Source organism: Corvus cornix, chromosome Z (genome assembly GCF_000738735.6).
Source record: "Corvus cornix cornix isolate S_Up_H32 chromosome Z, ASM73873v5, whole genome shotgun sequence".
NCBI lineage: Eukaryota > Metazoa > Chordata > Aves > Passeriformes > Corvidae > Corvus > Corvus cornix.
The window spans coordinates 40454960-40599138 of NC_046357.1; the positions used below are offsets into that span (position 1 = coordinate 40454960).

At 39.9% G+C, this 144179-nt stretch overlaps 2 long non-coding RNA genes across 4 annotated transcripts; both read right to left on the bottom strand.

Moving 5' to 3' along the window:
- Positions 1-6513: 6513 nt before the first annotated feature.
- On the bottom strand, positions 6514-121437 carry LOC109145180. 3 transcript variants are annotated; one of them, XR_002046454.2, is made up of 7 exons: positions 121215-121437; positions 116659-116764; positions 55187-55268; positions 49260-49376; positions 48958-49145; positions 24569-24662; positions 6514-8125 (listed from the first exon to the last, which is right to left on the bottom strand). It is a non-coding gene; the product is annotated as an uncharacterized LOC109145180 (long non-coding RNA). The 3 variants fall into 3 exon arrangements; XR_002046453.1 differs by having other exon boundaries at positions 55187-55244; positions 121215-121435; XR_002046455.1 differs by lacking the exon at positions 55187-55268 and having other exon boundaries at positions 121215-121430.
- Positions 121438-129784: 8347 nt separating this feature from the next.
- On the bottom strand, positions 129785-133672 carry LOC109145196. Its single transcript, XR_002046473.2, has 2 exons — positions 133610-133672; positions 129785-131298 (listed from the first exon to the last, which is right to left on the bottom strand). It is a non-coding gene; the product is annotated as an uncharacterized LOC109145196 (long non-coding RNA).
- Positions 133673-144179: the final 10507 nt, after the last annotated feature.

Sequence of the window (144179 nt, forward strand, 5' to 3'; positions counted from 1 at the left end):
GAGGACTTCATACCTTAGCTCTTAAATCAAAGGGAGATTTTTTCAGATAGTTCCACTGTTTCATAATGTTTATTGCTCTCCCACCGTTTCACATGGCAGTATTTTTAAAACAGATACATGTAAATTCATATAAACAAATTACTTAAACCTCATTACCCTATCCTTATGCCACACTGATTGTCTATTCTCAAGCTGTGCTTTTGAATGTATCCACATGTGATCCTTTAAAAATACTTCTGAGACTTAAAAATCGATGTCAAACTGACTGGTCTAATTTCCTGCAATTCCTTTAGATCCTTTTCAAAAGTAATTGGAGCATTGCATTAGTTATTTCTCTGGCCTCCAGAGACTTGCCCTATTTCCTATTTTTTTTCAGTTTTTCTTCTTTCTTTTTCTATTCTTTGTCTGCATCTTGTACCTGGTCATATTCAAGACTCTTTAAGGGGTTCAAGACCCTTCATTCAAGACCATGAGCTTAAAGATCACACTCTGTCACCATGCTTTTCAACTCCTTCTGTTACAAATAACACCAAAGGTATCTAGAATCAAAAGAGACTAGAGAGAATTATCCTTCCATTTTCTTTACCTTGTACACTTGAAAGTATTTCCTTCTGCAGCTAGTTTTATGATTTTCCTTATTTTAACTAGCTTCACCTGGTTTTCATATAGGTCACTCAAGCAGGTGCATGAAACAGAACAGCACACTTTAAAACAAGAATAAAAAAAGATTTAAAGCACCAGAACAACCTGGAGAAAAATGTAGTAGCAGGAACTGTTTTTAACTCATTTCCTAGGTTTGAAATTTATATCAGCTTTTAAGTGGAAAGGGCAATCTGGGTTGCCAAAGAGGAATGGTGCTGACACCTGCACAAGGTATATTCTCTTGCAGACCTGCACAGCAGATGAAAAAAGCCCTACAACTTTCTGTTCTTTGTGGAGTCATGTACTAGATACACAGCAGCTCCCTGGTGGTTCGAGTATAAGTGGGATATCTTTCCCCTCCTTCTCTCTGCTGACAATAAAATTTCTCATTTGCCCTTTTGCTATCACCCCGCAGCCAACAGTGCCACGAGAACACAGAGCAGCACATTCCCCACTCCAGGCTGGGCAGCTGGATCACCCTGCCCAAGGCGCTGGTATTCACAAAACTATTGGGGCTCCACACAAAATCTCCAGCACAGGCAGCATGACTAGAAACTGCTTTGTAGAGTTGACCATCATGGGCATTGGTGTCCACACACACCTGAGAGAAATCCAGGGTACTACTTCCCAGGAGTTGTGACATGAGTGGGAGGGTTGGAGCTAGGCCCACTCTGCTTTTCCCCAAGCTGCAGAACTTGTACAGCTTCGATCCTGAATACCTCCAGTCAACAGACTTTCACAATAGATCATTTTCCCCTTCACCTCAAGGCCTCTGCACTCATCACAAACAGGGCACTCCAGGGCATTACAGGCTGGAAAGTATTTGTTCCCTCCAGCATATTCCTATGCAGCATTGTGCACTAGATGTGGAGAAAATTTAATATTAGAATGGCAAGGTGATTAGTAACAACTGCTTGTAACATTGCAGTAATCAAAGAGTAATACCTTTATTTATGAATTAGCACTATTCATGTTTTACTTTCAATAATATGCAGCCAAGAAAGAAGGCAAATTGGATCCTACTTGTATTGACGTATATATTTCAAGTAGAAATAGAACTCTGGGGAACACCATGGACTGCAGGCCTCCAGCTGGACTCTGCTCCACTGATCATGACCCTCTGAGCCCTGCCTTCAGCCAGTTCTTGATCCACCTCACTGTCCATTCCTCCAACCCACATCTCCTAAGTTTACCTATGAGGATGTTATGTGAGACAGCATCAAAATCTTGCTGAACTCAAGATGTACACCATCCACTGCTTTTCCCTCACTAACCCATCCTGCCATGCCATCGAAGTCTATCAGATTAGTCAAGTGTGATTTCCCCTTGTGAATCCATCCTCACTACTCCTGTCTTCCTGGTGACTTTCTTGTCTTCTATGTGCTTTTAGATGATCTCCAGAATTATCTGTTCCGTTACCTTTCCAGGAACTGAGATAGTTTCCAGGGTCCTTCCTCTTACCATTTTTGAAGATGGGAGTAAAACTGACCTTCCTCCGGACACCAGGCACCTCTCCTCTTCTCCAAAATTTTTACAGATGGTGGAGAATACAACAACATCTGTCAACTCCCTTGGTACCCATGGATGCATCCCACCAGAGCCCATGGATTTAATGATGTTAACTCTGCCTAGCTTATCTCTAACCCAACCCTCTACAGCCCCAGGAAATCTTCCTTTCTCCAGCTTTCTTCTCTTGCTTCTGAGGTCTGGGACTCCTGAGGGTCAGTCTAAGCAGTAAAGACTGAGGCAAAAAAAGCATTCAATATTTCTGCCTTCTCTGCATCTTCTATTACCAGAACATGCCTCTGATTCAGCAGCAGCCCTACATTTCCCTAGTTTTCCTTTTGGTGCTGATGTACTGCTGCTGAAACCCTTCTGGTTGTCCAGCTCTCTTGGACCCCCTTTTAATCTAGAGCCTTATCCCATGGGATTCCTCTAAGCAGGTCTTTGAAGAGGCTGAGTTTAGCTGTCTGGATGTTTAGGGATCTAGTCCTGCTTACTGCTTTGCTTCGTCCATGCAGGATCCTGAGTTCCACCATCTTGTGGTCACAGCACATTGGCTGCTCCCAATGTTCATGTCTTCCACCAGTTCCTACTGGTTTGTTAGTACAAGGTCCAGCAACACACCTTTCCTTGTTAGCTCCTACACCACTTGCATCAAAAACTATCATCAGTAATCTGCAGGAACTTCCTGGACTGTGTCTGCCGAGCTGTGTTGTCCCAACAACAACTATCAGGATGAATGAAGTACCCCAGAACCAGGGCCTGTGATCTCAAGGCTACTTCCAGCTGCGCACAGAAAGCCTCGTCAACCTCCTCCTCCTGATCAGGTGGTCTGTAGTAAAAGCCCACAATGGTGTCACTCATTTTAGCCTGTCCCTTAATTCTTGCCCATAAGCTCTCAACTCATTGTCTGTCCCTGGACCAAGCTTAACAAGAGGCCAGTTGCTCTCTCACATAAAGAGCAATTCCACCACTTCCTGTCACTGACCTGTCCTTTCTAGGAATATCTGCCTTGCCAACCTTCTCTTTGATTCTTATGCAAAAGACACTCAACCTCATCATCCCTAGCCTTGAGCACTGTAGAGTTGAAACACTTCCTAATGGACAGAGACACCACAACACCTCTGCTTCCTTGCCTGTCCCTTGTGAAGAGCTTGTAGTCATCCAGTGCAGCACTCCAGTCATGCAAGTCATTCAACTATGTTTCCATGGTGGTGACTATGTCATAGATTTCCTGCTGCACCGTGGCATCCAGCTCCTCCTGTTTGTTACCCACACTGTGTGCATTAGCGTAGATGCATTTCAGGTGGGCTACTGATTTCATTCCCAAATTAGTTTCCATCCTCAGCTCTTCTGCAGATGGTTTAGAACTTCAAGTGATACTGGTTTTTGTGGGTTTTGGCTGGCTGGTTTGTTGGGTGTTTTTTTAAATTTCTCTCCCAAATTAAACAAGTTGAAAAGCAAAACTGAGTATTTTTTATCTTCTTCATAATAAAGTATGTCTATGAACTTGGGTATGCTCCTGCACTCAAATGGCAGGGAAGAAAACTGGGAAGAATTTTCAGAGTTGTAACTTTCAGAATATCTTACAGCAGTCAAATGCATGAAAAGTGCACGAGTATGGTTTCCAATTTTTTTTTTTCAGAATAAAGCAATTATTTCTGCAAACACAGTATTCATTTTGCTCACTAAATAGAGCAACTGAGACAACAATTGTATTTATTCAAATAGGTACAGTAAAACCTAGATCTCAGTTCCTACAAATATGACAAGTTGAGCAATTGTGGAAAAGTTTTCTTCAAGTCTTCATTTTCCTTGTAATCATTGCTTGAGACAGATAAAGAAGCAAGCATAAGCTGAAGTGCAGCAGTCTCCTTTCCTGAATAAAAAGCATTTTTAAAAAATGTGTATCTTCCCACTGTGCTAAGCTGCCTTCACAATTTGTGTTGACTCTTTATATAGTTTTACAACATTGTCATAAAATAATCATCATTATGCTTTAATTTGAGTCTTGGAATAAGAATATCCCAAATCTCCATACATCATGTCACAGAAATTGGGCTTCCACACAAACTAAAAAAAGTACAAATAAGAAACTCAAAAAAACTTGAATAGGCTTTGTTAGATATACAAGCTGCAGCAACCAGTGCTGTGTTCAGGAAACTCTGGGTGAAAAGTCATCAAAGCAATTACTTTAGGAATGTTAATAGCACATAAACAATGCTTCCTAGAAAAGAAATTTAATTTCAGTCTTCACCATAACAAGCACAATGACAACTTAAGCTTTTAAGCGACTAAGATGGTTTTGAAAAATAATAATGAGAAATACTATGTTGTCCTTTTTGTGACCTCTTTCTACCAAACTAAATAGCTCAGATTTTGAATATTCATATTCACTAAATGGAATACAGCCCAGAGTGTTTATGCCATGTTGTCTAATAATAGAAGCATATGAGGAACTCATATAGTTGGAGAGGAAAAAGAGGCTAAATTTAACAAATTATTCACTGGAGATTACTCACTTTTCTCTGATGAGAGCAGGAAAATGTGACAGCATGAACAAAGTTTATAAGCTCATTCGTGTCAGTTGAGCATAGTTTTATGTCAAAAAAAAAGAATGATAAAAGCCACAATTCAGAATATTAAAATAAATACCTTCAGGGGAAAAAGAGAGCAAAGACTACAACAAAAGAATAAGACAGCAGAGATGGAGCCTCTTCTGAACATACAGCAAAGAATTTATCACTTTACTTTGTATTTCTAATTAATAGAAACATAGGAAAGGCACAGAAATTTGGTAACAGTGAGCAGCTCTTACTGTTGCAATTTCACAGTTGCCAATACTTTAAGGAAGGAGATGACCAAAAGATGTGACACTGTACCTACCCATGGTGCCATATCTTTTCTTTGATTTAGACTCTTTTTTCCACAGAGTGTTGAGCAGCACCAAAGAAACTGTGACCAGCCACCAACTAGGTGAAGGAGCAAGCAAGCATTTCACGAATATTTTTGATACACTGTAAATCACAGGTGAGCTTTTCCTTCAGTAAAGTCAGGAACAGTATCCTGATGCCACAGCCAATGAGCAGAAGATTGACTTCAAATTCTACTGACATATCTTTGAGAAATGTGTCCTTAGTATTTCTCTCACACATTTCACTCAAAACTCAGGCAGCTCAGGTGTTAAGTGTTTAGAATTCTGCTCACTCACTAAAAGTAATCTGAAAACATTTTTGATGGCCGGGTAAGATACAGTTTTATTTTCATTTCAGACAGTAAGTAACTTGATTTTCTGCCCAATATGAGTAATTGTTCTAGCCAGATTACCAGCTCTCTGGTAGTCTTTGGAAATTTTTTTAAGATGCCAAACTTTTGCTGGTGATAACAGCCAAGAAAATACATATGACATTCATTAGTTTTACTGGATCTATTTTTATGACCTCTCAAAACTCATCCTGAGCAAAGAAAGAGACAGAAGTGAGGAAAAGAGTGAGAGGAAACAAAGATTGAGAAGCTTTAACATTTGCATGAAGGAATATTGTCATTGACATCCTGTTGTAATCCAGCATGACAAACTGAAAAGGGAGTGTCACTATACATGTTCTCAGGAAAGGAAGCAGAGGTCTCACATACAGAATAGAACACAGGAATCATGATATGATCTGGCCAGAGTATTCAATCCTGTGCCAAGCAAGCCCAAACACAAAGGGAACACAAAGGTGCTGGTTAGTTGTCTATGTCTCACCTTGAGAACCAGAAGAAAGAAAAATTTACAAGAACACTTTCTCCAAAATAAAACTACCAAAAAATTTCCATATGTAAAATAAAGACACTCAAGGAAACAGAAAAAAAATCACAGGTTACAGAATTGTGAGAGCTGCCAAAATGAATAAGTAAAAACATCTGGTCTAAGCATATTTTTTCTTCTCCTCCCTATCCCAAAAGTTTCTTTGGGGCTGGAGTTTCTATTCTTGGGTAATTGAATTCTCAATGAAAGACCAAAAAAAGACATCTAATCAATACTTACCTGAATGGCCCACGTGTAGCTGTATCAGAAAAGCCATCTCTTCATGTAAACGCAAAGATCCTTCCCATCACTTTTCTCTGGCATTAAGGAAGGATCCTTTACCCACTGCTTTATGGCACTTCAATATTTATTGTTTTCCAATTTTGGAAACTTTTAATGGTTAGAAATTTTCAAAGATAATTCTTTGTCATTCAAAATCACCAAATACCATATCAGATGTCTATATCAGCTGTTACTAAATTCTTTAATGGTGACCAGTGCTTGTTTAGAGGCAATGTCTTGTGACCTTGGATCTTGCTGAATTTGTAGAGGCTTGCTTAGCACTTTAACTGAACAAAACAGACCTTTACTTCTTTCTTTATTTCATTTCTAAACAGTCTTTGGAAGAGATGAGTAAGTAAAGGGAAAAAATATCTGAGTTAAAAACTATCTTTTTTATTGGTCCAAACCAGTGTGAAAGAGAAGCAGATACAATTTAAATATAGGAAGCAAAAAGTCCACTTGTGTTCCTTACTCTTTGTGCAGCATACATAACATGAACAGCAAATCCAAATATCTGGTTTATGAAATGTGTAACAAGGGTCTTTTACACATTCTCCCTTCTCACTGCCAGGCCAGAAGGAATAATATGGAAGAAGCAGCTGGAGCAGAGACGCAGGGCACTAGAGTGGGTTGGAAAGTAGTCTGAGGCTTCCCCTCTACTAGGGCTGCTCAGGTGCCCAGGTGACTGAAGAGCGACCCCAAAAGATTTGGAAGCAGCCTAGCAAGTGTTTTCAAGTCACCTCAGGGTAAAAAGGCCAGTGATAGGTCCATACAGCACTCATAGGGATAATCCAAATCCAATCAGTCCAGGTTACACGAGGTTACAGAGTGTGAAATCTCATTATGCCTGACAAGATAGTTTGGCAGGGGCAGAGAAAGTGCTTGGCATTTTGCAATTTATACTTCATGCATTTGGTAGCATCTAGGACAGCTTCATAAGTTTAGTCATATTTTTGTGTCATTTGCTGTGGTATGAGATACACCACTAACAGCGACAGACATCCTAGTACTCACACTGGATTATAGTGGAAACCAGATACAGGATACAACACAAAAACATCAAACATTCATGACTGGCAGGCTTGCAAAACACTAGCTTTAACTTAGCTAGCTTTGATCAGCTTTTCCTCCTCCATGAATTGACTCCTTCTCACTGTCCAGAACTTTAAAATGAAGAGTTCACATGCTTATTTGAAAGGAATTTGCTTTTATAGTGAGATAACTAAGTTTCAGCTAAATCGTGACTCTTATTTGATTAATTTTTTCCGTACAAGCCTTTTTTCCAGTTTGGATGCCAGTCTTAAAGTAGAATAATGAAGCAGAGGGCAAGGAAAGTAGTAGGTTTTGCCATGACACTATCCACTCTTTTTTTGTTGATAAAGCCAGAGAGTAAGTTGTTCTGTGAATACAACATGAGTAGCTTAGCCCATGAAGAAGAGCACTACGGTCTGTTTCTCTTCTACTGAGCTGTTCGGCCTCTGACAAACAGCATTCTTTTCTGAACTAATTCCGAGAACAAGCAGACCACTCCTCACCATGAGTCAACATTTTACATTTTGTTCCTGGTCTTTTGCTACTCTGTGTTGTATGCAGTTCAGCCGAAATTTTGATACAGATGCTCTGAAGTAAAAATGCTTTGAGGTCCCAGCTGCCTTATCGTCTTCTGAGCACACTCAGGAGTAAAAGTCAAAGACAAATTTCACCCAGAAATAGAACATGACCAGTACACAAGACCAAGTAAACATACAAGAAGGATTATTCAGCTATCAGAAGGGAAGCCTGGAAGTTCAGTGCTGTGCCCATGCTGGTCAGACTGCTCAGCTGTTTGTAGCAGCAGTATGTTGCACCACAAAGTTTCTTTCCTGTTTCCTTTCCTTGGTTTATTCTCCCATGTTGACTTCTCTCTTCCCCCTAGAAAAAGAGATTTACTTTTAATCCATTTTCAAGTTTCTGCAAATCTTTGCAGTTTATTGGAATAATTGAGCTTTCCAGAAGACCTCCTGTTAGAGTGAAGCAGGTTGGACAAATCAGGGCCAAACAGGATGATTTATCAAAACCCAGACAACAGAAAACCTTTGTTGACTTTCTCGGTAAAGACTGGGTGGACTTTTTTGGTTTTGTTGATTGATTTTTAAAATAAGCCCAGTGTTAAATTTCTTCAACATTATTAAAGGCAATGCCCAAATTACGCAGGCCCAAAATGTCAGAAAGTTTAAAGACTCATTTGCTCATTTTCTAGATCAGAACAGAGACCTGGCTAATGTAGAAACATAAGTACTTTAGGTTTTGTCATGTTCTTTGAATCTGTAAAGGGTTTGAGGCTTTTGACTGTGATTTATGATAATATTTGGAGTAATTTATGTACTGCATATATGGTAGCATTGTATGTCTTGATAAAGCAGATTTTCATTTTTTATGATCCTCCAAACATATCCACAGTAGCTTACAGTTTCTGGTAGAACAGACTTTTAGTTGCTATGCGTCTACCATGATCTTTGAAACATACCCCTACAAGACACTGGGGACAAGATATCGCTGATGATTTAGGACTTGCACTAGCTTGTCTCTTGACTTCAATGTCTCTTCTGCTGTGTGTGTAATAATTTTGCAGGCTCAAGAAGTCCATGCATTGTCCTCTGTCAAGACATCTGCCTTATAGATACACTTAAATGAATTAATAGGTTTGATCGTGCACCTTTTGAATTTTTTTATGCATTCTAAACTGTATCAGTGACATCAGTCAACTTCTTTGGAGGGTGACTCATTCTGTTTCATTTTCTCTGCTTTTGGGGGGAAGGCAATACCTTTTCATAATATCCAATCTTGTTGCAGAAGGGATTTCTGCAACATGTATAGGACAGCAAGGCCCATGGAAAAAATTAGGGACTGATTCTTGATAGATGTTTTAGAGATCTTTATTCTCCAGCCACATGGCCGGCGTCCTGCTGAAGAACTCTAGCAATCACGGGACAAGCAGGGTCCTTCCCCCAGGCAGGGAAACACAAAACAACCAATGGGGAACAGGATTGACTAGGGAGTAAGGAAACCCCATGCCTCTACTCCAGGGTCCCCCTCCCCCCGGACCCCACGCCAGGGGGGAGGAACCCCAACACTTCACCTTTTTGTTTTAACTAAAAGAGATTTAAAACTTAACATTGGAAACAACTGGATAAACATAACAAGAACAGTTTCAAAACAAAACAAGCCACCCTCCTGAGTCTCTAAATGTCCAAACAGATTTTTTCTCTGGAACATCTTAGGGTTGGCAGAAGGGAGACAGGACTCTCTGAGGATGCTTTGTGGGGAAACTGAGGCAGGAGAGGGTTTCTTCCACATGTACCTGTTGGAACTCTAAACAGCAACAGTTAATTTCTTCCCTCCCCTTTTTCATCCCCCCCTCAGCATCGGAGAGGAGTTGTGGGGAAAGGGAATTGTATAAGGAAGACATGGGGTGAAAAACAGATTAGGAATAAATTGGGGATGGGGTAAACTTAGGAAGGGTATAGGGTAAAAGGGGAAAGTAGGCTGCGGGTAGGGAAGTTGCTGGTATGGATATTGTTTACAATTTCGTGCATAACAGCTGCCTTTGACTGGAATACCTCCAGGCCCTGTTACATGGGCCACCTGTGGGCCTTTTATTCCTTACACAATATCAAATTGTACAACTTCTCCATCTCCTACACTTTGGAGGTATTTTTCAGGGTTATTCTTTTTAATGGCAGTTCTATGGATGAATAGATCTTCCCTTGTATCATCTCGTGTTATAAATCCATAGCTGTTTTTGACATTGTACCATTTCACAATTCCTGTGATTTTCGTTGCTAGAACTTCTCCTATTATGTGCTTCCGTGTTTGTCATGGCTGCCGGTCCTGTGCGGGCGCTGTTTCGCCAACTCCAATGTCTTGGCTGGGTCCCCGCGTTGCTGCTGCTCCGAGCCCTCCGAGCAGCGCTGCTTCGGTGCATGTCTGGGCTCTGCGTGCCCCCACGTTGCCATGGCCACTGGCCCTGCGCCCTGCAAGCGGTTCTGCTCCGCCAACTCCACGCTGCTTTGAGAGCGGCGCTGCTTTGGTTCAGTGCTGCACTGCGCAACTTCTTGTGTCACTATGGAAACCGCCGCTTTTCGCTCTACAAAGGTCTCCAAGCCGTGTGCTCAGAGCGGGTTTCCACGCTGACCCCCGGTTCCTGGCTGCTCGCAGGGGTCGCCTCTCTGCTGCACATGGCCCATGGCACCCACGGCGCCTGTGTTGTCGCTCCCTCACTTGCAGTTTTGCAGCAGGGGACCCCGAGATGGGGTCCGCAACAAGGCGCAGACTCCCAAGGGGGCTGAGCACGTCCAGCACAGGCACCTCCGCTGGCACAGGTAGAGGAGACCCTGTGGCTACAGTCACATGCCCCTGGGATGGCTGCCGCACGATCTCAGCTATGTGATGATGGTCATCATCTGCCATAGAGGTAATGGGACTATGCACATGCTTCTCAAGAGCTTCATTAACTACAGGAAGTACACAGAGAAGTTCTATCATTACAGTATGTTTTGATTGAGCCATTACCTTATCCATTATCTCGGTCCAAAAACAGCAGATACTAATTTTAGGAGCACTAATGTCAAAAAGTAAGTCTCGAGAAACATAAGGGAAATTTTTGAAAAGCCAGTCAAAAAAATGTTCTAGATATCGCAGAGCAAGTTTCATGTTTTTCTGTGCCAGAATTACTTTAATTTCTAGATACATTTCCTTCTGTGGATTAGACAGCTGCATTTCCCATGATTCTTTCATAGTCCAGAGAGAACAGCCAAACAGAAGGAAGAAGAGAAATCCAGAAAGTTTCTTTACTCACGAATGCTTGGGGATCTTCAAAATCTTGATTGTTTCACAGTTGCTGACTCCAGGGAATCGTTATACCCGCATTCTCTACCATTTGTTGCAGAAGGGATTTCTGCAACATGTATAGGACAGCAAGGCCCATGGAAAAAATTAGGGACTGATTCTTGATAGATGTTTTAGAGATCTTTATTCTCCAGTCGCATGGCCGGCGTCCCGCTGAAGAACTCTAGCAATCACGGGACAAGCAGGGTCCTTCCCCCAGGCAGGGAAACACAAAATAACCAATGGGGAACGGGATTGACTAGGGAGTAAGGAAACCCCATGCCTCTACTCCAGGGTCCCCCTCCCCCCGGACCCCACGCCAGGGGGGAGGAATCCCAGCACAATCTGACCTTCCCCTGACACAAATTCATTCCATTTCCTCTTGTTCTATTCCTGCTCACCAGAGAGAGAAGATTGTCAGCTCCTCCTCTGCTGCACCCCTTGAGGAAGCTGTAGGCTGCAATGGACTCAGCCTGCAGCCCTCTCTTCTCCAAGCTGAACCAGGCAAGTCACCTCAGCCACGCCTCTGAATTCTTGCCCTCGAGGCCTTTCTGTCTTGCTCAGCCTCCTATGATTACACCATTAGGATCTGACATCCTTCTTACACTGAGGTGCCTACAACCACACACAGGACTTGAGGTAGGGCTGCACCAGCACAGAGGAGTGTGAGACAGTCACCTCCCTTGCCAGGCCGGTGAAGCTGCGCCTGATACACCCAGGACACAACTGGCCCTCCTGGCTGCCAGGACACACAGTGCACTCATTTTCATCAACCCAAAACCCAGATCTCTTTCTGCAGTGTTGCCTCCAGACTCCCTCCCATCCCCCAGTTTGTCCATATAATCGAGATTACCCTTTCCCAGGCAGAGAATCCTGGGCTGGCTCGTGTTAAATTTCATTTGGTTGGTGACTGCCCAGCATTCTGGACTGTCCAGATCTCTCTGTAAAGCCTCTCTACCTTCTAGGGAGCCCATAGCTCCTCCTAGTTTAACAGCACTGTAAAATTCATTGACATTTCGTTCCAGGATCCAGCACATTTACAAAAACCTTTAAGAGCATTGGCCCTAAAATGGAACTCTGAAGAACCCAGCTGTTAACTGGTGACCAGCCTGATTTAACTTAGCTTACTATAACCCTTTGAGCCCAAAATATCCGAAAATTGCTCACCCAATGTATTATGGACTTGTCTAAATTTGTGCTGGACACTTTTTGCAGAATGATACTGTGAAAGACAGTAATAAAATGAAGACATTTTTGTGAACTGAACAGAACTGAAAGCCCAATCTTTTGCTTAACACAGAGTTTGAATTTCTTGTAATTCCCACACTGAGCATAAAAACATCTTCTGTTTACTCTCAGGAAGTATTGGTTTTCTCAGTATAACTGAGGTTTGTTGAATAGCAATTGTTGCCCCAGCTGGCACTGCCTTGAAACATAAGACATTGTTTTCTCTGCTCACTTTCTTCTTAGTGCAAGTCAATATATGTTGTTGTATGCACAGTAAAGAACACTAATACTCCTTTTATTCTTAGCTCACAAAGGCATACATTTTTTTAAAAGTTATCTAATTGTTTTGCAAAATTGTCTATTGTCAGCCCTGCAATGACCTGTCACCTGTATTGCTCTGCAGCTTCATGACACTGAAACTGCAGTTGTTAAAAAGATCACTCTGGACAACACACACTTCTGAATTTTCCTCCTCCTCATTTTTAGAGCAACTGGATTTCTAGTGTTGAAAGTGAAACAACATTAACTTCAGGCCATCATAAATTTTGCATACTCCAAATGGGTAGAACACTACAGTTTTTCCCAAGATCAGCTCCATTCTTTTGAGAGAAATGCAGTGTAGATAAATTGTGAATTAAGTTACATTGCATCCCTTCAGGTTTGGGACACCCATCCCTTGTGGTCTGAACTGTCTTACTCTGCATATAACTGCTAGCCTTTTGAATGCATGATATGTAAGCTCTTACGACAGTACTGTACATTCTAAACTCCAAGACAAAAGGATTTTTCCCCTTTAAGTTAAAAGGTACAATTCAAGCATGGTATTTAATGACAGACTGAAGTTTGTAATTCATTCCTTAAGGTAATGGAACCATATACACCCAGTCGAGCATATATTCTTTTAAGTTATGGCAAAATGCAATTACAGTTTAAAGGGAATATTTATGTACATTAGTTAGCAACATCATTGCAACTTAGTGCTCACACATCAACACTTAATTAGTGTAAGCATAAGTGACATAATTGCTACAAGGCATGTATTACCCATAATGTGAGGTAATTTCATGCGCTATGCACATTTTAAATATCTACTCTGTATTTTTCCAGCTTTGATTTTTAAATCAATAGGAGATGTTTGCATGTAAAGTTACCTTAAACTATTTTGCATTTTATTTGAATGCAGGGTGTTGTCCAGCAATAGAGAAAAAAAAAGTTTCTTTCTCCTTAAGGAAAATCTAACCAACTTTCATTATTCAAACTTATAAGTTCAAAAATGCTGGATTTCAAAACAACAAAAATGTCTATGTGAACAGTATGTTAACTTTTCTATTAGATAAACATTATTCATGCTTTATCCACAGAATAGTCAGCCTTAATATGCTGACATTGTTCTTCTGTAGGCCTAACCATGCTTTTGTCCAGTCCCGCTCTTCAGCTCTTCACATGAATGGCCCTTGTTAGCTGATCAATGAAGCTGGCAAAAACAAAACTCAGTAGGTCCTGAAGAAACCCAGCTGTTATGGTAACTAGAAGAAACCAGTAAACTAATGAGTAGAGAGGGCATCTGGGATTACATTATGGATGTGTAAGGAAATATGTTCACATATACCAATAAAAATGCAGTCATTCATTCCCTGCTTTATTTTGTTTTCTATTTTATAAGAGGATTGTCTCTTGGATTTTATTTGCTGTTTGAGAAGGAATGACTCTACCAATACTCTATGGAACATGAAATGTATTTTGCATATTACTGCATCTTATGGAAAAAGAAAACTAACTTTATAATCTAAAGACAGGAAACAGAAAATGTATATGTCTTGCTTTGGAATAATTTGCAGAAGTTATATATGATCATATGGAGGTAAGAAGGAACCAAGCAGTTTTGGAAAGTTTAATATTTCCCTGTCATGTTACATAAAGGGCTAGAAATCTTCAATAGGATTCCTGCTTCCTGCCTAAACCTAATAACACATTCAGCAATTAGTGTTTAATAGTTCTGTTGAAAGGATAATCTAAACTTAAGACCATCCTTCCCTTCCATAACCTACAACTTATAAATAAGAACCGAGTTTAAATATCTGGAGGAAGTTAGGAACAGCTATGTTTCTCTATTGTTTTTTAGAAAGGGGGATGGGTACAGTTAGCAGAGTTGACAGAATTTTTTGTGTAAGCATTTCACTGTTACTCTTCATTAGTCAGTTAAAGCACTCTTAAAGCTGGAGAAAATTTTACCAGGAGAATATTTTCCTGATAGAAAGTGTTCTTTTTTATCATACAAAGTCTTGTACAATTATATATGATTGTTGAAAATTTCTAAAAAAAAATAGATAAAAAATTAATTATTAGACTGAGGGGTAGCATTTCTTCTATGCTAGAACTGTCAGAACTTTTATTGCAAAAAGGCTTTTGTTACTGATTTTAGTTTTTGTTATTATAAACCAAATAAATATTTTAAAGCAAAGACAGAACTTAGCATTTTTCTTTGAAACTGTCCTTTTTTGAGGATAACTCAAAAATATTAGCATCATTGCAATTTGCAATAATCAAATCCACCTGCAAGCTTACTGAAAGAGTTTGTACTTATGGGATCAAGACCTTCAAATAGTTATTTTTTGTTTACATAAATATAGTTATTTAGTCCTTAACTTACCAAGAGACAAGCACCCAACATTATAAATTACTACTGTTTGAAAAAAGAATTATGAACATGTTTACCTTGGTAGAAATATTTTTTTTATTGCCATTGACATGAACCTTAACTTTTTGTACTTACTGAATGGATTAATCAAACAGTCCTCAAAATTAGGAAGATGTTGCATCTAGAAGCACCAGCTATCTGGGGATAATCCATTAACTTTTATAATAACTGACTTCTCTTACATCCTTTTTTGAAAACACCCACCACAAGTTGGACATGGAGAAAGCTTGATAGATCCTACAAGAAGGTGCAGCATAAAGTCCCTCCATATATTTACTGAACTCCACTAGGACAAGCTAAAGAATTGGGGTTTTTTCCCAAAGGATTTGTGCATTCCATTACACCCATGCTATACTAAGGTTCCAGTTTTCTCATGTTGGGAAAAGTGAAAGTTTGCAGCCCTTTATTTGCTCCATTACTTAAGTTCTTGCACCACCAGTAATCTCTACTAAAAATATTTTCTCAGATTTGTAATGTGTAATTTGTTATAAATTATAATTTATAATAATTATAAATACAGCAATTATTTTCTTTTCTTGGCCTACCAACACAAATTATTGGTGGTCCTCTGATATGAGACATTTCCTAAACCTCTCAGTTGCCCTCTTCTGCACCCATTCCAGTTTGAGTACACCTCTCTGAGTACCCAGAATTGGATGTGGTAATTTCTACAGTAATTTCTACCAGTAATTTCTACAACAGTATCAGTACCACTTTTACTGAAAATATCTTGTTTGATATACCCTAAGTCAGATTAGCTGGCTTTACTGACATATCACATTAATGACTCATGCTTAACGTAAGATCAATAAGCATATCCAAATTCTTATCCTTCTATGTTGCATCCAATGCTGAACCCATCAATTTATAGCTTACTTTAATTTGAAAAGTATTTTATGGTTTATTTTAATCTGAAAAATACATTTAGACAAATAAGACTCATAAGGTAGGTGAAAGATGAGACGTCAGCTTAGAATATGCATTGGTATTTGCCAGAAAGCTTATATATAGTCTTATATGAATATAAATATGTATATCCACATATTATTATGTATTTTCTAGTGTATAAAACTAGTCTTAGAGTTTATCATTATTCTTATTATTATTTATGTAATTAAATGCATCCTCCATGCAGCTCCTCTCTCTAACCTGCCACGTATTCCTGTAAAATCAGATCTCCTGCTTGACAAGATAATATATTGCTGTCACCCCACTGAATATTAGTATAACTCTGATTTTAGTTTACTAAAATGACAAATGCAGCTACTTTATAGCTGCTTTGGACCATAAAACATTTTGAAAATTATTTTGCCACTGAATCAGTACTGAAGCAGATATGCGTGAAGATTTGGCATTTAATATGTGAGGTGGTTTTGCCCCTTTTCTGTTGTGGGAAATTTGGTTATAAATTTTTCATGACATAGTTCTTTTGTCTGTCAGCACCTTTTACTTTGGGAAAAAAGTCTTCTTGACAGCCACTTTGAGCCTGCTCCTCCAGAGTTTTTACTCATCGCAGTAAAAACGTTTAGGAATAATAAAATAAAATAAAGGTTGAAATTAAGAAAAAAATAAAGAGAATTTAAGAAAATACTCCCTTCTTTGTTGTTTTTTAAAAGGTACTAGATATGTCATATCTGTCTTCACATAAAATGAAATGAGGAAATGTTTTATGGTTCAGGAAGAAATCAGAAGAAAATGTTTCTAGCTGCAGGCCAAAGGCTCCAGGATTGTCTAAGTTCCACATTGCATCCAGGCTTAAAAGCCTTTCCTTTGGAGGAATCAGACTGAGAAACAGCAAGGCCCTACCCCTTCACAGAATGATACCTGTGCTTAGTCTTATGAACAGTGAAAACTTGCACTCTTTTAAAAGCAGAACTTTTGTGTTACAGATACTCTCGTACACAGAGATAGTCACAGGCCAAAAACAAGCTTACACTTCAGGGTTAACTGATGTGTATTTCACTGCCACCATTGTCAAGAAAATTAATGTAATGCTAGCTTGTCCCTACACATATGCAACAGGTTTGCTGCAAGTAATTCTATAGTGAAAAGGGAGAAAGAAATATACAGTTCAGTTCTCTCGGCAAAAAAATGTAACTGCAGATACAGCTGTACAGAAGTATTCAGCTATACTGGTCTTTAGACTACGAGTAAGTTTCCTCAGAACATACTTCAAAAGATTCCGATTTCAGTGCTCACAGACCAAGAAAAAAGCAAGGTCATCTATTATCTTAGATGTAGGTGGGGGGACTTAAGTGAGCATACATTGCATTGCATCTCTTAAAGGTGGACAGCACCTCATGAGAAAACAATGCTTGCCTTTTCCAGAGACTCCATAACAACTTCTTTTGTTTAATTTAGGGTGAATGGTTATTGACTGTTGTCTCTCAACAACTTGCCTGACTGCCATTCCAAGGAAGTGAGTACCTCCATCCTCCCGAGGACATCAAAACAAGGCAAACATGACAGTCTGCATACAAATCAATGCCACAGACAAAGTTGCTCTCTTTCCTCCAGAGCAGTGCCATCAGCAATGCTGTCATATTTTGCAACCCAAAATATTCTAGTTTCAGAGTTAATTTGAGGAGAAAGATTTGTTTTCCAGGAAAAAAAAAAGAGATAAAAGAACAAAAAAAATCCCCCAACACTTTAATAACTTCCATTAGACAAGCCACAAATATAAAACAACACACGAAACTCAAATCCAAAAGGACCCCTTTTTCAAATTCTGCATGTAGTTCACAGCTGGCAACAACTAGTCTCCTGCTTACTGTTTACAGAGTTCATTGCATGTATCCAATTTTCTCTTTTTATGATCAGCAACTTTTTAAAAAAAAAAGTTACTTGCCAGCATGGCTATAGAACATAAATCACATAATATAAAACATAAATAAAACAGCAAAAAAATCTGTATATCCAATGTGTAAAGATAAAAGGAAATAGCTTTACACATTTCATTAGACCATTGAAGAGAAACCCAAATCCTTCTCCTCCTCAGAACTCAGACTTTAATCATTCTGCATGAAATTATTTGGTTGCGCAAGAAATGGGGATTTTCCTTTGTGAGTTACTTTCTGTTTTCATCATTCTTTTCCTGCAGTTCTTCCTTCAGAGTCCTTGAACAGTGCTTCCTGTCAGTCTTCCCTGTCATCATTCTGTGATCAGCCAAGTCTCTCAAAAATCACTTTCACTTTCTATAAAAATGAACTGTCTATATAATCTGTTGTTATTGAAAAATGTACATAAGGATAAAGAATTGCTGGGAAAACACCAGTGTTTTAGGTTATCTTCCTGCAACAAGCATAGCTGGAGAAAGAGATTGAATCACAAGTTACAGTAATTCTAAGCAATTCAGATCACCAGGCAAAATATAGTTAGCCCAACAACAATTGTGAATATTTCATTGGCTTCTGTAGTCTACAGTGATGGTCAACATGGATGATAAAATAAAACAAAACAAAATAAAATTAAATTAAATTAAATTAAATTAAATTAAAAAGCCAGGTATTAGAGCAATGAGGAACGTTTTTTCATGCTAATACCTCTTCCTCATTATATCCCACTGGCCATGGCCACTCAACAGTGAAGATGAGCAACAATGAAATTCCCAGTTGCATGGAAATTTCTGATAGTTTTGGTGGCCTGGTGGGTTCTGAAAAAATAGAACAAACACAATAAAATCTGAAGTTTCATTTGAAATGATGAAAAAGATATTTTTTGGTGGATATATGATTTTTGGTGGACATTGTTTTATAACATCAACACATTCTGTTCTACCCTTGGAGCATTAACAAAACACATCTTTCAAAAAAGAAAAAAACAACTCAGTAAAAAATGCCAGATTTTGAGAGTTTTATTATTTTTGCATTGTAATAAAGACAAGAATTTTCCTTAAAATTTTATCCACAATTCCTTTAGCTAGTTATAGTTGCCATGCAGTTAGAGAAAAGTTTTTGTAACAAATTCTGTTACATCACTGAAAAGGGAATGATTCCTCTCTTTAGGAAGATGTTACAGGTCCCCTTCCCCTAAGCATTGATGACTGAGAGAGAGCGAGAAGAATGGTTCAGCTGCAGGATGGTGTTGGCTGCCTCCTCATACTGAAAGGAGTATAAATAACTATGCTGAACTCTGCAATCTCAAGTTTAAAACCTATATATGAAAGAAACTCTCTCATCTTTCTCCTACTATATTCACTGCATACTTTATAAGACTGATGATAAACTTTCCCTTGTGATCTTGGATGTCATCTTCCTATTACTGGATATAAGATTCTGGAATTCCTTCCTTGTGGAAAGGAAATGGAATTTTACATTAATTAGAAACCTATTTCTATCCATGTGGGTTCTCTTAGGTCTTTGTAGGTCACTTTTTCTTTTTGGTCAATAATACTGTAACATTAACATTTAGTATTTTAGAGTTTTAATTACCTTTTGCTGTCCTAGTCATTTCTTATCTCTGTTTCTAGGTGCCTGGAGAAAACGATCAGACTGCTTTCACATGTCCAAACTGGTATGTTTTCCAATTTGAAGATGAAGTTAGGGTAAGGAGAAGATAATTATTGCCTTCTCAAATTCAGCATTATGCAAGAGAGTTGTGTTTCTAACACAGACATTGATCTTTACTGGGTTTTTGTTAATATCAAAGGTATGCAGTGTGATTTCCTAAATGTAAGTAGTCTCAAACAGCTGCTGAACCCCAACAAATCACAATTGCATTTCAATAGCAATGATGACATCACCATAAATTACATGTGTTTAGCAATAAGAAAGCCATGAAATGCTTGCACATAGAAATTTCTTTTGAAGACATTATGATCATATGAAAAAAACAAAGACGTTAGTCATTCCCAATTATGGCAAATACATCCATGTTGTCATCTTGTTATGAACTGAATACCTATTAAATCTTTGGAGAATGGTATCTCTTCTGTACTCAGTCTGTCACTGTCTTACTAAACCCTTCATCTACATAGGAATAAATTCATATGCTGAAACAGAAAGTGTGGCCGGCAATTAGCTGTAGCTTGTATTTTTATCACCACTGGAATAAGGAGCAATACCTTAGTGAAACCAACATTTCAGTAAGTAAGGCAAGCTAACTATTTCCACAGAAAATGCTTTGCATTTCTGGGATCGTCTTTGTTTTCCCTGCCTATACTCCAGGCAAGGATTAACACTCTGCCGGTCTAAATCCACAAACACAGCCAGACCCTCCCTCCCCAGCACAAAGCACCCCCACTCACAGGTGAAAGAAAACTACAGAGGAAATTTTGTCTGTTCCAAGCCTACTCTATTCTCCCCCATCCCAGTTACTTCTGTAGGTAACTGTTAATGGCTCTAACAGGTCTTGCCGTGTGCATCTCTTTTCCATTTTGTCTTCAGAATTTGCAAGTAATACATGTGTTAGTCTATAACAACAATCTAAAAGTTTGATAAGTTGGACTGATACAGAAACTCAACAGATGAAAACTAATGGTCTTGCTAAAAAAGCAGATGCGTTGAAAACAGAACAGATATTTGAAATGAGGGGATTTTTTTCTTTGCTTTTAGTTCTGTCACTAAAAGGCATTTGTATTCTGCTAGGCATAGCAAGCAACTCTGCAGTTACTACATGGAAATAAAAACCAGGACTTTAAAGACAAAAGTCTGACAAAAAGAAAAAAAAAATCATTCTTTCACAGTTCTGGTTTTAATTACTTTAGACTGTACTAATAGGGAAACAGGTGCTGTTCAGCAGTTGTAGCGCTTATAAAATTGCAGCAAATCATGCCTGTTTCTAGATCTCCCCAGTTTACATTTTTGGGAGGATACATTCCAAAAACACAGTGCCTTACAACACCATTCACCACCAGCACACCTTTTGTTTTAGTAAAGAAAACATTAGATTGAAAAATTTCTACCCCTTAAGTGAAATGGAAGCTGCATCTTTAAATTATAAAAAAGTTTGCTTGTTCCTCATGTGGGTTGAGGTTTTTTATGGATTACTCAGGCCGGCATGATATGTCTAAGTGAGAGACTTAGAAGGGAGACAATGGGGGAGAGCTTGTTAGTGAACTGAGTTCTCTGGAGTAAAAATAATTTCTCCTCCTTCAATTTTCCCGGTGCTCTGGCATGTTTATTTTCCATAATTTTTGTCACAAGGCTTAATATAAATCAGTAGATTTATCAGATGCCTTTCTTGTCAGGCTTTTTTTATAAAATTAAACACATTCAGTGCTGCTTGCAAGGTTCTCCCCTCCACAAGACACAAGCCCTTGTGCACATACACACAACAGTTATCTTGCTACTAGACAGAGATGAATTCCTCACCACTGTGATCATCAGACACTGAGCCAAATTCATCTTCTTTTCTTTCCTTTTTTTTACCCCACTCTGTTATTCATAGAGACCACAGGTGAACCAGGAGAAAATTATTACAGTGTGATGACTGCTGAAATGATAGAAGGTAAAGAAGATGGATTATCACGGTGCTGACATGATTTGTATGGATTTCCAGAATTAAGCTGTTCACTTAAAGTGACCGTCTTCTTTGCACCCACGATATTGCAGCTGCCCTAGTAATAACCTTCATCTGCACTTGTGAGCCAAGTGAGCAGAGCACGTTTCCCATTACCTGTCAAGCGAGTATGTAGAGTTCTTCTGGCCCCGCAGTAATAGCAGGGCTGCTGGTGAACAGAGTAATAAACACCTACTGAGAGGGATGTAGCGTGAAAAGATCTCATCACCTGCCATTAGCACGCTGATGAATAATGCAGCATTTTCGGTGGCAGATGTCAGGGGTGGGAGGAAGAATCACTTCTGTAAATGCTCTGGTGAGCACTTCAGCACAAAGTGAGAGGTGATAGCAACAGATGCATGTGACAAAATTACACTTGCTATTGTGTTTTAAAAGAAATGGGAACATTTACTTCACAAATAGCTGGCAGGCTTTCTCTCTCTCTCCCTTCCCATTCCCCCCCCCTCCCCCTTCTACCTTTTTGTTCCCTCAGAGTCAAAAGATGCTACAAACTATCAAATTCACATATTGCTAAGCGTTTACAGCTCCTAACTCAACCACTGTGTAAGGGACAGTGGGGCTTGGCAGTCCAGCCAGTTAAGCACTTTTTCCTGTAGACCCAAGCTGGCAAATAATTTGAATAGGTAAGATTAGAAATAATAATAATAATAATAATAATAATAATAATAATAATAATAAATCTTTTTTCTATTTAAATTCCCTTCCCACTGTACATTTCAATTCTCTCTTTCAAGAAAACCTACAAGCCACTGTAGAAATGGCAGTGCCAAGTGAAGTGACAGTTCCTGGACTTCATGCAGTTAAATCCCTCAGAGGCTCTGGCAACAGTAAAAAAGGTCTCGCTTATGTTAACGTTATCAAGAAACTTCCTATTACTCCTCCTGTTCCACTCACCCCTTTTGCTGCTGTAAATAAGGCAAAGAAGTGACATAGCAGTAGCACAACAGGTTCCTGGATGTGATTTTAAGCATGGCAATCCTTCTCAGGTAATCTAAATCAGTGCAGGTACTGCTAGTTGTTGACAATTTTTTTTTTCACTTGAGAGAAATCACACACCCAGACCAAGTCCTTGTTAATGTCAAAAGGTTTGGCATGATGGGATAGTAAAGGACTTCCAAGCTGCCACAACGACTTAATTCCCTGTACCTACAAGCACAGGTCTCAGAGAGCAGTTGAATTTTACTTAAGTTTAATGCCATTGCTTTCTTGCAGAGAGAGTTTCTCAGTGCTAGATATGAATGAGGCTCAAAATCTGTCATATCTGACACCTACATATACTGGGGGGAAAAAGTATGAATGCATAACCAATAATAATATTATATGACTGAAATATTATTCTTGGCACATGCTATCATCTTGTCTGGCTAATCACAGATTCCAATGATTTAAAGCAACCGGTCCCAAACCAGAAATGTTTTCTGATTATCTTCAGACTTCTTTTTTCAGTGGTGTTTTGAGCCAAAGAGCTCTTCTTGGTCAGTTGCTGCCACTTGACACAGTAGCTTACTAACATCAAAGGTCCTGGGTAACAGGATGCCACAAATGGTGAGATTTTAATACAGAAAAGACCTGAGCTCCTGAACACCTGCACTCAGTGAGAGCTGGATACACTACCATCATCATATGTTTGATGCCTGAAGGACAGCTGAGAAGAAAAAGGAAGAACTGTTGGCTCTACCAGAGGACGGCAATGCTTAAAAACGTTATTGTAACAGGTGAGTCACAGGATGGCATAGAAGTTGTCATTGCTCAGAAGAGCCTTGTTCTTACTCAGGTGCACTGCACAAGCCACAAAAGTTGTGTCAGGAGTCCTTGTTTCTGCCCCTCTGCAAGCTATGCACACATTTATATTCTCATCATTTTCCGATTGGTTACTGAAAGGCTAGGAAAGGCAGCAGCCTTTCCTAGTAACTATATAAGTTGGGCATTAAAGAGCTCTGAAGGGGTGAAAAAAAAGTCTCCATTGTTAAGCAGGATCCTGGAAAACATATTGCAGGACAGAATCTGTCTTCTGGTCATCTTTTTGGCTGTGGTTGTTACTGCCTGAGTTCTACCACTGCCTGTCCATACACATTTCAAAGGTCAGTGCTCTCCTGTTTGCCAGAGCTGTTCCAGAAAGAGACAGTGAGACTTAGACAAGGATGCAACACTTCGGCAAAACAAAAGCTATGAGATGAGCAATGCAATGGGGAACTTTCCTTCAAATGATAAAAATGCCATTATTAGAAGCAGAGTAGAGAGCGCATATATCCCAAAAGAAAGAGAGAATGTTCTTTAAGAAGAAAGGCATATAATCAACTTGAAGCAGGTATAATCAAGACAAGGAAAATACTCATAAAAATCCCATATCAACACAGTTCTTATTAGCAGAGGGTTACTTTGAACTGTGATTTAAATACTGGGTAGAATTGAGAGGAATAGAGAGATAGTTACAAATAAATCTGGCACACTGGAGCTGTGCCTGCTAACACAGAATCTTTCAAAGGGTGGCTACAAATAACACCAGTTTCTTCTGGGGGAGAATCATGAATAATCTAGAAAAAAAGATCACCACCTCTTCACCCTCACCACCCAGTCTATTTATCTGTAAAATTTATGCCAAACCCAAGAAGAGAACCCACTTTGGTTTGTTTGGTATTTCTCTTAGCAGTAGGTCAGATTATATGGAAGGAGTTTTATACACGATATGCTTGTAACTGATGTGGATAGTAAGTGAAAGTTACAGGAATGAAAAGACATCTCTCTTCAAGGTTTAGGTTTGAGTCCCCTGCAGATAATCCTTGAATTCGATAAGATTTTGCTTTTCAAACTTGAAGTGAAAAAGGAATATGATAAATTGGAAAACAAATGCTACAGTAAAAAGAAAAGTAGTGGTTTCATATGGTCTCTTTTTCGATAGGGGATCAGCTTGCAATTCTTTAAAAATAGAGGTTTTGCTGTTTCGGTAATTATATACCTGCCTGGAAACCTGCTGTATTAAAATATTGCTCTTTTTTTTGCTGATAATTTCATAGATTTTTAAGAAAAAGATATACCTCACCTACCTTCTAAACTTGTAACTCTTCATTATTACACTTCTAGTTTGGTAAACTTCCCAAGAGGTGGTGTTCACAGAAGTTTTGTAAATATCACAAGAATCTAGAAAAAAATACATTAAAAGCTAAAAAAGTTTTGATAAAAAGCAACATTTGCCATGTGTTTTGTGCCCTACTATTATTCCCACCAATATGTAAGTCTAAAAAGGGCCACCTATTATTGTAGTGATGTATGTAAAAAAATCTCAAGTTGCCTGTAATAATCTCCATTATGTATAATGACCATTTTCATAATAGTCTTTAGAAGAGGTAATGGCCCCGCTGAATGGTTATTACCTGTCTGTTCATGCTGGAAGCAAGATGCAGAAGCCAAAGGGGACAGTGAAATGGTCCTTATAGAACAGTCTGAAGGAATAAGAAATATTTAACAGAATGCAAGAAACAGACAAGCAAGAACCTTTGCTTGTAAAACTGCCTGCAACAGTGCAGTAAACTATTGTGAATTTTCTGAAATAATAGAGGTATAAAATAGTAATTAATAATAATAATAATAATTAAAGGCAAGCTATCACTGTGAGAGCTATTTTAATTTTAAGAGTCACAAACACTGTGAGAAGATAAAAGATCACCTGAATGCTAAATATAGTTTGGCTCATTATAGAATGTTAAATATTCTTGTACTTCAATTCTATACCATGCCATAGGAGCAATATCACTTTAGTCCAGAGAGGCCTCTGCACAAATCAAGGGTCAAAAGTGTTTACATCTTCCACACAACTACTGCAAAAATGTCCCTATATACAAAAATATGGGGTTATAAAAGCAGCAAATAAGTCATGTCAGAGCTGTAAGGACTCAAACGGGCTTTTAAAACAGACAGAATTGTCTTGTAAATGAAGCCTGAGCACAGACAATCCACTGTCACAAAAACATCAGGACATCAACAATTTATCTCATCTCTGCCCAGGCTAGATGATCAGCTCTAGAAGCTGGCTCTTACTATTTTAATGGATATGAATTAAGTCCTTCCAAGCAGAGATTGCCTTTAAAAACTGCACAGTGTTAAATAAAATTTGGCCCTGATTTCAGTTGTGATCTGTGGGATTTACTACAAAATAAAGATGCTTGTAACAAATAAATACTGAATTATGAAATTATTAAATATTATTCTGGCCTCATGCTTAGAAGTATGCTGGGATATTATTTCACTCAGTAAGATTGGGTTAAGACTGTGGAACTAAAAACAAAGATCCTGTCTTTGAAACTAAAGGAAACAATTGAGAGAATCTCAGTTTAACAGAAAGAAAGGTAAAGTCTTGGTTCAGAATACAGGCCACCATGAATTCTGCATGGTTTATTCCATATAGACTGAATGATACTGCTGAACCATGGTATTTCAGGAACACAACACAAGGATGTGTTTTGCATCTTTATGTGTATTACATTTTTCCTAAAACTCACCCTGTTTTCATCCCTCAGATGCTCTGCATGTAAGAGCATTCAGAAAGAGAGATCTCAGCAAAATCTGTGATTATTTGAAATAAGTACTGCCTTTAGCAGAGATTTGTTTTGTCAGCAGCCTATTGGGTTCAGGAAAACCCAGAAGTCCCAGTAAGAAAGCTCACACACCATTAACGTTTATTGCTTTCTTCTCCAGGCTGATCAGGAAGGGATGAAGGAATGCCAGCTGCTTGCACTCGTCTGGTGTCTTGTTGTACTTGTGCTCTGAATGGGGACATTCCATTGCTCAAGAAAAAAGAGTTACTAGAGCAGACCAGTAGGTACTGGAAATCCTGGATCCAGCTCTCCATTCTGGATTGGCTCATATTGTGACTTGAACTGAGAGGTTTGGTCTGCAGGGATAGGGATGATATCTCCTGCCTTGCTCTTCTTCTCCATTATTACAATAACTTGCTATCACTAGCAAAAGAGGGAAAATTACAATCAAGATTTAACATGTAACAGACATTTCATTTACTATTACAGACAATAGCATAGAGTTGTTCCCTCCATCCTCTCCTCCCATTTTGACTCCTTTTCTGGTCTTAAATTGGATTCCAAAGGTCATCTCTCACTTTTAAAATAATTTCCCTCACTGCAGTTCTACAACATACTCATCTTAGATAGAGTATTTCTTCTTTCTTGCTATCTGTGTGAAAGAACTTTTTCAGTCTTGTCTCTTTACTTGAGCAGTTTACCCTTTGCTGAGAAGTCCATAAACATTGAATGGATCTAAAAAAGTGATTCAGGACATCATAAAATGCTGATTAATTGAAGAGGTTTGAACTCACATATTCTGCAAACACAGTTGAAACCCTGTGTCATGAGGGGGTGTATGAGGGAATAACAATGATAAAAAGAAAAATAACAAAATAATAACTTTTACCCTGTAAGGCAGTCCAGAATAAGAAATTGCTTTAAAGAGAATACCACACTTATTGTCAGAAAGAGGAAACAGCATGCACCAGCATGAGAAAAGAGGACTACCCTGATGTTTCTTAAATTTGCACTTGCTGGTCATTTAACTTGAATTTGAGCTTAGAGATTATGCTACTGGTTCTCAGTAAGACACAAAAAAAAAATGTCTAAGTAGTGTCTGAAATCACTAACACTTAAGAACACTGGTAAACTACACACAATTGCAACACAAGAAAATGAAAATGTGAAAAACCAGTTTGAAATTGTACAGCCTTGGACATAATTAATGCCACTAAATAGAAAATGTATTCCCTGTTACTAGCACCACAAGTCAAAAAATATTTTTCTCTCAGAAAAAATTACAAGGAAATAAAGAGGGAAGATCCAATGTGGAACAGCCCTAATAAGTTCCTGGCAGTTTGCATCTCATCTGGAAAAAGGTTTCTACAAAAGTAATAGACATGGTTTCAGGACAAAATGCAATACTATATAGAATACAATTACAGAAAACTGCCTTTCATTTGCTTCCTTGTCACTACAGTTAGTGAACTGCTCAGGCTTTTTCTAATTAAATTAGGCTATATATGACTTACATATGAAAATTCAATTATATTTATCTTACGGATGATGGGGTTTGGCTTGTATCTAAATTTTCTTAATTTCTCTAAAACCTTTGCCTTAATATTATCCTCCAGCATTTAATGCTACTGGGAAATTAGGTATTTCCTCCCCAAAAAAATTCTTCTATCATTTATAAATATGAAAATTATTTGTCCATAATTCAATTTTTCTTTTGATATTAATAATCAAGCCATCTCAGATATCCCATCAAATGGAAGCATTCTTGTGGAGAATACAAAACCTTTACAAATGCCCTTTCAAACTTTCATCTAATCTGAAAGAAAAACAAATCTGTGATCATTTCAAAAAGGTAAGGTTATAAGAATGCTCATAGATAAAAATAAATAAATAAATAGCCAGATTACTTCTACATTATGGAAGGAAGAGTGAAAATAAAATTATTTTAAATTCCTTTTGGTGCATCAAAGCTGAAGACAGAAATGTTAAAAATTTTGCTTGGAAATTTTATTTCCCAAATAGACTACACTGGATTCCTTTTGTTACTCTTTAATGACAGTTTTTCTTTTAAAAATCACAGACAAAAGAAGTATTTTTATATTAGATTTTGCTTTTTTTTTTTTCCTTTTTTGAAATAATTCTTTTCAGAAAAACGAAGATGTTTCAGTATCTCCTGCGCATACAGTTTCTGAGCTGATGTTCCCAAGTACTTTGTAGGCTCAGGTTCATATCCTTGCCACAGACCTTGTTGGGCAGGTTGTACTTAGCTTCATGGTTCAGCCATTTGTAACACTGAGATAGAAGTGCTCTGCTGTTTCACAGATTTCTCAACCCTGCAGAACTGCAGTGCCCTCCTATGCTAGCAGCAGCAGCCAGACACCTGCCACCTGCAAGGTGTTTCAAGATGCTCAAGGTTTCCTAGTTACCTATGCAGCATAGGAATTTCTTAGCCTGCTGTGCTAGGGAGGAAGCCAGCTGTGTACCTCTCATTTCCCTGGGAAGGGAAAATGGGGTACAGTAAGGCTGGGTGACCACACATGCTGCACCATAAGATCTACATAGCACAGCTTTCTTGCTCTGCTGGCTTCATCCATAGACCGTTACATGCACCAGAGCCAAGGCATAATTAGGAGGCAGCATCGCGATGCTTGGGGAACTCTGGACTTTTCACAGTCTATATTTTTCACAGCTGAAGACAACAGATTAATATCAGTCAGCAGAGAGCTGAATGTTCCAGAAATACATTTGTTTCAAACACTTAGTATATGAGTCATACTCAAGCTGACAGGATGGCCTGCTCCAAGATCTGTCCCTCTACTCTTGCCACTCCTTGCTATTTACATATTTTCCCATTTATGGAACCATTCTGTTAACCATCTTTGAGGTATGTTCATGATGAACAAATATTCAAACCACATAATCATGGAATGGCTGAGATTGGAAGGGATCTCTGGATGTCAACTGGATCACCAGCTTGCTCCAACAGGACTGCTTGGTCTTGGATATTTTTGTCCATGGGCAATTGCCCAGGACTATGTGCAGAGGACTTTTGAATAACTTCAAATAAATGGGTACCAAAATGCGTAGACTTTATAGTACATACTTGCAGAACATTGGGGTTCTGAAGGACACAGGGAGGAATAACATGATTTCTTTTATATGGCTTTAACACTATATGTGTCTGTCGGTGCATGGAAAATGTACTGATGAATTGTAAAAAATGTAAGGTTCCTAAGCAGTTAATGAAGCAATCAAACTACCTTCTCTGGAAAATTTAAAAACAGCTAAGAGAATGGTGTGATCTCTGTCAATTTTGCCTAGAACAGAGGACATGTAGCACCCACAAATGAATCAGGCTCCTAGGTGAAGAAGAGTAGTAAAGGAAAGGAGGCAAAACAGTAAACTATCAGCACACAGAATAGGCCTTCTTGGCCTAAATAGATATATTTGAACATATTTTATGCCAAATTTATCCATTTCAGATTAAAATTAAAAATTAAAATAATGTAATCATAATTCATTGTAATTCATATAAATTTTAAATTATATCTGAAGTGCATAACGAGTAGAAGAAAAAAACGTTAATAAAGTCAGAGACTATAGTGTAGAGTCAAGCTTGATTCTTACAAATAGGTGTCAAAAGTTTATTCGGTGAAAAAGGCATTATCTGTTCTCTCATTTGGTCAAATACGTTCATTTCAGACCTTGATAAAAAGATTTTAAACTCTTACTGAAATGAGAAAACAAGTAATAACAAAAAAACTACAAAATTATAGTTCTGTGTTCAATAATATCATTCTTATTTTCCCTTTCCTTTTCTCTCGCTTTTTAAATCCCAGCTCATACAAGCTTTTTGATTCAGCCTGATCAATATAATACATGAGCTTTTCTTTTGTCTACTTTTTTGGCAGCAACAAAGAATTATTGTAATGAAATAATTTCTGGCTGGCATGGTGCCCAGGAAACTTGTGGAACCTTTGTGACTGGTTTACGTTCATTCTTCACAACAGCCATTTGAGTACAAAGCTCTGGGATGATAATTTATTTCTCCTGCAGTTTTATGATATTTCAATGGCCTGAAATATCCTACTTGATGGCTACTTGCATCATTACGAGTCTGCCATAAATGATGCAAATTGCCATAAAACATGAGGAAAGCCCTACATCACATCTTTATCGAGATTTGTCACTGATGACATTTGGGTTTGTTCAAGATAATTCTATTCATTTAGTTGCAGAAAAAACACCCTCCTCTTATCAGGCATTTCTAGACAAGACATTTGGGGTTTCTGCTGTCTATTAAATGGGACAAAGAAGCAGAATTTTTTTACAGTGCACTAAGCACCAGCTCAGGAGTAAAAAAAATCCACATGGATTCTGATGTTGCATTCTACCAGCTAAAGAGAACCACCTACAGGTTTTTGGGGCTTTTTTCTGTTGCTGTGGAGCTCCCACTACAGCCAGATTAACAACCTTAATCCCTATTCCTATTACTATTACTACACCTTTAGGAAAGGGACTTGCCTCTGTCTAAATCTTGCTACAGATTGTCTGTCTCATTTACTGCCTGTCAGAATTTGAAATATCAAGCATATGAGAAGATTTTAATGAAAATACAGAAAAGTTGTAAACGATAACTGCATTTCTGTTCGGTGATATGGTGTCTGTGAGAAAAGACAGTCTGTCCCATAGATGTAGGGGCTTGCCTGTCTTACCAGCCGTCACATTTATGGAGGGCAAAGTTTATGCTCATTTTTGTTTTCATGAAACTCTCTTGGTAATTATTTTCATACTAACAATAACTAACTCTGTTAAAAACAATTGATTTGGCTTAGTGTACCCAATCTCTAATATCATGTTCAGATTTAATGCAACAGTTGGTCCAATATGAATGCAGTTACCTGAGAGCATCCCTGGCAAAACTGAGAGCAAAACTGGAACATGGGTAGCAAGTACAGCACCAGTAACATTACCACACCTTACAAGGAGAAATGCTAATCAGCACATAGCACAAATATTCTGATTTACAACAGGAAAGTTACACAACCTTGTAATGACACTTTCATCTAAACTGAATACTATCCATATCAGTAGAGCTCTGACATTCTGAGCTACATGCACTGGTTTGAACCAGCAATAACTTCCTTGAAATCAACAGGATAGTCCAGGGTTTATGACAGTATAGAGGAGATAAGGATCTGTTCCAATATTTTGGCAGAAGCCCTCTGAAACCATGCCTGGACATCCAAAACAAATCTCAGGAAAAGATACAAAATTGAAAACTTGTTCCGATTCTCAAGTGTATGTAGTTGTTTTAGGGTGTCCAAATAATTTACTAGCTTTCTTATTTTATCTTCAGACATAAAAATAGTTTGGGCACATTTACAAGATTAATTTACTGCAGTTTAACATCATTTTCAAAACTGCCTGTAAATTGTCTGCAGTCTGAATAACTTTGCCAATTCAGTTATGGTGGTGTAATTAAAGTAGTATCCAATGAAACAGTTATTCAATGAAAGAAAGGTAACTGAGCTAATAATGATTATCAGAAAGTAAGTCTGTCTAGATATCTCAACAGTGATTCTCTCTGTTCTTTGCCTGATAATACCCTACTGTGGGATTGCAGTAGACCACCTTAGCATATTTCTTCTTCACTTTTCATAGTGTTCTTGACATCCCATAGAGGAGTAGTGATGTTCAGTTCTGTAAGTTGCTGACTAATTTGCCCAACATCTAATTCTGTGCATCATCATCCCTACTCATTGTACTGATTTGAGCTGTATTTTGTTAAAATCCCTGACTGCTAAACCAATGTTAGCTTCACAGTGAATGCAAGAAATTTGTTGTTTGCAAAGAAATATGATGCTTGCCTTTAAGCCTGCAGGCCAAGTCATCATGAAACATAATAATAGTAGCAGAATAAACAGCAAAATCATGACCCATCACCAGGCTGACAGAGAGAATCAGAGACCTCCCATTTCCCAACAGAAAACTCATTCAATAATCCTTAAAGAACAAAAATCAGCAGTTGGATCCTTGCATCTTGTGTATACAAATCCACCAGCACATACATAGGTTGTAAAATGCTGATTACAGATTTGTAATCCTTCATTAAGTTTAATCTCCTTGAACATCAGCTGTACTGAATTAATTCTGTTTAGTAAGTAATTACCAGGAAGAAACACTGTGTTTTCAATCCTTCTTCCTACAAATATCAGAGGGCATATCCAGAAAGCATTTCAGTGAGGGAACCCAGGTGAACTGCTGAAAGCAATGGCCTTCATTTTATTATTGTGAACACCAAATAATGTAAATGTAGCCGTGAGTAGGAGTCTTCGCATTTCTTAAATATTCTGGGACAAACATAATCAGAACCAAGAGAGACAGACACAATTCCTTCTTGCTCTTCAAATATTTTATTTCAAAATACCTTTAGCATTGACAATAATATTCAAGGAAATGTAGCGAAGGAAATATTTTTGTCAGTAGCAGTAATAGAAACAGGAACGTGCTGAAATGTTGTCCTACACTGTAGCTCTGAGATGTATGCTAACTTCGTTTATGTACCCTGTTTCTATTTCATAGCTTCTTCAGGACAGAACTGCCCGCAAAGCAGCCTTGTGAAATTAGGAAAAAGCTCCAGTCAGCATCAGCCCTTCTGAAGGCTTAGCAAGGATACCCAGGTAGAGAGTCATACTCAGAAAGTGTAAAAGTTTCCCATTTGGACCACGAACTTTGTCCTTGGAACAAATTAAAAAAAAAAAAAAAAAAGACCAAAAAAAGAAAAAAAAAAAAAAAAAAAAAAAAAAACAGGAAAGCTAGAGAATAAGCCATTTAAGATGAAGTTATCTTTTTCTCATTATATCATTATCAGAGGGACTTCTCAAATGAAAAGTGCTGTGATATCTTCCTTGAGAAAATTGAAAGGAAGTGCACAGGAACACTCTAAAGCAGATCTCTAAAGATCCCAAATTCAAACTAGAAATGTGCCTCTGGGATCCAACCTGGGTGAGAACCCCTGGGGACTGAAAGTCATGTCCCAACAATGTGAAGAGGGAACCCGACACAGTGTGGAACTAGAAGTGAAGTCATCAAACAGGAGCTGTGAAGCAGAATCTGATTTATAGATAAGGTACAAATATGATACAGATCATTCCTGGATTCTCTGGAGGAAGTTTCCAGAAGGGTGGACTTGATCTGGGCAAGTCCTGTCACTACAAGTCTGGAAAACATCTCTATCAATTTTTCCAGCAGACTCCCTTCAGGTAATGGAAGGCCTCAACCAGGTCACCCTGAAGCCTAATGAGAACAATGGTGCTCTAAAAAATATGGCAAATCTAGGATATTTGTTGGAGATAAAGTAAGATATTAACATAAAAGCCCAAAATTACTTGTGTGTCTGATCTGCTTAGAAAGTAAGTGCTCTGTGAAGACATCTATCTATATTTCGCATCACACCAATTACCTTATTTCTGATTAACAAGCAATAAATAAATATAAAGCTATAAATCATCATGTTAACAACTGTAATAGTAATTCTAGGACTGCATCTATATATTAATAGTAAATTCCTGCCTCTTCCTTCAATTCTTTTCCCAGAACAAATGAAAAGTATTTTCAGGAAAGAACTACATGAAATAGGGTAAAAGATACTTGAAAGTAAGGCTCAGAGAGCTGTTCCAAGGAAAAAACCTTCTCTGATGCTCGTTGTTTCTTTGGTTTTCTTTAGCTGACTGAAGCGGAGACAGCCAGGAAGACTAAAAGACTTATGAGAGTGGGGAAATTGTCAGTGCGCGTCAAGGGGAGGGGGGTGTGTGCGTGTGTATGCGTGTGTGTGTTTGTAATAACCGAGGCTCCATTCCAGTCAGCAGAAACTGAATTCAGCCTAAACTTTGGGTATCAGATGACCGTCATAATGATTCCTGCTGCCACTCTGCTCTCCATGGCAAAGTATGCAAAGCATCTGCAGCTGAGCTGAAATTAGCCCTATCCTGATGTTCCTCTCTAAATGTTTCCCCGTTATCTCCCTCTTGTCTTGATAGCTAATATAGTTCCTACAGCTGCTATATCATATTAGGTCAGAGCAATGAAAACGAATGCCATTTTCTTGATGGCTTATGCAGAATTGTTGTAATTTGAATCAAGTCTCACTAGCCTCTTTCTTTCTCTCCTATTCTTTCTGCCCCTCATACTGAATATATTGGGGTCCTGGCGAGCTGCCATTCTACTGCACATTAGAAATGGTAGAGTTTTCCTCTATCTGATTCTCTAAAATGAGTTCACGAAAAGGTGCAGACCCAGCACATTTGTGGTTTTTCCTATAAATTACTTTAACACTGTGTCCAATCATATATATAATTTCAGATTTTCAATTTCAACTCGCTGCTGTGTCAGCACAGACTCCACTGATATGTCTAACGTATTTAGCTTAAAATGAATCGGATGGCATTTCATTACCAGGAAGATAATATTTTTGAATATGTTTGCTGCATGGCAGGATCCATCATTATTCTGCCATTTTATGTTCGGAGTGTGTAATAGCTTTTTAATGCTTTGATGTATTTTATTTATATATGTAATATTTTTCTAATATCATGGGGTGGTTTAACTCATTGAACACATTATACAGTCTTAATTGAATGCTTTTAAATATTAGTTAGGGAGGGAAAGCTTAACAAATTGCCAATATTTTGTTTGAAATTTAATAGACAGTAGTTGAAACACCAAAAAAACCATCTCATTCTCACTCCTTCACATTGCTCCTCAGCTCCCTCTGACACTCCAAACACTTTGAAAGGAAAAAAAGGGGAAAGAAAATCCCACAGTCCCCTGAGACGCTCAAGCTGTCAGCATGAAGGTAAGTAATGCAGGAAAACTTGAACGTGCCCAACTGTGAATGACAGAAGCCCTCTTATTGGAAGAAGCTTCTGACAGGCCTGAAATCCTTAATACCTGGTTTCTCAGTCCTTTGACCAAAGTTATGGAATTTTAAAACTACTAAGAATTTCTTCAAAGTTGGTTGCGGTGAGTTTGGGGTTTTTTGCTTGCAAGGAGAAGATGCTACTTATGTACATTAGAATAATACCACAGTTTAAATTTGCCCCGAGAGAACAGGTAAGTATTAAAGGGCATTTCTTGATATTAGCAGCAAATGTTAAACTGAGCCATGTTAACTGCTCCTTGCACTGGATTACTCTTGTATGTGTGCTTGGGATTGCCCTGACCTTGCACTTGGCCTTGTTGAACTTCATGAGTTTCACATGGGTCCCCCTCTCAAGCCTGTCACAGTCCCACTGGATGCTATCCCTTCCCTCCAGCATGTTGGCCACACCACACAGCTTGGTGCTGTCAGCATTCTTGCTGAGGGTACACTCCATGCCATGGTCCCTGTCACCAACAAAGCTGTTAAACAGCACCGGTCCCAATACCAGCCCCTGAGGACACCACTCGTCACTGCTCTCCACTTGGACATTGAGATATTGACCACAGCTCTTTGAGTGTGACCATCCAGCCAATTCCTTATCCAACAAGCGGTCCATGTGTCAAATCCATGTTTCTCCAGTTTAGAGAGAAAGAAGTTGTGTGGGAAATTGTAAAATGCTTTGCGTAAGTCCAAGTAAATGGTGTCAATTGCTTTTTCCTTATCCACCAACACTGTAACCCCACCCTAGAGGGCCCACACGTTTGTCAGGCACAATTCGCTCTTAGTTAAGCCATGTTCACTGTCAACGAGCACCTCCTTATTTTTCATGTGCCTAAGCATAGTTTCCAGGAGGATATACTTCATGATCTTGATGGGCACGGAAGTGAGACTGACCAGCCTGTGGATCCTGAGGCTCCTTTTTCCTTTTTTGAAAATGGGGGTTACCCTACCCCATTTTCCAGTCAGTGTGAACTTCTCCAGAAAGGTGATGTTAGATTAACTATGACCTTCTACATCAAATTTTTGCATTATCATGTTCCTTTGCTTTTAAAAGAAGCTTTAGTGACTCATTTTTACAATAGTTCTGTTTGTTCACAGGAAAGTCTCCTTCCCCAAACAGCCAGTTTAATATTGCAGAAAGCATCATTATCCCTAAGGTATTTCAGGTACACTTTTCAGAGGAGGAAATGCATTGCTATCCTTCTTAGAGCAGCGGCAAGGTACAAATAAGTCAAAGTCAACCTTTACTTAAACTTCACGGGATTGCATGTTTCTCAGAAGTACCAAGTGTCTTTTAGTCCTATTGAAAATGGCTGTGTGTTTCTGAAAATCACCTTCCTCCTTTAGATGACTAAATATGGAGCTAGGGATCTGTCTCTGCATTTTGTAGCCAAAAGCCCTAGTCATCAGGGGTAGTTAGGTATCTAAGTTGTGTTGAAAAATGAAAGCATTTGAGATCCAAATATTTTGCAATATCTGATTTTGGCTATGAGATGGTTAGGAGCAGACATCAAGAGACAGCACTTAATTTCATCTTATTTTACTGCTTGCTATGACAGGCAGAATAATGAATTTATATTTAGGAAAAGTGGCATTTTAATATGGACTAACTGATGTTAAATAACTAGCAGAACCACTTAAGATGGGGGCTAGAGAAAAAAAAGAACTTAAAAATTTGTAATTAATAACCCCAAAAAGAAAAGGCTGAAAATTATAGTAACACATTGTTTGTTGGTCCAGTGGGAATTTGTGCTGAAAAATGAGAATCTCAAAAGAGCTTTATGCTTCTCAACAAAAGTTATTGGAAAATAAAAAACATTCTAGGTAAGTCCCTTTTATTTATTGTTGGGGTTTAATTTCTTCTTTTAAGTTTTTCCCTGTGTGACAGACCACAGCAATAATTCATATCTAAAATATAGCAGATAACTTCATAAGAGCTCCTTCTCATATTCCCCAAATGGTTGGATTATCAAGATAATAGGCGAAACCCTCTTTCTTCACCAATCACAACATGCTTTCCCTTTACTGTTCTATGCAGACTACTTCATCATCCAATACAATTTTGTGAAACAGATTCCTGAAGGAAATTATCAATATACAGATCTTCACATATGTACTAGCAAACAGATCAAGAGAAGTTAGTGTGAAAACACACATATTCACATGTATACTTTTCTTCAACTATTATTCCAGAATGCCCTGCTGATGGTTCTTTGCAATTATGATCTGCCTGAAGATCACACACCTGCTGCAATGACAATGTTAGTGCCAAAACATTACAGCAGAAGTTTTCAGGTTTGCTAGGTTAGCATACATTAACCATAGAATCACAGAGTCATAAAACAATAGAATGTTGGGAAAGATCTCTATGATCATCATATCCAACCATTAACCCAGCACTGCCAAACCCACCACTAAAATATGTCCCCAAGTGCCACATCTACCTGTCTTCTAAATACCTCCAGGGATGGTAACTCCACCACTTCCCTGGGCAGACTATTACAGTGCTTGGCAACCTTTTGGTGAATAACTTTTCCTTAATATTCAATCTAAGCCTCTCCTGGCACAACTTAAGACTGTTCCCACAAGTGTTATCACATGTTATGTGAGAGACTGACCACTACAACTTTTTTCAGGTATTCTAGGGAGCAGTAAGGTCTCCCCTCAGCTTCCTTTTCTCCAGGTTAAATACCCACATCTTCCTCAGCCGCTCCTCACAGGACTTGTGCTCTAGAACCTTCACCATCTCCTTTGCCCTTTTCTGGACACATTCCATGTCTGTCCTGTAGTGAGTGACAGGCCCAAAACTGGACACAGGATTTGAGGTGTGGCCTCACCAGTGCTGAATACAGGGGCATGATCCCTTCCCTAGTTCTGCTGACCACACAATTGCTGATATTAGCCAGGACGTGATTTACCTTCTAGGCCACCTGGGAACACTGCTGTCTCATGTTCATCTCTCTAGCAAAACCTCAGATCCTTAGCAGCTGCGCAACTTTACAGCCACTCTTCCCCAAGTCTAGTATTGCATGGAGCTGTTGTGAGCAATGGGGACAAAGTCAAAGCCTCTTTTACATTTCAGATCTGAAAGATGGCAAGTGACTGATTCTTTATTCAGGATCCATTCTGCTTAGTAAATTTGAAAGGTAGTTCAAATACTTCAAAGGCCAAGGTGTTAATTTCAAAACCACTGAGTAGTTGAATTTGAATGCAGCTGGGGGGGCGGGGGGGGGGGGGGGGCAGCAGGGTGGTGGGGTTTAATGCCTGGCATGCATTTTCATAAAAAACTCAAGCTGTCAGATATTGACTTGTACCTCAGTTTCTCCATTGAAAGTTAATGGTAAAATTTTTAACTCACTGGAATTGTGAGTCACACAAATTCGAAGATAAGTTAACTTGGAGCCCTTCAAGTCAATTAACCCCCCAGCACATCCATCTCCAAACATAAGGCAATGTCTCATTGAACTAACTCAGCCCTGAAAGTGGATGTATTCAACTACATGTATCTTTGTTTAGAACGTACCCTCAATTAGAAGCTCCTCTCCTTCAGTAACTGTACCATTATGCTGCAAGCCTCCAGGGAAACTAATTAAACTCAATAGATGCTGCACTCCATTTAAAGCTATAAAGAAAAGTAATTGAATATTGTAGGAACTCTGGACTTGAAATAAAGATATATATGACGAACAGAAATCAATCCACACCCCCCCAATTAATTCCAAACCCCCACTAATTTTAACCCTTCCATAGACTGTTGCTCCAGGTACATTTAATCTATGTTAATGATGGAAGAAATGCAAATACAAATCCCAGAAATCTATTGCAAAATATCTGACATTTCTGCCATTTTTTAAATTGGAACATCATACAAAAGCAAGTTTTTGGGAGGGGAGGGAGGGGAGGGAGGGAGGGAGGGAGGGGAGGGGAGGGGAGGGGAGGGGAGGGGAGGGGAGGGGAGGGGAGGGGAGGGGAGGGGAGGGGAGGGGAGGGGAGGGAGGGAGGGGAGGGGAGGGGAGGGAGGGGAGGGAGGGAGGGGAGGGGAGGGAGGGGAGGGGAGGGAGGGGAGGGGAGGGAGGGAGGGGAGGGGAGGGGAGGAGAGGAGGAGAGGAGAGGAGGGAGGGAGAGGGAGAGGAGGAGAGGAGAGGAGAGGAGAGGAGAGGAGAGGAGAGGAGGAGGAGAGGAGAGGAGGAGAGGAGAGGAGAGGAGAGGAGAGGAGAGGAGAGGAGAGGAGAGGAGAGGAGAGGAGAGGAGAGGAGAGGAGAGGAGAGGAGAGGAGAGGAGAGGAGAGGAGAGGAGAGGAGAGGGAGGAGAGGAGAGGAGAGGAGAGGAGAGGAGAGGAGAGGAGAGGAGAGGAGAGGAGAGGAGAGGAGAGGAGAGGAGAGGAGAGGAGAGGAGAGGAGAGGAGAGGAGAGGAGAGGAGAGGAGAGGAGAGGAGAGGAGAGGAGAGGAGAGGAGAGGAGAGGAGAGGAGAGGAGAGGAGAGGAGAGGAGAGGAGAGGAGAGGAGAGGAGAGAGGAGAGGAGAGGAGAGGAGAGGAGAGGAGAGGAGAGGAGAGGAGAGGAGAGGAGAGGATGATGTAAACCAACTATAGTCAAACAGCTACATTAGAGAAGAAAATAATCCCTGTCTAAAGTGAGATGAATACAGTTGTGGATTACAGCAGTTCTAGTCTTGCATCTGTGCAGAATTGCAAGTGTGTCTGCAAGTGTGGATATCTCATCTGTCCGATACTTCTAGTTGACCATCCTGAGTCTTAGTGAAATTGGACTCTGAATACTCCAGGAGTTTGGAAAGTGTAAAAGCTTCTAATTCTCAAGTAATTTGGGCCCTGTGCTAAGGAATACCTTGCAAATGTTGTCATCTAAAAAACAGAAGAAAAAATACAAAAGCATGCATATAACAAAACACATAATTTAGATTTCCATTTACTTTACTCACCAAGTATCAGGTTATTACACCTTTGATTTTAAGGGCAGCTGAACAACTGCAACTTTCACTGAAATTTAACAAAAACTGCAGCAATTGTGTCCTTCTCTAGTCTGTCCCATAAAATCTAATCTCTAATGAGGTGTCATGTAATCCACAACTACCCTGACTAGAGTAGGAAGACACAGAAATAAAGCAACACTCTATTCTTTGGTGATCAAAAGTTTTAAATGAGGATAAATTGTGGTTTTCCCCTGTTGGGGAAGATGAAACAGGAAATCCTTATAAATATGATTGCCTGACAAAAAATTTTGGGAATATGAAAACTACAGGCGACATCGAAATGAAAGCCACTTTTGAAATACCAAGTCTTAGTTACTGAACAACTGGAAAACAATGGTATGGCCGACTGAAGGTAATCCCCTCTTGATTGAACAATACCCTCTGCTTGCAGGCAGGTCCAAGGGTCAGAGCAGACCCTACTAGCTCAGCAGAAGGGGTCCAAAGAGTAGTTTTTAGAAGTTAAGATGTAACACTCTATGGTAATATAAGAACTCTTATAGGCTGTATGTAAATGCTATAGGATTTGTATCTTGTATTAGATTGGTTAGTGACAATTAGAATATTCAGTACAGAAGATGATTTATTGTATTGTAACCAAGACTTCACCATTCCACTCTTACACACTCTACACTCTCACTCTCTCTCTTACTCTTACACACTCTTACTCTCTCTTCACACACACTTCTTCACTCTCATTCCTCTCGCTCTCTCTCTCTCTCTTACCCGCTTACTCTCTTGCTCTCTTGGGCCTGCTGCCAGCTGCAGCTCTAAGCAGTGCCCCTGTACCCACACCCTTTGCAATAAACCGCATGTTCCAAGATCTGCTTATAGAGATCTCGTCACCGTCCGTCTACGCCCGGTCCAGACTGAACCCCAAAGTTCCTACATTCCCCGACCCAAGGACTATGTTTCTTTCATTTGGTATTTTTTTTTTTCTGACTTCTTAAATCAGAAGATATGCTGGAATCCAAGCTCTAACTTTCAAATATTCAGCTGGTGATGTTGCAAGCCATAATATGACAGAAATAATGAAGTTTCTTGCTCTGTTTAATTCTGAGCTTTCCACAGCTGTGCGTTTAAGTGCAAACTGTCCTGCCATCCCCCTTTAGTTTCATATATCAGGTCACACCATAGCAAAAAAAAAGAAACAATCACACAAAATTTGTTTTACATATTTAGAATTGATGTGTCTTTTCTTAGTTTCAGTGCATATGACAGTGACCTGGAAACTTGGACTTTCAAGTCCTTTCACAGGACTTGAAAGGCATCTCCCCATCCAGTTTCTCAGTTTTATTTGCACTTGCATACTAAATTACCCATTTAGCTTTCAAAAAAAGTTATTAAACATAAGAGTTACTATACTCCCCTATGCAAAGTAGTTATACATAGATGTTCAGTGTCAGCATCAACCCTTTGCATAAATCTTAATACAACATTTGAAATTTCATGGTCCTTCACAACATGCTAACCAGGTATCAGCCACACTGACAAGAAATACTTTCCTGGAAAGGAAAATGCAGACTGTTAAGAAGTGTGTGCTTCCAAGTGCCCCTTCTAGAAGGCTGAACCAGAAAAGAGGAGTAATTCAAGGAGATCCAAACAGGAGTAGAATAGGACAACTACTAGCACTGCATTTTAAAAATGTAGATCAAAATAGGACCCAGGATTATAACAGGATGCCTATTTTGTACTTTTCAAGCTATTGAACTGAACACAGTGCTGGAACCCTTTGGCCAGTTTCATCAAAATAAGTTTAAGCAATCAATGTGTTTGCATCAATCTGCCTACACATTAGCTTGCAAAGGAGCAAGTAGTGCAGTAATATATTCTCCCCATCTTTTTTCATGAAGCTGCTGCCAATCACTTGTTGTTTTTTACAAAACTTTGCAGTCTGGGATGAACTGAACTAATTCAAGTCTTCCAAATTTCATAACATAGGATTAGACTGCTTAGCCATGACTGAAAGAATTCCCATTGACCATGCTCTAAGCCATTTCCCTTTCAGATAACTTTGAAAACAAACACATTGTTCTTACCAAACGTACACTCTGATTACAGACTTGTATGATAAAAAGGAGATAAAAATCAACCAGCAGAAATTCCTCATATTTCTAAGAATATCTTAATTTCTCGTTGGACTTGTCAAAATGGAATGAAATTAGGCATCAACTCTACACAAGGTTTTAGGCTTACAGCTGAATACTTTTTTATTACACTTTAACCCATAGATGAGATACAGGTATCCAAACCATTGAACATTCAGCTAGTCTGATGCTAAGAAATAACTGGGTAAACATAAGTCTACCAGTAACCGTCCTGAAACAAATTTTTCAGGGACAGCCTCCCTGTTAAACAAGCTCCCATAACAACTAAAGGCCACCTCAAATTTCTATGTTTTCAAGTCTAGGTGAAAAACACATTCAATCTGCCTTCTTCTGCGTAAGTGTAAAGCTGAATGCATTTTAACAAAACAAATGAACAAACAAGACTACACTGCCCTAGCAATTCTTATCCTAGAGGGAGAGAGACCAAAGAGAAAGAACTGGTCCCTAAGATTCTGCAGTTAAATCAAATTATATAACATAGGCTGAAATATTTCCACAACGAAATATGGGGTTTAGAGAATTAAATGTAACTATGTCCATAGCATCTTTATTTGACATTTGTCCATTAATATAAAGATGGGATATACTCCAAGGACACTCGGAGGCTTGAGTCCAATTAATAAAAAGATGCCTTCACCCTTCTAAAACTGTACCAAGAAACCTGAAAAGGGTGAAGCTTCCAGGTTTAAGGTCTCTTTATATTGTACTGATACTAAGAGAACTCCTTTGGCAACTGCGTGAAACTCCTAACTCTTTTAACTAAGAGGAATTAACTAGGTCACAATGCATTAAACCATGAATAAGTCTGAACAAGTACCTTTAAAACAAACCGTTGAGAATTTTCTTTATGATGAGCCATAGAAGCAGTGCATGATTTTTTTATCACTGTTCTATAAGAGACAAAGTGCAAGTCCCTCATGAGAAATTACTGTATTTTTGCAAAGTTCATAATTTAGTCATTCATGGATTTGCTATAAAAACTGTACATTTTTTAGCTGGTTTTAATCCTGAATTATATGTCTGGAAGCCACTAAATTTGAAATTATCTCAGCCAGCAACAGTTTTTTGTCCTGACTTATTCATCTCAGCTATTACAAAAAGTGGAACCGTCACCTCTCCTGCTTGAATGCACTGCTGGATCTGCTTAAGTAGTGCCAGGTATACCCTGACTTCAGAGAGCACTGCTGTACACCTGTATGGCAATATATCAACAACAAATGTTTATTTTCTTTGACAATAGGTCTTGATGCCTTGCTATCAATCCCTTGTATTATTCCACGGCACACAGTTCTTTTAGACTGTATTGGGGACAATACTTCAATTTATCATAAGCTGGGTCCGTATCCTGTCCTTCTCATGAAATACACTCTCTTTCTCTCTATGGTTGGCTAAAATGTTGTGCTTACTCCTCATGCTCTCTGATAGCACAATATGAATATGCAAATTCATTATTTCCTTGTTTGATAATCACAGCTGAAACAGCAGCAGTCTTGAAATCTCTACCTGTTTGAAAACACAACAGCTTCATGCTAAGCAGAATCAAGGGACTTGGGTCACTTGGAGACCTCAGACTAAAAGAATTAAAAATCTTTCTGTACATGAAGGCACAGACTTGGAGTTCTATTCAAAATTTTAAGTTTGCCATTCCATAAGCCCCAGGCTACTTTCAGAGCTGCTTTTTCATCCTCTATCAAAAATTTTCCACAGGCATAATATATCAAGGACAACAAAAACAGAGTTACGAAGATAGGGGTGCAGACTGCTCTGTAAGAATGAATCCAGCACTGCTATCTTCAGAAAACACAAAATCACCAAATTTCCCCACAATGAGGAACAGTCATAATGGGAACTTAATTCATAACACTGTGTCTTCTTCTCCAGCAAATATACTCTTGAAAGTGCTCATATCCTATCTGTAACTCAGTCTTCTCTCCATTACAAGAAGCAGAATTAAACATCTCCTCTAACATTACCACTTACACCTAATTTTCTGGACAGTTAACCAGGAGTTCTCATTCAGAACTCTGATACATGACATATACACAATACAAAGTATTGTCTGAAGAAGGCTTCAGTCAAAGCTTATGACAAAAGGTCAGTTGAAGCACAAGGGAGAGTCGCCCATGACCTTTCAAAATTAATTAATGGTGTAAGGCAACAGAAAGCAAGCCTTTATATGGGTCAGTGTAGCTGCGGCTGTCAGAGCAACTTGATGGAATGGTCAGTCACCATTCCATGACTGAAGAAGTGACTGAAGAAGTGGAATAAATGCAGATAGATTGTTTTGCGGTTTCATGTTATGCTTGCTGCATATTTTCAAAAGTTAGGAAGTTAAGAGAGTTATGGAAAAACACATTCACAGAAAGGATTCTCCACTACTGCAAAAGCTGTGTTAGCTATTCAGTCAAAGTGATGCTGAACCACAGATAGAAAAATTACTGCTTAATGGTTTTATTGATATCCCTGCTTCTGCGCCCTTACTGTGGTTATGCAAAAGAAAGCAGGAGGCATATGGTTTGTAAGTGAAATGAATTGATTTCTCTTCTATAGATTTAGTGTTTACCATCAACTGCTTCTGCACCAAGGCACTTATGACTGGTTTGACCTCATTGGGAAGCTTTTCTGCATTTGAAGGACTTTCCCACTATCAGCTTGCATATGCTTGCCAGCAATTCATGATAATATTGTGATAGATGTGTTTCAGAAATTGAAAGCCATGTAAAGCTAGATAAATGGGCAGTTTTTATTTAGAGTTAATAACCTGTGGTAGCACTGTATAATTGTACTTTTTCCTCTAGAGTAAATCTGTCCAAGAACAAGCGTAAGTAAAAAACAACTAAACAACTAAAACTTCTTTCAAAAACCTTCCTCTTTCTGGACATTATCAACTTCCTGAAGCATGGTCATACCATGATATATCACAAAAAACTGCTGGATAGGGTTTAGCGCAATCAGCCCACTTCTTTCTGCAGAACCCTTCAGTCATGTACGTTGCAACAATTATCGTATTACATTGATTGGTCATTAGCAATTACATCTGAAATAACCTTCTTGTCACATTCCTGTGTAACAACAATGCCACTTAGTTGGCTCTGGTGTTCATCCACTAAGGAATTTCCTTGTAAATGGTGTATGATAATGATTCTCAGCTTACCTGTGCTGACTTTGCTGTTTTTCTTCAGGTTCACATAGGTTGTCTAGACTGTTATCCCCAGTCTGATGAGGAATTTGAAAAACTCAGTCATGTCCTACACAGCCTAATAAGACCTAAAACAAGGCACAGTATCTGGCTGAAACTTACTTTCTTCATCATTCTCTAACTACACCAGATGTTTTTTACTGTATCATTTAGGAAGTCTTTTTCAGAAAAAGATCCTTAGTGACCTCTAACAGGCTGTCATCTTCTTTTTCTCTATAAGCAATCAAGCAACTATAACAATAGTTATTTTCAGAGTAGCAAGAACCCGGGCAAAATGCACCGTGTATGAGAGAGAGATGAAAACAGAGACAACGATAAATTCACAACCTTGACAGTTTTTGCCTTTGCTCCATTTGCACATTTTCCAGCAGGAAAAATGTCATCGGGGCTATCCCTGTGCAAGACACTCTTTCTTTAACTCAAAGAAGTTTTCTGAATTTTTAACACCGTGTGTGAAAACATAGCTGCAGAGAAATACAAAAAAGGCAAGACAAGAGAGAGAGAAAGAGAAAGAGAAAGAGAGAAAGAGAGAAAGAGAGAAAAAGAAAGAAAGAAAGATGGATGAATGAGCACACAAGCACATATGCACACCTTCTTCAGAACAGATAATAACCCTATTAAAACTTGAGCCTGGATCTGGCATAGCAAATGTTCATCCACACACTTTCTGAATCAGAAAAGCACCTTCATTTTCAATTTTCCTTTAAACAATGAAGTTCTTTGACTGCCAAGCTATTGACTATTCCAGAACTGGTCTTCTCCCAAAAAATAGACTAAAAACTGAAACAAATTATGTGAATAATTTTCCATTGTCTTGGACAGACAGTGGAGAGGTGAAAGGGAGTGAGCAGTCTTGGAGAATAACAGTGAGGGTTGGTCAGCCAGCTGCCACGTAGCACTGCATTATTAAGCTTCTGGAAGGGAAAGAACAAAAGCTAAAGAGCAGTGCAGAGACCACAGTGTCTTAAGAGACAAGAGATGCCTTTTCAGAACTTAGTCAGAGGTGTAGAAAGCATGCCAATATTTTGTGCAACACTGGACAGAAATGGAGGCTACTACTGACTCTGATGGCAAGGAGACCACCAGGTCTAGCAATGGCACCTCTCTGTCTTTCAGTCTATTGGCATGCAAGTACCAACATTTCTCTTCCACAGCTTGCTTACAATTTGTAGCTTGCCTAAAATTGCTACAAAAACATGCTTCATTTAATTGAAACCTTGTAGCTCTCCACCTGAAACCAGCTGATCACTATAACAGACCTTTCAAAATGTGCCAATGGAATTTCTCCAACTATTCAGAATTACACCTTAGGGGATGTCTCCTTTCCATAGCAACTGTAGTTTATATGTAGTTTGCTATCAGACTCCATACCAGTGATGGTACTGCCAAGGTTTTTGTTACTTCCAACGCAAAAGTGCTAGCCTCAGGTCATCCGCTTCTTAATGCAAATGATGTTTGTACATCCACCACAAGTTTCAGCACAGCACGGAAGTCCAGCCTGTAATCTCTTGTGGTGAATTTCTACTCTCTCCCCTTATCCTCACCATTGCCCTAAGTGGCAAAAGCCTTAATTGCCCAGGCTGGTGTTCTCAGTTTTTCTGGAGATTCAGCTGCCTGCTTTCAGTTTCCAGACCAGAGGGTACTGAGCAATTCCCTTCAGGCAATCTATATGGCCTAGCAGTTCACTGTGAGCAATGCCTTATTGATTTCTGCCATAACCTCCATAGCTGACTCAAGGATCAGAAGCTCTGGCAATGGCTAACAAGTTTAAACAATTAGTCCCATTTGTAACTACTTGGTGAAAGGCTTGTCAGTCTCAATGTACCTTGTACTGTAGCTTTTAGTGGATTTCTAGTCCCATTCATTTTGCCTCGATGACCTCTACAGTTAATGGGGGTTATTGGAAAATTATTTTTTTCTTCAAAAGCTTTTATTTCTCCTCCCTGCTTTTTGTTTTCAGAACATAAAAGCCATTTAGGTTGTGATGTTAAAAAACAGCAGTGCAGGCAATAATCTGTTGCTCTCCAGTGAGAAAATATGTGTCCTTGTGTACTGTATGTTGTGTCTGATACCAAAAAACATCTTTGTCAATCAGGTGCCAGCAAAGTAATTCACTCTGAATAGAAAGGTTTGCTGAGAGCAGTATTATTCTTATCAATGGTCATACTAAAAATCCTAACCCTCTTCAAGGTTGAGAACTTCCCATTAGTATAATTTCACCGTATTGAAACCTTTCTTTTTTCTCTGTCTAACCTTCTCAGAGCAGTAGTTTGCAGTTTTGTCATACACACAGTAAAATGACTTCCATGTGAGATTCCTACCACTGAATGGGCCCAATTATGCCAATTTTCACAATAATTAGCACTATACACTAGAAGCAGGTCCTATTAACTTTGGCTGTGCTGTTCCCCTAGGTGACTCTCAAAGAACACTCCAAAAGTGGTCGGATGTTCTCCATCCCTGTATTTACTGCAGGCCTAACACACCTCGATATTTCCCTACTCTTCATTGCCTGGAGTAACCTTAGGTCAGAAATATATCTAAATTAATATCTTAGTGAAAAGACTGTGCTTACTACCATTTTGTTCTCTGCCAACATTGCAAAGAGATGGTGACTTTCAATGTTTAAGGGAAGAACCAAGATGTTCCACAGAAAACTTACTAGGTTAAAAATACATCTGTATCTTGTTGCTGTCCAAGGCTAACCCCCTCATCTCAGTCCATAAAAAGAGACTCCCTAAGATTCACTAAGAGGACAACCACATGGCTGAAGCCTGCCACAACTGAAGCTTGACCACTGCAGTGGTTAGTCTGGGAATGTACTGCAAGCACTTACTAGTGAATTATGCTGCTGTCCACACAGAATGCTGACCAGCAGCAGATGCCTAAATTCTAGATGCAAAGTCTCCAGGTCCAGAGAGTCAGCATCCCAGTTTCTAGATTCTGATTTTACTCCCATTTTCATCTCTTGGTCTATTTTTATCTTTTTTGCTTGTTGGACCATTTCTGCCATTTCTCTATTCCACCCTTTCAGAGTGAACAGAAATTTAGGTCCCTGTACCTGTTTTTCTCACAGAAGTCTGTGAGACCACATGCCCTTCAGTTTATCATGTACTGAAATCTTCTGTCCCTAAAAGCAATCAGGTTTTTCAAATGTGTTCTGGAAAGGACTCACACTTGCTGTGCTGAGGTGTAGAGACAACAATCTCTCCTGTTTCAGTCTCAGAGGCCATCAGGGGCCACCAAGAGTGGCTCATTTGCTGTCCGCAGGAAGTCCTTTTGGTTTTGAACTCTCATGTACATTCCATGGAATCGTGGATCTATGTACATAGGTGCTGCCATTGTGCAAGCCACTGATAAATCAACAGAGATGTGCGTTCAACTGCACCTTCTCATCATGTCACATATTCATCAAGTGCAATTTTTAGCAGCTCAGAATTATTCACACTGTTTATCCTTGGCACCAGCGTGAAAAGTAGCTCTAACAAAGCATCAGTTCCTGCCTCACCAGCAGAGTGATGCACAGAGATCATCCCTTTCTGGTGGGTGCAAGGGTTCTACCAGGGGTGCCTGACAGCAGCCATGAATGAACTACAAGCAGACTCCCAACCTCTCTCACTTGAAGTAGAATGTGTGTCCTTCTTTCCAGTCTCATTACAACCAACATAAACAGGAGGAAGACTTACGGAAAGAGGGTACAGAGCTCCTCTCCTTTCTCGCAAGGGAAAGACATTGTTCCCAACATGCTGTTCTGGAAGGCCAAAAAGATATTCTCACTTCGTACTTGAGCCTGTAGCTCTCCTCTGTGCCATCACCACATTCAGGCACTGCCACAACTGTCTCCTGATCTTTGTTCTTTCCTCAAATATCTGTACTGCAAACGAAAGTGCAATTATAAGTTGTTGCCTTTTCCAGAACCAAGCATGTGTAGTGGGTCCTAAGTCCCAGGGTAGAGACTGACAGTATTCCCCAACTTCCTTCTCCATACCTGGTGAGCCTTCTGTCCTGGCACTCTTCCTTGATTCTCTGTGTTGCAAGAAAGGTCAGTTGGTCTTTCAGTGTCACCTCCTCCAGGGATAGGGTAAGTAATGCTGTCAGCAGGGGACTGCAACACAGAGGGGGAAATAGAATGCATACTGGCTTAAAAGGGAAAAAACAGCATTTAAAAACATCACTGTTGATGCCACGTGCTGAGGTAACGACACTGCTGTGATGGCTACATTGAAAGACTGAGTATTTCAATACCACTCTTTTCAGCCAAAAAGGTCAATAAAAACAAGTTGAGGCTTCCTCCTTCCGTCTGAATGCCTTCTTCCGTTTCCATGCCTAGTGACTAATACCCCACTGGCTGAAAATGTGGCCATACATAGCACATGCAGATAATGTAACATCCGTCTTCTCAAGGACTAAGGAGCACCTCAAATCCTGGGTGAAAACACTTCCCTTCTCTGCAACTAACATAGCTGGAGTTACCATGCTGGTCCTGGTTCCCTCACTGCCTCTGCCCTGGCACAGCACTGTTCACCTGGCAGCTGCCTGCAACCGCAGCCATTGTCCTCAGCCAGTGTGGCACCTCTGCAAGGCCACGGCCTGCTGAAGGACGTCCTCCCCTACACACACACCCTGTATCTGGTACGTGGTGTGATTTTTGAAGTTGTCATCTGCAGAGCCAGAAAGTGGATTTGATGATCCTTGTGGGTTCTTTCCAGTTCAGGATATTCTATGATTCTGTGCAGCAGCATGCCTGGGGAGTTGGACGTAACTGACTGACTGACTGCTAGGCAGAACAGTCTGTGCCCCAGCTGCACCACAGAGCTATTCTATCTTAACACATGGCATTTAGGAAAATCTGGACAGTGAAATAAGGATGCAGTGGGACAGGCCATATTGTACAGCCACGACAGCAATGTGCAGTCAGGCCAGGAGCAAGGATGAGTTAGACTAAGGGATGGAGGGAACATTCCCATGCCTGTCCAGGACACTGTGGCTATGGTGCCAGGAGGATGCCAGCAAGAATATTTCAGAGGCTCCATGGGCAAGATTTTACCACATTAAAGTCAAAAGAAAATAGTAGAAAAGCCCTAAAAAAAATCAAGGTGTAAGAGAGAGAAAGAGTAGTCAGTCATGGTCCAAACCAAACTTAGGTGTATACGTAATATTACAGAATTAAAAGGAAGCAGCTGAGCTTTATCTCTTCCATTATCTAATCAGCAAGACCTCAGTGTCAATCTCTGTGCTTCCTCTGCTGTAGATATATTGCTGATGTGTAGCATCAGAGAAAGGGCCTATAATAGAATTTTCCATTACATGTTTGAATTAAGCAAAATATATGTATAACTGAATAGAGGGGTCCTTGCTCTTAGGATTCTATAATTTATCTTTAGCTTGTAAATAAATACTTTTGACAGGCTTAGATTTTCATGCTGTGCACCTTAGTCAGCCTCAGGTCAGAAGATAGAAACATATTTTGAATGCAGAGTCACTTAAAACATATTTTACGTGCGACTTTCTCATTCCACCACCAAGGTGAGGTACAATGAAGTGTTCATTTGCACAAGGTTTTCCCAGAGAATATTTTCTGGCTGTGGTGTTTGCCTTATCTTGAAGTTACAGCACTTTACTTACTTAGGCAGCAGCTATAAAGAGGCATATGTGTAGACAGCATGCCCTTATCTTATCTCCCAGAAAAAAAAAAAAAAAGTTAAAAAATCCAGACCAAATATGACAAAAGTGTAAGAGATCACAGTCCTACCAAGAAATACATCAAAGAAAGAAAGACTTAGACATGTATTTTTCCACTAAAACAGGAATACAGAAAACAAGATCTCCACTGTCAGTGATTTTCTTTTCAGCTGATTCTTTCTGGGGCTGGCATCTATAGGATGCCATATTATGACTGCTTAATTGTAGCGTGGAGTACAGGAAATTGCTGCTATCTTTTAGAACTGGTGCAATTCTTTGATGGCTTAGTACTCTTACACGCTTTACTTCCACCTAGTTGGATGCGTATCGGTGATATTAGGGAGACAAAGTCACACTGCCTGGTGGAGAGATGAGCAGGAAGAGTCAACAGCAGAATAACACCCTTAAAAATGGCACTTAGGAACAATTGCCATAAACATGCTCCTGGATTTCTTATGGATCATCAGCAGTTTCACAGGGACTGCTGGCAGGATCTATACACTGTCGTTTAAATGAAGGAGGTTGTTCTCAAGATTCTGGTAGTCCTATACACTTTAATTTATTTAAAAAGCATTATGAGTATTCAATATAGGCTATCCTATGAGCTTTATTTTCTTCCTGAGAACACATAAGAAGAAATAAACCTGTTTCTGAGTTTAAAAATATTTGTAAAAAATTTTTAAAGCTAAAAACCATCCTGGATTACATAGTGACATCTTGTGGTGCAAGGAGAGCACAGCTGAGTGGGAGTTCAGAATTGTGATTATTATCAGCATAGCTCCAAAATGCATAACAGCACTTTGTGTCTGGCTTTTGATTTTCTCAACAGAGGACTGTTGCCAGATTATCATTGTACCCTGCTCATTAAAAGCACCCACCTAAAATGCTTTTTCTGAAAGGGGTATTAACTCATAATTAATCATCTCTCATTAATGTAAATTTATCCATGCAGGCATATTTAATCAGAGTTCTTTCGTTTTTCATAATATTTTAATAACAGAGCACCAAAAGAGACTTTCAAGATATGAAGTTACATGAATAGTGTTTATAATCTGAGTCTATTCAAGGGTTTGCATTCTTGACTTTCAAGGAAGCTGAAAAATTACGTAATTTGAACCGATGCAATCTCCTTATGATTAACCTGCAAACTAGATATACTTATGGAATGTTACACACTCTACAAAAGTCGTTCATAAAAGTCATGTATTTTCCAGTAAGAGTAGTTATAAACGTAGGACTTAATTCCTTTTAGAAGCCTCAGCACAGCAGTATATCATCAGAACAATCAGAAGTCAAAGGCTTTCAGTGAATGCAATGGGTTTTTATGCAAGTGGATGCATTTAAGTATGGGGCAGGTTTGGGGATTATTAAATTTATCTCGTTTAATTTTTTTAATCCTTGCTGTAGAAGCAGTATAAAGGTCTGATATTTTTAATGAGTATTGATGGCAGCTGTCACTAAAAAGACTGGCTTGTTGTGAATAATAAGCCTGCACTCATTGTAGGCAATTACTACTACCACATTTCTGACAACATCATTTACACCTTATCTCCTCCCTAAAATGCCAAAAATCAGCAATATGCTCTAACATTCTTTGACAAATTTCCTATTCAAAGATATGTCAGGCATGTTATGAACAACAGAAACACTTCAGAATCCTCATGAATTTGGAGCCCGGTGAATAAAGCAAACAGGGCTCCAAACCTGTTCGCACAAACGCCAGGTAAAATGGCAGCAACACTGTCTCTTTGAAGTGATCTGAGCCACACACCATCCCTAAGTCTGTCACCCCTGCTCAGATTTAACATGGATTCAATTAGCTTTCAAGAGTCCTCCTTTGCTCTCATACAAACAGTGTGTTTTCCATTGTGGTGTTAGAGAAGTTAACAAATAGACTGAAAGCAGACAACTTTTGTAAACTATGAATGCTAACAATAACATCACCACTTGAAGTAGACCAGTAGGTGTTTTGTAATATATATAGATTGTGATCAGTTTCTATACTCTCATTAGAAATATTCATTACTAAAGCAACCAATTGTTTAAAAAATTGACTGTTCCTCCAGGATTAGTGGCCACCTGGGAGCAGATTAAAGCTTGCTATAAATCCAAGGCCATTAAGACCATTTCATATTTAGTAGGAAGAAAATGCCCAGTCCAAATTATTTATTCAAGATGTTCGATTTTTCCAATTGAGGAAATGTTTGATCCTTCCAATTAAGGATCTCCCTGTGTTTTACAAACAGCAGTGATTTCATAACTTGGCATCCACAGCGGGTAGAGAAGAATGGTTATCCCACTTTCTGACATAATGCAATAGACACACAGAAAAATTAAACAAATTATAAAAAAATTCCAGAAGAGATCTGCCAAAGCCTCTTTTTGTCTCATGTATAGGTTTGTATCAGGGCAAACAGGGATAATTTTTCTTCCAAACAAGAGCTTCAGCAGTTACAGAGGACACGTTCTGTGCTGTGGGTCATTTGCACCACTTTGATTCCCTTTCAGTCTCACATTTGGCTTATGGTTGTTTCTGGCTGCTTCCCACACACCACTTTCTCTGAGTAAAACAAACACCACAGCCATCACCTAAAGAGAGCTTGCTGATGAATTACCTACTAACAAATACGAATTTTAACAGATTTTAATTTTGGTAGATGATAGGTTAAAGATACCTCTTGTTTTGTCCTCAAACCATTTTTATATTACTTTCCTCCATACAAACAGAGGTGAGAGAGGACATGACTTATGTAAGTCAGACACACATCCAAAATGAAGAATATTTAGTAATGAACAGCTGAGCCTCCGCAGTGGAAAAGAGATTTCAGAAGAGAGTTAGACCTTGTTTATTACAGCCATACTTTCTCCTTCTCAGGAAAGGGAGAGAGGGGGCCAGGAAACAATGAGCAATACTTCCTGTAATAAAACATTTAAAGGAATGGGAGATAAAAAGTGTATAGACGTAAAGCAGTTGCAAAACCAGAATCTTATGACACTACTGTAGCTTGATGAGGGTGATGGTAGCACTGAGGTTTATCAATATTTTTGGCACCATGTTCTGTGGGGCAGACAAGTGATGAGGAACAAAGTGAAGGCTATTCTTTCAAATAAGAAGTAGCAAAGTGCAGTGGAATGAAGTAAGTATTTACTGTAAACTCGGGGGATTAAAAGATGTTTGAACTATTTAGAAATCAAGCACTGGGCTTATACCCTTTCACTGGCTCTCTGCTGGACTGAAGAAACTCACAGGTGCTGCTGCAAGTAATTGGTTGTGTGAGGAAGAGTATTCCTTGGCAACATTTCTCAGCAGTCCTCTATCAGCACAGAAATGGAGAGGTGCAGGCGCAATACTTACATCTCACTGACATGGCTTCCTCTCATCTCTCCTCTTCATTAAGTGCAATACAAAAATGGCCTTTAATGGCCTGAGGCACACTTTCTTAAGATTCATCTACATTTGTAACATGAGCAATAGCCTCTTCTGACCAGCAAGGATGATTATAACACTTTAGACAAGAATCTTCCTCATCTGAGAGAATGCAGAAAACATAGACCTCCACAGCAGGATCAAGGGAAGACATGTGGAGGAAAGGCTCAGAGCACTTCTGAACTTCTAACACAACCCAAACATATATGGCCCAGGTAACTACTAACTCCAAATTCCTGTATCTGTTTTTTTGTTACCTGTCCCAGTCAGCAGCACACTACACTCCCTCCCTCCCCCCCAATAAAAGGAAGTCTGGATGCATAAACAAGGCAGGCACTGCAATCTGCTCCAAGTCCCTGGTAGACCATCAGAATTTGTTTAGGCACAGATGAATGACTTAGACAATGCTCACATTAAATTTGCCCTTTATAGACTGCTGTCTATAGAGCAGTAAGCTATTTTTACTCTGCTACTATTCTGTGTTGCTAACACAATTGTTTAAAATCAAGAGTCCTAAAAATAGAAAGATGTCTATAAAAATAATTATTTCTCTGTGAATAACAACTAAGCAATGTATTTTCCTTCTAGGGGCCAACCTCCACGGTAGGAGATTCATTTATTTCATATCTTTTTATTCAGTTATGAGACTTGTGGTACAGATCTGTGAAGCAACAACTCCAATGCTTTTTAACAGATTTTTAATCTATTATAGATTCTTATAAACATCATATTCAGAATCTACCCCCTGAAGTTTCTCCTACAAGCAACTGTAACCTTACAATCAGCAATGTTTCACGATTTTTTACCTTAAAATGTTTCCATGCTACACCATTTCTGTAATGTCACTTTGGAGTCTTGTTAGGACTGTCAAGGGAAGAAACACCAACACTGAAAACCAGAACAGAATATAAGTGATTATGTCTTTAACACACTAACTCAAAAGAGCAAACGATGCCTGTTGTTTAAAGGCACACTCCACAGCAGAGAAATAGTCACCAGAAATTAGGTGTCTGACCTGAACACCTTCCTAAAGCCTTTCAAGAATGCCTGCCAATAAAACAGAGGAAAATAAACAGTCCTAAAATGCTACATTTTTTTCTGTTCTTGTACACACATTCATTTTCTGTATTCCTCATTATATTGCTTGTATTAATCATAATTTTTCCTTCACAGTTGTCTAGAATTCTTTTTACTTTTCATTACTCTTTCTTTCACCTGCCCTTTTCTTTCTTTAAAAAAATTCCTCTCATGTATTCCTTAGCATATTCATGGTGTAGTGGTTTGGTCCAAAATACTCATTACTGTTTACCTTCTGTAAGATAAGAATTAGGAGAAACGCAAAGCAGGCACCAAACTTGAAAGAATATAAAGAGTTTATTAACAGACCTAAAAGAAGAAAAAAAAATAATACCACACCTTCAGAACACTTCTTCTCCCCCCACCTTTCTCCCTTCTCCCACTGACGATGTAAAAAGGGAAGCCTTGAGATGTTCAGTCTGTTTACCACTTCCATAATAATCTTGTTCAGTCCATTTAGGAAGAGGAGACTCTTGTCCATGCTATGAAAACATTATCACAACGAGCCAGCCACCCGGGTTGGTTCTCTGCTCACATGTGAGTCCCTTCCCACAACTTGCAGCTTTTCCCACAACTGCTTTCAAGGGTCCACTCTTGAATTACTGGGGTACAATTTTAAGGTTGAGTGTTACAGAGGGGATACTGTAACAAAATGCACCAAACCAGGAGGCCCATGGAAAAGAAATATATATCGACAGATTCTTGCTAGATGTTTCAGAGATATTTATTTCTCCAGCCGCATGGCCGGAGCTCTGCCGAGGAACTGCTGCAGTCACGGGACCCGAGGGTCCTTGCCCGTGCAGGGAAACACAAACCAACCAATGGGGAATGAGGCTGGCCAGGGGCAGGGAAACCCTGTGTCTCCCCACCAGGGCCCCTCTCCCAGGGCTACATGGCAGGGGGAGGAAACCCCAACATTTCACCCATTTATTTTTAACAAAAGAGACGTAAAACTTAACATTGAAAACAACAAGGACAGTTTCAAAACAAAACAAGCCACCCTCCTGAGTCTTTAAATGTCCAAACAGATTCTCTGGAATATCTTAAGGCTGACAGAAGGGAGACAGAACTCTCTGGGCATGCTTTGTGGGGAAACTGAGGCAGGAGAGGGTTTAATTTCTTCCCTCCCCCTTTTCATCCCCTCCTCGGCATCGGAGAGGAATTGTAGGGAAAGGGAGTTGTATAGGGAAGCCATGGGGTGAAAAACAGATTAGGAATAAACTGGGGATGGGGTAAACTTAGGAAAGGGTTCATACTGGGTATAGGCGAAAAGGGGAAAGTAGGTTGTGGGTAAGAAGCTGCTGGGATGGATATTGTTTACAATTTTGTGCATAACGGCTGCCTTTGACTGGATTACCTCCAGGCCCAGTAACATTCGCTGTTTGTAAACCCTTCTTTCCTTGTACTATATCAAATTGTACAACTTCCCCATCTCCTACACTTTGCAGGTAATTTTTAGGGTTATTCCTTTTAATGGCAGTTCTATGGATGAATAAATCTTCCCCTGTATCATCTCGTGTTATAAATCCATAGTTGTTTTTACATTGTACCTTTTCACAGTTCCTGTGACTTTCGTGGCTACAACTTCTGTCACGTGCTTGCATGTTTGTCATGGCTGCTGGTCCCGCGTGGCCGCTGCCTCGCTGACTCTGACATCTCAGCCAGGCCCTCGCGTTGCGGCTGCTCCACACCCTCTGAGCAGTGCTGCTCCAGTGTGTGTCTGGGCTCTGCGTGGCCCCGCGTCACCATCGCCGCCGGCCCTGCGCCCTGCGAACAGTTCCGCTCCGCAAACTCCACGCTGCTTTGAGTGCGGCCCCGTTTCGGCTCGGCGCTCTGCTGCGCAGCTTCTCGTGTCGTTGTGGGAACCGCCGCTTCTCGCTCTACGGGGCTCTCCGAGCCATGTGCTCAGAGCGGCCTGCCACACTGACCCCCGGTTCCTGGCTGCTCGTGGCCCACAGCACCTGCGGCGCCTGCAGCATCGCGCCCTCACTCGCAGTCACGTGGCAGGGGACCCCGAGACAGAGATGGCATCCGATGAGTGCGTGCTCCCGAGGGGGCCGGGCGCATCCAGCGCAGGCACCTCCGCTGGCACGGCTGCAGTCACGCGCTCCTGGGATGGCGGCCCGCGTGGCCTCTGCCGCGGGACTATGGCCATCCTTTGCTTTAGGGGTAATGGGACCATACAAATGCTCCTGAATAGCTTCACTGACCACGAGGGATCCACGCAAGGGTTCAATCACTAATGCATGTTCTGTTTGATCCTTCATCTCCAACAAGATCTCGTGCCAAAAAACTCTCGTGATAAGCTCCAGGATTTTCAGGAGGATTAATATCAAAAAGTAAGTCTCGAGAAATATAGAAGAAATTTTTGAAAAGCCAGTTAAAAAAATGTTCTAGATCTCCCAGAACAAACACTTTCTTGTTTTGCTGTTCAAGGATTCCTTTAACTTCTAGATAAATTTATTTCTGTGGCTCAGAGAGCCACGTTTCCCATGATTCTTCCATAGTCCAGAGAAAATATCCAAAACAAGGCGAGGAGAGATCTAGAGTGGTTTTTACTCACAAATTTCCTGTCCTTAGGGATTGGTGTCTTGCCGGCAATTCTCCACCATTTGTTACAGTGGGGATACTGTAACACAATGCACCAAACCAGGAGGCCCATGGAAAAGAAATATATATCGACAGATTCTTGCTAGATGTTTCAGAGATGTTTATTTCTCCAGCTGCATGGCTGGATCTCTGCCGAGGAACTGCTGCAGTCACGGGACCCGAGGGTCCTTGCCCGTGCAGGGAAACACAAACCAACCAATGGGGAACGAGGCTGACCAGGGGCAGGGAAACCCTGTGTCTCCCCACCAGGGCCCCTCTCCCAGGGCTACATGGTGCGGGGAGGAGACCCCAACAGTTGAGCCATTCAGAAACAAAAGTTCTCTTCACCCATCTCTGGGAGCATTTCATCTCTAACAACATAGGCCCTTCTCCTTCCCTGGGAGCAAAGGGTCTTCCTCATCTTCATCTCTAGGACTATCTCTGGGAGCTTCTCTAGGAACTGAGGTTTTCTCCTTTTCCATTTGGAGCAAAAGTCCTCATCGCTTCCATCTCTCCCTGTTCAAACTTCTCATGAAATTACAGCTGCATCAGCATCTGCCTATCTCGGCACAGGTGCTTTTGCTCACAAGTACAAGTTGAACACTCCACCCCCATGGCTTCATGAAATTACAACGGGTACTCTGATACATCATAGCTTTACAACAGAATTTCAGCTTTAAGCATCTCCTCTCTCTCTTCCCTCAGGTTTTCAGCTCTTCACAGCACTAAAAGGGTTAATCTCACCTAGGCCTTGCAGCTGGAATGAAGCTTATCACTGCTGGTCACATGATCTTTGCCGGACAGCAGTGGGCAGCTTTCGGCTGAATCTTGGCCGCACTGGAGAGGGGGAGCCACCCATCTGCATGTAGCAGGGCTGTGGGGGGGTTCTGTGGGTGGAACAGGGCCCATTGGCTCCAGGATGGCCATGGCCTGGCCCGGCCTGGCCCCCGCACGGGCCCGCAGCCACCTGTCCCAGCACCGGAAAAGAGACAGAACTGTGGGGGGGGTTGTCTATTCTTAAGTGCGGATCACAGAGGCGGTCACAATTTTAAGTGGCTTAAAGAATTGTCCATATTCAAACTGGCCAGCTGATAGGTTCTGTTAGGTCATAGAGGAAGCTGTAAGCACCCCTTTGCAAGAACATCACTTCCGGGACTATGCTTGCTAACCCATGACACATGGCAATATCCTCTCTCCTAGGACCTGCTTTGCTTTTCAGCCCCATTTCATTCCTCTCTAATGACCTTGCCTTAGGTTATTGACAAGGGAATCATCAGGTCACACCCTACTTGCCTGCAGAGAAAAGAAATGGGGTGAAGGGAGTGATGTGACCACTAGATGAATGCATAAAAGCCATTCTGGCTGTTCATTTGTCACACAGGCCAGCTGCCTATCCACTTTCCTATGCTGCCGTGTTGCCCTTTTCATGTTTCTCTCTCACATAACTACTATGTTTCCAGATGGAATTTTATCCTTAAACTCTGTTACAGGGCAGGCACCAGACACCTTTTGATGTCACAGGTGTAACAGGAGCCGGTGAAAGCAGGCTTTTGCTAAGACAAGAAGTCCCTCCTGCAGAACTTGTACTCAATCCCATGAAGGTGACAGATGTTTAGTAAGGATTTCCCTTCATTATTGCACATAGCCAGGCTTCCAGAAATTGCCCGGTGCTATGAGAAGGGGGAAACTGATAAAATATCTGGGAAGGGAAAGAAAAAAAAAAAGAAAGAAAGAAAGATAAACCATTAATACATGAAATAGAAATTGGAAAGAGCTGAGTCCATTTGAAATGGACTTGAAATTTTCTTAGGAGAAAGCCTATCAAGTAGAGCCTGCCACTTCTACACTCCTTTTTCCTTTTAGCCCAGGTGATGGCTCTTATGCAAAAGAAATGACAAATGATTGGTTTAGAGATGGAGCAAGAACAGAGAGAGAGAGAGAGAGAGAGTCCTCCTAAATGGAGAAAATGTGGTCATGGAAAAATGACTACACAAGAACATATACTCACTCTAAATATTTGCAATTCTGGGAAACTTTCATTGAGTATATAAAATCAACATTGTTAGACATTCAGTAGCTCTGTCTTCCTTCTTATTGCACTGAGATCAAAAGGCAGACTGTGTTAGTCATCGGAGATAGAATTTCTCATACCTTTCTAGTTAGTTAATTAACCAGAGTGCACTTAATTCATTTTCACTGTGGTCTTAATTTGAAAATATGCCAATGCTCTGCTTTAGTGAGTATTTCCTCATTTTACAAATCTCATTCAGCACACAGGGACAATTCTCATTTCCAGTGAAGTTAAACCTCACATTAATCTTTATCTGGATTCAGAACTGAAGTTCTGCCATGATGTGATCTGTTTAACTAAGAGAGGCAAGGGCTTTTTTAAAAAAACTCCTACGGTCATACTTGAGGTGGGCAGACCCCTTCTGAACAGTTTTTCTTTAGGAGAAAATTGTACTTAGCCTTGGCCTAATAGCAGTGAAAGAAGAAAAAATGCAGCAGCTCTTCCCTGCATTCCAGTACATCTGAGATTACCTTTGCCAGCTATATTTCAACTGCATATGGTTATGGCAAAGTTTGCAATAGGGAATCTAGTTTGTCCCCTTTCCTGAGTAGGTAGCTGAGCCACAGTCCGGCAATATCTACCAGGAATGCTGGAAACCCCAATGTTGGCAGTTGAGATTATATTTACAGAGTACTTTTTGTACCAGCACAGTTTCACTAGTAAAACACTGATGCACACAGTGCATCTGTGCACTGATGCACACAGATTCAGGCTGACCAAGGATAACTGAAGCCTCTAAGCAACTTTACTTGCTACTTAAACCAAATAAAATTATGTCACAGGACTTAAACCAAATAAAATTACGTGACAGGACATATCAGAGGTAAATAATTGTTTAAGATACCTGGACCCTAATAGACACAGCAGGACCTCACTCTTTAACTGGCTTATAAACGTGTCCTCGAAACCTCAGCAAAGTAAGAACAGATGCATACAGCAGTTGTAGCACAGAAAAGACTGTAGTAAAAGAAATGGGGGAAAACACAGACGGGATGGAAATGTTCGTGCTTCAGCATGACACTTCATGAGTGGGTCCACTTTCCAAAACAAGATAGTAGAAATTGGTGTAACATGCACAGGTCTGAGCTACTGACAAGGTCCTGGCCCATCCTGACAAAAAAATCAGAATTGGGAAGAAACATATGGTCAGAATACCAGCAAAGGAATAGTCTTTTTATTGCAATTGTGAACTGTAGGCATGTAAGCCTTGGTATAATTCATTTATAGGCCAGTAGCTAAGAGAGAGATCACATTTGTAATTTAGATGTTAAAGTGCATGGATGTTTTTCACCCTCCTAAGTGGTGCTTTGAATGTCTTCAATATTTCAAGTTCTCTCTTCAAAATTACATCAGACATCTGGGATAGCTGACTGTTCTTGCTAATTAATTCTTATGTTTAGTGCTCTGCTGTTGTCACCATTTGTTCATGGACTTTTCATTATCATAATATTTGTTTATCTGACTAAAAGCAAACAATAACATTTTGAAGTACAGTACACTAAACGCAGCTTCCAGTGCAGGCAGAAAAGCATACAGGAAAGTCTCTTTAGCAAAACGTGTGCCTGCCAAACCACATGCAGTGATGCCTCTAAATGAGTAAATTTAGGTAATTAACACAAAGCTAAGCCAAAGAAATACAACAGAAATGAGCTGCCAGGCGCCAATTACCTGTATAGCTAAAAATGGGGACTAGAATTCACAAAGGCTTCTATATCAAAGTCATGGGGTTTGTTCAGGACTTTCTTTTTTTTAATCAAAAGCCCCTCAGCTCTGTCTTATGGCCAATACTTCCTTCTGATAAAGCAAGACTGGTGACAAATGCAGAAACAGATAAAGTGGTTTCAGTGGAGCCAAACACCTGCAAACTCACAAGCCACAATTTGAAGCCAAATCTAACTCTTGCAATAGGGCTTAATAGTTAGAAAGTGTTGTGCATTCTTCATAATTATAGCAGAATAGAAGTTTAAAGAACATTCCTCACCGTTCATGGAAATATGGGACCCAGGAGAGCCTTCCTGCAATGTGCAGATATAAAATCTATCAGTAGTGTAGCAAAATGCATGGTCTTTGTGGTATCTGCTGTGGTGACATGTGCTCCAGGCCATTCCTGCAGAACTGCACGAGAACTTCAGCAGTCTCCTCTGACACAGTGTAGCACGCACTCAGCCATCACAGGCTGGGCTCATCAAGTAACATCAAGACAAAATAATAAAATATTCCCAGTTTGTTTTATACTGCATATAGCTGGACTATACTGGTTCCTAAACTCAGGAATCCCCCACCCACCTTTCTTCAAAGTGATTTCACCTAAGCACTAACACCCTGATCCTACTAAGAATGTTCCTGAAATGCTGTCTAATTGGAGAGACTGAAAAAACAAGTTCCCTTGATGTTTCCCATGACATTCACAGAGAAATCTCAACATCTCTTTCTAAGACCAGCAACCTCCTCAAAAATGAAGAAAAATGAATAAAACTGCTGGCTAGCTTCTCCACTGTGTTTAAATACCCATACTTAGGAAGGCAAAGCTTAAATAATCCTGTTGCGTTTAAATTTAAGGGGTTTTCAAGTAACTTAGGTCAAAGTGCTCTCCTTGCTTTATTAAATAAGGACTCTCCATCAGACTTCAAAACCCTTCTTCTCTATACTTCCTTCAAATTTACAAATATGAGTTGTATAATCACATAGGCAGAGGAATCCTCCTTATCTGATTCATTCACATTAGAACAGAGGAAATATGACTGGAAAAGTCAAAACAAATTTAGCTTGCTTTTTGATTGCATTTACAAAATAAGTAAAATTATTCCTCAGCTTGCTGACTTATCATCAAATCCTAAGAGCTCTCCTAGGAGAAATACACATGGAAACCTGGTTCTCCTCTTATTTACCCTACTTTTACATTGATGTAATTCCACTGACCTTGAACAAGTTACTTTAGACTTATGTCAACAAAAATGATTCGAGACAGAAGACTGTTGGGCTGAAACCATTATTCACATACTCAAATTCAACCATGGGCAAGTTTTACAGTCTCTTTCTCTTCTGTAAAACTCAGAAAAATCACTGATAGTCAATCAGTCCCATGAGATTTATGAAGACATCTCTGACACCACATTAGAAGTCTAGAGATATACACACAGACAGGTATGAATGAGCAAAACCCCCCAGGAATTACAATTCACCTTACATGTGAACCAGCAGAATTACAAACTCTACCTAAGCAGTGAGATAAGGAGTAAGAAGAGAGACCTTAATGCAAGGGAGAACAGATAGGATCTTCGCAATGAAGAATTAAATGTAAAAATTAAATTGCTAACACATTTATTTCCCTGTAATTATATTAATTTATTTGCAATTATTCACTGCAATAACACTGATCTCCATTAATTCATTTGGTACTAATGCTGCTATGAGAAACACTTACAAAAGAGATCCCCAGTAATTCAGAAGTAGTTAAATGCACCATTAAACCAAAATGTGATCAGTTCATTTCTTTTGTTATTTCCAGGATCTACTGAAAAACTATTTCCTTTCAGTCAGTTTTCTGAGACACTCATCAGCCCCGTAGTTTCTATGTCAGGGCGTGCCTCTCATTTAACCTTATTCCTCATTCAATTTTCATCCAGATGCTTTAGTATTAAACCATAAATAAATGGCAAATGAACATTGCTTTGGCTACACAAAAGAACAATCATTAAAGAAACCTCTCATAAGGTATGAATCAGAGACAGGAAGCCTTTACTATTTTTCACTCAAACTTCCCCGGCTGAGGAACTGCCTGCAGGAGCATGCTCCACTTATATTTATGTCTGGCCTTATTTTTTCATTCTCAAACCATTTTTACCAATTTCTCAGTAGCTTTTCTAAAATATACCCAGGCATACGCAGGCAATAGACAGTCTTCTACTGACTGGTATAGTATAATCTTATATAAGTCTGTTCTCAGTCTAAAATGTAATCCAGCATAAGGAAGCATGAAAACAAGAAGGAAATGAAGGCAAAGAAACAGGCATTCTGATGTGAAAAACATGTCTAATTAATAAAGTAAGATATGCAGAGAATTTAAATTGTTTATCCTAGTGACCTCTGCAGAAGATAGAGCAATGAGACTGGCAAGTTTATGTTTAGCATGCAGAGATGCACATTAATTTTCACTGCTTCTTTTCAACAGCTCAAAGCAATTTTCCATAACCTACATCCCTGCATAGCCATCTAATGCTTCTGAAAATCAATGAGAAGGTGTAAACCATAACAGAATCAGTTCTTTGCTCTTAATATTCCATACACTGCTTCTGTTTCCTCTTATCCTTCTCCCTTATTTAATTTGCTTCATTGTGTGTTCTGTTTCTTGAAGGAGTCAGAGAAGTCCTTGTGTCCTTAAACTGAGAATAATTACCTTTTAACTAACAGAAGTTGCTGGCCTCAGCACTGTGATAACCTGGTTGAATACAGGGTACATTATACAGTTAAGATTAGTTGTTTTGTGGATTCCAAATCTCTGCAACACAGAATTTTTATGTCTTATCCTCAGGTCTGGAGTCTTTAAGTATTTAAGACTGTTATAAATTGGGATTGGTTCACTGATTCCACTTCTTCTGCGCAGGTCTACACAACCAGATGCAATGTTTGCTTGCTGAAAATGGAGGAAGGGAGGGAGAGAGGGAGGGAGGAAAGGAGGCAGGAAGGAAAAAAGCAGGAAGGCAGGCAGGATGGAAGACATTTCCATGTCCTATTTTACTATTCAAGATAGTAATGCCTCTGCTGAAGTCACTTGAGCTCTGCTGCTGTGAGATTCAAATACAGAGAGAACTGGACAGGGTTCATATCAGAATTAAACCCTGATCAAATGTAGGAGTCCCACACTTCTAAAGAAAACCATTACATGGCAGAACATAACCACATGTTCAAAACCCAAGGGATGCATTTTTCAGAAGCCAATATCCAAAGAAATCACCATGTGCAAATTTCTGCCATCTCAAATCTGAGTCCAAAGAAAATAGCAAACAGCAGATGCTGCTGCTGGCACAAGTACATCACAAGCTATGGCTTGCCCTCCAGATTTGGGGTGTTCATGATGTCCTTGAACACTGCTCTAGAAAAGGAGTACAAAAGAGAAGAGGGACCCAAACAGAAGAATAACTCTAAAATCAATAGCACATAAAATCATTTTTACAGCAAAAATAACATGCGTTAAATCACGTAATACCTTGGTCCCTGGCCATGGTGATCTAGGCGCTTATTGATTTCTGTGGAGTTTATGCTGACATATCATTAGCTAAAAGCCTGGTCAAGAATTCAGAAAGAATGCTAAAAGTGTTAGATTTATCCTGACTGTGGCATTACTAGCACCAACACCTTGTGATTTATACTAGTGTGAGAGGGAAAAACCCTGTAATACAGACACAGAACAACTGAGCAGCTAAAGATCATGAGAACAGCAGGTTTTCTTTACTATGAAGGTAACACTCAGAAAAACAAAAACATATGTTATTTTAGGTGAACTTTCCTAACTTTCATTTGAACAGAGGCACGGATAAATGACAGAAAATAAAAGCTTAAGGTGGCACAGGAAAAAAGAGAACTGACTCAATAAAAACCAAAATTAATGCCAGGAATAATTTCCTGTCTCTGAGATCTGGTTAGTCTTGGCCTAGCACTCAAAAAAAAACCTGTATAAAGCTCATGGATGTAATGTTGAGACCAATCTTGTCTCATCAGAAAGATAATATCTGCATTATCTACAATTCTATAATCTAGGATTAGAAAAAGAAAGCAATGTCTCAGTAGTACTGAGCAAAAAAAATTTTGGCACAGCATACTTCTTGTTAGAGCCAAATTAATAATAAGATGCCTTCAAAGAAATAAGCTCAAAAAATAAGAGAGAAGAGTGCCTAGTCTTAATCAAAACCCTCTACAGTATCAAAATAAACACAAACTGACTCCCAAGGAGGTCCTGTTCCAGCTAATATCTACCTCACCCACACAACACAGAATAGCCCCAAAACATGTACCCATAAAAAGTCTCAGGAATGATCAAGAATGACTGAGTTCACACATCTTATTTTTATTTATGTTCCTATTTCCTCCCAGATTGCAAAATTTAGCACACAGCTATCAACTAGTATATCAGAGAAAGGGGAAAAAAAAAAGAAAACAAAAATAGCAGGCACCTGTAAAAAAAAAGAAAAAATAATGTTTAATGTACAAATATTTCATCTTTGACAGGTAGTATGAAGAAACAATGCAGCTAAAAAAGCAGCAAAAGCAAACATTTTTGCTTCTCTAGTATTCATTCAAAAGAGGAAAGAAGGTTTGTAAATTCAGAACAAAAAAAGAGTGCTACAAACACAGTGGTATGTTGGGTAAATTAATCAGGGTAGCTACTTCTTTTAAAATGTCCTTCTTAAAGGTGCTTAAATCAAAAAGCAAATAAGCCATCTGGTCTTTTGAAGTTTATTGCAGCAGCTTATCAGGAAGGAGGAAAAAATACGTGGAAGAAGAAAGGAATATTTAGAGTAAAAGACCAGCACTCTCAATAAATAAATATTTTATTTTAATAGAGAGATGCATAGTCCTGCTTCAGTTTTGAAATCTAATTTCAGTTTTGAGACATTATGTGAAAAATTTTTTTTAACCTTGATATCAGTTTCTGCTGATACTTGTACCAGTGTATTCGCTAAAAACTCTTTGAACTCTGCTTCTACCAAATACACAGTATTTGCTAGGTGTATGTCAAGCATATTGGACACTGCCATCTCTCTTAATAGAAATCTGCAGGTATTCCAAGCAATGCAGTCAACAGAAGCCCTCTTTAACAATGCTGATGTTGCAAAACAAATAGTAGCCCAAAAGATGAAAATCTCACTCTCCCTTTCTGATAAGAACCTCTGAAAAGGTGGATCCTCCAAGCTATCCCTCTTCTGCACACCAAACAACGGTGACAGTGGGGTTCTTACACACAGCAGTGAACAACGTTCACTATCTTTTTGGGGTTTAAATAGGTTGAAAATAAATATTGGGATAAATATAGTATTGGGATTAAAAATTGTTAGCTGAAGCATCCCAAAACAAACATTGGATTTTTCCAGTCTTGCAATTTTAAAAAAGGAAAAGAAAATAGCAATAAATTATTGTTACTTAGACACACTAAACAAACATGGTTACTGAAAACAGTAAGGGAAAGAATGTATAATAAATAGCTCTAAGGCCTGCTAAGCAAGTGCTTTCATTGTGATATTGTTGTTGCTTCATAAGTATACTGGGTAAATATTTAAACCAAAAAGATAAAAGATAATAATAATAATTCTAATTGTTATATGAGAAGGTCAAGATCCATTTTTATGCAAAAAGCCAAGAAATAAAGTTGAACTTTTGGATCTGGGAGAGATTTCTAGGAAGGCTAACACACCAGTTAGGTCAGTTTTAAGAGAGAGATCATATTGTATCCAGATAGTAATGGCTTTAACTGACAGTCATTTAAAAAGTATGTGGAAAGCAATGTATGTATCTATAATAAAAAATAATTTTATGCATTATCTGCATAATACGTGGATTGTGACATTCATAGAATCATAGAATGTTAAAGGATTGGAATGGACCTTAAAGATCATCTAGTTCCAATTTCCCCTGCCATGGCCAGGGATACCTCCCACTAGACAAGCTTCATTTTCCCTCCTATCTCTTCTGAAAAATGTAGGAATATTTCTTACCAGATCCAAGGTACTTCTACAGATAATGTGGACCAACTTTCAAACAAACGATCTCCTACATGGAAATAGTTTTTTCTTACGATAGTTCTGCCATTGTCTGCACTTTAAAGAATGCTGGTTTTCTTCTGATTCTTTGTTTCACTTTTTCATTAATCATCTGATGTAGGATCTCCTTTTCAGTAAGTGCTAACTAAGTGAAAGTTATTCCAACAGTACATAAGATGCTGGGAGAAGTTCAGAGAACAATCTACATGCTCAGCTGCTAGAGAAAGATGCCAGAGGAAGGATCACCAAAATTTAAATCTTTGGAGAGTCTTCCAATGCAGCTTGGAGCAGAAACTTGGCAGCAGCTTTGCTATTTTCTGTTTAATATATGGAGAGTATTGACAGTCATGGTGTCTATTAAGCTGTATTATTAAAGTGTATGTGGTGCTCTGCAAAATCACAGGATGAGAAACATTCCCTGGTTCCAATTATCTATCTTATTTAGCAGGCAATAGCTCACATAAGAGAAACGTCTGGTGACAAAGAGGTGAGAGGAAGACTTACTGCTTGTCCTTGCTGGAGCAAAGAGATAAAGGCAAAGATTGAAAGTGAGCATGGGGTAAGATAACATTAGATGCTGACAAGAACTAAGTCATAGAGCACTTTGAAACAATAGCTTTTACAGCTGCAGTCCTGAGGCAAGGAAGAGGAAATGGAGGAGTGATCAGGCAAATCAAGAAGTGAGGAGTCTGAAAAGTGTCTTTTTCTTTCTGAAGTAGGAAAGCAGGAAGGAAAATGAGAGGCATTGAAGGAAAGGTATAACTATCAGGGAGATGGAGAGATCAAAAGGAGAGCTGATCAGCAAAAGAGATGGAAGCAGAATTTTACAGTGAAATAGGTGTCTGATTTTCCCTAAAATACCTCTAAATGCATGGCAAGGTCATGCCAGAAACCCTAAGATGCAGATGAAACCACTTAATCCATAATTCAAAAAAAATTAGTTTGCCCAATGAAAAGATACTGAACTGAAAAAAAGTAGGGAAAGTCTTTGGGGTAAAAGCAGGAAACCACATCTACTCATTATCATGGGAAGCATTTATGGATAACCTATTTTTGCTCAAGATTTTTCAGACAGAAACATGTCTGAAACACATTTGCCATTTAAAGCTTCCACCATAAGTTCAATCCATGGGAAACTACCTACACGAACACTAAGCCCTTACTTTGTTTCACAGTGAATATATGCAAAGTGGACATGTCTAGACTTTTCAAACATATAGCTGCCTAGCTGTAACTTCTGAACAGTAGGAATCTCAGAAAAATACAGGCCTTCCTCTCAGTCTCCCAAGACAGAATTATGAGACAGAAGGAGAAATACATGTCTAGGGAGCTCCAGACATCTTGTAGTCTTCTTAATGTCAGATTTATCATTTGTATAGATATTGCTGCTATGCATCTTCAGTGTGTTTTCCAAAGCTTTCCTGCCTATACACAGACTCAATTTATCACTGGACAAATGTTCCATAATATTTTTGGCAAATTTTAAATACCTAGAACAAGTACCCAGTGACCCTGGAAATTCAGAAGGCAGCACAGGTTTTGGATTGACAAGATTGAAATAGGACTCCATTTTGACAGTCACCCTTTTCTTTCTTACTAATTGGAGAGTGGAAGAGTTACAGACATTGCTGATTTTCTGTGGAAGGAGGCTCCTGAACAAAAACACACTGGAAATATTTTCATTGGCAAAGTATAAGCACATGCCAAAAAATGGTTTTACATAGACACATAGACACATAGACACATAGACACAGAAGGAGACTTCAAAACACATTTCCATGGCCCATGAGAAATCTAAATCCAGCATGTAATTAAAGAATAGATGAAGAGTTATTTACACACAAACTTTAAAATATACTAACATAGACTAAGAGCAGCAAAGTAGAGCAGAAAGACACAAGTATTACAATCAAACAGAAAATCAAATTGTAAAGAAATGTACTTTAGAGCAACTAAGATATAAAAGTCCAGAACATGTGAGATCTGAAAATTATTAGGAAATGTCCTTGCTCAATGCAGGGTGTTTGAATTAGATGACCTTTAATGATTCCTTCCAACACAAAATATTCTATGATTTTAAAATCATCTAGTTATAATACTGTAGAAAAAACTAACAATGTAATGTACTTGTTTAATAGTACAAAAATGCATCTTTAAATTACCTTCACAGTAAATTTGAGAGAGAATATGTTTTAACTCCTCCAACTCTGTGTCTCCCATGGCATAGAAAATTCTATTAAGAGGAAAGAGGAAAATGGTATATATAATATAGAAATCAATGTTGGACCACAGGTAAAGGACAATCCCAGTGATCTCATAATTTTAACCAGAGAGATCAGTTCTTTGATGAGTGCACCCTCCTGACCACTTTCCATTTCACTTTGCACAATGAACAGAGAAACCTAGAGAGCAGTTTTGTACTGTGTAGCTCTTGACCTCGATCATCTTCAGTATCCTATTCACAAATGCCACCTTCAGCTTCCAACTTCACTCTTGCACACATACCATCCATTCCCTTAAAGCAAATACACATTTTGCAAGCACATGAAAATTACTGTTTCCACATTAATGTGAATGATACTTGTCCTGGGGTGATGTTATGAAGCCACTTTATTCCTTAACCATCCGTTCAATGCCCAAGGACACCATGCCTTTAAGATGGACCCGGGGGCAGGGCAGGAGCCACAGGGCCAAGGGGGCAGTTGAACGGTTCAGCCCAACGGGGGCTGGGCAGGGCTCAGGAGGGAGAGCGCCAAGAGCATTGTGCTGCTTTTTGGTTTCCTTTGTGTTGCAGCTCACTGGGGAAAAGGTTCTGGTGGGTTTTTTTTCTTTTCTTTTTTCCCTTTCCTTCCCATTGCCTCACTGCCTCCCTTCCCTCTTTGCAAATCCAGGGAGCCTGCGGGGTGGCCCCAGCTGGTCCAAGCCCGCGTGTCTGTTCCCTCTCCAGGAATTTGTTGTATTTTGAGGGTTCTTTTTATCCTGTTCTACCCTGGTTTGTGTGTTAATAAACATTTTGTTTTCCTTTTTCCCACTTTCACTTCTCGTGACCCATTTGTCTCATTGACAGAGGAAAAGGGAAGGAACACTCATTCTGGAGTGTTTCCTCCTGAAGTTTTGTCTCAAAAACTGAGACATAAATTTGGCACCCAACTTAAGGGGCATGTGAAAGTAGAAAAAAAAAAAAAAAAACCAAACATTTTGGTTTGAATTACTTTTGTATTGAGGTACAGCAGTAAGACATCACCATGCTGTTTGATTTAATAATTTTTCTGTGGAACTTAACCATAAGTACGTGTCCACAGCTATGGGCAGTCGGGTCCCTGGCTTACACCTTTTACAAGTCAGGAATAAGAATCAGGACTGCCATTTTAATATGCCTGGTGCTAGTGATTTCTCGAAGTTTGATGGAAGTAATGGAAACCATCAAGAATGTGTATGTCATGTTGTTTTTCCATTCTGGCCTTGGTAGTTTCCTTTTGGAATGTATTAGCAATTACACCCAGTTTGTTACGGGAAAAGCAGGGGATGATAATTCCCAGCCCTTCATCTTCTTCTTGCCCTTCAGATCCGGCACGTCACCTTTTGAAAGTGTTGAAAGTGTCCAGTTTCCCCTGGATGTCAAAGATACCACTTTCTTATTATGTTATCTAGCAGGGTTCCTCTATGTGGTCTCCAGCTTGTCTAAAATAAGGGCTGAGATTTCCAGAGGGGTTGCCCAGACACCTACCCCAGTTGTGGAAAATCCTAAGTGCTGTGGGGTATGGGAGGACATAGGCCAGACCCTGAAGCAGTTTTCTGACCCAGCAGCCTAGAACTTCCCCCCTGAATGAATTCAGAATCCAGCTGAGGTGGGGAAGTATCTGAAGGAAAACAGCAATACCAACACTGATGAAAAGGAAAAGCTCGTTGCCATGTGCTGGATCCTCGCTAACGCTTACCACACGCTGTTAGATACTGTAGGGCAGACGATACAGCCAGAGGGTCAGGAGAATAAGCCAGCATACACCCCAATCACTCCAGCTGCAGCTAAAGCGGATGGGGAGCCTAAACCAGTAACAATTGCCCCTATCCAGACAAAGAGACACAAAGCCAAATCCATTTGCCCAGTGGATGGTGATGGGCAGCCAGGACCTTCACAGCCAGCAGAGGAAGTGGAACCTGAAATCACCACTGAGTCCCTGTCCAGAGAAAGCCTTTGTACCCTGAGGAAGGATTACACCTGACGGTCTGATGAAACTGTATTAAGTTGGATGATCTGAATCTGGGATGCTGCAGGCAATGGTACAATTCTGGATGGCACCGAAGCGAGGCATTTGGGGTCCCTGTCACGTGATCTAAGTATCGACCAAGGGATGACAAGAGGACCTGAAGCTCTCAGTCCCTGAACATGGCTCTTAAGAAGTGAGAAGGAAAGATATCTGTGCTGAGAAGATCTCTAGCTGCAGCTAAACCCCTGGAAAACCATGGAACAAGGGATTCAATGCCTGAGAGAACTGGCAGTGATAGAGATCATACTCTCAGATGACCAAGCAATTAGGAGCCCTGACATGGTAAAATGTACACCAGTGATGTGGCTGAAACTTGCCCGACACACACCACCAGAATGCACCTCTGCTTTAGCAATGATGACGTGGAATGACGGGGATGAGACAGTGAGTTCTACGGGGAGGAGGCAGACACTGTGCACGGCCCAACACAAGCAAGAATTGCAGCTGTGGAAAAGAGTCTGTCAGAGACCATACAGAAGATGGAAGATAGGATGGAGAACACTCATCAGAAACTCGGGAAGGAGCTGAAAGAGGGCCTTCTCCAAATTGCATCAATGCAGACCAGAGGCCCTGTTACCAGAAGCAGACGTCCCACAGCTAGGGAGAGAGGGTGCACCTCAAGAGCTGAACTATGGATCTTCCTGTGTGACAGTGGGGAAGACATGAGGAGGTGGGATGGAAAACCAGCTTCTGTTCTGGCAGCACGGATGTGTGAACTGAAGAATGGTAATGCTCAGAGAGGGAGTTCCACCAGAAGGGAAATAGCTAGAGTTTCGAATAATAACCAGGACTAGAGGGGCCCCGCCTCTAGCCAGGCAGAGGTCAGGGAAAATCGCGTCTTTTGGACAGTGTGGGTCCGATGGCCTGGCACATCAGAATCACAAAAATACGAAGCCTTGGTTGACATGGGCGCGCAGTGCACCTTGATTCCATCGAGACACGTGGGGGCAGAACCGGTTTCTATTTCTGGAGTGACAGGGGGATCGCAGCAGTGGACCCTGCTTGAAGCTGACATGAGCCTAACTGGAAAAGAGTGGAAGAAACATCCTATTGTGACTGGTCTAGGGGCCCCGTGTATTCTGGGCATAGACTTCCTCCAGAGCAGGTATTTCAAAGACCTGAAGGAACTCAGGTGGGCCTTTGGAATAGCTGCTGTGGAGGCAGAGGGCATTAGGCAATTGAACACCTTGCCTGGGCTGACCAAAAATCTATCTGCAGTCAGGCTCCTGAAGGAAGAAGAGCTGCGAGTGCCAATTGCCACTTCAACAGTGCATCACCGGCAGCACTGGAAAACTCAAGATGCTGTGATTCCCATCCACAAGATGATCCGTGAGCTGGAGAGCCAAGGGGTGATCAGCAAGACCCACTCACCCTTTAACAGTCCCATTTGGCCTGTGTGCAAATCTGAAGGAGAATGGAGATTGGCAGTGGACTATCGTGCCTTGAATGAAGTGACTCCACCACTGAGCACTGCTGTGCCGGACATGTTGGAGCTCCAGTATGAGCTGGAGTCCAAAGCAGCAAAGCGGCACACCACTATTGACATTGCCAATGCATTCTTCTCCATTCCTCTGGCAGCAGAGTGCAGGCCTCAGTTTGCCTTCACCTGGAGGGGCGTGCAGTACACCTGGAACCGACTGCCCCAGGGGTGGAAGCACAGTCCCACCATCTGCCATGGACTGATCCAGACTGCACTGGAAAAGGGTGAGGCTCCAGAACATCTGCAGTACATTGATGACATCATTGTGTGGGGGAACACAGCATCAGAGGTATTTGAGAAAGGAGAGAAGATCATCCAGATTCTCCTGGAAGCCGGCTTTGCCATCAAAAAGAACAAAGTCAAGGGACCTGCTCAAGAGATCCAGTTCCTGGGGCTGAAGTGGAAAGACGGACGGCATCAGATTCCCACTGAGGTCATCAATAAAATCACCGCAATGTCTCCACCAACCAATAAAAAGGAAACACAAGTTTTCCTAGGCGCCATAGGCTTTTGGAGGATGCACATTCGTGAATATAGTCAAATTGTGAGCCCTCTCTATCTGGTTACCTGTAAGAAGAATGATTTCCATTGGGGCCCTGAACAGCAACAAGCCTTCACCAAGATCAAACAGGAAATCGCTCATGAGGTAGCCCTTGGCCCAGTTAGGACAGGACCAGAGGTGAAAAATGTGCTCTACTCTGCAGCCGGGAGCCATGGTCTGTCCTGGAGCCTTTGGCAGAAGGTGAGACTTGGGGTGGGCCGCTGGGATTCTGGAGCAGAAGCTACAGAGAGTTCAAAGACAACTATACTCCAACAGAGAAGGAAATCCTGGCAGCCTATGGAGGAATCCAAGCCACCTCAGAGGTCATTGGCACTGAAGCACAGCTCCTCCTGGCACCCCGACTACCGGTGCTGGGGTGGATGTTTAAAGGAAAGGTTCCCTCTACCCACCACGCCACCAATGCCACATGGAGCAAGCGGACTGCCCTCATAACACAATGTGCCCGTACTGGAAACCCAAATCGCCCTGGGATCTTGGAAATAATCATGAATTGGCCTGAAGGTGAAAGATTTGGTCTCGCTGATGAAGAGGAACAAGAACAAGTGACACATGCTCAGGAAGCTCCACCATACAACCAACTGCCAGCAGAAGACACACTCTTTTCACTGATGGTTCCTGTCGCATTGTAGGGATGAACTGCAAGTGGAAAGCAGCCGTATGGAGCCCTACACGACAGGTAGCAGAATGCGCTGAGGGAGAAGCTGGATCAAGCCAACTTGCTGAACTCAATGCCAGTTGGCTCTAGACATTGCTGAGAGAGAGAAGTGGCCAAAGCTCTCCCTTTGCACCAACTCATGGATGGTAGCCAATGCTCTGTGGGGTGGCTGGAAAGGTGGAAAAAGGACAATTGGCAGCATAGAGGAAAACCAGCCTGGGCTGCTGATGAGTGGAAAGGCACTGCCACTGGGGCAGAGAAGCTACCTGTGAAAATCCGGCATGTAGATGCTCATGCCCCCAAGAGTCAGGCTGATGAGGAACACCAAAACAATGAGGAGGTAGATCAGGCTGCAAAGACAGAAGTGTCACAGATAGACTTGGATTGGAAACACAAGGGAGAGTTGTTCCTAGCTCGATGGGCCCATGATGCCTCAGGTCATCAAGGCAGAGATGCCACCTATAGGTGGGCACGAGACCAAGGGGTGAATCTAACCATGGACAGTATCTCCCAGGTTATCCATGATTGTGAGACATGCGCTGCGATCAAGCAGGCCAAGCGAGTAAAGCCCCTGTGGTACGGTGGGCGATGGTCCAAATACAAGTATGGGGAGGCCTGGCAGATTGATTACATCACACTGCCTCAAACCTGCCAAGGCAAGCGCTATGTGCTCACAATGGTAGAAGCCACCACGGGATGGCTGGAGACCTACCCTGTGCCTCATGCTACTGCCTGGAACACCATCCTGGGCCTTGAAAAGCAAGTCCTTTGGAGGCATGGTACCCCCAAGAGAATCAAGTCTGACAATGGGACTCATTTCAAGAATAGCCTTATCAACATCTGGGCTAGAGAACATGGCACTGAATGGCTGTACCACATCCCTTACCATGCACCAGCAGCGGGCAAAGTGGAACGGTGCAATGGCCTGCTCAAAGCCACCTTGAAGGCATTGGGTGGGGGAACTTTAAAAACTGAGAGATGCATTTAGCTAAGGCCACATGGTTGGTGAACACCTGAGGCTCCACCAGCCAAGCAGGGCCTTCCCAAACCAAACCCTTCATACAGTAGATGGAGACAAAGTCCGAGCAGCACATATCAGGGGACTCTTGGGAAAATCTGTTTGGATCACTTCTGCATCAAGTAAAGACATACCATCTGTGGGGTTGTCTTTGCTCAGGGGCCAGGTTGCACATGGTGGGTAATGCAGAAGGATGGAGAGACACATTGTGTACTGCAGGGAGATTTGATGGTGGGTGAGAACCACTTGTAATGCTGGAATGCCTATATATATGTTTGTTGAATGTTGCTGCCAATGTTTGTATATAGTTATGTACATATGTATAAACGTGTGTGTTTAAAGTTGGAAAGTATTCATTTGGGCATTGAGCAGACGGTATGGAATAAGGGGTGGAATGTCCTGAGGTGACATTATGAAGCTGCTTTTTTCCTTAACCGTCCGCTCAATGCCCAAGGACACCATGCCTTTAAGATGGACCCGGGGGCAGGGCTGGAGCCACGGACCCGAGGGGGCAGTTGAACGGTTCAGCCCAACGGGGGCTGGGCAGGGCTCAGGAGGGAGAGCGCCAAGAGCATTGTGCTGCTTTTTGGTTTCCTTTGTGTTCCAGCTCACTGGGAAAAGGTTCTGGTGGGTTTTTTTCTTTTCTTTTTTCCCTTTCCTTCCCATTGCCTTACTGCCTCCCTTCCCTCCTCGCCGGTCCAGGGAGCCTGCGGGGTGGCCCCAGCTAGTCTGAGCCCGCGTGTCTGTTCCCTCTCCAGGAATTTGTTGTATTTTGAGGGGGTTTTTTTATCCTTTTCTACCTTGTTTTGTTTATGTGTTAATAAACACTTCGGGTTTTTGGTTTTTTTCCCACCTTCACTTCTCGTGACCCATTTGTCTCATTGACAGAGGAAAAGGGAAGGAACACTCATTCTGGAGTGTTTCCTCCTGAAGTTTTGTCTCAAAAACCGAGACAATACTAAAATGATCTGTGAACAGCTATTCTCTACCAATATGAATGTATGAGGCATTCTGTTGTCAAATGAAATCCACTTTAATGATAACATTAAAGAATCAACATTTTCCTAATGTTGTTTACACGTAAGACAAATCTGTGCCTCCATCTGATTAAAGACCATAATTTAACACCTATTCTGCCTTTTTCTAATGTTTTTTGATTATCTATCCTTTATGGAATTAATTGCATCTCATTTTAACCTCATTTTAATTTGAGCAGGTTAAAATTTCAAAATTAGTGCAGGTTGAATAGATTTAATAATTTTTCAGATTGGATAAGTAACTTGGAATAAAAGGCATTCTGTTCAACTTTGCAAAAAACTCTGCGAAGATGATTAAAAACAAAAACTCTGGAGAGCGTGAGTTTGAGGTAGGACATGACAACCCCACCAGAACTAAATTAAGAGAAAAGGATCTGGCCGTGGTCCTAATACAGGAGTCCAGAATACGACAGTAAGTCGACAGTCACAAAGAGATGTTCATATAACCATAGATATATCTACTGGTAACTTTTTTCCTTAAGGAGAATGGAATGGAATGGAATGGAATGGAATGGAATGGAATGGAATGGAATGGAATATTACATGTGAAAGGGATCTACAGTGTTCTTCTGCACCAGCTGTCCATGCTGCCACATTGTTTTAAATGCACAGAAGTTTCATTTGTGAACTGCCATCAGGCTCTCTCTTGTAAGTGTGCTTGCTCTCCTGTAGAAAATGTATTCTATCCCAAACTGCCTTGCGGCTGTTGTATTTCCAGGAATAGACCAGGCAAATTACCACCACTGCCAGCAGGAGAGGAAGCTTTTCTTTACACCCACCTTACCTGCCTACCTTTTAGAGTGACGTGTAAAGACAAAGGTGTGTGTGCAGTCTGACATACCAACATGAGACTGCACCCATCTACTCAATGAATGATCAAATGTCAGTGCCAACTTAATCCAAAAATGGAATTTATTACTATCCAAGAGGCCAGCCTCTAGCATGGTTTTTAATCTTCGTGTGGCTATGCAACAGAAATAAATACGGCATCTTCATGATGTACTGAGTACCAGTTGGCAGGTTAACAGGTGTGGGACAAGTGAACAAGGAGTAGAAATGCTACTTATCAGAGAACATATTGAAGAGAAAGCTCATTTTTCACAAATTATGGGCTTTTTATTGCTGGTAATGCAGAGAATATTAAAGTGAAGTCTATATTTCAGAAATGGGAAGACCAAATGATTTAAAACCCTTTTTATAATGACCTGCCTGGGAGTGAAGAATCAATTTCTTTTACAGCAAGAATCTGTTAATACCATGGGAGTGAGGAACATAAGACAATGAGGAAAAGAAAGGACAGATTCTTTCTTCCATCCATATATTTATATTTTTATATGTCTAATTACTGAGAGTGCTGTCATTATTTCTGTACTAATTTTTAAGCAAATAAATTATTCTTAAAAAACAAAGGAAACATGCTTAAAATTTAGGAAGTATTATTAAAAGAAGTGTGGTTACAATGTTTTTCAAGCTGTTTTTTTATTAACAAACTATAGGTGGTACATTTCTTTCAGAAATTTAGCCCCCTTAATTGGACTGCTACTCTTCTGTAATACCGAAAATTATCCCCAGTACAGTATCTTAAATCTCACTTTCCTTATGGCAATATAGGCCAAAACTGTCAGTACCCAAAGCTAGTTAATGTGATTTCTGTCTCAGGACTGGAGATGAGGAATTCTCCTTTTTAAAGTCACAATACTGATCTTCACACTAAAGCACACTGAGTTTTGACAACTTTCTTGTTCTTTTTCAGGCATTACAGAAAACAGAGGCCAGATCGTCAGCACTGCAGCTTGCAGTGTGTTCTGGAAGTCAAGGCTCTGCCGTCCAACACCAAGATTCACCTCTTCAACATCCACTGCCATTTCTGCACTATTGCATGTAGACACCATCTTCAACTTTTGACACTTGTGGGTTCAGTGGGTACCTTTCACCAGGAATAAATAGGCTGCGTTCATCCTGATGACTCAGCAGACACCTAGTCACAAGTAGGGCATGCCAGACCTCTTCTTCCAATACCAAAAGGTACATCTAGGAAAGCAGACTACGAGACATTATTCACTCCCTATTTCCCTAAACTGTGTTTCCTTAAGATTTTTCATGATTTTCATACTTATCTAATCCCATTGTCTCCAATAATCAGCATTCCGTAACTCTTTCCCACTACTCTGAATCATCAGGTTTTTTATTACTTTAGACAAGACTGAAAGAGAAATCTAGTCTTATTAATAGTAAGGAATGTGAAAAATCCTAGGCCCACATACCCATACCAACACTCCACAAAGGACATCTGAGGCACATAAAACTGGCCTTCCAAGCAGCAGCAAAACAGAACAAAACAGATTATTTCCAGAGCATTATGGGTCTAAGCGGAGAGACAATGAAATGCTAGCAACAGCATCTCAGTCAGATCTGATGACCTTTGTGCAAAACTCTGCAGGAGAATATTTAAGACATGATTTTATATTAAATAATAGATTTTAGAGATATTATATGTTACCTTATTAAGTTCCCAATTTCTGCTTGCTGTAGAAAGCATAAGGCAAAATAAAAACATTGAAAATTGTGTAAGACAATGAAAATCTTTCTTACAGTAGTCAACAGGTCTGTCAGAAGGATATGCATCTGTCTTTGTACTGAGCAAATAAAGAAGGACTGCAGTGCCTCTTTCCACTCATAGCAAAGCTGCAGAAAAGACTTCAGAGAGGTACAACACTCAGCAAGGTTCTTTCGAACTTCACCCCACACTCCCATACCTTTTCAAAAATTCAAAAACAGCTGTTCAATCCCAACACTGCAGCCACACTGAACATTAGGGATGTAAAGTTGACATTCTTGCTAGGCATACATTTCTAGTTATTTTGTTTACGTTTACATTTTTAAAAATTCCATAAAGTTATAATTATTAAAATAAATCCATAAATATTAAAATAAATCCATTGCAAATGCATTATCATGATATCAAAAAGATCATCAGGATATCAAAAGCAACATGTAAATATCTTGTTAACTTAAAATAACTAGAAAGCAACGACATTATTTATATGAAATAAGTTAATTTTGTCAGGAATACTGCTCACAATAACATCATATTAGCACATAACAGCTTCACATTTTATAAAAGATACTTATTTCCTAACGAGAGATAGGGACTGTATCTTGCAGGAAGTTTCTCAGTGAGTCAAGGAGAAGACTGAAGGCTTAATGTATATACTACAAAGATTGTTTGGAGTTCAGCCACATGCAACAGCACAAAATTCACTGTCTCCCAACAAAAATAGATCACGGCAATGACGGGTTAGGACAGATTAGGTCAGATCCTAATCACATGACAGTACCAAAATTTTATGCCATTTAACAGGCTAATATGAAGTTACAACCAGTACTTCATTATTCCCCTCAGTCACACATCTTTATGTCCATGAAGTACTCCAGCACAAGTGGAAGGAGAAAAATTAAGACAGAAACAGGAAGCTGTCAGTTGTTTCGAATATTAATTATTTGTGAAAATAATATACTTTGAGTAAAATTACCAAGGTGTCACTAACTTAATGTTTTCTATAGGCAGTAAGACATGATGCAGCTGAGGATGCGTAACAAAGCTGCAGGTCAAATGCAAGGAAAATAATATATTTTTAAATACAATTTAATTTTTCCTCACAAATTTTCATACTCCTCAGTGATCTATCACAAACAGATATTACACCCAAATCTGTAACATGCCATTGAGAGTTTCACAGCCAACCACAGTGGAGCAGCAGGGGATAGGAAGAGTCTTGAACTGTTACTGCACTTAACTTAATTTTGACTTTTGTTTACTTGAAATACAAGACCCTCAACACCAAAAATCAGCAGACTTACACCATCTTCAAGAAAGATTTTACTATCTCCCCCTCATGTGGATGTAGTGCTAAGCATTCCGCAGCAACATTCAAAGGAAGAAATGTTTCAGAAAGGAAAAGAACAGGTGGTTAAACTCAATAGTTAACAGTGAGGGCCTGCCTTCTGTTCACATTGTGTTCTTAGTGCACCTGAAGCCACCAAACAGCTACACAGTTCTAGGTGATGTCTGATGCCAGAAATTATTCCCAGTTACAACATAATATCATATATATATTTTGCGCCAATTTACCTACAGTCTATTTTACTCTATCTAGCTGAGACAAAAATAAATGAATGATTAATATATGCACAATTTGTCATCTGCCATTTGAAGACAAGCCAGAGCTACTCTGACGGCAAACAACTGGGATAATGAAAGAAAGGAAAGAAATTTGTGGTACATAACCGGCTACGGATTTGTTTCTTCTGTGAAATCATCAAGAATATCTGTTGCAACCATCACATCACTTCACAAGCACTACTTTTACTGCAAAGTTCAAGATAAAACAAAAAACCATAAGCAATGTGTCCTGGGTTGCAGTGTATTCTATCACCATCCTCATGAGCCGTTGAAATCAGGTGGGGCAGTGTTTCCTTGCCTCCTCCCCCCAGACTATCTTGCTGTTAATGGCCCATCATTGTCCTGCCGCATGACTCAGAGATAACTCCCTCTGGACTATCTTCTGTTAATGAGCCTAATCAACACTTGGCCTCATGACTCATTATCCCATTGTGAGATGCTCCTACCAGAGGGAGGAACCAAGCATTCCATCCTGGATATGATCTGAGATTCTGAACACCAGAGACAACCTTTCCACTGGATTTCCAGAGGACAGGAGCTACATAGCCACCACTGGACTTTCTGAGGAAGAGCAGACCCATTTTGTACAGGATCACCGCTTCAGGAGGACTGCAGCCACCATTCTATTGGACTGCTACCACCACCCTGACTAACAGGGTGTCCAGTTGTATCCTGACTCAGTCAGTTTAACCCAGTGTTTTCTGCCTTTATTTTGGGGTTTTTTTTCCTTATTTTATTTCCCCATTAAATTGTTATTCTGACTTGGTGCCTCCCACTAGTTTGTTTTCAAACTAGTACACAATGAGAAACAAAAAATAAGAGAGATGTATGTAAAGAAATTTTTAAAAAGCAAAGAAGGGACACAAAAAAAAAACCCCAAACCACTGTGAAGAGGAAAGGGGGAAATAAATACCAGTTGAAATAAAACATATGACGTTCAGAGAATGGGAACAAAAAAAAGTAAGGTTCAGTATAGCAAGGCTTATGTACTAAATGTTACAGTTTCGTCAACTCCTCAAAGCTGTTAAAAGCTGTCATTGTGTATATAGTACTTTAAAAGTCACAAAAGGAAGTAGGAAAATAATTAAATGCACTAGCTTTCCATTTTTGGTTTTGTTTTAGAAGATAAATGCTGCTAACAGAGCTTTTTGCGATGTTTCAAAATAAATAAATAACACCATTTCTGCCATTTTTTAAATTATAACGTCTTTCTCCTGCTTTTTTAAATGCTTTCCTTAAAAATGTTTTAATGTGGTTTTGTTTTGTTTTTTTACAGAATGTTTTACAATTTTGTCTTTTAAATTTCACCGGAGACTTGCAAATCAAACCAGATCTCACTGATTTTGATAGCTGTATTTACATGGTCCAGTGGAACACAGTGTGTTAGTATCATTCTCTCTGGAAGGAAAGTTTATTAGTAAGGTCTCCCTCCCCTGTTTCTCCAGTAAGGTGATGTGATTACCAGGAGCATCAAGGAAGCTGTCAGCAGGTGGATAGAGAGAGATGTAAGGTGCCACTTGGTTTCTTAGCTTCTGACCTTTGCTCACATGACAGTGAAAAACAAAACCACATCTTTGACACAATATAATTAGGACCCTTGCATTTCACCAGGTCAGGAAAAGAGACAAAAGAAAAATACTTGTTTTGCAGCCCCAGTAATTAGTCCTGGAGGATTTCTCCAACAGCTACTGTTGGCAAAGAGAGCCTATGGAAAGAGCCACCACTCTTCCTGTACATGCCGGCTGAGAAGCCTGCTTCCTGCTTGAAATTCAAACAAGCACAGCTCTGACCTTTACTGTCACATTTCTTATTTCATAGACAGTTTACAAGGCCTCTCCACCATGCAGGTCATGTTTTAGTTTAAACAGAAATACTCTCATAGGTGTTAGATGCTAGTTAATGATTATACTGAAATCATTCTAATTAGGCTCTGTTGTTACATGCTGCCCTTTGGGGGCTGCTGCTGTTGTCACATAAAGTGTTTTGTAGAAAAATAATTGGCCTGAGATCTTCTTTACCCTATTTTTTTTTTTCTTTTTACATGATTCTGTATTTGATCATGAGAAACACTGCACAAAACTTTTTGCAATGACTCTTCCCCATCATCCCATGGTTCAAAAAATGGAGGGCAGGCAGGAAGACTTAAGAGATGCATGACACATCTGAAATTTATTAACTATGATCTGAGGAGGGAAATGTGTAATTTTTTTAATTTCCTAGCCTAGTATCTTGCTATTTCTCTAAGAACCTGGCTCACACTGCAGCCAAGGGAGGTTTGTGGACGAGGGAGGCACTGCTATGCTTCATGCACTGATGGGATGACTGGGATTAGGGAAAACAGAAGGGAATTTGAGTTTACTGAAAAACTGAAAAATAGGACAGAGAAGAGTACAGTAAGTAGCAAGTGAAGAAATGCAAATGGGGTAGAGAAGGTTTCACTTCAACCTTTTACATTTGGCAAGGGACATTAATATCATATGTTAGAGTGCTAGAAGGGAATCTCAGCCATTACTTCTCTCTCAAACATGTCCTCTTTTGACAGATGTCATGCAAATGCCACTCTTTTCTATGTAGCTTATATTTTTAAAACGTGGTTTTGGATGGCGGGGGAGAGGGGAGAAAGGAAAAAGAAAATGAAAAAAAGATAAATCCTAGAACCTGAATTGCAGGAACTCAAATCACCATGTTACTAGAGTTACACTCAAGAATTTAGAAGCCCAGAATTAGTCAATCTGTAAAGTTCAGATAAACTCTCTGAAGATATTCAAGGTCCTTCAAATACAAGACAGAGACTTCTTGCTTCATTAATTGCTTTTTTCTCTCTTCTTATTTATGAAATTATCTTTTTTGTGATGGGCAACCGAGTTTATAAGCAAAGTGTTGCTAGTTCAGGCTGTTGAACTGTAGTCTTTTGTCCACTGGCGATGTCAACAGCGAAGTTATCAGGACAAATTCTGCAGTATTTGTAAAGCAGTAAATCCATAATCACTGTATTCATGGGAACAGATTTCCAGTTTTTAGTCCAGATACACAGTAGAGTTGGCCCATCACCTGCAAGTATCTTCTTGGCTACGACTACTACCAGTCTACAGACATGGCAATACATTACTAATACCTTTATCACTGCCTAAATGAAGCATCAATAATTCAATTCCCATTTAAAAACCAGGAAATTATTCATGCCATCAGCCCTCACCATCAATAACAGAAGTAAACCTAACTATCTCATTATCCAATTGCAATGTGTGCAAACAGAACTGCCCGTTGTTGACAATAAATATTTGATAAGTGAGGAAACAGGAAGGATAAACCAAGGATGTATGGAGTGGCTGCTTTATAGTTACCACAAGAATTGACCCAGATGGCAATGGTTTACCCTGCTTGTACCTCAACTTATTTTCTTTTCGTCTCAACAAGAAACTGATCCCAGCTGGGCTGGATGTCAACCATGGATGTAAACCATCTGTTCGCTTCCTGTCTTTGTTTATGGTATTAAGTAAAGCTAAATACCCAGGTTCCTATCAATTTCTGTAATTCCCACGTTGTTTTCTTTTAAATCAGCAACTAAGTGATAACTGCAGGGATCAATTAACAATATACAAATAACAAAATATTTACTTGCTAAGGGTGCTTGAGCACACTGTAATTTTACCTATGTTCAGAAAAGGCTGTTGCTAATCTTAATGTAGCTTCAGCTTTATACATACCAGTGAAATCTAAGCAATCTATTCCTACAGAGCCAAGTTTGGCAGAATGTAGCGCATTTTATGTATCAATTTTAAAACTTGCAAAGAAGGTAGGAACCAGCTTTTGGAAACATCAACCAACATAGGAATCAGATGTCCAGGATCTAAAAGTCAGCTTTTCTCCCACTTGCAAGATGTTTTATGCTCAACCATTTTCACCTGAATATTCACCATCACTTCACTCAGAGGAAAATGGCTCCAAGAAACATGTCAAGATTTATTACTGAACTAAAATCACCTGGATGTTGCTTCAGGCAAGATACTCTAGGTAAAGTACACAACCAGCGTAATTCTCCAGGAGATCAGTCAACTCTTTCACACTGGGCAATAGCACATCTCCAGTGAGATCGAAGAGCATCTTTCACATGGCTGACTGCAAAACCTAAGCTAAGCCAGACCTGCTGCTGGGGTATGACACCATCCTTTGCCTCCAAGAGCCTCAGAAATGATCCAAGTATCTTGCAACAAAAGCATCCAAATCTGTAAAACCATCTACAGTCCAAAAGATGAGCCAGTATTGTTTCACTTCACAGGTGTCAAGGGTGCTTTGCAAAAGTGAGAGGACAAGAAAAAGGTATCACTGGTAAAAAAGGGTTAAAAAAAAAAAAAACCAAACCAACCCAAAAAAGGGATTTCTTGCAATCATTTTGCAGGCAGTAAAGTGAAGCTGTTTCCAACAGAACAGTGCAAGGTCAGTGTCTGACTGCACCACGTGAAACCTAGATAACTCTTAGGAAGAGGTCAGCCTGACACAGGGAACTGTAGTGTGCCCGGTGAATATAGCTGGGAGCCTTTATAATAACAGAGCTTAGGTGTGTGTGTGTACTGTCCACCAGACACATGCTCTGGACGGTGTTATTGTGCTGATAAAATTGTTTACTGAAAGAACAAACCAAACATTTTTAAACATTTAAACATAATTCATTTATGAAATATTCATCTGTCTAAAAAAATTCCATTATAAAATTGTAAATAAAATAAAAACAAATAATTGAATGCAAATAAAAGAGAAAATTATAAAGGCAAAATAAAAACCCCTGCAAGTTCCAGGCTGTCTCTGCAAAATTACACATCAGTGAGGGGAAATTATGTACACATTACCACACCTACAGCATTATACCCACCAGCACAAAAAGCACAGCAGCTCACAAGCACTAACACTTCCTGGCCACTGCCCTACCACACATTGACCAAGCAGTAAATGTAGCTCTTGTAGGAGTCAGTGTTAGGTACAAGAAATTCTGGAGGAAATCAGCAAGTCCTGAGGCTATTTTGCTCATTACTGGTTGACACAAACATTTTGCTTGCACAGTGCATCTATCAGCATGTCTCAGTCTGCTCCAATATGGCTCTTCGCTTTCATGGTCATATTTTGATACAGAAGAGCATTGTAATCTCCCTTCTTCTAACTCACATTTTCTGGATGTCTTACTTCAGAAACTTCTTTCAATTTCATCTTAAAAATTTAGTGAAGAGAAGAAGAGTGTGTATGGGGCCCACTCTGAGCACTTCTGAAAAATAGTGAATGAGGCACAGTGGGAAACAGAGCAAGAGGTGCATAGGAAACATTAGATAGGGACCAGAAGGTAAAATGCTTTATTTCAAGAATAAATGGAATTTTCATATTTATGTAATTTTTTATTAACTCTGTTGTCTGCAAATATTTTTATGAGCAATAGGAGTATACACTAGCCTCCTCAATGGAAATTAGGAGAAAATTGTTTGAGCTGACATTAAAGGATGAGCAAGCCACCCATACAATATCTAGTATTGAATATTTAATACAGATATTGCCAGTTCTATTGTAAATAAAGAGACTGAGTAAGTCAGATGACAGAAACTGGACTGAAGTGTGATGCAGGCTGCACTTACTAAAAAAAGGCTAAAACCACAAAATTGAGCCAAGAACATAAAGATATTGTCAAAACATCAGAAAGAAAAGAAAATTTTTCAAGGTCAGGGTATGAGTCATCTGTCACAACTCTGCTGACAGATTAGCATGTGAAGCTAAAAACAATGGTGCCCTTTGCAAAAAACACAGTGTTCCACATCTATCCTGTGCAGATGCAGCATTGCTGGAAAGGGCCAGGCCTTTTTAGATTAACAGCAGAAAGTGTTGGGTATGTTGGATATATATCAAAGGACAACCCTGTTATTATTGAAACTCTTGGAGGTGGAGTCCTATCTGTTCAAAATTAACATTTTGAGGTATCAACTTTGTTTTTGGGAAATACTTCTGTGTCCCTAACAAGTTTGTTTACTAGAATACCTTTTTTGTGTACATTTGTTTTCTCACAATAAAACAATGTTGATTTGTTAAAAAATGCATAAAATCTCTGCTATTTTCAGCATTTGCCTCTCCTACAAGTACATAACTGTAACTATTAACTCTGTTTAAATTTAAAATCTTGAAAGGAAGTTAAATTCCCAAATAAATTAAAAAAAAAAAAAAAAAGAAAATTTTTAATTCTCATTCTTTTTTTCTTCTTCCATCTGTTCTATCTTTTTTTTTTTTTTTTTTTTGTCTTTGCAAAATGTAGTTTATGGATAATCTCTTTGGTTAGCACCAATTTCCTTTTGATCAAACTTGTCCTACCCACCACCTCCATGTATATCTCTCCTTCTTTCCACTCTTGACAAAGACAAGCACTGACTTAGACAGCCTTGGCAAGCTGCTAATGCTGTGGATTAGTGTGTTCTGCCTTGAGTGAAATCAAGTTCTCTGCCCTTTGGGAATAGCACAGCCGTCAGGTTTAATTTCATTTTCTGATATTTTAGCAGTCATGTCAGGACTGCTGCAGACAAGTGAGAATAAAACGCCTTTTTGACAACAGTCTTCAGCACATCCCAGAAAAGGACACGTATATGATTTTATATGAGAAAGAGGAAGTCTGAGGCTATCAAATACGTAGATGATAGGACTAAATCAAACATCTAAGTGATAGATCTCAAATATAACTGGATATGCACTTGACGCATTTCACAGTGTTTCCTTTTATTATTTTCCATTTTTGCTACATTCTATGGGACAATTTAATTCAGTACATTTGTCCAGAAATTAAATTGGTTTTCTCTTATGTTTCTAAAATGCAATTGTATAGCTAAGCTAAAGGAAAATAATTATAACACCACCATGGGAAAAAAAAAATAAGTAAGAAAGGATCTGATCCATCAAAGCAAGAAAAGTTACAGTATACATATCTTTTTTCCAAGTGGGTGAACATTTTCTGGTTTATCCTTTGTCTAACAAAAATTCAGAGGTTTCTGAATATATAATAGTATGCAAAAACAAAGTGAAAATATTTAGAGTAACCAGTGAGAACTCTTCCCTTTCAAGTGGATTGAGATTCTGAAATCAAATTTTTTTGTCTCAGAAAACCTCTGCACCTTTAGTCTGAAATACACATTAACATGGTGAGTTTCAACCCATAAGTGCATTAATTTTCTCCCCAGTCAAAACACACTATTAAAATTAACTAATAAAAAGCAGATGTAAGATCATTATCTGTAATGAGTCCTTTCAACACTCTCTACCCTCTAGCACCTGACGAAAACATGCAAAGCAGAGTGTGAAACAAAATTATGCAAAAGTGGCAGTAGTAAGCAGTTTCTGGACTTCTGCATCTTCTGACAAGTGAACCATTGACTCTAACAGATTGTTTTAAAAGGTTTGAAAACTAGATGCACTGAATTCAGGGGCAAAGCACTTGATGATCTCAGTAAACTTTGGATAAGACTCTGTATGAATAAAGTTAGAGGTCTTAAGTCTGGAAAATAGAATTCTTTTGGAGATATGCATGAAGGACTGAGAGTAAAGATTGCATAACTGTCATTCTTGGACTTGGAGAAGGGGGTGGGAGAGATGCAGAGGGGGAATTAAAAAGGATATCAAGGTGCCAGGTACAAAATTCAGACATACTTATGCAATCAATCACTGTACATGAATGATCCTAGCAGGAGACTTCTGTAGGGAGCTATCTATCTATCTGGAAGAAATCCTCAGGAAGCTTAATAGCTGTGTCCAAGTTGAATGATAGGAGTAAAAGGCAAAGGTTCAGAAGTAAAACAGGTTTCTATGGTTCTTCTCATCTAACTTCTCCAAGGAATACAAATAATAGGAAATAATTATATAAAAGTACAGGTAAATGAAAAAAAATTAAAAGGAAATACACATATTACTAAGCTAAGTTCTGCCCTTCATGCATTTCAAAGCTTTCATTGATTACTGTAGTGGCTTGGTAGTGTGACAACTGAAACCAGGATACAGATTAACTGAGAAATCACTATCAACTACTGATGCCCCACACCTGTGAAATGTAGAAGCCTGGTTCCTTGTAAAAATTTCCATTTCCTGGACTGACAGGCTGTACAGGTTGGACTGAGAGAAGTCCTGGGTTTGGAGGGTCATATTTGCTGTGGTAAGTATTTCCTACTGACAACGATGGAGGGAGGGCTGCAATGAGGTGTTGGAGTGTCCCCGGCACAAAAATTTGATGCCCAATTAGGTTTAGAAATAGTGACAAAGAGTTGATGCCCAATTAGGTTTAGATAAAGCTCTTCTTTGTAAACCTCAATTACCTGTGATGCCTTATGACATTCAGCGTTTACAAAGTATAATTACACAATAGTGTCTGACATTTAATGTCTATGGATAATTTAAAAGACTTCTACTTCAAAAGGGCTGCTCATGAGCAACAGTAATCACTTCAATTAGCTTGGCACCATTACAATGTAACAAGACCATTTGACTGCCTGTTAGAACCAGCCAAGCTCTTCAAGTGTGTTAATTTAGCAGTCATTGCTAATTTCTGGGCTTTGCTGCATTTGCATAGGAAAACATATCCCTGTTAGCCAGAAAGGGAGTTTCATTCCTGCGGCAACTTCCTATTCTTAGTGAGGTTTTTATGCTGTTGTTGTTTCAGCCAGAAAAATATTTCAAATAGTGAACTATTAAGAGAAAGAGGGGATGGATTCACCAAGGGTCTTTTTCAGGATCTAGGTCTTAATTATTAATATAGTTTTCAAGTTGGTTTTTTTTAAGCTGCTCAAAGACAAGAGATCCCTGGATTAAAAAGAAGGGGGAAAAAATTCTCTATCCCTTCCATGACTCCTTTATGCAGTATTTAGGATTTATCCTGGGGGGACTATGAGGTATCTTCAGGTATTTCCTGAAGCTCATCGAGGCTTTGTTTAAATATACTGGCCAGCCAATGTCCTCACCATGTATTATGGGGAGTGGGACCAGATAGGGTGTTAAATTATCATAGATGCTTCTCTCTTTTCTACCACTTAATATATAGTATGATATTCTGCAGAAGCAGGAAATCTCTGTAAAGTGGAAGAGTTCTCCAGGGACCAGTCTTATCAGCTTAGTAATTCCCTTTAAACAATTGGGACTAATCAAAGGACCGAAGTGGAAAGAACAGAGCTATTTGTGCCTCTGCCTGAGAATAGGTAGACTAGGATGGATATGAGAAACCAGCAAAAGCTGAAAGTTCAAATCCTATAAAACAATACTTCCCAAATAAATTCTTTGAAAAAAGACTTTCATAAAACCCAAAACCAAAAACAGACAAAATGAGGGCTAGTCCTCCTCATGAAAAACCTCAGCTCAGATGCTGCAACGCACACGAATATAAATTTAACAACCCATTTATCATTTGGAAGACTTAAGCAGCAAGCGGTCAGCATGTGTAGCCCTGCCATAAACTCAAATGTGTTTTGTCTGTGGCTTAAGGGAAATTTCATAATGCCATCACTGCCTTCCATTACAGTGATGTTCACATTTTAAAACACTACCAAGGCATCATTTCTGTAAGGTATTATAAATACAGCCTTTACTTATAATGCTTAGTATTTCTACAATACAGATGGTAAATTAACTCAAATACAATAAAGCAAATACCTACAACAAGAAAGTTTCTGACAAAGAGATAGCCAAAAAAAGAAGCATCCTCCCCTTATCTAAGTCTAGTGGGGTTTTACTAACTTTACCCTAATGACAACAGTAGTCCAAAATATACTTACAACACCTAAATATGATTGCAATCTGATCTCTTGGATGTACCAAGGAATTACAGTGGAGGCTAGGCTGAATATGAGCCAAAAACATGCTCTCACCACAAAATAAGACAAACCTCATAGAGACTACATTTGGACTTTGGCCAGCAGTTGGAGGAAAATTATTATACTTTTTCTTTGGCACTGCTAATTTGACACCAGCAATACTGTGTTCAGCTTTGGTACCATTTCCTCCATATTTTAAATCAGTGACTATATTTTTAAGAAAATAATGTTGAAGATAAATGCTGAAGTGACCTAAACCTTTCATCTGTGTATTCCTGGTCTGGAATTAGGAACCCCCCCTAATTTTCTCATATGACTTCTTGAACTTCCTGCTCCAAGCTAATGTATATCAAATGTATATGACAAAGTTTTTCTATGTCTTTCTAGTAAGGCTACAAAGATTACAAAAAATGTGAATGAAAGTAATTTAGTTTCCACAGGCTTCTGTGATGAAAACTTAACCCCTACCACTTTAACGCATCAGTAACCATTCCTTATAGTCAGATGGGAATCACATCACTAATGAGCTAAATACTTGATGACTTGAAGGTAGAAGGACTGAAAGGCACATCATTATATTGCTTCTTTTAGAAAATGAGGTGAGTTCAAAATCTTGACCACGTGTTAGTAGGAGCAAGCAATTACCTCTGTGTGATAACACAGAAATAAGGGGAAGTGTTAGTTAAAATTGCCTTGAAGTGGGCCAGGTGGGGAACTCAAGCAGAATTTGGTGAAAGAAGAGGTTTCATGCAATGTTTTCCCTTCAAATTAATTTACCTCCTCAACCACAGTAAAACTGAGCTCTGTGTGTTTGTACATTTCAAGAAGCTTACATTAATTTCTATTTTATTTTCAAAGACATCAGAAAAGTTTAACAAAAGTTCCAAATGTACTACAGGTATAGAGTACATGAAAATTACATAATATCATAATGCAGGTCAAGGAAGATTTGATTTATGGATACCACAACATCTTGACACAGGTAATTCTGCACCAATATAACATTTTTATCATTTCCCAAAAATGGTAGGCACCAGCAACTCTCAGGTCCAGCCTTAAAATACAGTACTAGCATAAACTTAGTGCAACATCAGACAGTATTAATCTGGAAATTCCTTCCATATAAGGGGAGTTCTCTGGCTTTCCAGAGCTGGAGAAACTCTTTGTTATTCTACCTTCAGCATCAAAGGTAAGAAAGATATGCAAGCAGAGGAAAAGGGAACATGACTAGATATCTGCTTGTGCTACAGTGATCTCTCTGCTGACTGCCCAATAAATCCATAAATACACACAAAGAGCCAGAGCTTTTGCAAATTGTAAAAGATGCCACCCTGATCTTGTCTAGGATTAAATACAAAACGTATAAAAGCGGACATTTTCTTCCAGTTCTCTAGTGTAACAACAAATACAGCCAGTACAATTTGCAAGGACTACTCTGACAAATACCACAACCACCAAGAGGATTTCATACCAAATTTTCAGCCTCCATTTCCTTCATTTATTCTTTTGTAAAGTAATACAATTCAAAAACAGAAAATACAGAAAAATGAAAAAATATATAATCAGCTTTATTGTACTTTCACAGAAACAATCAGACCAATATATTTTCATTCTTTAATTCACAAAGAAAAAAAAAAAGAGAGAGAGAGAAATTTATTATGTACATAGGCAGGAAATCAGACTGGTGAATTTATAAGGAGGAAAGAAAATATCAGCATAAACCTGATTCATCAGCAAAACTTCTATGAGAAAAGGGCACATGATGTATTTGTTCAATATTGGAAAATCTTCTTCAATTTACTCACTCTAACAACCCCCTCAAACTTGCATCTTTTATAAGAGACAAGGCTCATCAGAACATCATTTCACAAATTCTTCTATGGCCCTTCTGGTGTTATTTCTTACAATAAACTGGCCAGTATAAGATTACTCTTTACAGCACAATTTTCATGGAGTCATATGCTCATTTCAAGGTCATGCTCACTGCGCTCTCCTGAGGTAATTTGTTTGGTGTGGAAGGGGCCTCTGTTTTTCTTGTGGTCCTTGTGTTCACGTTACCAGAACCTCATCTCATCTGTGTAGCAGCTTTCTCATTCTGCAGCCATTTCCAGCCTGACTTCTTAAAGCTCTCTGTGGACTTCATGAACTTCTGTTACCTCACCTCTTCTTGGCCTTCAGAAGTGGGTGAACCAGAACAGCCAGAATGAGTATTCTGACTGGTGCTGCACTATAGCACCTGAAAGAGAACTAAGAAATGTAACCCGACCACAAAAATCTTATGCTTTGTTGAACAGAATGGAAGAGATTTTGATGAATCTCTGTATTCAATGAACTTTTTCTTTCCAGCTCACACCATGGGTGTAGGTGGTTCACTGGATATTATGTTCAAAGCTTTTGCATGTCTGTAAAAAAAGGATGCCAAAAGACCAGAGGGACACGGAGCAAAGGGAGCAAGAAAGCCCAAACACTAGCCACAGCCACAGTAGCAACAGCAATGTGACCCTGAAAAAACTGACAGGAGACCAGGCTTTGGGACTGAACGACAGCTAGGAAGGTGAGAAAGTGGTAAGCAAAGAGCCATAAGCTCCTGCTGTGCAGCTCCTACGCTACTTAGGGAAACAGAACTTTTATGTTCTTTTCAAATATGCATAACAGTATGTGTAACAAAAGTACCTTATCTACCTGGAGTTTCTCCCATTAGTGTTTTCACCAAAGACTAACCTCTAGCTATCCAGAAAGCAACCACACTCCAACGTAAATCATCGTATCACTAAAGATTATAGGACAAGCCAAATTCTTCTTTCCCATTTTCATGGGAATAATATTGCAGGGGAAGACTAACATCCTGGCTCAAACTAAATACCTTTCTCCTGTTACTCTCTCCACACAACCATTACTTTCTCTTTCTCTTGTTTTTCCTTAGTCCTATCGCTCCAGCATATAACTGCTTAAAGGGCTCAGACTTTGGCACTTGAGAGTCCCTGACCTCCTCTTCAGGACTTTACATGACTTTGCCTCCTAAGGAAACTTTTAATTTTCTCCTCATTGTACCTAATTCCTCACCAAGCCACCAGAGCGATCCACACAATATGGTGATCTTACGCCAAGTAAGTGGGAGACGGTTGTATATTATATCTAAAGGAAGGAAATAGCAATCCCAATTTTCATTTCTCCTGTTTTCTCTGTAAGTAAAAATAGAGTCACTTCTTTCTGCAGCCAGGGTGTGAAGAGGGGTGGCAACTGTGGTGATGTGATGTTTTTATTGTGTTTTTATATGTTCTTTGTATATTCTTTGTACCCCAATGGTTCATCCCTACCTTCCCTACTTCCATTCCCAGTTGGTTTGTCCCAGATCCAAGCCGCTCCCCCGGTGTTCCCTATATGGTTGTTCTCCTCCCCTTGTTCTAGTCGGTTCCCCATCAATCACCCAAACCCCTCCCATTATTCCCAAAAGTTCCGTGTCCATCACCTAAGCCCTCCCTGTTTATCCTTATATGGTCCTTGTCAATCCTCTGAGATCCTGCCCCTTCTGATACCTCCCCTCTGGAAATCCCCTAAACCTGGATGCCCCATTGGGGCATGTGATCCCTTTCCCTTCACCCCTCGAGGCTATTGGCCTATGTGAATGTCTATCCCTGTCCATATCCCTCCCCTAGGGATCCCTATTGGTCCCCTGTTAAGCCACCCCACTGTACTGCCTCCCCTTATAAGGTGTTGTCCAAAGCTGCTCTGGGCTTGTCCTGGGTGGACACCTTTCAAAGAAGTTGGATTAGCTCCGGTGGCAAGCCTCCTTGTTACTTTTTATCTCTCCCTTCATGGAGGGCTGCTGGCTGTGCTCCCCTGGGTAGAGCAGAGGCTTCAGAGGAGCAGCTTGAAAGCTCCGTGCCTCCGGCTGCTCCTCACTCCTGCCGCACACCGCTGGAGCTAGCCTGGGCAGTGGACAGCAGCGGTCACTGCGACAGGCAACCGAAAACCAACACCCATCCTCCCCATACACTGCCCTTTTACTTAGTGTTACCTGATGTAACATTTATTCCTCTTGGACAGGTGACAGACGCCAAAATATTCAGGGGGCCCTGAATCATAGTGAAAACATTTCTGTGAAAGACGGTATCTTATCCTGAGCAGCTGAGCTGTCCCCAGCATGGGGATAAAGAGGAGAGTACTAGGCAATTGCCACTAGCTGATTGATTGCTCTAGGGTCATACCTAACACCTGACTGGTCTGATAAAATGTGAACTTTCACATTCATAAATTCAGCGCCAAGAACGATGCCAGTGAACAGTGCAGCTATACCAAACCAAATTTTCTGTCTCTCTGCAGATTCAACCTACACATGGTAATGGGTAGCCCAGTAACAAGTCATGCAGAAGATTATGCCACCACTCTCCTATCCTAAGTCCAAACCACATGACTACAAAATTAAGTAAGTGTGAAACAAAACTCCTCAACCTGGTAATAGCCAGTGTTAATTTACTGGCTCCCGCTCTGTTGAAGCCTTTTCAGCAGCAGACTGGAGAGAAAAGCTGTCTTGTTCTTGCCTGCAGGGGTGTTTTGATGAGCTGAAACTATATCTACACTGACAAGACAGTAGTGAGCAAGTGTCAGAGCATTTTTATTCAGATCTGTACCACACCTTTGCAATGCTTCCTGCACCTCCAGGGACTACAACAGGGAAAAAAGAAACAACCCAGATAATAAAACACACTACTCTGACTTTTCCCCCAACTTTGGTTAAACCTCTAGCAGCCAGAATATACCATCAGATTAGTCAAAATTATATGACCTCCCCCTCTCAGAAAGAAAGACCTGAACCTAAAGTTCTATACACACCTCAGGAGGTCGGCAAAGGGGATGGTGCTTGTGTACAAGAGTCAAAGAGGGAGAGAACACAGCCTATGCTGCCACTCCTCTCCAAAAAAAGAAATAATCAAGCAAGGAATAAAATACATGTGAAGGGAATTGATTTAATTTAATTACCAGAAGTAAGTTGTAAAATCACTTCTTCACTTCATGTCAGATGAAATATTCAATGATTCTCAAGCCCTCTCCTGTTCTTTCAGCTGAGGAGACACAGGGCATCTTTGTCAGCAGAGGCAGCTGCTCAGGAGGCTGAGGCAGACCTGCCATCCGTCCACAGCTGATCAGCTCATCCCTGATACAGGTGAATATGCCCTCAAAGAGTGGGGGAGATGAAAAATAAAGGCACTGGCTTTACACCAAGCAAACCCGAATCACATTTGAAGAGACAAGACACAGTACAGAGACATATACAAAGCTGAGAAGTACTTTACAGTCAGTGAGCAAAAACCTGTAAGAATGAAGTTCCTACCATAAATGCAAGCAATCTCTGCTCCAGTCCTTGTTGAAAGGATTGGCAATTCAAGGGACACTGACTTAATACAATTGTAATAATTTACCCCAAAAAAGAAAGCACTACCAGAGCAAATCAGTACTTCATTATATTCCTATTCTTCCAAGCTCACCTTACTTGAGAGAAAAGCAGCATACAATGAGCTCGTTTTTACTTTCTAGCCTTCACTCAAGACACTTCTTCAGAGACCAACCACATATCAAAGGATCCTATAATGTGCATCGTTTAAGTATCAACATAAGATGCCCCAGCACATGCAGTAGTCCAGTACATCCTACATGTGTGTTGCAGATAACATGATTTTAGTTTATGTCTCACCACATAAGCCACTGCACACAAGGTAGGATATTTTGAGGGACTTCAAATCCTGTAATAAATAGGTATTGTCAAAGTGTTATTTTTAAATAGTATAAATATATTTTCTATTTCAATATTCTGTTTCCTAAAGATACACAAAATGGTTAAGAACACACTGTACTGCATAAACTACCACATGGTTACTATGAAATCTCAAAAAGTCTCACACAAAAAGAAGTTGAAATCCTTTAAACTGTTCCTCATTGTAAATATTAATATATAATCACAGCTATGGTCCAATCCATCTGTCATGCTATGAGATTGACATTTCATGTGTTAATGCACAGGTTTTTTTGTCTTATGACAATGGTAAGAAATTATAAAATTCTAATTTAACCTAACAACCAAAAAATATTTTTAGTAGCATAGAGTCATATTTAAAATAATACTGTTTGTAAAGTTGCTCTTACACTACCTATTCCAGAGGCAAGTGTCTGTCTGAAGCTTCTGTTTGTTTCCCTCCTGGCAGCAAGACTCAGCTTTCTTGCCCCATGTTCTCCACTTGTAAAAATCTGCAATTATACTTTGTCCCTAGCTACAGAGGAAAAAAGAGTTTAGTGGTGTAACCCTCAGTGATGTCTGTCTCTATTGGACAGCTGGTGGTCCTGTTTAAGAAATGCACAGATATCAAGGGTCTCATGCTTGACTAAGCAGTTGACAACTGAAATTCAGTCTTGGAGATCTCTAAGGATAATCCCTTCCTATATACATATACAAACATACAGAGTGATGAAAACTTCAAGATCACTTGGAAAAAGAAAGGCCTTGGATTGATTCTGGACAGTTTCCTTAAAATGTGAATTCAAGGGTAAGAATCAAAAGATCTAGAAATCAGGTCAGTGGCAAGCTCCTGGTGTCCAACTGAATGACAAGAATTTAACAGTCTGCTTTCAGGAAACAAGCCAGACCTCACAGCCCAGTAGCAGCACTCCCAAGTGGAGGTAGAGCCCTGACCCATCTGAGGCATGTGTTGATGAGCTGAGTCAGAACACATAGTCCAAGTAATGTGTTTTCCTGCTCCTGAATCTTAGCAGCACTAAAAGTAATGTATGTCCTATTCTTTAGCTGTCTCATAACGAGGAGCTGCATGCTAGCTTAAAAGGGGCCCAGACATCTAGCCACGGTCCCGTCCATGGTACAGCAGTCACACACCCACAAGTCAAGCAGGCTGATGGAGCTGAGCTCCTCACCCAAGGGAGCTTCCCTCTAAACTGGTCGAGTAAGCACGCAGTAGCAGACACAAAGAAGAGAGGGGACTCTCTCTGTATGTGTTCCATGCAGGTATATTCCGATGAAGTGACAGGGACGCAGAGGCAAATTGGTAGGAGGGTCCAGGGATCTTATACTTGGTACAAGATAGGCAGGGAAAGGGATATCAGCCAATGGGATAGGGCCAAGTAGGCAGGGTTGAGAGCAAGGGAACCAATGGGAACAACACATAGGAGGGACTTAGCGAAGGATTCAATGGGGCATCGAGGAACCAAGAACTTTCTAGAACTGATACATATTAAAGAAGGGAAATGAATATACATAACTTTATACATAAAACAGGAATGGGAAAATATTAACCAATCAGGGGAAAACATGCAAAAGACAGAACAAGGGAATCATGGGTTCTCACCATGACTGCGAGTTACATGCTGAAGTTGGGTTGCCACCCCCCACAGCTGATTGTCTGAGTTCTCCTCAGAAGACAGAATGGCTGGAGTCACTTGCACTGCCACAGTTTCATGTTAGAACTGTGAAGTTTTGAGATTAATAATTCTTTGGATTCTGAAATATGCACTATCATAAGTTGTTGCAATTCTGAATATTCTTGTTAGCTATTAGTGTCCTACTCTTTTTTCTCATTTGTATTAGCTTTGGTTTTGACGTCATCTTTATCGCAAGGAGTTCACAGTTTTAATTAACGTGGTGTGAAAAGACATTTCCTTCTCTTTGTTCTGAGCCCACAGTAGAATTCAGCTGTAATGAGTCAACTCTTAACCTGCATTTCCTAAAACACTAGATTTTGTCTTCATTTCTAAATACGTAATTCTAGAATCATCTTCAGACATGTGAATCTCAAATCCAATTAATCTATATTCAATCACTGTAGTCAAGAGATTAAAAGGAAATTCTTTGTCTTCTCTCTGATTTTACCACTCAGGCATTGCTACAAGAAAGACCAATGGACTTTAGAGTGATTTCCCCCTTAGATTTTGTTCCCACATTTCCCTTCCCACAGCCTTACCCAGGCTAAAAATAAAGAGTGAAGTGAAAGTAACGTTTTTTCCTAAGTTCAGTCAATCAAATACAGAACAGCTTATGACAAAAGAGATACTATTTGGCTATGTAGACAAGACACTATTTATCTCATTAGAGAGCTTTTCTGGTTTAGATTATGCAAGGCAGAAGAAGCAAAGCCAGTACAGCTGCAGGCAAGGATCAGAATTTTCCCCAACTCACATCCCAGCTAATAGCCATAGGTCTGCCCACTTCCATGTGTCTATATGTACAACGTCTCTAGCTCCAGACTTCCCACTCCCATCAGGTAAAAGCCTTTTAGGCTGGTAGCATTTTTACTACTTTCTTTGCAGCACTCATACTTTCCTTGCTGTATTCCTGGATTAAATGTATTTTAGTCAAGAGTGTAGGAGTAAATAAAAACATGCAGATTTTTCTTCTTTCTTTATGTTTAATCCCACCATTTTCTCATGCTGATTCTGGTCACTAAATTAAGTGCTACCAAGTCTTGCTGTTTAAGCACACCTGGATGTTTCTAGACAGAGTCCTTGACCATCCAGATCTGAAGACTGTCATGTCTGTCAATGAAGAGAAATTTCATTTGACTGACACAGATTGTTAGCAGTATTGGTATAATTTTAATTACAATATTACATACATTTTATAGGCAGAGATTCTGCCTTACAATGCCTCATCCAGAGCTGAAAATTCTTCAAGAAACTCCACATGTGTACATAGGTATAGTGTGTGTGTGTATGTATGCAGTATATACACACACTACACAAACACAAGTGAACTTAATCAATAGCCCTATAACTTCTAAAGGCCACCACAAGCAACAACCTCCTGTCCAAGGGGGAAAGAAATATACAGGCACAGAGTGATCCATGCAAGTCAAGAATAGCACAGTAAGAAAGGTCAGAGGAGGAGCAGCCCAAGCGCTGCAGCAGAAGGGAGCCCTGACCTTCTACTGTCTTCTGGACACCCCAGCAAGTGCATCTTGCTGCCTCCAACGATAGACCAAGGTGAGAGGCACGAAGTGGTTTCTCAAGCACCACAGCAAGCAATATTACCAGCTCTGTTGCACAGACAGAAAATTAACATGCGTGCTCCCTAGCCTCCCCCAGGCGGATAAACCTGCTGCCTGTCAGCTCGTATCCTCGTAGGCAGGAGATAGCAGCTGGGGCAGCCGCCAGTACACGCTGCCTGACAGCACCCTCTCCAGAGGCCTGATATTATTACAGACTGCACCTCTCTCTCCACACACTGAATTAACTTGTTCTGACTGTGTGACAGCTCTGACGACTGCCCGCATGTATGCAAGAAGCCGGGGTCACATGCTGTTGCATGCATGGCCTGTCACCAGCCGTGCCACTAAAACCGGACAAAACCTTGTCAAGGGAGATAAACTCCTCCAGAGGCAGAGGTAAGCGACTCAACTCATGGCACAGCTTGTGAGGGTTTTGATCAAGTTCAAGGACAGTATCCTCTGACAGGGAAGCTGGGTGTAGGTGGGAAGGCACACACACACGCGCTGGAACACACGCATGCATGCACACATGCAGAGAAAAAAGCAAAGGCAGACAGGTTCAGCTGATGGAGCAGAGGCAGGAATGCTGGTGGGGGCACAGCTTGCTGTCAGCAGTCTCATGATAAAAGGGGCAAAGGAAAAAACTGCCAATTCTCCCTGCAAAATGACGTCAAAAGGGAAGGAAATAAAAAGCGTGTCCTCCCACTTAGAGGTTCTGGAGTTTTGGATGTGCCCAAAAATTAAGCTAGGGAGCAGAGAAAGTGAGTTTGCGAAGAAAAATGCCCTGTTAAATTTAGCAGTTAGCTTCTGCTGCAGAAGATACCTCTGCTTATGTCACACCTGGCACAGCCTGGTAAACCTAGCTGAAAAATTGCTTAATATTAAACTTTTTTCTTCACCTTTCTTTATGAGCCTTTATCCTAAACATGAAGCCCACAGGCATTTGTGCTGACAGTACTTTCAAAGAGCTCCTACAGAGTACTCCATGCTCTGCATCTCAGTGAGCTGTACTCCAAGATAAGGAATGAGTGGTAGGGCTAAAAAACCCACCGTTTGTTATCTTTTGATTTGACCTACAGAAAATTTCCATTCTACTTGCTCTTCGCCCTAAAATACCAAGGAAATGTGTTCACTCCCTGTATTATTTGCCACAAAAATACTAGTTGTCTGAGAGATACAAGGTTTTTTACTATTCAAATGAAAACACTCAGCTTACCAAGCATGTTTGATCAGTATATATGGAAAGCAGTTACTGGAAGTAATGTACACTTCGGAAGTCATATTTAGTCCAGATACGGTCTCTGCTTCATATTTCTGCCGTCACACAAGGAAGCTTCCCTACAGTCTAAGTACCTAAGTAAACAGAAGCTTCTACTGCTGTACATTACCAGCATAGCACAAAAACTGGAATATGCTGCTTTGACCCACTGACTTGGCTAACAAAGGGAAAATGGAGGGTTACAATAGGTACCATGTTATTTTACAAAAATTTTTTTCTTTTCATGAGCTCTGTAATCTGAACTTACTCATGGGAAGGGTGTTAGCACCATCCAGAGTAAATGAAACATTATTTTACATCTTCATCCCATCAGTAATAAAAAAATAAGTTTAAATGGACACTAACTAACATGTTAAAAAAGCAACCTTTGATGCAATTAATCTGTAAGTATCAGGAAAGTGTGTCACTTAGAGACTTAGGTTGTAAGAGAGGATTTCTACATCTTTAGTCCCATGCCAGCAGTGATCAAATATTATCCTTTTTTGGTTTTTTTTTGCTCCTGTATGGAAAGTGTTGCTGGTCTTATTCCCCAAAAAACGTAGGAAAATCAACTCAGTTGGGACACATTCTAGCATTGACAGGTTCCTGACTACAGCCCCCACCGTGAAACAATGACAGTGGGATGGCACAGGTTTACTTCACGTTTGTCTGTGCCATAGTCTTTTCTGCAAACCTCCAAAATAAGAAAACTTTCAAAGCTTTATCTTCTGTAAAATATCAAAATGTCATTGAGCAAGTAATAAGCCACTTCCTGCTTATGTACTTTTTTGAAATTAGTGGAATGTTTCTTTGCCAATTGGTGTTTTTTTAAAAGCTTAGCATGTAAGGAAGCAAACTCACATCCGTGTCCATTTGCAGAGAACCACCTGGAGTAAAGTATTTTCAGGGTAACACTTCTAACAGCAGCAAGTATGAACCAAAATCCAGACACAAAGATCCCAAAGACCTGAAGGTTTTGTTTCTGTTGGAGATCTGTATGTGTGATTGTACAGAAGGATCTTAAGGGAACAATCCCCTGTTCCTTAGCAAGCAACAACCTCAGACTAATGGCTATCCATAACTTAGAATGAAAGAAAAGAAAATGAGAATTAAACTACTTTTTTATGTCTATTCATTCTATTCATTCACAGGAAGCCTGTGATTTTCAGAGAAAAGTCTGATGAGCAGTGAGTCAAGAGTTCCAGAAGTGGAGGATCCTGTTAGCATAATTTTTTTTCATTTCTTTTTCTAGGTATTTTGTTCCATAGGCTTAATGAATTGTCTTTCATATTTTTGAGTCACCTCTCATTCATCATGCCTATCCAACAGAAAAAGCATAATTTTCCATTGACCTCTTCGATTTTGACAATCTTTAGACTTCTTCTAGAGTATAATATTCCTTTTTATTTTGAGAGAAAAAAATAATCAAGGTTATATTCCTTAGGATCATGTAATGAAAATCCTTTAAAGCATGGGGACACAAGCATATCTGGGTGAGAACAGTGTAACCAAAACCAACACACTAACTTTTTTTGTCAGTTTATCAATTTGAAATAATCATGATACTCCTCATCTTTATTTAGTACTGAAGTGGTACAGAGTGTCTGGTCTGTAGGAGAGGTTTAGCACATCATGTATCATACAGATAGGAGAGGTTTAGCACATCATGTTTCATACAGGGAGACTTGTTCTTAGAGATACATATCTTTCTCATCTCTCCTAGTCATTAGTTAGGGATTGCTCTCTCCTATACTTCAGGTTCAAAAATAACTTGAGATTTCACCCACCAAGGGAACGGTCTCCCTGCCACCAAACAGTGACTAATTATCAGGTTATCGTATCTTTAATTGCCAACTATCAATAAAGTAAGTACAATAAATAATAATAAATAAATATGCATAATAAAATACTGTACAGCCTTAATGTCTAATGCTGAAACTATGACAGAACTCCAATCAGACACTTTCTCCCACAAGGTTTGCAGATAGAATATACCTCTTGCTTTTTAGTGTTTGCAGCTTTAGAGGCTGTTGACTGAAGCAATTGAGAACTGCTGTAGCAACTGTACCATGCAACACACTGTCTGTGAACTGAAGTTTTGTATGTTAGTCTCCTAACAGGACATTGTTAGCACAGGATAATGACAGTTCAGTGCATTGTGAACATCAGCTTCTTACTCCTAAGTCTGAAGAAGCTGATACATAAATACGTTGCAAAAGAAGTCCATCAAAAGAAAAAAAATTCTGAAAGAATATGCCACTTCTGGATGCCAGTGACAGGAGTAATACTAGCCAGATTCTCCACTTTTAACTGGGGGCTAGTGCAGCTCTCCTAGAATATGACTGCTCCTTGCAGCTTGAGGAATGAAAAATCCCAATTCCATTTTCGTTTCCATTTCTCATTGCACTGCTTCTGGCTGAGATGGAGCTCATTTTCTTCAGAGCAGCCCAGAAAGTGCTGCGTTTCTGATTTGTGCTGAAAACAGCCCTGATAACACACCAATGCTTCAGCTACTGGTGAACGGTGCTTGCACAGTGCCAAGGCTTTCTCTGCTTTTCATCCTCCCTGTGCCGTCCAAGTGAGCAGGATCAGGATGGGCAAGTGGCTGGGAGGGGACACAGACGGCCCAGTTGACCCCAGCTGGACAAGGAGATGCCCCAAGGAGATGGTGCTCAGCAAGAACAGTTCCAGGAGGGAGGCAGAAGGAACAGCTGGCCTTATGGCATGTGTGTTCCCAAGGCAAGGTGTGCTGAGGCCCTGCTTCCTGGGGAGTGGCTGGGCACCTGCTTGCTCAGGGAATCCCTTGTCCTGCTTTGCCTGCACGTGCAGCTTTTGCTCCACCGGTTAAACTGTCTGTGCCTTCATTCGTGAGTCTTCTCCCTTTCCTTGTATTTCATTCCTACCCGGCAGAAGAGGGGAGTGAGGGAGTGGCTGCTGTTTGGCTGATGGCTGGAGCCAACCCACCACATATGTACATATGTCCTCTTTCTTTTCAGCAGAAGTTCCTAATAACTGTGGAAATCGCTTAGAACAAATCAAAGATAATCATTATGGTTCCAATATATTATTTTGCATCTCTTTTAAAACCCATATATATGTAGTGGAACTGTGAACACATATCTGTTGCTCACAGTCAGAAATATTTCGTACAGACTGCTTAAGTGGACACCTTTTTCTTAATACTTTTTTTTTTTTTAAATTCAAATATCGTAGCATGAATTATCACCCAGAAATGTCATCAGTAAGGCAAATTTCGTTCTTGGCACTGGACACAGAAAATGAAAAGTTTACTGCATTGTATCTTTCTATCTGTGTCTTGGAACAGTTCATAGGAAATCTTGTGAAGGCACCATAGTTAATTATTATGTTTATCCCAGTTTCTAGCATGAAGGAAGGCATCCCAGACATGGAACCTACCCAAAATGCTGCTGTTCTGCTTATATGTCCGCATAACCCTCAGCCTTTGCTTTGATTCTGAGAACATATTTTGTAATATGGCTTCCACATGCAACCATATTCATTTTGTAAATAAATTTCATATAAAATTGCTTTTCTTAATACTGTGATACTAACCTCATCCAGGTAATGGTACACAATTACACTGTTAGGACTGTAAGCAAAGTAGAACATAGATGCTTTAATTGGGATTTGAGGTATTACTTCAAATCTGTGCAAGTGGGGGCATCTCTACATGAGTTGTTACTGCAGAGCAAGAGTGGGCTGCTGTGCCTCAGCTGCTCACCATGAAGATCCCTCTGTGATAGTTTCAGAGAGGATAGAATAGTACTTGATACAGGCTAAAGTTCTTTTTGCTGTTCTGGAGAGTTGCATCATGACTTAGCCAGAAAACATCCTAGAGCTGATAATAGAGGGCAAATAAGATTAATAGTTGGTGTACCTACTTGGTTGTTTGCATCTTCCCATATATCAAAGCTCTGGGTTATGTTACACTGTTAACTTGTTTCAAATCTTCTGACCCAAAAAGGTGTTTCCCAGGTGCCCTAGTAAAAGAACTTCACAAGATTCTTGCTGCTCTGGTTCCACTGTGTATTTAATTTCATTTGGGGAAGGGCAATCTCACCAAGGGTTAATTCTCTTTGTTATCTCAGTGAGCCATAACCTGAAAACCAGTGCCAGGGCGTCCACAGCTGCAGTATCTTGGCAAGAATTCTTTTTCAGCATATTTACAATGTGAACACTTTGTGTGGTAATATATGACCACTGTGTTGTAATCTTCACTAACCTAATCAATATGGATGTACTTCATATTCAAGTTCATTTTGTAATTGTACTTGCCAACACATGGTTTTATGAACATAGACTATAAAGCAATTAAGAAACATATTAAAATAATACTTCTGACATTTTTACTCATACTAAAGACTCCTAAACATCTATGTTTCATTGGATTATGTTACAAGCTTACATATTTCAGGGTTCCCAGAAGGACACATTGCCATAATTTAATTATCCCTATTAATGAAATTCTCTAGACTTCAATCACCATGGAGCTTTATGGTGAACTTCTGAACATCAAAATTTCTTTTGCAGAGCTGAGCTTTATTCAGAATCCGGACTTGATGAGACTCATTTCAGTATATTAGGCTGAGATAAGGTATGAGAATTTTAGATCATTAAAAAAGGAAGTGTATTGAAAAAGAAAGTAATTGTTACACCATGGAATGCCAGCATAAAGAATTTCTGGCGTGAAATATGTAAGTTTGCTCTTGTTATAAACAGCTATAGAAAAATACCACAGTGTCCAAGTGAACTTAGTATTTGGTGGCATCCAAGCTATTTGAGGCTCATTAAGTACGAGTGCAAACTTAGTATAATTAAACAAATGGTCATCATGGTTTAAGCCCAGCTGGAGATTAAGCACCACGCAGCCAGTTGCTCAGACCCCCTGTCTCCCCACACACTGCAGTGGAATGGGAAGAAGAATTGAAGTAAAACTTGCATGTTGAGATAAGGACAGTTTAATAATTGAAAAGAAAGTAAAATAGAATAGTAACAGTAAATTACAATAATGTTTATAATAAAAAAAGAAACAAAAAAGTGACACACAATGCAATTGCTCACTGTACACTGACTGATGCCAGACCCTACTTCCCAAACTCAGATCAGCCCTCCTGTCCAGGTAACTCCCCCAGTTTACATTCTGAGCCTGACATTCTATGGTGTAGAATATCCCTTTGGGGAGGTCAGGCCACCTGTCCCAGCTGTGCTCCCTCCCAGTTTCTTTTGTGTATGTCCTCACTGGCAGAGCATGAGACAAGTAAAAAAGGGTCCTTGACTCAGGATAAACACAGCTTAGCAAAACTCAAAACATCAGTGTGTTATCAACAGCATTCTCATTCCGAATCCAAAACACAGCACTGTAGCAGCTGCTGAGAAATTAACTCTACCCTGGCTGAGACCAGATCAACAGCTAAACAATTCCAGTTGTCTTTTATGTTTGTGAAATGAGACCTTTCCTGTCTTCCAAAAAGAAGAGAGAAGAAAAGCTAACAATAATGCGCACACATACACAAACACCTCCTACTTGAAAACAGAGATATATGCCAGTATTACATTCATATCTGTACAGAGTATTCAATTTTCTACCAATTTCGAGATAGAAGATAGGAAAAAAGCTCTCTAACAAATAACTTTTACAAAAAGAAGACAGGAGAGTTCTGCTCTTTTTCATAGTAATCGTATTTCCAGAACTTTACACTGCTTAAGTTGTTTGGAAGCTGTATATCACAGTCAGCAGCAAAGTCCCTTTCCTCCTGCGCTTACACTATTATGCATGTGCAATTCATAAAATATTTACATGTGTTGCCTCTTTTTTTGTTTTGTAAAGCAAAATAAAGATAAACCATAAATTTCCTCAACAGCATGTATATGCAGAAACACATATGTGAGGTAGGGTAATTAGTTTATCTTTTATCACCTTGTTGGTAAATTAGGGGCCCTCTCATTACATCTTGATTATGTCTGAAATTATCTGATACCAAATGTTGCTTCCACCACCATTCCACCATTTTTCTTCTCTTTTTGTTTTCTTTCTGTCTGCTCTCCTTCTTTCCTTAGCTTTTTAGTAGCTTATAACCATTCCCTGTTGCATACTGGCTGAGAAAGCTCTTTCAAGTCCCTGATGCAAATCAATAAGTTATAGTGATTCATAAAAATAAGACTGTCATCATTATTGTTCAATTATTGCTGTGTCTGAGGAAAGATTCTTCAAGTGCTGGAGGTGTCTTCACTAATATTTATAATCTGCACTGTACAGTGTTAATGAATGAGTGGGTGTACATTCTGCTGAAATACAGTGGTATTTGATTTATAATAAGTCCAGGTCTGATTGTTAAAGCTAAATCCATTAAACTGTCTCTTAGATCTGCCTTAATGTACTTCCCTGCATACAATAGAGTTTAAACATTACTTAGCTTTTCATTATTGGTTGAATATTTGTCTTTATTAGATCATTCTATGATAAATGGGAGTTGGGATATTTTGAAAAACAGCAGTTTATTAAAGCTTCACTTGTCAAAAAAAAATCTAAAAAAATTATCAGCATATTTGGTAAAAAATAATCAGTTGATGCTAAAAGTGTAAGAAGAAATTCAAAATATTAAACCCTAGTTCATAAAATCAAGATGCTCAAGGAAGAAATTCACATTTCTTCTTGGGGAAAAGAAATTCACAAACAGTTTTCATTTGGAAGGAAAAAATATACTTTGTTTACCTAAGCTGTCACCTTCTAAGTGTCTCCAAGGGGGGAGATTTTTTCTCTAGCTCAAAATTTCTCTCTTAAAAAAAAAAAAGTCATTAAACAAAGGTGTAAATTGGAAAGACAGGGTAGGGAGAACTTGGAGAACATGTAGGAAATCATCAGCTTCCAGCTCAGGTTAGGCGTTTCTGCAAAGGCCATTGAGTATTAAATACACAGACTGACTACAGCATTTCTTCTCATCTACAAGAGTTTTCCATTCACAGTACGCACAAAGCCAGCCCAGGACTGACAAGTCAGTTTGGGTTGTACTTCCCATACTATTTCCATGCAACACTTCTATTTTTCTTACCTGTTGTTGACTACAATCAGAGAGAGTTTCTCCATCACTATTCATCTGTTCTTTTCAACCCTTTTGCTCAGGAAGTAAAGCCTCAGTAAAGGCTTGATTTTATCTTAAGGGGAGTGGTCAGCCATTTCATTGAATGCAGCTCATTTCCAAGTAGATAATCCTTCTTTTTTGGTGTAGGAGACATTAAACAACATAGCTTCTCTCCTTATATTCCTGCTGTTCTTCTAGACACATATTTAACTTCCAAAATTTCTCTCAAACCAGTAGTGCCATCCTCTTCTCAAATATCCTTGGGCTCTGATATTCTAGCCCTCTCCTTTCCCCTCTGCATTTTCTTCTCTAAACTCATACTGCAGAGCTTCTTCACCAACTACCAAATACCAAATTTTGTACAGGGGGCTGGGGGGTTGTGCGTAGTTAATACATTATTACCTGCCTGCCACATGCATTAAATAAATTAATTTCACAATCTAGTACTGTCACTGCTGTGCATGACATGTTAGGGTCAGAGTTGTGCCTTTCCAACAATGCAAGATCACTAGAAGCACAAGTTTATCAGCTTCCTGAGGATTTCATCTTTCTAAGGGTTCACAAAACCCATATGGTATGTGTTACACTAGAGCTAAAAATTGTCAGTCTCTGAGGATAGAGTTAGACTGGAAGTCCCATGCACGTGACAAACCCTGAACACATGTCAAAGGATAGCTCCTGTGCCTCAGAAAGGACAAGACTCTTGTGCAGTTTTTACATTGTCCCTCACTTGCAACTCTGTCCAGAAATGCAGTATAGATCCAAGTGTATAAACCGCTGTAAATTATTACAATATATTTGGAGAAGATTTATGAAAGTTCCACAGATTATTTTTGTATTAAGTTTTCAAAATTTCATTTTTCTGTATTCTTATATTCTGATCTCTTTGGAGACGCAAAACTGAACTCAGTTTTCCACAAATGGTCCTGTCAGCACAGGCAGCCTGGGTTTTTTGCCTGTGTAACTCTGGACTTGGCCAACATGGAAGTATGTCGCTTTGGACTGGTGAAAACCTTTGGATATATTTGAACCCATTTTTCTTAAGGCTAGGAGGGAATTTCCTTTAAATCAGTACCTTAAAGCTGGTTGAGATATAAAGGGCTATGAAATTATTTGCCTTTTTTGCTATAAAGAGATTTTCCATTCTTTTAGTGTGTTTCCTTCCCTAGGTCTGACAAAATCAGACCATCTTTAGAGAGGGCACTGGTTTTCCTAGCTGGAGCAGGTTTTTATGCCTACCAGAACTAGCAGGTAAAAGGAATTTTCAAGTGATACAGGTTGTCTATTACAAGCACAAGAGGCTACTTGCAGATGAATATTGGTTCTTGATAGTACCATGAACCCTGCTGTAATCTGCCTCCCAGAGAAGACTGTGAATTCCGCAAAACAATGTGGTGTCTGCTTAGTGGCAACTTAGTGGACAGAATTGATAATTGAATGTAGGTTACTGAAGATCAGTTCTGGTCACAAAAATGGTATATGTTAGAATCTGAAAATTTCAGAAAATCCCATTAAAACATCATGCTTTCATAATTAATAACCCTGACACCTGCTGGTATGCTTTTCTTTTGATTCACTTTTTTGGTAGAGGTTACAGAAATACTTGTCTCATAAGCTAAATAATATTGGTCTCTAGAAGAACATGTACAGAAATCTACAAACATGTTGTGATACATTTTTTCATTGTTTTTGATTTTATCTCAGCATTTTCAAACTTTTAGACTAAACAATGAAAATAAAATAGAAAAAAGTAAAAAGCACATCATCTCCTACTGAGTTCCAAGGCAGGCAAATTTTTTTTAATTTTTTTTTTTTTTTTTTTTTTTTTTTTTTTTTTTTTGTTACAAAGAATGGTATTTTCTGGGCTCTTTTCATTAGGAGTGGGGGGAGAAGGAATATATAATGTCCATATTATGCCAAAAACACAGTAGATGCTGACTTTGGACTTTTGGGGACACGACCTTTTTCTCCCTGTGTTTGCCTGGCAAGGTTTTAGTACTGGGAGGGGCTACAGGGGTGTCTTCTGTGAGAAGCTGACAGAAGCTTCCCCCATATTGGTCAGAGCTGAAGCCAGATGGCTCCAGGATGGACCTGCTGCTGGCCAAGGCCGAGCTCATTAATGACAGATGCAGTACCTCTAGAGGAACATATTTGAGAGAGGGGGAAAAACTTGCTATGGAGCAGTAGTCAAAAGTGCAAGAATATGTGAGAGGAACAACTCTGTAGACACTCAGGTCAGTGCAGAAGGAGGGGGTGGAGGTGCTCTGGGTGCTGGGGCTGAGATTCCCCTGAAGCTGTGGAGCAGTCTGTGGAGGTCCATGGGGTGCACAAATGCATTTGCAACCCCTGGAGAACCCACACAGGAGCAGGTGAATGGAAGCTGTGACACCATGAGAAGCCCATGCTGGAGCAAAGGAGAAATGTGACGAGTCCTCCCACTGAGGAGGAAGGAGCAGTAGAGACAATGTGTGATGAACTGACCACAACCACTGTTCTGCTGTGCTGCTAGGAGGAAGGAGGTGAAGAATTCAGCAGTGAAGTTGAGCCCAGGAAGAAGGGAGGAGTGGGAAAAGGGTGTTTTATTTCTCATTACCCTACTCTGACTTGATAGGTAATAAATGTAATTTTTTTCCCCACATTTGTTTTGCCCATCACAGTAATTGCTGAGTGATCTCTCCCTATTCTTACCCCGATCCATGAGCCTTTTGTTGTATTTTCTCTCTCCTGCCCTGTGGAGGAGGGGGGAGGTAGAGCCATTTTGGTGTGCACCTGGTGTTCAGCTGGGGGTAAACCACCACACGTTGCTAGCTCTGATGGCTGACTTCCTGCATCTTCTTTTTCAGTAGTTAGTACAGAAACTTCACAGCAAATGTGCCAGGTGTTTTGGTGTTCCACAGCATATTTTTGCCCTACTGAACCTGCCCCACATGCCAGATCAGCTTTGCTTAGGTAGTCATTAGATTGCATGGCCGCCCCAGCCTACCCAAATTTACCAGATTATCTGTTAATGGACATATGCCTAGGAAAGCCTCCTCTGAGCAGAGCCTAGATTTTAGAGTTCCACAATTCCATCCTAATTCCCAATTTTAGGATTATTACTATACCTGTTAAAAAGCAAAGGTAGCTGTATGTATCCTCTTTCAGATAAATTGATAGCCAGTGCCTAGTGTGTGAGAAAAATCAGGTATGTCGTATTACAAGATGCGTGATAGGACTTCTTAAACAAATTATACCTTTATGAAATAAACTTCTTATTACAAGCAATAATTTAGATCTGTTTGCAGTACTGTGAATAGAGAAAAGTGAAAGCACAGATGTCAAGAATTAAGATCTGAGCCAAAAAATTATAAAAAACCTGTACTACTCTCTCACCCTTGTACAAGATTCCTCTAAGGGAATGTCAAGACTCATTAATGAGACAGTGAAAGAAACTTGTTATGACAAGTTATTTTGCCCACAATTAACTTGCACAGGGAGCCGTGTTTGACTTTGGCTGTGCTAATTCCCAGAGAGGTCATGGATTCCCCATCCCTGGAGGTGTTCCAGGCCAGGTTGAATGGGGCTCTGAGCAGCCTGGTCTAGTGGAAGGTGTCACTGCCAATGGAGCTAGATGATCTTTAAGGTCCCTTCCAACTGTAACCATTCTATGATTCTGTGATCCCATGAATTTGCAGTTATCAGTCTGCTGCTCCCACCCGGTGTGCTTCTATAAGGTCCTTTAATATCATGAGCATAAACACGCTGGTGCTTCCACATCTGGGAGATGTTTAAAAAAGGAAACACCTGTCTATTAGGTATGCACTTTATAGCTGGACACATATTTGCCATCTTATGGCTTGCTCTGGTTTCCAGTGAAGGTAACAGTCTTTCCATTTCAGTGGTAGGTAGAACAGACTTCTAATTATCTTTCCTGGAAAAGAAAACACTTGGGGCTAGTGAGTAATAGGAATACTTCATACTTCTGTGTGCCCTAGAACTCCTGCTACAGTAAATTGCCACAATTTGTGTTTCCCCATGGTAAAACTCTGCAGAGCATAGTAGTTTTCTTTGCTTGGTGTCACTGTGCACCTTTAGGGTCTGGACACAACCTAGATGTAAGCATGTTATTAAAAAAATACTACAGATAAGAAACAATAGGCCAGCAAACTATCCCATTAAAAGACCGATGATACATTCTGGAAGCCAAGCGTTTGGTAATAAATGTGCTTATTGTAGCTGAATATTTATAATTCATCATTTTCATAAAGAGAGGGAATGTTTAATTTGCACTAGAGTTGCACTTCTCAGTTTGGGCAAGAAAAAATTAGTGATTAACATTTTAAAGAGCACAAACAAACACAGAGGACATACCAGACTTTGAGAAATAAATGAACTGTGCCAGTATGTAGTATTTATCATCTTTAAAAAGAAACATATATTCTAGGAAAAAAAAAAAGCAGCAATGTATTTTTCCTAGTACATATTTCTCCTGTGCAGAGTTGAAGACAAAAAAGGAGCCCTCAAGAATATATCCTTTCTCACCAGACACCATATTATGATAAAAATTTAGAAATCGTGTCCTGATGGAGGGAACAGCTGGCAAAGAGTAACTGTCTAATTGGGAATTATGTTCTGCAGAGCCTCCTTGAGAAAGAAAAGCAGGACTTGATCCAACGTCTCCCATCATGAACTTGCCAGTAAATCAACAAGTTCCTGAATGGCTGGCTTTCTTTTTGCTGAAGTCAGTCCCACAGACTTCCCCAAAGCTTTCAAGGATAATTCAATCTTAAACATGCAGAGGGACAAACTTCCTCATGTAGGCTGTGGATAGCCCCATGAAGTCAGTAGGACCAGTACACAAGTGCCTTAAATAGTATTATTTACTTTTCATCATATGCCTGGAGACTTATGTAACTTTATAAGGAAAACAGGTAGTCTGACACCAAAAGTCATTTCTGGATATATATACAGTCGCTTTGCTTGCCATAATGTTTTATCAGTGTTGTACAACTGTCCTTATACACTGCTTTAATAATTTAGTGTGTTGCGCATTAGATTGGGAAAATACTCATTAAAAGTGTCTACAATTATTATATCCAAGTCTGAAAAAGAGATCTGAATTTACATTCCCTGTGTGTTAGTTTCTTGCATAGCATCTAACAAATAGGCATAGCTCTATTCTCCCTTATATTTTATCTTGATGTAACTCAGCTAATTTAATTAGTTAATGGAATGTCTGTTAGTATGCGTATACTGTTTAACTTTTCCTCAGAGGTACGGAATGAGTTACAACGAGAGACCAGACTCACTGAAACAGTAAGCCCTAGAGACATATGGGACAACGCCTGCAAAAACATACAGATTTCTAGTTCCTGCTGGGTCACTGAATCTCAGTGTCTTCAGTTAAAGCTGGCCATTTAAACACTTCTGTGTTTTGGTGCCACATCACCTGCAAGAACACACTAACTTTGACTATGATAAACTAAGCAGTCTTAGCCCACTTCCTGTAAAACCTGTCCCAGTAACAGTATACATACATGCTTGCATACACCCAGAGACTTCTCTGTGTGTATCTATCTGTGTGTATATATAAATATATAAATATATATATAAATATCTACATATGCTGAAGTGTCAAAATACGGCTTGATGTGCCTACCTGTTACTTCTCATGATCTTCACCTATGCTACTCTGCATGCATGAGACACAGGACTGACATGGATAGAAGACAGAAAGACCTAATTTTTAAAAAGTTCCATCTGTGATTAATATTGCATCCAAAATGGTAAAAGTTTGCATGGTTCCTCTATCTAGTGAAGTTATTGGCAGGACTATTCACAGAGTACAATATTTTAAGAAAATAGTGCACTGAATTTGTAGTGAACTGACTCAAAACTTGTAGAGAAAGCCCTGGTCTCAGAAGTCTACCATCCTCCCAGCCAGTTCACCACTTTTTCAAAGTATGCCATGAGATATTGCATGTGCTTTGAATATATTCTGTATTATTCCCCCCACTGCCCCGCACGAAAAAAAAGGAAAGTAAAAGGAAGAAATAAAACAGCTGACATTAACTTATGGTTGACCATGAAGTTGAAGCAAAATGTTGAAACCATAAGGTGCTTCTGAATGTCTGTGGTATATGACAGAAGTTTGACAGGCAACCCCTACAAGTGTCAGGCCCCCAAAGCAATGAAGCAGAAAATAAAAGTGCTCCCAAACACATTTAAAATTATTCATCTCACTGTTTCGCTTTGAAACGAGGAACAAAAATGGAAGCATTCCTATTCCCTATTGAAAGTAATCACAGTTTTATTTTCTGCAGTATTTACATAGGGAGAGCTGTTTATTTAGAATCCTTGGTGATAAGGACACAGCAAGCTCATAACTTATTATATATTCTCTTTTCATTTTGTCTTTTTTGGGGCTAGAATTATGTATATTTTATGATAACCCAAAATGACTTATACATAAAAAATACAGACTTTAAAGATAAAAAGGATTAGTAGCAGGTAATGCATTTTCCATGAGTGGCTATAGGGCTCTCAGTTCCAGAATGTACAGGCTGCATACAAATGAATTGATAAAAGTCTGAGGCTGCGGATGGGTAGAAAGGCTCATGCTTTGCTGGAGACGATTCTTAAAGTTACAATAAATCAGACAGACAGTGTCGGCCTTTGAGGATAAACCTGTGATGGCTTGTTGTGCCTCTTTGAATCGCCTCAGAGGCCCAGGGACTAAAAAGTGCCTAGATGTCACATTAAATCTACCGGGAGGATGGAGCACTTCAAAGAGGAACGCAATCAGATCTGATGGAAAATACATTTTCTGAAAGCTACTGACAAAAAAGTAATCTTTGATGTGGATGTTGAATAACAATTGATATTGTCTTTCCTGACATTTTTCATTATTGCTGTCTTATACAGCCTACTTCATGTATTAAAGCAATATTAACTGTTTGACAGGGACAAATCCTCAAACTATCACATAAGCAATTGTTTCTGAATTGTCTTAGCCCACTGCCTGTAAAAGCTGTCCCAATAACTGCTTTTAAATATGATGGTATACTTCTTTCCTTGACTACCTAGACAGTGTCTGAGCCTTGGTATAATACAATAGATTCTAGGGGATATTAAAAATTGTTAGGGGGTTATGAGGTGTCATTTGATTATACGTGAGGTGCAGCAGTGTTTTCTGAAGGTGACTTTTAATGAGAGAGGTCTATAAAAATTTAGTCCATATTATTCCCACTCTACAATACACGTTTATAGCAAGTAGATCTACCCAGAAATTTTCAATCTCCTACAATTCTTGCAGCTTAAAAGAAGAAAAAAATAAATGTACAGAAGATATTTGTTATTTATGCAAAGAAATAAAGAACTCTGTAGCTATACAAAATGCTATAAATATAATGCAGATAAATCACCCAGTTTTTACTGGAGAGAAATTCATGCAGATCTAAAGACTACGTGTAATTTCAAAGGGCTGGATCCCTCCTGAGGTGTGATGTCTTAACTCCCTACTATAACAATGTCCTGTTTTACCAAAGAGCTCTATAAATCTAGAGCCCCTAATTCCTAGATGACCTCGAGCTACTGACTAGGTAGATGGAAAGGCAGCTGTAGCTTTAATCAAACTGGTACACAGGGGTTAACTGCACTAGCATCAGGGAAAGGCTTCTGCACAGCAACACCAAACCTGAGAGTAAATTGCAACAGTGAGGTAATCTACTGCTCTCAGGCTCTCACAAGTTACTGGCATTTCTGTTGCACCACAAAATAGTGAGGCTGTGGATGTCCCTGTTTACCTGTTTACTTCCAATTTTCTTGACATTCTTCAGTTTTTCACATACCTGGAGGGTGGTTTCACCAGCTTTTCCTCCCTTATCATGACTACCAGTATCAGAGCCACCACCAGGAGCCTGCTGCAATCAGTCACTTGTTTCAGATGATTAATTTTTTTTATGGAAGGGTCCCATGGTAAGGTTTTCTGTGGAGTCCCTCCCCAGGGAAAATGTTTAACGGTTTACAGTTAACCTGTGGTATAGCATGAAAAAAACAGAATAGTTTCTTAAGAGGATCCATAGAGAAATTGAAAGAATATCTCTAGCAGGAGAGGGTAAGCAGCATGACTGTCCAACTGCATAGTGAACAGCTGTAATGCATTAAAAATTTTAATTAAGCAGGAGAGTTGGAAAGAGAGAGTTCCAAGAGCTACACCTCTTTCTGCTACACAGAAACACACTTCTGTTGCCCTCTGACAGGGAGGACAGCTTTCATTTGCCACTCTTCTGCATCACTCTGCCTTGCCGGTGTGTGTGCTCTGGAAGGCAGTCATCCCCAGGAGGATAAGAATAAGTCATGCTGCCACTAACATTTCTGCCAAAACCTAGGTGATGCGTGGCTGGTGCAGAGTTGTCAGATTCCCTGGGGCCAAACATTCAGACATACCTTGTTTCTGCCCAGAAGGCAGTTGCTGTCTTCTCATGAATCAGACATAATGAAACCTTCTTCTCTTGGATGACTTGCAATTGATGAATGACTCTGCTCCCACCCTCTAAATAAATAAATAAAACCAAAAAAAGACGTCAGTGACATTCTCATCAGCTTCAAAGGTTATCCTCTCTTATCTCCCAAGTCTGACTGTAGCTTTATTATTTCAGAGTTGGCTGAGGCCAAAAACATCCTGTATATACTTCAATCTGAAGTTCTCATTGGCCCCTTTAGGACTCCAGCTCCTTGACACTTCAGTTCCACCAGGAGGGATTTCTTTTCTTTTCTTTCATGCTCTCCATTGCTCTATCCCTGGTGGAAACTCATCTAGTCCCAGGTTTCCTAACACCTTTCTTCTGAGTTATTGAAATGAGGCTGCTTGGCCAGCTGAAACTTCTTTGAAGTCTGGGAATACTTCAGATGTCAAGTCATGAAGTTTCCTATCTCTTTACTTTAGGCTGCTGCCTGTGTTTGTAAAAATCCATGAACTACTAACCATTAAAGCCCCATACACAGTGAACCCCTGGCATTAATTTTGTAATCCTATAGTAAATGGGGGAAAGAAAGCCACAGAAATTACTCTGTGGGAATACTGGAAGGATAATTGTTGTTGGGGGATGGGAAAATAAAGACCCATTAGCTGGCAAAAGATGTGTAAAAAGCTTTTAGTTTTGCTTTTATGTTATTGAGGTCAAACTAACAATACTCCCTCTGCACAGGTCATGGTTTGACAATAAAGGAGGTCTGGCTAGCACCACATCAGAAATACTGCAGCCACATGTTATAAAGTAGCCAACCACTAAGAACTCACACCACTGCTTCACATTTGTCCACAGTTTTCTGACAGATTTTTACTGGGCGTGCAGGCTTTACAACAGATACACCATTGCCTGTCTGCCTACAGCCAGAAGACATTTCATCCCACATACTCTGACGCTGACAGAAGCACTGGCACATGCCCTCACATCACTTGTGCTGCTGCTCAGTCTGGCAGGGATCTGGCAGCACACAGTTCTGACACTAAACATGGGGCAGCCGCCACTTCCCTTACTGGTTTGGGGCCTAATTATATAAAGCACAAAAATAGAGTGCACAACTGCTAAGTTCAATAAATGACAGTAAGGAGCGATCAGCAGGTCAGTGTGCAAAAGAAATACAGTTTTGCACTAATGAGAACAAAGCAATTGTGAGACAGCTGATTTCCAAGGCAAGCAGCCAGAGCTGTTGTCTGGGGCTCCAGGCTCATGGCTACCCTTTCAAAGATGAATTTTGGCTACATTGAAGGGTCAGGAAAAGGAGGAAGAGGGGAAGGGTCCAAGTTGTGACTCCTTCCCATGGTTCCCATAAGCAGCCAAGTTGCTCCTGCTGGGTAGCTGACATCCAACACAGCATCAGTACAGAAACTACTATGATTCAATCCAGCTCCATGTGGAAACCACAGTCCTCTAATACAGCTGATCATTTTCACATGCAAAAAGAATGGGAGTGTCATGATATCTTAGAGGCTTTGAATCACTGATGCCAGAGAGGAGGAGCCCAAATACAGCACTTCATTTTGCTCATGTACTTGCTCAGCTTCTGCACACACACCTCTGCATATTGAGCTGGGCTTAGAGATTCACAGCTTTCCTGAGCAGATCTGTGAAAGGATGCAAATTGCTCCATAATTACTCAGATGCCTTATAGAGGCCTGTGCACTCAATGTCCAATTTATAACCAATCAGCCCGGTACAACAAGCACCTCCATGTACAATAACAGCTGATTCTGTCTGGCTCTCAATTCTTAGAAGTTACAGCCCCGCAGGATGTAACAAGACAGTTTTATAAAGCTGTGCAAGTAAAAAGAATCATCAAGGTCACCATTTTCAAAAGCATCTAGAGCTGAAATGAAAGGCTAAGCAGATGGTGTGTGGCACAGAGTCAAACCTCTCTTAGCTGTGGTCCTTTTTTTCCCAGCTCCTCTGAAAAAAGTGTGTGCAAAATTGTGTACATAAAATCAGCTCTGATTTTCAATATTTTGCCTTAAGATCATTAAACCAATATCTATTACAGTGTCACGTTTTCAGAAACTATCTGATGAGCATATAATTCTTTGTTTTACCTTTGAACTGAAAGGAACTTATAAGTAAGTAGATTTTTGTATGGCAGAGAGTTCTAGAATTCTAGATTCTGTATTTCTTATTTCTTTTTTAAATACACCGATTTAAAGAGCAGAACTATAAAAAGAACACAAAGTATCTTCTTCACACTGGTTATATTAGGATCAGTATTCTTGAGTACTGTTTCCTCTTTCATCACTTACTTACTCTTTGTCCACTCTGTGGTTTTCGTTGTCGGTTTTATTCATACTGGAAATTAAAGGAATTGCATAACTAGCAGTTAATTAACTACAGGATAATAAATCCACTACATTAACAAGGTGGGTTGGCTCCAGCCATCAGCCAAACAGCAGCCACTCCCTCACTCCCCTCTTCTGCCAGGTAGGAATGAAATACAAGGAAAGGGAGAAGACTCACGAATGAAGGCACAGACAGTTTAACCGGTGGAGCAAAAGCTGCACGTGCAGGCAAAGCAGGACAAGGGATTCCCTGAGCAAGCAGGTGCCCAGCCCACTCCCCAGGAAGCAGGGCCTCAGCACACCTTGCCTTGGGAACACACATGCCATAAGGCCAGCTGTTCCTTCTGCCTCCCTCCTGGAACTGTTCTTGCTGAGCACCATCTCCTTGGGGCATCTCCTTGTCCAGCTGGGGTCAACTGGGCCGTCTGTGTCCCCTCCCAGCCACTTGCCCATCCTGATCCTGCTCACTTGGACGGCACAGGGAGGATGAAAAGCAGAGAAAGCCTTGGCACTGTGCAAGCACCGTTCACCAGTAGCTGAAGCATTGGTGTGTTATCAGGGCTGTTTTCAGCACAAATCAGAAACGCAGCACTTTCTGGGCTGCTCTGAAGAAAATGAGCTCCATCTCAGCCAGAAGCAGTGCAATGAGAAATGGAAACGAAAATGGAATTGGGATTTTTCATTCCTCAAGCTGCAAGGAGCAGTCATATTCTAGGAGAGCTGCACTAGCCCCCAGTTAAAAGTGAAGAATCTGGATAGTATTCTGGCATGCAGAAGTGGCATATTCTTTTGTACTCTCCCAAGAGACTAAGACAAGCATTTCTCCATTGCTAATATATTTAAAAGGTTGTTCTCTGCAGCAGATTTTCTTGATAACATTGTCTTTGCCATATGCCCTTTCTCCTAATTGATAGCTCAGCAGGAATTATTCCTCCTGCCTGACAAGATCTTCATGAAACTCCCTATTGAGGCCTCCATTGCCAATCCAAGTGAGGTACAGAAGATGCTACCTAGCTGTATAGAGAGCTGTATCTTTTCTACTCCTGACACAAACAGACTGAGACTTGTGCCCCAATAACATCCTGACATCTGTCAGCTGGGGGAATGTAAGACCCAGCTTTGATTTTTTTTTTATTTCAGATTCATGTAAATGGTTCTTCTGCTCTTTAATTACTTTGCTGATAATTACACAATTACTCTCATTTATAGTATCATTTAAAAATGAATTGACTTTAGCCTAGTCTAATTTGCAAAATAAATTAAGCAAATTATTACTTGATTTTAAATCAAGTAAATCTCCCCTCCATTCAGTTTGCCTGCATGGTGCCACAGCCCACTGTGATGCTGCTGGACCTTGCTGGTGTTCATGTGACAGATAAAATTGTTGCAGCCTCACTATAATGCAGCAGGGGGAAGATTAGGGGCTGTCGCTGCCTCTAGTTGTGTGGCATTTTACTTTACCTGAACTTCTGTTTAAGCTGACCACTTTGATCTTTCTCATTATGAAGATTTATACCGTCATCTAGTGGAACTCCCCTTAAACTACAACCCTTTAATGCTTCTACTCTGCACTTTATATGCAGCCTGAGATGGGAAGAGAAGGCAATGAGGTTCTTGTATTCTAAATATAGGAGGATTTTTGACATCTCCCACAGTAGGAAAATTTGCCATAACCACTGTAATTAAAATCTTGCTCAGTATTTGCCTAATGTCACATTAAATACATATAATGCTGCTGCTCCCCCATCCCACCCATCCCTCAGTGTTATACTTTAGAATCTAGAGTCATAACTACAGCAGCACCCACAGCTAAGCTTGTTGTACAGAGAAGAAAAAATCCTAGTTAAAAAAGCATATTATAAACCAAGAGAATAAACATGCAGCCTATGCTCTCCACATCGGATGATAAACCACGCCTGAATAAAAAAAGTATTTTGTCCTAATTTCTCATCACATTTGAATAGATAGCACTTTCTCTTCTCTTGTTGCAATCACTCTTTTGTAGCAATATGCGTATGCCTTTATCAGGCATAGAAATGAGTTACCATTCTCACAGTTAATTCTCTCAGCTCTGAAAAACAGCATCAAAGGTATTTCCTTGTTTAATTCAGGAGTTCCCCCAGCCATCTTCCAAATTAATTTGTCCTTCCTAATCAAGAAAAAAATGGGGACTCACCTGTAGTCCGATATTTCTTCAGGGCATCTAGAGGAGCTTCACGATCAGCAGAAGAAGCACACTAATTCCATGGCATAGAGCTGATTAGGAGACTAAATCAGAGGTAGTGTGGCTTTACATGAGCGCATCCGTCAGAAGGAACATTTCCTGTCCAGGGCTCATGCCTCACACAGTTGCTCCTGGCTGTGTATCTGCCCCTACAGCTGTTGATGGAATGCAGTGGACACCTCTCCCCAAACCTGTGCAAGCTGAGGAGGAAGCCATGTGCTACCCCCAAGCTCATGAAGCGTACATGATGAGGTGCACACAGCCTGCTCCCCACAGTATTGTTCATTTCTGATTTAGCTGTGGCTGCTGGACCACAAGGAGCCAAGGAGTAATTGCAATGAAAATCCCCATGCCAGTGGCCCATGAGGTCAGGCCCAAAATCATGCCACAATCTGTACCAGATGCCCTCTTCCTGTTTCCATTTTGTGATGCTACCCAGTGAGCAGCTACACCAGTGCTAGCACCACTACCCCTGGTAGAGCTGGAGCAGCACCTTCTATTTCCTTTTGATACATACAGTTATTTTGCCACAAAATGTTCTGTCTCCTTTCTACTGTTGCAGCAGTAGCCAGTTCATGCTGCTGAGAGCCTTTCTGGGAAAAAGTGCTGACCATGCATCCATGTTGTGGATTAGTTTGCTTTTTAACACTAACATAATTTTCTGTGACCAAATGTGTGATGCCTCCCTCTCCCTAAAGGCACGATTATACCCCTTCAAGCCTAGGCATACGAATTTCACAACAGTCAAAAGACAACGTAGAGGAGAAGAGTAATCCAGTGTAACAGCACTTGTTTAATAATGGAGTGTACTAGAGAGCTACAGTACAGCTGTTTCATCTAATCTGAAGCATGTGCAGTTCATATTAATAGTTAATTTAATCGGCTTTTAAATCACAGTAAGGTGAACAACAACAAAAAGGCGTGACCTGTCTTTCCTGGAGAAGCCGAGTCACGTTTCTCTCCAACTTCTCCATGTGACAGAGCAGTGCTACAATTAAAGCACAATAAAGTGCTTGTTATTCAAGTCAGGCATTAGTTCTAGTAATGGGGTGCTTGGTGGCGAGATGGATTTCCTTGTTAGGAGCTAAGCAGAGGATTAGCTGAATTCTCCATGGAGAAATCTTGATTTGTTCAAGGTCTTTCATGTTTTCTACAGAGAAGGGATTATGTCTGCTTAAAGAGGGGGCTTGCTTAAAAAGCTACAAAGTATAAGAAAAGGATTTAGGGCAGTCGGGCCTGTGGTTAAGTAGCTGAGGGGTAGAGAGAGTTTTAAAGCAGTGGATTATTTAAAGCCATAAAGTTCAAAAAATAATTGGTTTAGCACTACTGGGTCAATGCAGAGTAACATGCTGGAAAGGCAGTTAAGCATAAGCTAATATCGTTTTACTTTGGCTAATTATTGCAAGGATTCAGAGTAGAGGGTGAAAGAAGAAATGTTCTAGCTCTTTTCTTTGGGGTCCAACCATGCAGCAGTTCTGCACTCCTTTGCTTTGCTGTAAATATATGTTATGACATGCATTACCCACCCAACACAAGAATTGCAGAGGGCTCTTTTTGCAGCTCTAACACTCTTCTCTTAATGAGGCCATGAAGCATTAAAAGCCTTTTAGAAGAGCTGTATAATTCACAGTCCTCCTGCAGCCTCCTGTCTCAAAGGCAGCTCCATTCCCTCTTCCCCTCCTTCTTCAATATCCTCTGGCAATATCATTAGTTCACTTTGACTGCAATCAGACTCTCATGATCATCAGTGCCTCTGAGAAACCTAAGCAGAAGCACCCTGCCCTGCAGCCTGTTCAGGGGAGTTGCACAGCCCTTGGGGCCCATGCCAAAAGCCTTGACAATGCAAGAGGCACAGGGGACTACCACGCTTCAGCAGAGAGCATCCTTGGCATTGAGGGAAGAGGTGCAGGCTGCAGTTCACCCTTTACTTTGACCTTAGTCATGCTGTGGGTTCACAGCAGAGATCTGAGGACAGCAGAAGCAAATCCCACCACAGGTGGAGAGAGAGCCCCAGGTTCTCCTAGAACAGGGGACAGGCCTAGCCAAATGGATTAAGGCATCTAGAGAAGTTACTTCCATAGGTAGAATAGCAGAATGAGTCATCGCAATCTGAGGACAACACACGCATACAAAAAATGTGCTGGATGAATGGTTTGAAGCAGCTGTTTAAAGCTGTTCAAGATGGACAACAGCTCAGAAACCAGAGGGTGGTGAGAAAGAAGATGTCTTTAGTAATTCACTGGGAACAGTTCAGTGAATTCAATCAAAGCTAATGAAGAGACATAAGTGTTCACTAGGGTGGTGATAGATACACTCTCCAGGCAGAAATACTCTGGATTGGCTGTGCAGGATGGAGAAGAGGTAGGAGGTGGCAATGTAGAGTTCATAATGATACAGAGCAGTGAAAAGATGAAAGTGCTTGGGTTTGGGTGTCACGTGAGGAAACTCAAATGGGCTTGTCCTTGCCTTGTACAGTTCTCATATATTCACATTTGGCATGTTGCATTCAGTCCATAGTCCAAAATATATTGACAAGCAGGTAGGGAGTTTACACAAAGCTTCCTGAAAACTGAGGTTCCACAGGTGAATAATGAGGCAAAATTATAGGAGCTAATTCTGTATGAAGCCTAGCTAAGTGACACTTCAGTGCATGGTTGGGAGACATAATAGGAGACACCAAATATTCTAAAGCTAGAAAAACATAAGTAATAAATGGAGTTATTTAGAGAATGCATAAAGTATAATGGTATGAATGGATACCAAGTCAAGAAGATGTTCAGAATGAGTGTCAGAAAATTTACTGAAGTAGCAAATATTCTCCCTGAGGGAAATTGCAAACCTGGTTATTCTGGAAAAGTACAAATTGTGTACAAATTTAAGATTAAGAAATGTATATTAGAGAAATGCCACAGGTGGGAAAAGGAGTAAATTTTTGTGTCTGATATGCACAATATGAGTCAAGGTACGTGGGGATCTGGACAAAGCAAGTAAGATATTCGGCAAAACATAAGCAATGCTCATTTTGGCATCTCAGCACTTGAAATCCAATAATATCCATATATCCATTAATATCCATATAGTCATCCTTGCAAGGGGTCTGCAAGGTAAGAGAACACATTTATTAGCATTCTATGGGTCTAAAACTGACCTAGAGACTAAGAGCTAAATCCCCAATGAGATCAGGCATTACCACTTACACAGTTACAGACCTGACCTAGCTCAAGCCATGAGCAGGCGAGTGTGTTTGCCAGTAGAGTTAACATATGTTTACTTCTATTCTACTCTCAATGCAGAAACACCTGCAGTCAACTGGTGATTTTTCATCCTCTGCCATGACCAGTAGACTAGATTGTTTAGAGATTTGTTCTCTGCACAATTTCATTTCTAAAAATCAGTAAAAAATACTTTTATCTTTTGATAATTCAGGTCCTATTCCTGGTTCTTAGTACAGGTTGCTTATGTCAGGCTTTCAAGAAACCATTGTTCATCATTTTGTCTTGACCTACTCCCCCTTCAAAGTGAAATATCAACATTTGCAAACACTGTATCATGAGGGGAATTTTTTTTTTTTTTTTTTTTTTTTTGCAAAGTGCTTTGAATGAAAGGTAGGATAAAATTCAAGATGCTGGGGTTTTTCTTGCACGTTCCATGCCACTGAAGAGGTGAAAATGTTCCTTTGAACAAAAGCTGTTGATTTATCTACATTTTACTGGCTTCCTTTGTTCCCTGAAGCTGCATATTTAAACTTTGTCGTGCAAGAATTTATTACAGATACAGGAGGGCAGAGCAGTCTTTTTAAAACTCAACTGCTCTGCTCAGACCAAAATTTTGGGATGAAGTAAAATTGAATCCACTGGCATAATAGATAATTGCTTTTTCTGTTTCAACATTTTTATAGATTTAAAAAATAAAAAAATACAAATGAAAAACCACCCAAATGGAAGTACCAACTACAGTCATTATTATTAAGACTGAGGTAAGATTATCTAGCCCCCATTTATTACCTTTTTCCTGGCAAGAATAATTCATGAGTATCTGACAACACTCTGTAAATTCCCACTTTGCTAGCCTAACACAATAATTTGCCATCTCTGCCTTCTAGCATCACACATGGCATCTCTTCTGCATGAATACCCAGCAGCTATACTAGAGATGCCAGTGAGTCGTCATTACTGGCATGGCAAAGAAGTATTCGATTGTCATAACTCCCAGTTCTCAAACCAGGTAGACATTTTGCACATTCTGATTCATCTTCAGAAGTGGAAGTGACTGTGTGAGGGACTGCAAATAAGCAAAAGCATTCATACTGGCAATGACTTATAACTACTCTGACAGATGGGTAGTTTTGTGATAAATTGAAAATCATGTGGTGGTGGTGTTTATTATTAATTTTGATGCTTCATTTTTTAACTTCAAATCAAAACAAGACTGGGAGGAACAACTTGGGTCATACAGTCACTATTTAATCCAGTGTACAGAACACCCATTCTGCACAATGCAAGTCACTAAGTGCTTTTGGAATCCTTTAGCAAACTAACACACACTGATACAGAATACAAGCAGCCCCCAAGAGAGTGGCACAGGATGCCAAGCAAACAGAACCAGCCTCACTTTCAAGCACAGCCTTTCCTGTGCCTGGTGAGGTGTCTGAATGAGGAAATGCCTGTACCCTTCTCATCAGGTGTCAGGATGTACTGCTTCCAGCCTGTCTCAGAAGCAATGTGGTGCCTGTCCCACAGAAACCTCACAGCCCTGTAATCCTTCTCACTGGAAAAACAGCTTGAAGGGACAGCCAGAACAAATCTTGTGTAGCCATGGTGACTAAATCCAGCTGGTATCTATCGGAGGGTTCATCCCCTTTCCCTTACATCTATAAGCACACAGCTCATGTAATACATTTGACACCCTTAGGTATTCCTGTCTTTATGATTTTATCCTTCCTGTTTTAATTTGCCTTGGTTCTCATGTATCCTTTTGTTACTTAATTAACATTTAGAGTTTCCAGAGCACTATCTCCATCCTCTCTGGTCCATGGAGAGGGACAGCAAAGGAATAAGGCATTAGGAGGGTGTTTGAAGAAGGAAGTCTAAAATTTACATCTGAATGTCTTTCAGCTGATTTAAAGAAACAAAAGCAATCAAAAATCACCCCACTAGAAATTTGTAGTTTTCCACACCGCTGAAGAACAGGTACCACCTAAATTATAAAAGGAAAAGGAACTTCCTTATTTGTAAGAATCAGTTGAATTTTACTGTACCAGATAGGTACAGGATGTCTGCATTTCATAGCATTTCCAGCGAGAGATTCATCTCACATCTCTGTCCCATCATTTCAAATATTTCCATGTTCAAATAGCCTTCTTTCCTTCTTTTATAAGTAGGCTTTTGTGCCTGATATGTATATTTTTAACTGGACTGACATGGCACAGTAGAGACATCCAGTGGTTTGTCAGATTATTAAACTCATGACTGTCACTGAAGATATAGTGCAGAACTATTTCCATTAGATAATGGTAATTTTAATTTCACTTCAAACACAAATTTAAGATTTGATATTAATCAGCACTAAATTGGGAACTTGCAGCAATTTGACATCAGATATTTAATTTAATTTGCCGTACATCTAACTAGTTTCTAGTGATTTATGTGAAACACAAGCTCCATTTATACTAAGGTGTAAATTTCAGTCACAGTTAAAGTAAGGTTGTTGAAGTCAATGGAGTATTGTCAAGTTACTGTCAGAGGATATGGACCTATTTAGTTTGGAGAACTGGAAAGGCATGCCTATTAAGAGTTTAAGATTCCATAGAGGAAAATACTGCTTTGGCTTGTACTTACTGCACTGTTCGTCTAAGAATGCTGGGAGACAGAATAAGAGTGTAGGCTCACCCATCTCTGTTAACTCATTAAATAGCAGCAAATACATTATGGCACTTGAGGATGGAAAGAAGATTGCTGGGAGCCAGCAAAGATCTGGCAGCTGAGAGGAAGAAGACAGCCCAATAGACAGAGATTTAGCAGCTGAGTGATGGGGCCAGAGCTCTGGAAACACAGAAATAAGAGAGAAAAGAAATTTTGAAAGCAGATGAGGGGAAGAGACAAGCTAGCATGACAGTGAACTTTGGATCAGAGAAAGACGACATCAGAGAATCAGAGTCAGTTCTGACTTACAATCTGTAAAACTCTATTTACATTCAGTGAGGCTGTAGAGAACATAAGTCAGGGTTGCTTGGGTAGAATAAAATCCCTAAAAAACAAAGAAAAGCCTAAAGCTAGCAGGCCATAGAGAAGCACAAAGGTATGCAGCTCGTCAAAGAGGTTGCAAGACTGTGATTTATTAAAGTGCTGCCATTGCTAAGAGTTTGATCTTAAACCCAGTAGGAGTCTTTCCATGAACTCTGGATCAGGCTCTGAAACAGCATTGCTTGACTGGCTGATAAAGTGAATAACAGCACATATCTTTTCTATTGACAAAGTGAGGAGGAGTTTTTAAATTGCTTTAGTTTAGACAAGTTATTTACAAACAAAAAGCAAAGCTGGTGAATGCACAGTGCCCTGTTAGGAGACAGAGGGACTAATCAGTGTTAATTATGAGTTGGCATGAATGCAACAGAAAAATTTAAATGAAATGCTGACTATATTTACTATTCTCACTGGTTTTTCACCCTTGTAATAGATGCACATGCATGTAGCAGAGAAGTGAATGCTGGTTTAAACCAGTGTCCTGTTCCTCATGGTGACTACAAGCATGCAACCAGGGAGAAGTAAGAAAAGGACAAGTATATCCCTATGTCCCATTCTACCACATATATGTTGGTCATTACATACCTCCACATGAAACAATTTTTTAATACAATTGGGAATAAGCAGCACAGTTTCGGAGAGCATAAAGCAGTATATTACCTTGTGCCAGGAGGGTTCTCAGTCTGACCCTTTTCTTGCAGTTAGACCTATATGTAGATCTCTCAAGACCTTCTTACTCTGCAGATGAAGCAAAATTGCAATGTTTTTTATTGAATGTGCTTTGGAAAGCTACATATCAGGAGAAACTGTAAAGCATCTCTGCAATGTAAGAATTTGGCTTCATTCTTGGCCTTGATTTGATACAATTGCTTGAAAGACCTTAATTTTTACACTTGATTCCTTAACCCCAGAACTTTTCACTCAGACTTTTTAGAATTTCTAGAGTTTTTCCACCCCTATCAGAAGTGCGTTCACCGTCCTGAATTTGAGGGCAAGATAAATGGAGGGATACTTTCTTCAACTGAACAAAATAGCTCTGCCTGTACTAATGCTTTTTAATGCCTGCAAAGTGAGAGGCTGAACTTCAATAGTTGAGAGAGCATTGTGTTGACAGAGGTGACAGGGCAACAATTTAATTTTTTATTGAACCATTTTTGAAAAGTTCAGTAAGGGCACAAATTATAAGCTAATATTCACAGTGAAAAATAGATCACCAGGTTTCCAGCACAATTAGCACCTACCACATTCTTCTCAGGATACAACTGAAATATTACAGGTGACTTTCAGCAGTTTTTCTTCGGTGTCTAGTAGGTCAAGAATCTATTGCATTTTTTTAACCTCTGCTCAGGCAAGCAACAAAACAAAACAAAAACACAGCCTTCCTCAAGCTGCCTACCGTCTTCTCTGTATCAGCTCGGCAAAGTGAGAGCGGCTTTAGGAACACTCTAATATTCAGTCTCCATGCTTATTCACACACTGCCTGTTCTTTTGATCTCATGATCACGTGGCAAACTATTCTCTCTTCTGTCACCATCATTATTGTGGGGAACAGAACTGCCTCGTGTTTCCTGGCTCATTTCACATAGATATCAAATGAAATATTGTTCAAGTAGGTACTGCAGAAGAAATCATTTGCACCTTTATTAAAAGTTAACAGAAGCTGCCAGCACAGGAATGCACATATGTAACTAGCTTTGTACATGGTCAGTAAAAACAAGTACTTGAACCCCTCACAGCTTATAGAGTTTCATTACAATATGTATTTGTGTAAAGATGAGAGCTCAGAATTTTTTTCTTTTAAGGCATCTTCTCATAGGCTGTTGACTAGAACAGAGAAAAGGAGCCGCTTCACAGGCTGGGCTTTTAGATTATTTTCTTGGTTTCCATTTCCATTCTCTTAGATTTCCACATATGCTGCTCAAAAGAAACTCTGAATTCAGTCATAAAATTAGGTATTAAATGTTGAGTTAAATTTGAATATATTTAATTATTCTTATCCCTTGGGAACTGAAAATCTATGACTCATGACACAAACCCAAAGATTTAAGACAGAATTGTATTCCTGTTGGGCTTTTATCCATAAAACTAAAGACAGAGAAACAGTGACTTGACTTCCACCTCAGGCTGAGCTGACCAGCCTTTATTTTAGCCCAGTTTTCACAGCATCCATTTCATGTAACATTTTTATGAGACTCTGCTAAATCTCCTTAGAAAAAAACTATTTTGGACATATTTTGTTTATTTTGATGGCTGAGCAAAAAATTACTATTGTTACACTGCCAGGGTTTATGAAGATTTTATTAACATTAGAGTCCATTTAAAAGTAAAATGTCATATTGGTGAGAGAAGAAAATTTGCAGTAATCTGTGCATTTATCATGAAAACCTCGGAAGGGAAACAATGCTTTTAAATAGATGTCATTTGATTATATGCCAGCTACAGAGGATGCTAACAAAAGAGAAGCTACAGTTGAATACATATGAAATACCGTTCTCTTCCCTCATTCAGACTGCAGGGTGGCCCAGGATACAGGTGAGGCGGCAGGAGATTGCAACTAGCTTCTCTTCTGAGCTCATGGGTAGTTTTCAAATATCCAGGGCTTTGAACCAAATTGTTGTATCTCTTGAAAGACTATCTTTAACCACCTCTGTTCTTCATAACTCTCAGTCCCATCACAAAATATAGTTCTCTGGATACTTATTTAGACCCTGTAAATTATATGTAGTACAGTGAGTGGCATAGGAAAATTGTATTCTTTGCACATTGTACCCCAAAAGGCACAAGACAGGTTAAAGACTACCAGCATATATTTGACTGACTTTCATCAGCTCAGAAGCTGAGCACTCAACTGTCATTAGTGGTGCAGGACCCTTAAAGCAAAGAGAAATTCTTCTTTTGCAAATGAGGAGCCTTGAGCAGAGGGAGTGTAAGTGATTTCCCCAGGTCACAGGGAATCATGACACTCTGCCAAGAGCTCTCTCTGAGTCTCCTTACATTTCAGTTAAGGGCACTGAGGTCGTTCCAGCTATACACTTAATAGCCACCTCTCTGGGACACCTGCAGTCTTGCTGGGTTTTAATTCATATGTGACTAGTTAAGAAAAAGTCTAAGGGATTTTTCAGTGAAGTAAATCCGCAACATATCCAGAGTCCTTTTAAAAAGTCTGCGTTGAATGGAATGAACAGCTACATTAGGAGAGATATGCTATGATGAGTTGAAGATTGCAAGGCTCAGATGAAGTCTTGATTAACTTGTCATCCTAATCGCCTCTGGAAACAGAGGGAAAAGGGTATTTTATTTTTAAATTTTCATCTAGGTAAGGTCTAGTGCAGCTGAAGAATGTTTGCATGTCATATAAACATGTATGAGTGGAAGAAAATTAATGTGAGATTTCTCATGTTTTCTGTGTGACAGAAAAAGAATCAAAAAGTGGTTTTGAATCTATATGCAGGAGATCAAATATTTATCACAGGATTTATATTTTGAAATTGATTTAGAAGAGCAAGTGCTGACTGGAACTTTTCCCTAAAACCCAAACCAAATTTTGAGATTTGAAGGAAACCCCTCTGGATCAGAAGGATAGAAGAGAAACAAGTAGACAGCCTTTTCCTTTCTGCTCTTGAATAGGTCTATATTAGCAACTACTTTTCATTCTGCCAGCATTCACAGAACTTTCAGGCCCATGTTTCAAAATCAAAAATTTCACATAGTTATGAGACTTATTTGAATTAGTCCAAAACCAGACGGGAGTAGAGGACCTTGATAGGTGTGGCAGAGCACTGAAGAAAGAAGTCCTAAAAGGAAAGTTAAAAAGAAAAAAAAGCTGAACAGGGGAGATACCTGGAGCAATTAAAGTTATTTACCAGAAATACTCATCTCTACCTTTCTTCTACCCAAATATAACCACGATCTCAGGGCAGTGCTGACTACTTAACTTGCTACATATTGTACTGTAAATACAACTCAATTTGAATTCACACAGTATAACCATCAAAGCAATATCACTTACAGAAGAAGCAGTCACAAACTAAATAGTTACCTGATGCTGGAATGATGATAATTTTATCTAATCTAGCTTTCCTAGATTGCTAAACCTGTATTCTTGCTCAGCAGTATTTCTTATAGAAAAGTGACAGAAATATGCTTATATTATTAGCAAGTGATATCTGACTTTTCTGCCTCAGTGCACCCATGCACCCCTCTGCCCTTTCACAATCAATTTCAGTCCCTTTTGCTTCCATTGTACATCCACTGCCATTTGAACCTTGTGCTTCTCAAAGCCCCTGTCTGCAAAATCAATTTAAACCCATCCTGGATGCAGAAGAGCTATCACTTGAAGGGAGCTTTATGCCCTATTTCCCTGCTCACCAATGTGAAGACATCTGCCCTCCTCTGACTGTTCTCATTCCCACCAGCTAGCCCCAGCTGCCAGAGAAAACCTGTCCACTTTGGGAACAGAAAGGGAAATTGTTCTCCAGCCAACCACTCTTTATCATTGTGTTAATAACCATGTCCCCATCTGTCCTCCACATCCATCTGCTGTCCTCTGTCTTACACTGGGCTTGGAAGGTCCTTGGTGAATGCATAGCCCTTGGTGACTATACTTTTGTCACACTTCCAAAAAACTGATTAGATTTAGCATCAATCCATGTATAACAGGTCATTTAAGAAAGGGAGAAGTATTGTTATACAAAGACATTTGTCACTTGCACACCACAGTACAGTCCTGGAGAGGCCACCAGCTATCTGCTCCTGTTCTGAGAAGGGAGCAGGAAATGGAGGATCTCACCTATCCTCCTCCAGTGGAGGACTGAACTAAAAACCCGTAGCTGGCTGAGGGGATGTAAGTCAAATGGATTTTAGGGGCCCTGAAGTCAGCCGAGGGGGGCGGTAAAATGACTAGCCAAAACACTTGACTGAAAAGAAAAAGAATCTTTCGAATGCAAGCACTGTGGGATCCATGGAGGATTTGCAGGTTTTCCGAGGGGAAAAAAAACAAACCAAAGAGGTTGTGATAGATTATTTTTAGGGATTAGTGAGTGTGGCAGAAGCAAGGACCTATGTTCTACCTATAGCCAACATCCTTAGTACCAAGTATCAGTGTGCTGGAAGTGTCTAGATTCAGGGGTATTTTTTTTATGCCTGCTTCAGTAATGGTGTATAAGTCTTTAGATAAATAAATTTATAAGACCCTAATACCACAGTTTTAACAACATTTTGTGTTTCAACTCTTTCAGCATAGCCATAGGACAGAGTGACATTTGCAGGACAGTGACCATAAACCACTGGAAATTCTCAGGATGACACCCTAATTTCCAGGATTCAAAAAAAATATCTGTCATTCAAAAAAGATGCACCAAGAAAAATAGGAAATACTTTTTCTCTCCATTAATTTATTCTGATGAAGTCATCCACTTGTAATATTCTCTTACTATTTCTGAAATCCATAAATATCACAAAATGTGCAAAGGCAATCACGTGAAGTGCAAAAACCACAGGCACAGCATTGTCTTGCTCAATCCATTGGAATCTGTCACATCTGAACAAAGGAATCAGAAAAAAAGAAAAAGAAAAAAAACCCACTGTGCTAGAAGAAAAAATATTCATGCAGATGCACAAACCAATAAAAGCAAGGAAGTTCTGAATCCAGGTCACTGTGGAGTCCTAAACACAGGCCTATTGTGTTTTGATGCAGCAGAAGCCCATATGGTCTTCCATTAGAGGGTCTCAAAGCAATGGGCAATGTTACCATACCATATGTGCTGACTGGAACTTCTGTGATGATTTATGTTAGCAAGCATAAGGATTTTTTTGCCTTCAGATTTTTTCTTGTTCTGTTAGCAGAAGCCTAGAAATGGACAACCTTGTCGATGGGGGTTTCCAGCATTAATACTAAATTTATCTCTGAAAAAAATGAGCAAAATAACTGTAAGGCCAACAGAGCAGGACTGCATGTTTAAAAGTGAGTTCTCTAACCTGGAACTACATGTTTCCACCAAATAAAAGATCCCAGTTTCTACTTCAGCTTCACACTGCTTCTAATCAATTCCCTGCTAGGAAGCTACAAAAAGGCAGTGGCCAAAAACGAACCGTATGGAAATTTACCTCTCAGAAACTGAGCCTCACAATGCAGGTTTTTTTCTCAATTTCCTCTTTTAAAACAAAGCAACTGGAAAGAAAATCAAACATTAAAAACATCAGTGAATTTTTAAAAATCTTGCTTTCTGGAAGAAATAAACACTAATGTTGCTAAACAAACAAGCAAAATACAACACCAGCATCATTTCTCTTTTTCTCCATAGTACAAACCAGAGCTATCCATGACTTTGCTACCATGGATCAATTCTGTGTATAAAAGTCACCACACAACACCCAACAAACGTGCCACTCATCCTGTTCTGCTGAGTATTGTATACTTTGGTGAAAGATCATAAAAAGGACAAAATAGCCCACTAAACAGAGGAGCAGATTTCTTTCTCCTTTCCATGCTGTTACAGCTCTAACTACCCCACCCCACCAAATGTCTGTCAAGTGTAAGAACTGCCTGGAGAAGACACAGTTTGTTATCTACAGACTAAACCAGTTGAAAAATTAATTCAGCTGACAATTGTTGCTTTTCCATATTTATAAAATGTCGAGACACAAATGGCTTAGAAGGAAATTTCAACAGCACAAAGATGGAAGGTATTCAATCCCTTATAAAATCTGGGGCAGCTGCCAACCAGCCATAGCAATTGTTCTCCTTCAACTCAATATAATCCTCCAATTCAATTTTCCCTACACTTTTTTTCTAAATCTCAGAGAAACATTAGGTGCTCCAATGTCAGATGGTGCTCTAAGCTGTTGATCTAAGAACATGGGGGAAAAAAATTGAGGTAGTTCACCCAGTTGTATGTACATAGCTTTATGTGTAGAGATGCATATAGACTGTGCGTACAAATACACTGACGTAAGATTCTGGTAGTTTTACACACTTTCTTTATCATCAGCACATTTGCAATTGTTTCTACACAATGGGGATTAAATCAGAAATTAAATAAGCTGTTCAGGTATTTTTTAGAATTGACTACCTAAACCAAGGCACATTCTGCCAAAAAGCCAGTTAGAAGAAGGATCCACACAATGAACCCAATGAAAACCATGGGGGGATCTGTTAGAGCCAGGTGAACTGAGCTGGGCAAAGCAGAACAGATAGCAACTGAAGGAAGAGGGTAAAGACAGAAAATATGTGGTTGCCCAGGAATATATGCAAAAAGAAGTGCTTGGGGGAAAAGTCCTGGCTAGAAAGTCAGATTGCTTACCACAAGCAGAAAAGCAGACTCATCTCATCCAGTAAAGGTAAATAATGTCATTCCACTAGGTAACACTGAATCTACCAAATACTGCTCTTACCAGAATCATTAATCACTGTGTTTTGAAGTGGTTTAAATCCTAACTATATGGACTTCAAAGTGCCAGATCTCAGGAAAGACAGAGGTCTGTTTTGGGAGAGGGGGATGACAGGACCAGACAAATACAATGTACTCAACAGAAACAGCAGGGCATCTTTCTCCTGGAGTGAAGTCCCTCCCACTTTAAATAAGGATCACTTATTTCAGACCTGAGGAACCCGAACATACATAAGTCCATGGGAGCTCATGAGCTGCATCCCAGAGTCCTGAGGGAATTCACTGATGTAGTTTCCAAGCCACTCTCCATGATACTTAAAAAGTCATGGCAGTCAGGTGAAGTCCCAGGAGATCAGATAAAAGGGAAACATTGTGCCCATCTTTAAAAAGGACAGAAAGGAGGACCCTGGGTACTACTCACCTGTCAGCCTCCCCTCTTTGTCTGGGAAGATCCTGGAACAGATCCTCCTAGAAGCTGTGCTAAGGCAGAGGGAGGACAGGGAGGTGATTCAGGACAGCTGTCAAGAGCAAATCCTGCCTGACCAACAGGGTGACTACATCAGTAGAAAAGGGAAGGGCTATAGATTTCATTGATCTGGATTTCTGTAAAGTTTTTGACACAGTCTCCCAAAACATCTTTCTCTCTAAATTGGAAAGAGATGGATTCAACCATTAAATGGATAAGACATTTGGATGGTCGCATCCAAGGGGAAGTGGACAATGGCTCAGAGTCCTGATGGACATCAGTGATAAGTGATGTCCCTCACGGGTCCATACTGGTACCAGTGTTACTTAACGTCTTCATTAATGATTTAGACAAAGGTATTGAGTGCACCCTCAGCAAATCTGCTGATGACACTAAGCTGAGTGGTGCTGTTGACACACCTGAAAGACAGGATGCCATTCAGAGGCACCTGGAAAACACCAAGAACTGGGCCCATGGGAACCTCATGAGGTTTAACAACGCCAAGTGCAAGGTGCACAGGCCCCAACACAGGCTGGGGGATGAACAGATGGAGAGCAGCCCTGGGGAGAAGGACTTATGGATGCTGGGGGAGAAAAGGCTGGACATGAGTCAGCGATGTGCACTCACAGCCCAGAAAGCCAGTTGTGTCCTAGGCTGCATCCAAAGCAGGATTGGAAACAGGTTGAGGGAGGGGATTCTGCCCTCTGCTCTGCTCTGGTGAGACCCCACCTGCAGTGCTGCATCCAGCTCTGGTGTCCCCACCACAGGAAGGACATGGACCTGTTGGAGAGAGTCCAGAGGAGGGTCACAAAAATGATTTGAGGAATTGAACACCTTTCCTGTGAGGAAAGGCTGAGAGAATTGAGACTGTTCAGCCTGGAGAAGAGAAGGCTTTCGGGTGACCCAATTGCAGCCTTCCACTACCTGAAGGGAGCTATTACTGTCCCTCCCTGGCTCTGTGGGGTCACACGCATGCACACACAAACACACGGATAGCTTCAGTAATATGGTCAGCGGCAAAGAGATGGGAAGGTTCTTTGCGTGGATTCCCACAGGACCATTTACTGCTTCCACACTGTGGAAGGTTCAAAGGCAAAGACAAGAACAATGGAAGAACTCAGGCTTTTATCCGGGGGCGGGGAAAAGGCAGGACTAGGGAATGGGGACCAATGGGGAAGCCCTGGGGGAGAGGTAAGGGGCAAGGCCCAACAGCCAACCACAAACACAGAACTGGGGTAGATTACCATAACAGAACAATGCATCCTGGGAGAAGCCTTTCTGGTCACCCTAACCCGGTGGCTCTTTTGGCACTAGGGACTTGTCTTACTGAGAACTGTCTGTCCCTTGTAACGCAGGCTCACCTGCCACCACAGGGAGCCTCCAAGTAAGATGGAGAGAAACTCTTTACAAGAGCATGTAGTGATATAACAAGGAGGAATGGATTCAAACTGAAAGTGGGTAGGTTCAGATCAGGTATTAGGAAAAACTTGTTCACTGTGAAGGTGGTGAGGCACTGGAATGGGTTTCCCAGAGAAGTTTGGGATGCCCCATCCTTGTGAGTGCTCAAGGCCAGGCTGAGCACTGAGCCATGTGGTCTGTTGGAGTCCCTGCCCATGGCAGGGGCATTGGAACTAGATGATCTTTAAGGTCCCTTCTAACTCAAGCCATTCTATTATTTTAAGATTCTATGATTCCATGACTCATTGAGCAAGTCTTTTATTTGGCTACCAAATAGACAGGGCATGGTGGGATGGATAGATGGATTTGTGTTGTCCACCATGCTTCTCCAGCACTCCTGCCCTCACCAGAACATGGGTGAGAAAATAAGCTGGGAAAAAAAAAAAAAGTGGGTCAAGATAAAGGCGGTTTAATAAAGCAAAAACAAAGGTTGTGCATGGAAGCAAAGGAAAAGCAAAGTTTTATTCTTTACTTCCTATCAGCAGATGATGTCCAGTCACTTTCCAGGAAGTGGGGCTTCCAGATGCATAGCGGTGGCACTAAAAGACAAATGTAGTAAAAACAAATGCCTGCTTCCCCTCCTCCCTCTTAGGTTGTATTGCTAAGCAGATGCCATATGGTATGAAAATCCTTTTGGTCAGTTTGGGTCAGCTGCCCTGGCTGCATTCCCCCAACATCTTGCCCATCCTCACTGGTGAGGGGAAAAATGTTGAAGAGCCTGCACTGATGCTGTTCCAGCACTGCACAGCAGTAGCCAAAACACTCATGTGGTATCAACACCTTTCTAGCCACCGGTGCAAAGCACAGCACTACAAGGGCTGCTGTGGGGAAAATTAGCTTCATCTCAGCCAGAGCCAATACAGTGGCTGGATCAGTCCAGCCACAGATTACTTCTTTCATTCATTTTTGTATTAAGGCAGAATGCCTCACACTCCATTTTATCATTTCTTAAAATAGAGTCAAATGTCATGCAGAAGTTAATGAACTTGGAAAAGAACAGTAATCAACCTGCAAAAAAATCTGATTTTTTTTATATCCCTTTTTATTTGATCCTAATCACTCTGTGCTATAGGCGGCCAGTAGACACAAGACTGGAAGATAAATAAATGCACCCTGGCAGTTGTCTCAGCTGCCACTGCAGGTGCTTTCTGACACATAATTAGAAAACAAATGGAAGATTAGCTTAATAATATTCATTAGCATCTAGCGAAACCGAGAGCGTTTCGTGTTCAAAGCGTGTTGGGCTTTTAGATGAATTTAAGAAAATTCTGTATTTCCACCCTTCAGTTGTGAGAAGACTGGGGGATGGGGGAAGAAGAGGAGGGAGCAGAGGTGGGAGAGGAGTGGAGGAGAAGGAGGGAGGGAGGGAGGGAGAGAGAGAGAAAGAGAGAGCTTGCGTAGGGTTAACCCCTTTCTCTCTTGTCCATGCTATGATTTGATGGGTTTTTTTCCACAAGTCTTTCTCCTAATCTTCAGGAAAGGAATGGTTAACAGAAAAGCTGGGCCTCCTCTCAAGCACTGTTGTTTTTCCGTGCTCCCCTTCTTTTTTTTTCCCTCAAATTATCCTAAGTAAGGATTTTAATGATATTCAGAAATCACGGCTGTCTTGCTGAATCGCTGTAGGACTGACCTCCCTTGACAGTTCTTAAATTATTCAGCTATCAAGGGCCTGCTAAACATTAAATTAAGCATCCTCTCTCCCCTGTCCTAAACCATTAAGTTATGCAAATGCACAGATAATGGGGCATATGACAGCTGGAGGCATTAATCAGGCAGCTCTGTCTCTGGGCTGTTGTTATGTAGAAACCGCATCTGCCAACAGACAGAAGAGACACAATTAGATCTCACTTAATGGAATAAGAAGAAACTGCCGAGCTCTCTACACTCCTGTTAGGTTGTAGACCTGGGAGGGAATAAGGCACTTGGGAAATCTCACTTGCTTTCTGTTTCTCTTGCTCTCCTTTTTTTTTTTTTTTTTTTTTGTATCTGCTCTTCCAATTGAAATGAAAAATTACCTGTAATTGTTATCATTTGCAAACAAAGCCTGTCAGAAGACCCACCCGCTGTTTACAATTGATGTTTTTCTTGTTCCTTGCTAAGGTTCTTTGGGGAATTTTCCTTCATTTGTTTTTTTAACTAATGCTCTGTCTTTTGCTGGAGGAGGGTGGAGGGGGGAAGGAAGCAAATAAATGGGTCTCCCTTTACACCGTCCGAATTACTGCTTTGAAAATGAACTGGCATGCTCAATCATATCTAAGAAGCATATTGCTGAGGCATGACGCAGTTTGCCATTTGTACATATATGATGATTTCTTTCTTATTACTTGCCAATTATTGGAGACCAGTCTTTGCATGCAGATTTTTCTAGCACTTTTAGCACACTTCTCTCCTCAAAATTGCTTCTCCACTCTAATGAGGTGGGTGGGGGTGGTGCCCAGAAATTTTAGGGTGTCCTAGGTATTTCTTAAAGAGGTTTGGAAAAGAGTCTAAATAATTTAATGCAGCTTACTTTAAGAGTGGCTTTAAAAATCCTTGTTCAAAATTTGGGCTGTGATGGAACACAGATCAAAAAATAATAAGTGGGTAAGTGTGCACACATGAGGCGCTGTGTTAGAAAGGAACCTATTTCCTATACAGACTGATCTTATGTCCTCTGCTGGAATTTCTGAAAGCCTTCATTATTAATAAAGTATCTGATAGAATTTTCTTATCACAAAGGTCTTCTTACACCTATGGTAAGCTATCCCCTTCCCTCTGAAAGAATACCTACTAGAGCAACTTCATTTAAATCCTTTAGACAAAATCTTTAATATAGGTATTTTCCCATGGAGAGGCTGGACTTTTAATTCAGATGATGTGTTAACTTGTTTTAAAAAAGCAAAGAATATCAGTCTTTACTGATACCAACTTTGATTTTTGGAAAGCAGTGACTTTTTTTCAGGGCCTTATGTTAAGATGAAAGTGTTCTTGAGGTAGTGTAACAGATTAGTAAGCATACATCAGTTTGTATACTGCTACTCAAATAAGCCCAATATGTGCTGCATGCAATCAGTAATACGGATCTTTTTCTGCCCAGCTGCCACAATTAGAACTTCTGCCAAAGGTTTTACAATCCAAACTGCTACCTAAACATATTGGTTGAATACTTAAAATTGATCTCTAGCCCCACATGCAAAATAATCACCGCCTCTTTCTCTACTGAAAGCCTGAGACCTTATGAGCTTCATTGTCACCTATAGGTGAGCAAAGCTAGAACCCCATCTCTAGGTGGGAGGAAAACAAATCTCAGAATCCCAAAATACCAGGTCTTCCTTAGCAGTCCACTTCAGGAAAAAAAAAAAAGGAAGCACTAGGATAAACATTCTAGATGGTCACAGCTGCCAGATTTCCACATTTAAAAGAAGTGAGAATGATAGAAAATGCAAGCTGCTTCTCTTTTTTCTGTGACTGTGTCTCTGGCAAGCAGCTGGTGATATAAGACCTTAAAACAGTAGATCATAAAGCAGTACTAAATTAATGATGTAGGCTTCTAATTACTTCAGTTCATTTTGCTTTTCTCTGTTCTTTTTATCTCAGGAGTACTGGGAATTCAGCCCAATGGGTATATTTCAACTCTATCCGCACTTTTTATGCAGAGGACAACTTTTCCTACTGGACCAACAATCTTCAAGGTAGGAAAAATAGAAGCCGGGTAGAAAATAACCGTAACACCACCACATCTTATTCCTTTCATTTTCATTTTTGACAAACATGGTATTTCAGACATGATTTCAGCTGCACAGATTGGTTGATGTGTTTGCTCCCAGTGATCAGGTAGACACCACTATCATTTCTCTTGTTTACAAAGTGCTCCTAGAGATCTGGATTATGAAGCCCTTCACAAGCTTTGCAGCACCAAAAACAACATGCAAGGTAAATACAGGTTTCTTCATTATTGAGATGTTGGATGGCTTCTGATTTGGGTTTACAAATCTTCATTGGGATATTTTACTTTGAAATCTAGTGATATACAATAAACAGCTTTTCTATAAGTCTAGAAGTATTGTGTCAAATCAGCAGTATGTGTATAAATTATTGTATACAAATTCTATGTGTATAAATTGCATAAATTTCTGAAACCTTCACTGGAGAGGATGTAACAGATGCAGATAATCAAACCCACTGTTTGTCCCATATTGTGTGCTTTGTGACATTTAACTACTTTCTAGTGCCAATTCTGAAATTCTGCTGACTTTGAAGCAGCAATCCATTAACAGTAAATACAGTTACTTGTGAAATTCCTCCATGCCAATGCATACTAAGTTTTACAGCTCTTCATCAGTTTCCAGTTGTATTTTTCAGAAGAAGCTAAATAGAGGAATCTGACCAATCTGAGTGCTTTTTCTGCATTAGAAGAAGATAGACATGGCATTGTAATTAAATACCTCTATAAACGTACCTAAATGAGGCATATGTACAGAGCATCTACAACTGTTCCGAAATTTATCAAAGGTCTTGGCCTATGGTACTGCTTACACTCTGGGATGATATTTGAACAACAAACTTATAATAAGATATTCTCCTTTTCTGGCCACTGGTTATATTTTGATAATCATATGTGGGAATAATTTCCCGGGTGATCCTGTGTAGCAGATGAACTGCACAAAGACATATATATATTGAATAGTATTAGCAGAGAATTGAGCACATCAAGAGATATTTCATGGTGCAGATATTTTTTTCTTGCATGATGGCATCATACAGAAACTAGAGATCACAGTATACCTCTGTGTTTTAAATAAGTAAGAGCACATTCTTCTTGTTACTGTTTTTATTGGTAATTCTCAATTTAATAAAATTTATTATAAACCATTAAATAGGTTGAAGTAGCCATTCATATACTTTCCTGTAATCACCTTGGTGTTCATTTGTCTCTGGCAGAGTTGCAGCCATTCAGTGCTCTCAGGCTGCTTTAGAAAGGAGAGTGGCAGCACTATCTTCACAGTCTCACTTAGGGGAGAGTGTGTGTTCAGCAAGACTTTCTTTTGTGAGACTAGACAGTGAAGAGAGCAGCACCAAAATTGTTGATTTGTAGAAGAGCTATCTCACTCTTGTTCAAGGAAGCTTGCCCTCAAATCTTATTTTAATTTGATTTCTATTGATAAGCACCATTATAATAAAGCATTCTGCCAACATATGTGAACATTTGGCATTTTTACTATTTGGAATCCAAAAAAAGATGTACTGTCATCTTCATATGTGTTTTACACTGCATATGTAGGCACATTTATTTTGAGACTAACTGAAATCTTAAAATGCTTAAAATGTGCAAGTGAAGATAGTCCTATGCTGAATTTCTAAATTTGAAAACAGAATTTGCATCATGTTCTTCATCTTGAATCTGCAAGTGCTTTTTCATATATGCTGAGTGGTAATGTATATCAAACTAGGACTGAATATGTAGATTACTTTTTGAATGTAACTTGACTATAAAGAACACAATTCCTATTATGCATACATAGGTACAGATATGCTCCTTGTGTTTCCCTATTGCAGTGTAATACTGGACTGTTGTTTATATTTGACCCTCCTTCAGACACAATTTTTTGCTACCTTATTACCTGGGACAGAGCCCAGGCTGGGATGGTTCTCTGAGATTTAGTGCTTACTTTCAGAAATTCAAACCTGCTCTCACAGCATAGCCACCAATTTCATGCCAGCAGGACTGCACCTACTGTAGTAATTTAACACAAAATTACATTGGTTTAGCCTATTAAGGCAGTAAACAACAACTTTCACTACTGTACTTACAAATATGTAGCAATTAAGGTTTATGTTCTAATTTAGGTCATCTATTTCGGCAGAATTACTATATTGGTCTTCCATGCTAACTTTATTTCTGATATTAGCTGTTTTCTACTCACCAGCTCCAAAGCATAACCTGTTAACTTCCTTCTCTGATGCTTTCCTTGATTGCTTTGACCGATTACCTTCTTCTCTGTTCAGTACAACTTTTCTCCTCAAAATATAAGAACTGTCTCTCTGTCTTTACTCATTTCATATGCTTTCAGGTCTGAAATATGATAGTTGTCAAGCTGTGCTCATTTTCTATTGAAGGACATTTTATACATTTCAACATTTCATACAGATTCCTATCTCTATTAGTAATCACTGGTATGTTTGAATTGTATTGTTCTGAAAGGAAATACATGGTTTTGCACAGTTTTGTTCATGTCGTCTGTCTGTGGACACCATCAGGCCTTATTTACTGTTGCTCAGATATTTTCTTTTCAGGTCTGCTTTTATCTTGGTCTTACAAAAAGCCAGTTGTTGAAATCCTGGTCTCTGATCACTTTCGTCTACACTTTGATAAAAGATTTTCTCACTGTCACTTACCAGTTTACCTGCCACAGCTCCCCTTTGTCCTCACCTTTACACGTTCTGTCAAGGGTTGTATTTCCAAAGCTGTAGGGACTGTTGACCTTTCTCCGTTCACTCTCTTTTGGGAGTCAGCCTCCACCTGAGTACTCATGACCCACCTGCTTCCAAATACATCAGCAGATCAAGCAGATCCGCAGTTTATTGTCCAGTGAAAGACAATATTGGGCAGTTGCCAGTCTGGACAGGAAGAACAAAATTATCACTTGTGCTCACGGTCTCTATACACAGACAAATATTGCCTGCAGGTTTGCCTCAAGACTTGCTCAGTGTGAGTGCTTCCTGGACACTCACCTGTGGAATTCCCATCACATCAACAGTTGCATCCTTCTCAAACCTGTGTCATGATGCTTCTGATCATTCTGCTTTTCACTGTCATCTGTCAATAGAAATTAATGCAAATCCACTGGTCTCTCACAAATTGATGATCCTTTATCAGTCATTCAGATCCATTGCAATAGATCAAGCAAGACTAACTTCTAATCAGGGAAGAAATTTGGCCCTGTCATTAACAAAACTTTGCTATACCTAATTTCCCTGTGACAAGTGAGTTTTTTCCATTTTCTACAGAGTAACAAGGCACTGTCTCTTTTGCACTGTTCTTCACGCTGCACTACAGTGAGAACTCTTACCCTGCACATCCTGGGCTGCAGGGGACTTTCAAAAGAGTCTGTCAGTCTAGGACGTGATCTGTGTGTCTTTTTGCAGTTGGCATGTGAATTTACACAGAATCATTTTCAGGGTTTCCAGGTTTTCTATTAAACTTTTAGAAATTTGTTAAACCATCCATTGGTCATTCACTTTCTATTTTCACCTGTCTGATTGATTTTTATAATGCCTCAGGCAGCAGCAGATTTCCAGTAAAAGCAAACTGGGTCACATCATTTATTTTGCTCACTTCCACCAGACCACTTACCTATTTCTTTCCTCAGATTGTTTTATTTTT